Below are 135,435 nucleotides of genomic sequence, written 5' to 3'. Positions count from 1 at the left end.
CACTTACTAGTACTTTACCTACAACACAGGAAAATTGCCATGGATTGCTCCTTATGTTGAAGAGGCTCTGTGCGCACCAAGCTAGAAATGCACTAGCGTATATAACACTAACACAACACACTCACACTCACACACACACAAACCCTCAGTAGTTCAGGGGTGATGTGCAATACAAGCACACAATAGCAGTAGTATTGAAAGAATCCTTGCACATTACAATATAATATAGCGTGCTTAGCAATATAACAATCTTCTGAGTCCAAATGCTTTTGGAACAGGAGGTGAGTGACAGAATCGCTTGGCCTCAAGGCAAAAATATTATTTTGCAAGCCCCCAAACGTTCTACAAGAATGTATAACCCTCAAAATACATCGCGTGCAACACACAAGTGTCCACAACATTTCACAATACCCTTAACATGACTTAAAGCCTTGCACTCCAAGCAGAAAACACTTCAAAACCTGTTCGTAGATCCACAGGGTTCTAACCTATGCAATCCAGAGATACACCAACATAGAAAACATGTCCACAAGCCACAGGGTTTGAACCTATGCCACTTGGGAATAAACCAAAAACCTCAGAGATTACTGACAAGCCAAAGGGTTCGAACCTCTGCCACTTGCAATAACTCAGAATTCACAAACAAGTTCCAAAAATACAAATGCACATTCAAGTTATCACAATACAATATTCTATTCTCTCACTTGAAGCTTCAAATAAAATCCTTTCATCATACACTAAGCACGCTACTTCATAGTACAACTGCAGGGGTCTGAAAACTTGCTAACTACCTGTAACTACTGCTCTTATATTTACTATTAACTATATGAAATGTAAATACTGAAAATAGACAATGCTCCATCTCGGACTCCCTTCTCTTGCATGCTGTGTCAGCCATGGTGATAGTAATCATTATTTTACTCAGCACTCCATGTCGGCATGCATGCTACTGCTGTTTTCTCCACTTGACAAGGCCTAGCCTTGTCATGCCATGCGGCATGTGTCTTCTTATTGGCTCCATGGATTTAATTACAGTGCCACGCAACTTATCTAGTGAGTGAGTTTTATTTTATTGGTTGCTGCGCAACCATTTCTAGTTTAATATTTCATATGGGCAGTGGGTTTTATTTCTCTCCAGCCGAGAACTCCTTAGAGTATTTGGACTTGTTGATTCTTCGTTCAGAATGACATTTCTTGGTGATTGTCAGATCGGCAGGGTTCACATGTCATAAATCAATGCAGTGCAAAGCACCTTCAATATATTATCTTCAGTGAATTTAATTGATTGATACATTGCAGAGGAGGGCACAGTGTGTGTGTATAAGCACTGAGACTGCACACTTAAATGACACAAGTGTGCCGCTCTAAGTCTAAGCCACATGCTCTACTCATATTATTTTTATTATAGTGCTTTCTGCCTCAGTGTGTAGTGCTCTATGCCTTACATGCACTCTAATATTATTCACAGGGCACACACATGTTTGCATTCCTAGAATTCGCAAAATTACATGTGTGAATGTGTTACATGCATGTCAATGTACCGACACCAACTAATCATCAACTGGATTTCTGTTGATACCAACACTGACAGGCAAAATGCTCGTGATACTATCCTCTTGTGCAGACAATTTCTGCATCAGCCTGGTGAGAGACAGGCTTTTACATCAGCTAAATGACATCCTTAGAACATCATATACACTTGCCATGCCATCCTTATTGTCATTTCTTGAATTCTGCATTTCAGCCAATTATGATTTTGGTACCGCATATGGCCTTCTCCATCTGAGATAGTATGCAGACTAGATGACCATTGAAGATGTCATATTCAAACTTCAAACAGAGTACCAAGAAATGTGGCAACTTGTACTCACTAAAAATCAAATACATACTGTAATGCTGCCCTGATGTATCTGGGATCTCCACAGCAACTGAGTAGTACCATACTGCTTCACCTTGGAGGAACCGTGGGCAATTTCATATGTGAGAACATGTTGTCAGGATTGTGTCAAGGTGATCACTGCCATCAATGGACGGAAATGGCCTGTGCCCATTCCAAAAGGTGCCAACCTGGATACCATCCAGGAAGGCCTCCTCAAAATGGGTGCAGAGTATGTGTGGTTGGACCTTCTCTGTTTGAGACAGAAAAATGGTCAAAGGGAGGATTTGCATGTGGACAAATGGAAGACTGATGTACCCACTATCAGAAGTATCCATCGTTGGGCTGAAGTGGTGGTTCACTATTTTGATGTGCTTAGAGAGGTGTTAGGTATGTAGACAACCAACCTGGATAATAGTGATGGTGGAAATCATTGTTGGTTTAATCGCACATGGCCATTTCAGGAGGATGCCAACCAAGAAATTGCAGCCCTGGGCTATACCAATGATAATCGACCACAGGCTGAGCGGACTGACACGAATCCAAGGGGGAGGGGCACATTGACATGTTCCACACACAGCTGAAGGTCAGTTCACAATGAATGACATTCAATGTTTAGCTTACTGGCAGACATGCAGAATTGAGTGTTGACCAATCCTGTGGACAAAATCTCCAGACTGGCATTCCCTCTGGGGCTGAACACTGCCTTGTACCTCTCTGTCTATGAATCCTCTCTGTCATTGTGAAATCTGACAAATAAGGTTCATTCAATGATCGATTTGCCTTCGAGAAGAAAGATCAGAAAGAGAGATAATGTTAGAGTAGGGCAGCTTACCTGAAGCTAGGATATCTTGTTTCTCCTGCGGTACTACATGCCAGTGTGACTCATATGTGTAAATGCATGGACAGCATCCTTTATCTCATCTAAAATAACCTCTGTTTGCTCCAGTCAGTGTGTGGAAATATAAGAAGGGAAAAAAACACATGCACTCAACCAACTGCAAAACATCTGAGCAACATGACCAGGATCCTTTCCATTTGACAGGTAAAAAGCAAGCCCCTCATTAATTCTGCAAAGATGTTCTTATCTTGCAGAGCATGCAGCTTGTGTGCATAATGGCTGCTGAGAACTGAAAGCGAGCTTGAAAAGATTGCAGTGTGAAGGCAATGAGAAAAAACTCGTTTACAGCTCTTGGCCATGAGGTAAGCATTATACACAGACTACACATCTGAAATCATCAAAGAGCATACCTGTTTACTCAAACAAAGATGATCTGAATAAGCTGTAATGCTCCTGTAGTATAATCGTACTTCCCATTGTGAGTTGTGTCAGAGGAATCAGTGGTGACGGCACATATAGTGGGAGATACAAAGTCAATGAGCCCAAGTGCACATGCCATCTTTGGAATTCATATCTCCTAAGAGATAGATGTTTTCAATACTAAGACCAGAAATTTAAATACTAGTCTACACGTACACCTGTCCAAGAAAGGAACGAGCCTCCAATGCAAACTCTTCCTTCATACACAGTGGAAAGAACAACAAGAGAGGCCTGGGGCAGGGAAACCATTGGAGACAAGACTTAATTGAAGTAATGGCAGAGGTATGAAAAAGGATTTAATGAGAGGACAGTGCACAACAAACCAGGTGTAATACAATAACAGTGATGATAGTGGCAAATCGACAATGGCTTCAGTAATATCCAGCTCAGTCCGATTGTGGTGATCATTTTTCATCTTCGCTGCGTTTCCCCATCAACGTATATGCTGTCTAGCATTTGTCACTTTCTCACATCCAGACTACCTGGAAATCTTCTCTGATGCCTCCGGAACTTCTGTATCCTGACAGAGAAGGAGACATTCTCAACAAACAATATTCCATCACATGTTGATTAGGTGAAGGCTTCAGAACTCACTCCATGTAACACACTAACTTGGATTGTACAATGTTTGCCTCCAAACTGTCACTTGCATTCAGTGATTCAGTGTGATGAAGGGTGTTGCAATCACTAGGTCAGGAATGATAGTTCTTAGGCATGAAACAGGGAGTTTCTGCATGAAAAGTTAGGAGTGTATAACTTTAGCCAAAGCTGGGGTGTAAGACCACAGTGAGGCTCCTTAAAATACATTACAGTGTTTACTAGTGTATACTGTCCCAATGCATCACTGTCTTCTGTATCATATGGCACCTGGTATGGGAGAAGCTTCCCTGCGAGTAAGAAGACTAGTGCCCATATGGCACTGTCTTCTGTAACTGTATGGCAGAGCCTTCATACTCCACTAAGTGCACACAGTCAACCTTAAGAAGCATGACTGGGTAAAGGAGGGTCAGGCTTGTAGAAGCATGATCTGATCTAAGGATCATCAGATGGATCATGCATGTGAGCAGTGTGACCAGGTGGGTCATGAATGATGCAGATCAGGTACAAGGAATGATGATGAGAGTTGAATGATGAGTTGGCAAGATAAGATAAGATAAGGCAAAAAATAGGGGTGAATTCATGACACTTCACTATTTGGCTCCCTAAAGACTCTGTGTACATTCTCCTCTTTTGCAATTTTATACTGTTGGCAGTATTGCAGTGGGAGGCTTGCAGTAGGAATAATACCTAATTGTTAGCTACTAGAGCTCAGAATGAGCTCCTTATATACTACAGAATGTATCTAGAATATTTTACCTAAAGTACTAATTATATCCAAGTATCATGACAAATGAGTAAGCTGAAGCTTCAGGAATCTTCTAGTATGAGCTTGAAGTTGCAAATCCCAACATATACTTTTCAGCTAAGCCAGGCCATATAACTGGACCTCAAAATCACTAGTACAGACTCGACGGATGCAGGAAAATACTCCCAGCTGGAAGTTCCTCTTCTCCAGAAAGTCTGTGAAGAGGGTGGATCAAAAGAACAGCAGCACATAATTTGTATGCTTGACAACTTCTCGCTTTCTAGCTCTTTTGGTACTCATAGCTGCCTTGTCCTTGAGGTTCTTTGACATGTCCTTAGAAGAGCTAACATGCAAGATGCTGCCGAACAAGTTTCCTATACCTATATGCAAGCAAATCATCAAACAGTGGCTGCTCAGCTTGGACTTTCTTCATCGTGAACACAGCATAGTTCATACTGGTAAGTTGCTGGTAAGCGAATCCTCTGTCTCATTTGTCTGAAGCTAACTTAATACAGACTTGAAATTGGACAATCTGCTCTTGCATGTCGAGGATATGAAATGTATACCTTCACTGGAAACCTCAGAAACCTCTGCAATCGACCTGTCCTGCATCTTTCTCAGGCCATCGGCAGTGGTCACAAGTGAGCTTGGTGTTGGTAAGTGATTCTTGGAAATTCATGATGGTCTCTTATATTCTTTTAGCTAGCAAAATAGAAAGTCTTTTTGATGAATTCATACAACCATATTCCTGATGTGCACTAGAGGTTTATTTCTGGATTCTATATGGCCTGCCTGTTAACATATGGAACTTGGGTTGCCTCGTATGTTCTGATTTGCTCTATTTCCTGATTTGTTTAATGACATCTTATCCTCCAGGCATTTGAGCTCATGACATATTGCTGGCTCTTCAATCCCCCAAGCAATGTCTCGATGGTCACAAAATGATGATATGCTTGGGCAGATGGTTTCCATCAATGGACTGACAATGTTCACAGTCAATGTTCTGGTCCATGGAAAGTTCAGCTCCAAGTATTTCGACATGTCTGGTGAGCACTGCATGCATTCACTTGATTAGCATTTCATGATGGCACTGTACATGAAAATTCTTGAAATACAATATCATACCAACTGATCTTACAACAATAGTTCAAACACAATTTCCCTTGAAACCTGAGGATGAGCCAGAACTCTTTGCTGACATGCTTTCTTGCATGCTTCAACTTTGTCCTGAAGATTGAAAGTCTGCTAAGGAATTGCTCAGTCATCCTTGGCTACAAGATGTTTAATTACTTGACCAGACTTGAGTCGCCATCTGTCATGGTTTCTGAAGTTCTACCATAGTGAGTTCTGTCCTTCAGTACAAGCTTGTCACCTATTCATGCATAATTTCCATTTCCATGGTTGTTTTAGCTCTATTCAGGGTCAACATTGGTCCAGTGCCGCTCTCAATTCATTGTCTCCAGCTGAGTGAAGGACAGTTCTATCTCTGGGATGTTTACAAATGTCATGAAGGATATAACCTCAGTATGTCACCTTACTCTTTGTCATCAAATGTGGTGGATAACTCCTGGTGCTAGTTCCTCAGCTATGAACCCTTATTGGACCCAGGAAGCTTCCATGAATGCTGTCAAATAATCCAAAGTACCATTTCGATGTTATATATATGCCATCTATATACAGTGTATGTCTGTTGCTTTCAGCAGCACTTTGAATGCGACTGAATCTTGTGATAGACTGTCTTTTTTTTACATGTTGGAGTCTTATAGAACTGGATCTCTGGTTGTTGGGTCTGATGCTTTGTCCACTAAGACAGCATACCTGGGGTGTGAGAAGAGAAGATTGGGTGGGAACATGATAGTATGTATATCTTTGAGCACCATAGAACTGGATTAAGAGGTTCATGACTCTCTTTCTTTTCTCCATTCATTATGTGCTAACAAGCAACTCTAGATAATGTCCTAGCTGAATCTACAAACGGTTTTTTCTCAGCCACATTTCTCAGCCTGAATTATCCACCAATACCATTCTCGTTCCAATGCTGGCTACTTTGCCGCATGACATCAGTACATGTTCTGTCTTGTTTACGTCCTCAAATCAGGGAAAAAGGACTGGAAAATATCCCCAACAGACATCTGCTTTATGCTAATATACCTTGAAATTTCCAGCACAAATATAGAGATGAATCAGGAGAGTAAGCACTCGGAGATCTGTAGGACAAGCTACCAATCTACACTGATCTAAGTGTTACATTTTTAGTAGCATCATTGTCCTCCCTCTAACAACTGAGACATTCCATGAAATTATATCTATCAGCCTGTAGCATCTCTGCCAGGGACATTGGAAGGCGAGTGACATGGTTACAACATCCTGTAAGTGTTTTGAAGGTAAAAGGGTTGGCTAGCTTGTGACATCAGTAGAAGCCCAGAGATATCATAGATCGATAGGTCCAAGTCTATCTCTGCAGAGGATATGAATGCATGTAGGACAGTACTCTGGCATTCTTGGCTTCAAGGAGAAAGGAAAAAGCAGTGCTGCAGGTGGTTGGTGGATCTCCAGACTGCATGTAATCTGGGGTGGGTGCAAAATTTTGCATCCAGCTGATATCCCTACCTACCTACCTCTTGGCTTCAACAACCATCATGAACTTTGCTTGGACTTATGCTGCCCTCCCATGGATTATTTCTTTATTACTTACACTTATAGCTTCTTTTGGAGGGCTCATTCTGCAAGGGGGTCCTAATAATAAATTAAAAGACAGTGGGTCGATTAAATCATTTCATGCACCAGCGATGGACCTACCTACCTTCACATGACATTTATGATGTCATTATGCTAAATTTGGGTATCTCCTGACTCAATTCCATGAATATTTTGCCTGAAATAGCTGTGATATTAATATTGGAAGTGTTTTGAACATAATCTGTACACTATAAGTCTAAATCACGGCTGCGCTCTAATGGGATGTAGTAATGTCATCATGTCCAGTCAGCAGGGCCACTTTGCAATGGCATTGACTGAGTGTTGGTATGTAGTGTTTCGATGACTCAGCTTAAAGCCACACGCCACGCCAGTCAAGCCAAACTAAGTCACACCGATGTTGCTGAATGACTTCGGCAAAGTCACACTACAGTACTGGCTCGGCATGGCTTAGCGCGACTTGAAGTTGCCCGAGCTTTGACTTGAGTAAAAAATACCGAAATGCTATTTTAGGTCAACTTTGATTTTTTCTCACAATTTCTCCGAAATTTCTGGAATATTATGTTACCTAAAATCTACTGATGAACTTCCATTTAAAGGAAATGCATGAAGTCATAGCTTGACCGGCTGGAGCAGTGTGATGGCAACTTAGCTTCAAAGCCATCAAAAATTATGACTTGGTGAAGCCATTGAAGCCAAAGCCGAATAGAGTCATGCCGAGCCGTGCCAAGTCACATTATCGAAACACTATTGGTATGGCTAGGTATGATGCCCTAAGGTAAGTAGCACACTCAGTAGCATATATTGTATCATGTATGCTCTAAAATTTATCCTTGAAGTCCATTTTTAGACCCCCAAAATGGTGGTCAACTTTTTTTTTCATGACATCCAGCTGGACCTACCTACCTACCAGTGTGCCGGGCTGTAGTTCCGGTACCCCCTTGTCATTCTGTGGAATATTGATGACCCTGTGACTGTGCAAGCTGGCATGATGTCCAGTTAGCCCGAGTCTTGCTGAGTAAAGGTTTACTATGGAGAAGAAGGTACTAGAATAATATGAAAGAGTATTTAAGTGGCTAGTTTTTGTAGTATTCTGTACTCGTTTGCCTTCCTCTAAGCAAACATGGAACTTTTTCCTAACTCACTAGGCAAATGTGCCTGATCACATGGTGCATGTGTTATCCAACACATTCTTTACCAATGCTGTCTGTTGCCAAAGCATCAACTTCAGGCTTATTACTGTTGCTGCAATTCACTCCCCTATTTTTGTGCTGTTGCAGGTTATGTTGAACACTTGTCATTCATTACATGCATGATCATTAATCTTCAATTTCAGCAATCAGACTATACCCTCCTTAGTGGTCATAGGTACATGGGCAAACCACTCCACTATTTGAGGCTCTCTGACGTTCTCCATCCAGGATGAATCCCATATCGGCTGACAATGGATCCCCAATACCTGCTCATAGAGCTCGACCTGTGGGTGATAAGTAGGTCTACACGATGTCTAACGACGGTGTGGTCACCCATGACAGGAGTGACAGGTACAGCAGGCTGACAGCAGGGGAGGAACAGGGAGGAACAAACAGAGTCATGCCAGTCTTGGCCCAGAGGGGAAGAAATGGTGGGACAAGTGCTCCCATGGTGTGGTGAGACAGCCACACGATGCGAGCGAGCTACAACGCAATGATCGATGGATGAAATGCCAACCAGAACACATAAGGGAGAGAAGAGAGAGGATATGAGAACAAATGAGTGAGAAAGAAGGACAGACAGAAGGATGGGATGATGGCATAGCACACGTGAGTGATGGAAAATAAGAAATTTAACTCACAAATTAAGGACTGCCATTGGATGGGAAAGAAAAAAAATTAAGGACACAGTGAGTTGGAAAGAAAGAGATGGGAATGGGAGGGATGGGAAGCAAGATGTGCAATTTGCCTTGCTCTATATACTGTAGAATAGCGAGGTCAGGTCAGGGATTATTTGAAAAATGCCATAGCATTTGTGTAGCTTCCATTCCCTGCATTTGTATAGTCCTTCCTTCTGACAAACATCTTTGATTTTTTCGGACCACACCTCCAAATGTCTTTTGTGCACTTCCTGAGGCTTCTAAACTATCATCAGTCCCTGCCAAAGAAGATTGGAAGTTTTCTTGAGCCTGAAAAATGACGTTCACAACGAAAAAATGACATTCACTACAGCCTCGGGGTTCTGATGTCATATCTCGGCCATCTTTCTGATGAGCCTGAGGTACAGTGGCAATGACTTCTTATAATTGTTGTCACTCAAGCCTTTTTTGTAATCAAAATTAAATTATTCTTCGTGCGATATAGTGTAGTAGTGAAGTGAAGATACAAGAAAATATAGAAGAAAATTGGATAATGATCATTCACTGGCCTTGCAGTGCAGCATCACCTAAAAGACTTGTGCATATGACCTGTAGGTCCATGAATACACTGTTAGCCAAAAAAAAATTCTTGTATACTACATTACATTTAATACCAAATATAACATACAATCAGATTCTATGTGGTAAGATAGGTGCATGTCCAAAAGTATCATAGAATGTCTGTATGTAGTGCTTTGCGATGGCCTTCTCGACACGTAAGCTGTTATCAGATTCAGTAGTTGGCCCCATGAAACCCTTTACTTCGAAGGGCATCAGAGTATTCCATCCCTTCATCACTTCGTGTAACACTCACAGGTGTTCATATCAGTGACTCCAATCTGTTGATCCTAGGCCATCATTAACTCTTGTGAGTGATACAGAACTCAATAAGTCTTCTGGAAAAATCTCTAGAATCAGATTTTGATGCTCCATGCGAAAGTTGGTGACAGCATCGTCTGGGTCTTGATCGTCTTTTGGAGGTGGACAATGAGCAATGCAAGTATCGAGAACCAAGAGCTCAAAACGGAAATTCAACTCACAGAGCTGCCATACAAGCTCCTGGCCATGACGAGGATTGAATGGTTCTTCACTGTTGGCTGGCGGCGTGATCAGATCAATTATAACACTGTGAGCATGCATGCAGGAACCCAACATCTCCTTGGCTGCATCAAACCTTTTACGACATTGAGTGGAGCTCTCGGCAGCAGTAGAGGACTGTTCACAGATATCATCAGCATGGTATTTTAGTGGTAGCGCCAACAGGTCATGCCATTTTTGAGGGTGAAGTGGCAAGAAGTCGGAAGTGGTGGATCGATAGACCAAGATGTCAAAGCAATGATCCAGCTGTTGAAAATAGGCCTTTTGGCAGACTGCATTGGCAAAGGTCAACATGCCGGGGTCAGGGAAGAAATAGTGATTGTCATGAGGGTCAGAGATGCGAAGAGCAGTGCGCTTGGGATCCTTGTTGATTAGGGCATTGATGTTCATCCAAGCAGGAATCGGCGGAGGAGCATATATGCCACTCAGGTCCTCAAACTTGTTGCGAACGACCAGGGGGACATCTATAGATAGTTAAAATGTTATCCTGTAAGGAAGTGGAATGAGTACTCACTTTTTGATCCCTTTTTCTTTTTCCGCTGAGATGCAGGACCACCCTTTTCATGTCTACCCACAACAGACTTGGATCGAACAGGCCTGGAGCTGGGAGCCACAAGGCTCAAGTCCATCGACGACAACAATACTACTGGTACATGGTTATGGGAGGGGGTCGATGCAGTTGTCTGACCATGGAACGGGAGCGTGTAGTGCTGAAATTGACAAAGAAATGTGTGTATCGCATAATATTTCTTGGGGTCAGTGGGGTCGCCAGTGAAAACAATAGGATAACCAGGATCAGGACACGTGGTGTCGACTGATGACTGAGCTAACTTGACTACTCTCTCGATGACTTGATTGTTGAAAGTGCTAAGGGGTTGGATGAAGTAAGCAGGTATCCCGCCGCAAAGGAGGAATTGAACTGTGCTCATGTCAGATGTGAATGCACCCATAAGTCTGTCCGGCCAATGTCCCGCATCATGTTGCGCATGACCATCCATGATAGGCTTGTACACCTCCATATAATCCAAGGCAGCGACCAGTTCCAACCAGAAACACTGGGTGGTGGCAACCATGACTTGTATATTGAAAGAATCTATTGTCATGCTTGACAATTGCTGTAGAAGGCATTCCATGCACATGCAAAATATGGACAATAAATCCTTGAACGAGGAAGAGTAATGAGGATTAGAGAGCACGTCCCAGCAATGACCGTCAATATGGTTGTAGCCTCACCTAAGTTCATGGCGGAATTTCCCGTTGAGTCGACCGATACCACATACAACACTCTCGTTCCATTTGATATCAGTCTCCGAGTTGACATTGCACCAAAATGCACCATATTCCCTGTATGGGTGCTGGAGATCATTTGGATTTGGTTGGCGAAGGACTGCAACAAGATGGCACAAGGATTCGGAATAGAACTGGGGAAACCTGGTCCAATCATGCTCTCCAAAACAGCTGTCATGGAATATTTTGATGTCTGTGGATGATGGCAGGGAGGGAATGACATTGGTCTTAAGAGAAGTGATAAAAATTGGTTCATTAGGTATGACGGCACCTACACAGCCATCGTTAAAGCTTAAGCTACCTAAAATCGACATGAGGAGACCCTGCAACTGAAGAAATACAGTGTACGCACCAGATGTTCCCTTGAAATTTTTGAGTAAGTCTGCCTCCCGGAACGCCCAACTGTACTGCATATCCAGCAATAAAGATAGAAGAAAGCGCACAGAATCAGCAAGCCAGCTGCAGGCTAGATGCCAAATGCAAAGCCATGATCAGGATACATCAAGAGTATCCTGACAGTCCATGGATGACACCAGAGGCATGCAGAGTCAGCGAGCCAGCTGCAGGCCAGACACCAAAGTCAAAGCCACAATCAGGATACATCAAGAGTGTCCTGATAATCCAAGGATGACACCAGAGCTGAAAGTGCCAACGCTGATTTTTGTGAGCTTTTCGGCCAATATTCCCAGTGAGAATCTGACAATGGTTAGCATTTTCCCTGATATGAATAGAATATAGCACTTACAGGATTATCAGATGCACAGAATGTCAGTATAGCGAAGCACTGATACTGGTAAAGGAAAAGCACCGAAATGACTCTGAGGGAAAAGTATGCATGCATCATGTGACTTGCTGATATAACTATTTTGTTGTATTTTGCCAGAGTGCGCATACCCAGCTTTCTTTCCTACTAGTGGGGTGTGCTCAGACTCCTGATGTCTGAGCATAGCAACATGAACTCTTGATGTTCATGTGTTTTCTCTCGGCCTAGCATTGACCTACTGATGGGATATGCTGTATCCGATAGACCCATACATGCTATGCATGCTCTAGTCGCATTTATTGCTACCAGTCATTCTGAGTACTGTCAATACAGCTTATGTTTGGGTGCACTTGAGAACAAAGTGTAATGTCCTTGTTTTGAAATTTTATGAAGTGAGTACTTCTAGTCACCTACTTCTGCATTCTAATTTTTGAGTAAGACATCGTGAGCTCCATCAACACGCAATCTTTCCTTCAATGCATCTATCTCTCAAGACCCCAGTCTCAAGCTACAAGATACCGTCTACCCCAACAATGGAATATCGTATAACTAGGATTCAATGCTGCCAGATAGTCACCAGTGGATCACCATTCATCCTTTTCCCCAACACTAGGTTATATCCTGCACCTAGTCTCAGCAGAGGGTAGCATGGTGTTTCATGACATCTGGATAGGATATAACTGCAATGAGAGAAGAGGAGGAGTCTGCCAATTCTTCTCACAAGCCTGTTGAACAGGTTTGATGCACTCATTATGGGCTTGTCTGGATGCTTATTAATTTACAGACAAAGTTTGAATAGCTTCATCTCTTTTTGCTTCAGAGTGGATCATCTGATATCTAGCCACCTATGCTGCGTGCCTTGTTCTCGCATTTTTGCTATACACCCACTGTGCTATGAGGAACACGATACTCCCACAAATTACCAAGCAACATGGCGTTCTTGAGCAACTTGCAGAAGTAGAGGGTTGGGATCTCATTGGCACCAAAGTGAGTGCTACATATGGCATATTGGAGTATGTGGCTGTATGAGTCATCTGCATCAGTCATACTCGGCAGTACTTTTCATTACTATTTTCAATTCCTTTTCCTTCTTTACTGACGACTGTATTCATTTTCATCACCCAAGCATTGGCTCCCGAAGGCCGTGGCACTCTAGTCCATCCAAACCCCCATCATGACTCACACCGATGGCCAAAATCTTGTTCTCAACTCTTCAGATGACCTCGATGACTGGAAGTTCATCACCTAATCCATTCTTGAAGGCAAACAGCTATAGCCACTTGTCAATGGAAATGAACCCAGGCTGGCAGATTTTCCCAGATCGAAGCAGGTGAAGACATAGAATACGAATGCTAGTCAAGCCAAGGTGGAGATGATTCAAGAGGATTGGTAGAAAGCAGCTCCAGTACATTTGCCAGTTGGGTAATGATCTGAAAGCCATCTGGGATCGGCTTGTCGCAATAAACTCAACTGATGGTCTCAGTGCATAGACTGTGCTGTGGGACCAGTTTGACAAGTTGAAGATGTCGAAGGCGACTGCTATGGTGGATCACATCGCCACACTATGTGAGTTATCTGATGAACTTGAGTGTTTCTTCAAGGACAAACTGTCCAACTCGAAATTCATTTCCACACTCCTACATTCTCTCCTCAATACCTCTGATTGGGAATTATTCAAAAGTGGTCTTGAATCAGACTTACAGAATGATGACAAGGAGCACGTCATCTCTCACTGTCTCAACGAGTTCACCAAACAGAAGTGTCAGAAGAAGGGGATGGATAGCAGCGACGATGAAGCTGGGAAGGATTCTGACAACGAGGCGATGATGGCAGACATTGCTGCAGCAGTTGCAAGGCTGCTAGTGGTGAAGAGAGGAGACGTCATGGTTCAACATGGTTCAAAACATGGTCACCACCAGTCAGGATTTCCAAGCGAGCCCATGGATGAGGCACATGTCATTATTGGAGCGATTGATGGATCAGACATTGATTCCAATGAAGGAAGGGAGAACATCGCAATTTGAGGGGATGCACGTTTTTGATACTCCGTACGATTCCTAGACTCGAGGGGATGTATTGGAATATGTGGCTGTACAAGTCATGCACATCAGTCGTACCTGGCAATACCTTTCATTACCATTTTCAATTCCTTTTCCTTCTTTACCGTTTACCTTCATGTCGACGTACATAGGCTAAACGAGTTGTGTCTTGGTTCCCCCCCTCACCTTGTGCTCGTATTTTGACATGGCATCTACACCCAGGGTGTCTACATCTACCGATGGATGGTGTTCTTGCCACTAAAGGTACTGGCATAGTCACCAGTGTTGCCTCCGATTCTCCTGATGACTGGGCTACTGTCACCAATCTCAAGAAAAAGCACTACCCAAGAGCATCATCTGCCACTATGATGGTAAGTAGCACGTCTGATCATACCTTACTGTCTTCTGACCCTCTGTGTGTCATTCTTCAGTTGGTATGTCCTTTTGAGATCATGTTTGTGTGTACTTCAAGTTTTTGATATCTCTTCCACAGTTATCATGCCCTCTGAGAAAACATTGCCTGCGCATTTGAACATGGAGCTGATCAAGGAACTCCAGATTATGATTGCATCTGCCATCTTTACACCTCGTGCTGTATATGACAGGCATAAAAATCTATTTGCTGCTTGAGAGCTGCCATTTGGCAGTGCAAATCATGTGGAGGTATGATAACATTTCCTTCATGATTCTCCAATAATGATGATGGTGTCATCAGTTTAGCATCATTCTCCCTCCTACAGATGCCTCCACGACAGTGCCCAAAGCCTACAAGATCAGACTCACCAAGGTAGCTGAGATCAATCCCGAGTATGTCTTTCGATGTCCAGATTCATCCACATACGACTGATTCACAATCTATAGGGTCCTACACCATTTCGTGAAGGGAGATCAATCACACGATGACAGCATATTGACTGCTATCACTGTTCATCTCTTTGCCTAAGTCTCTGCAGCCAATCCTTACTTATATCATGTCAAGGCTCTGAACATCGTTATTTGAATGGAGCCATCATTGAACTATTCCTTCAACGTACAGTCCTTCTTCACCAGTCAGGAGACTTTAAATATCAGATGCGATCTCCAATTATGGTGTGGCTACTTCCAATCGGTATGCCCTGCCATGGACAGGATGCTTATTGACATGGACATCTCAACAGGCATGATGTACAAAGAGGGGAGACTCATCGACCTCTGTCTTGAATGTCTGGGGAATTCATTGTATGAATCTATGCCCCCCAAGTGCGGTTTACCTGATTGCAAGCAACTTGTCTTCAACGTTTCATTACCGGCATGCACATCAGAGTAATTGGCAAGACCCTGGATCGATCCCAAAGCCAAAGTCATGGAGACCGACTTCAAAAGGGCCTCATCGAGTTGTCAAGAAGCTTAGTGCTGTGGGCGCTAGCTTGGTTACATTCACCAATGTTGACGGAGCCACCACTACCATCAGCAACCACTTTGGGCATAGCACCTCTGGAATCCGCCTCCACTGGCCCGACAACATCTGTGTCGAGGTATGAAAAAGAATTTCTTTCCATATTTTTTGTATTCTCATCACATCCTCTTCTAGGTCAGGTCGGGTGCATTGATCCCACTAGAATTATGTTACATCATGAAGCATCAATGACTGTTTCCTCTAGCTTTTTTTTCGTCTTCGACAATATTGGTCTCATGTCAGAGTCGGCGGGATGGTAGTAGATAAACTCGTCCTGTTGCAACAAGTCTCAGTCATCAAACACCCACATACAACAGGATAGAAGGTCTGCAAAGTCTATGTCGCAGCTATCGTCTTGTCCTTCCATGCCTGCATTGCTTCCACAGTGTCCTCTAACTCCTGGTGAGGTGAAGTCTCTGCAGAAGAAGCCCTCAATGTCTGCCCAGCCACCGTCTGCTACTCCATCTGGCAATACCAAGTCGGAGCCAGGTTCTCTCTCTCTTGCTTAATCTTTATCTTCTCTGCCCTGCCCACTTGCATACAAAGATGCACAAGAATTTTGGCACTAGCATACTGTTCTCTTCGAACAGGACATCCTACCCCCTTGTAGCATCTGCCTTGTTTGCTGCATTCGAGCAGCCTACGTATGCAATGGATTGTGTCCAGGCTTTATCTACAGAAGCAGCTGCTCATATTTGTTCACAATTCTATCCTTTCTTTCACTTTCTTCATTCACTATGGTGCCCAGTCATTGCCACCCTTTCCATCATCAGGATGGCTTGCACGATTGGTCTTCTAGCTGCTCCATGAGCACCATGATGAATTCCTCTGACTGGGCTGGGTGAAATGTAGTTATGCTCACTGCACAGTTTGTAATCTTTGTCACATTGTACACTTTCAGATATCGGCTTTCTGTTATCCTTGGTATTAAACCATATCAAAATCACAACTTTTATAACAATGTTTATACAATTATGAAATCTACTTGTTACTCTGAAGAACTTCCAGACAATGTTCATCAATAAAATAGGGTCTATATATGGTTTCTCGTAACTTTAGGCTAGACATCCCCTATAGCTTTCTTTCCTCTTATTGCCATGGGTGTTAAAGGCAGATGGACTGTATGCTTATTCCCCTTTCATAGCATTTTCAAGTCTCTATCTAACCTTTTCTTTCGCAGTTGTTGAACCCGGTAGAGTCAGTGTCACTTGTTGACTGGTCTGCCCAGAAGATCACCACTGGAACAGTACAAAACCTGGGCCCATGTATAGGCATGGATGCTAGATAGCTGTTTATTAACAGGGTTATCATTTAGATTGAAGCTCATGAATGTTCATTTTCTAGTGGATGGATGTTTGCCACAAAGTACCATCATGGGCAGACAAAGAGTCCAGCACAGGCTTCGCTATTCAAGCGACTGGGATGCCTTTTTCATCTCCCAGTCATACCTTTATTCATGTTCAATGGTCCAGGTCACCCTGTTAACAAGCACAAAAAAAAAGGTAACCAAGACGTCAGACTGGCTAACTGCTGACTTCAAGTGCTTGCTTGAAGGATTTGGTTTTCTGTATTGGGAGGTAAGGGTCTCCTTCTTTTTACATTTCTCTTTCTGACATGAAACCCAGGCTCCAGGTGAAGCAGAGGCTGAGCTTGCAATGCTCTCAGACCTTGGCCAAATTGATGCTGTAATGTCAGAGGATTTTGATACTATGGTATTCAGTGCTCAGCGAGTGGTTCGAATGTGAGCAGCAGCAATTGTGCTTTATCAGGATTATTTCTAAACTTATTCACTAGTAAAGAGGAGAGCGACTCTGAATATCTCATTGAGGAACATGAGGTTAGATCCCAATTCTCCCACAACAACCTCGTAATGATTGCATTACTTGCTGGTGGTGATTACAATGTAAGGTGTGCAGTCTTCTCAACCACTGTCAACTCATTTTTATGTTATAGAATGGAATTCCAGGATGTGGCATCTGAACTGCCATTGATATTGCGCAATCAAGCATCGGAGAACAACTATTTGATGCCTTTAAAGCATCTGGCATTGACAACTATGCTGCTGTTGCCTCCATGTGGTGTCAGGATCTCTGTACGATGTTGGAAAAGCAGGGAGCCGGCCATCTTCATTCTCAGCACCATTCGCTAGCTTCACATATTCCTCTTGACTTCCCAAAAGTGTCCGTCCTCCTTCAATACATTCACCCGGTAATGTCCCAGTCAAATGGACTGGAGAATCTACCTGCTGCTCCATCACTGTGTCAACCAAACATACCCCTCCTTGCAAAGCTATGCGAGGAGCTCTTTGTTTGGGGGCACTCAGCGGGCATCATACAAAATTTCAGCAATCATGTCTTTCCAGGATTAGCTACCCGTGAACTGCTTCAAGACTTATACAAACGATGGGGGTTGATGCATGCTGATGACACTAGCATCTCTCAGCACACTATGATCTCCAAAGTCTGTGCTGTTCGTGTTAATCAGCAGGAATGATTGCAGTCAGAGATCTTTGTATCTCTTGTCATTCCCAAGGCAATCCTCACTCAGATCACCTCCGCAATCAATGGAATATATGATACTGACATCACATCCAAGAAGCTTGATCAGTTTGCCAAAAAACGCGAAGTTCACATATGGCTTTCCTGTGTGTTGGCCCTTCATGCACGGCCAAACATCTTGGACCACCAGATGCTCAAAACTGGTGGAAAGCACAAAGCGCTAAAGCCACATATTGAGCAAGTAAGATGTCACAACATCGAACTTGAACCTAGCCTTGTTCAGCCTGTTGGTATGTCAAGTATCCCTGCTTGTCAGATCCCTTTCACAACCACTGACATGATGCTCTAGCTTCGACTTCTGCTAATGTACTGAATGCAAGTCAAGACTCAGCAGAACTGAACAGGTCTGTGTCAGTCTTAGAGATATCTAGTGATGAGAGTGGCAAGGAAATGACAGGCAGGGCTCCCATTGTCAATACTGTATGTGGCTGGTTCTTAGTTTTCTCTTTCTAGAAGTGACTCCAAGGAAGTGCCAGAAACACGCCGCATCTCCCAAGTATCAGATTGAAGTATGTTATTCAGCAAGGGGTGAAATCTTGGAGTTTTGCACAGATGATGAGGGATTTTAAATAGGAGTAGCCACTCCTTTTCCTATATATATGAATCATAGACTTTGTCTGTCTTTGTCTTCCTTGCTTGACTTGCTATCCTCTCCTTCTCCTCTCATACAATATGGACATGCATGCAATTAATGGTATTGAAAACACCGAAGGAATCTGAAAGGCTCTCAAGACTAAATCATCAGATTTGGAGATCATAGATGACATTGAGGGCAAGCAGGAGACTTGTGGCGATTCAAATGACTATGGTGATAGGGGACAACTAGACCTGAGCGATATCAGCAAGGTCATGGCCAATATTGGTGAAGCATCGAAGGGTGTTAAAGAAGGCACCGATGATGCATATCGGGGGTGAGCTGCTGTTCCAGTTTCCAGTATATCTTACTGATTTTCTTCTAACGCATTTGCCCAGAGTCATGAGACTGTTCAATGCATTTCTTATTGAGGAGAACATCATCCAGCCTGGCACTGATATATTTGTGCCACAGAAGTGTTACGATTTATTTATTTCTTTTCTTTTCTTCGTCTTACTCAGCCTGATTATGCATATGTGATCCCTACGGATCATTTCTCACAGTACTATTATTAGCGTACTCACTTGTATTTAAGTAGAGCCTCAGCTGGATTAACCCCCAGCTTCAGCTAAGGTTTAATCTACCTAACTCAAAGCTCCTCGCTCCGTGACTATTTGTCCCCATCGCTTGCTCATCCCACAAGACTTTGACCTCTATTGTATCGTCCACCGAAGTGCGAGTGGCGATCCCTAGTTGATCTAAGTTTTGAGAGTTAGTGGCTAACATTTAGCCAAAGCTCGTCTTACCATTGCCCAACATCTTCTGTTGCCCAACATTTACACCTTCATCATTATACTCCTAGTAGCCAATTGGATTCTTCTGCTCGTGCTACCCGACCCAATCCTCACCGTCGTCCTCATAGTCCTCGTGACTACTCTCTTCGTACTAGCAACCATCCCGGCACCACTACTAGCAGGCCTGCTAGTAGCGGCCTACGTTGGCCTTCTACGGATCTAGAAAAATGAACCCCTTCATCCTCCTCTTCCAGCTCGCCTCTCTGTTAACAATCGTATTGGTAACATTGACGAGCACCTCTGATACTAGCGAGATCTTGCTGATGAACGGTTCCAACTACGAAACCGACCTCAGCCTCATCATCGCTGTCCTCATCATCCTCACCATTCTTGCTGTCTACCAGACCGTATGGTCGGTCCTTGTTCTCAGAGCATACGCAGAATAGATCCTGATAACGGATGCCCTGGTCCGACACCATTCCCGCCGTCTTCGCGACTTTTATACTCTTTTTCTTGTCCATTATTTTGTACCGACTACACCGCTGTTGTTGACAGCAGAGGCGAGTCCGCGGACAACTCCCATTTCATTACGTTCCCAGCACTCCCGCCTACCCTCCTCTGATAATTCACATTCCCATGGCATCTCAACAGACGATAAGAGATGTCGAATCCGATGCCTCTGGGGAACCTGGAGGATCCCTCTACGGATCGTCGCGACTCAACTCGCGATCCTCAGAGTCGAGCACCGACTCCTACAGAAGCGCTACCAACGAATCAGCTGACTCAGTCGACATCACCGATACCCGGGGCATATTCCTCGACCGAAGGGACTTGCCCTTACCAGGTCTCTTCGACCAGTCTCCAGTCCAAGGCGAGTCAAGCACCGACGGAGCCCGAAGACAAGACACCAGGCCTCTGGTCGAGGGCGAAGAAAGCCCTGATACTGAGTACGAAGGGGATGACCTCACTGACTGGGAGAGGACAAGACTCGACGACCTCTACCCAAACGAGGAGGAAGATGCGACCTATACCTGGAGACACCTATAGTGGGAGGTCCGGGACAAGGTGGACAGACGCCGACTGGGGAAGTGAAAGCAGGAGGTACAGAGTTGCCCAGGAAGACGACTACGACAGCGATTCCGGAGAGCTTACCCTTGGGGCCTCCGCCGCAACTACCACCCGTCCAGATGGGGCAGGACCCGTTCTTCCTAACTGGCCGGCAAACAGGGGAGCCCCAGTTGGTTGGCACCCAAGCACCAGCTGGGTCTATGCTGAGCCAGGGGAAGAGACTCCTATGGCCGGAATCACGCCCTCAAGGAGCGTCTCTATCCCTGAGCACCCAGAGAGTCCAACGCCCGCTGCCTCCGTCGCCAGGGCTGAACTGACGGATCAGCAGCTCTGGGATGAGTTCCCGGACTACAATGCGGAGGAGCTTGGAGCGATTGCCGGGGCCGGAGACCTCGCCCCAATCCCCTTTACACCCTCGGTTGCGGGCCGAGCATTCGCTGACCCCGTCCCTGTCAATCAGTGTCCATGGACGCTTCTCTACCACACGCTCGTCGAGTCGCTCGACCTCCCTCGAGATGCCCAGGAGTCCCCAGAAATCGAGGCCTGAATGGACCGAGCAAGAGCGACAGACGCATGCACTCAACGTGCCGAAATCGCCGCCCTCGTCGGGCCCAACGGTTTCCACGACCTCCCCATCGAGCCGGACGCCACTCACGCCGAGATCGAGAACAGGCAGCAAGCAGCTGCCCTTTGGTACTCTGGACTCGCCGAGCAGGCAGGAACAGACCTCGAAGCCCGCCGACGAGCCTGGCAGTCCTACGAGTCGGAGATTAGTGACCCCGACTCCGACATCGGGCGCTGGAGAAGGAACCAGGAGATCGATCGACTCGCCAGAGAGAGGAAGAAGGCCGAGGATGCCGAGTCGGCCGCCAAACAGTTCCCTCGAAAGCGAGGTGATGGGAGCGGTCCGAACGGTCCTGGTCGATCCTCTGGCTCCTCCGCCCACAATCTTTAAAATTTTACCATGGCACGGACTTTATGAAATAATGATGGAAGATATGGAGAAGGACTCCCAGTGGCTTCTTACGGAAGCGGGAGAGGATTATTGCCACGCAAAGTACATGGGGGATGTGTACCTAATGAAGAATATCCTGGAAGTGGAAACATGGCACCGAGCCGCCCTGGTATGGAACCAGGTGAATCCCGATAATCAGCGACTGGGGTGCGAACCCTATCGACGGCCACAGCCAATGCCCAATCCGCTCGAGACGGAAGAGTTCTGGGCAGGTGCGGGGCCCGAGGAGCCATGGGACGAACCCATGGCCGGGACCTCCAAGGGGAAGGAAGCAGCAGTACCTAGACGGCCGCCTACTGTACCACCGCACAAATATCCGGGAGGCTACCCGCCCCCCGACGAAAATTACCACCTGCGATCGCTGTCGAGGCCCCCTAAGCCGCCCGTACCACTGAATGCGCCACCACCGCCAGACCCAATTCCACCCTGGAACCTGGCTCCCAGGGCTACCAACAACCCGTGGAATGATGTAAAACCCAAGTTGATCACACAGCCAGAATACTTCTTCGGGGTATCATCGGACATTACCCGCTTCCTACACCACTGTGAAGTGTATTTCCAGGTCTTCCCGATGTACTACACGATGAACGACGAAGGACAGAATCCCTACCGGATCACCTTCACCCAATCGTATCTATGCAGGGACGCTCAGCAGTGGTGGGTCGACCAATACTACCGGTACCGAACTCCGCAGGGGCACTGGAGGTTCCTGACGTGGGATGAGTTCTCCAGCGACCTTACCAGGGAGTTCCGCGAGGTCGCCGAGTTGGCCATATGGAAGCAGGAGTGGAAGAAGACCCGCCAGTCCAATTTTAAATCCGCGGTGGAATTCTTCGCTAAATTTGAACGTCTAGCCCACAAGTGCGAGGAATTCGAAGATGAGAAGCAGATGTTCGAAGCAGTGGAAGTGGCAATCAGGCCGACGGTGCGCAAAACGGTTATGCATGGGGACAATGAGCGCCCCACAACCTACGCGCAGTGGAAGGCGCGAGTCCTACGGATCGACGCCAATTATCGATATGACATGGCCCAAGGTCTCGCCAGTAAGACCTCCTCGAACCAAGGTGGTTCGGGTCGAGGCAATCAAAATCAATCAAAGGGGCAGGGTTCCAGCAGCAATAAGAAGGACACCACGGGGACTACGTACGGTGGAGCAGGACAGCCAATGGAGATCGACAAACTCTGGGCCGACAAGCGCTGCTTCAAGTGTGGAAATACTGGATGGAAACGGGATCATAAATGCCCCACCGACAAGTCGAAGTGGCTCCCCGTCAAACTCCCACCTCGTAAAAAGCCCAACGTCCAGTGCCTCCGTCAGTTACTCGCAGAAGCAGAGAAGGAAGAATTGGGAAAGGATACCAAGGTCAAGGAGGTCAAGGAAGAGAAGTCGTCAAAAGACGAGCCGGCGTCGAAGTAAGCGATTTGATGGCGTCGGCAAAGGACTCAGTTTCCTCTGGTACGCACTCTTGTAATAATAGCCGGACTTATACTATGTATGTAGGTACACCGTTCGAACAATATATCAACTTTTTCACTGCGTTACCAGTAGAAGGAACTGAGAATGAAGAATCGCCAAACCCCAACGGCGTAGGAGGGGATTTCCGCCGTCCTACACAGCCAGCGATGGACAATGAACCCCTAGGGGCCAGTCCACCTCTGACACCCCCGCCTGACCGAACGGGGAAAAGTCTGGAGAACCCAGCGAGCGCCTCAGGTCAGGATAAGGTAGACGCCAGACGTGGTGGTCGCCGCCCCGGCAGGGAGAATCGGCCGATGACTCCAACGGACGGGCCTTCCATTCAGGTTGTTCCTCCCGTCAGTGGCGGAAAAGCAGCTGAGGCTGGGAATCGAGGGGACCACCTACATTTAGTAGTGGCCTCATCCGCAAACGATGCTGACCCCCTCGAGGAGCCAATATGTGTGCATCTGCCTCGGGTTTCTGAGAGTACCGCCGGCGTTAGGAATGAGGTTAAGTATGGATTAACGGTGGAGGTTACAACGCTGCGCACAAGCACCCTTGGCCAGGGTCGAACACAGGGCAGAGAGCCCTCCTCCACCCACTCGTCGGAAGGTGACCAAGTGCCGCCGAGGAGTCTTACCGACCGACCCAGTGACCAACTGCCACCTCGAGTCAAGACACCCCGTGTTTCAGTGGAAGAAGTCAAAGACGAGGAGGCTCATTTACGGTCCGACATTCTGATCACCAAACCCAAGGGGAAGTCTCTCGTGACCCCCGACCGCGCGCCCAAAGTCAAGAAGGCGGTCCAGGATGCGTATTACGAACCCTTTGGAATGCACTGGACCTGCAGAGCCTTGTGACTCGCTCGGGACCAGTCCGCAGCCTTCGCCACTCTCAAACGATGGATGCACCCTCGAAGGACGGGGGAGGTGACAATCGAGTTGTGGGAGGCGCTGAAAGAGCAACCGGAGACGGCCCAAGAGGCTAGAGACAAATGGGAGTGGATGGAGGACCTCAAAAAGCCACCCATGTACATACGAGGAAGGAAGGGACGCAATGTATCAGTCGATGTGCAATTGGAGACGCTGGACACCCGAGAAGTGCATGCTGTCAAAGCCCTAGTAGACAGCGGCGCTACCGGTAGTTCTATAGACCGATCCTGGGCGTGGACTCACGCCCTTAATCTGAAAAAGGCGGCCTGACCCGTGCCGGTCTACAATGCCGACGGCACCAGGAATAAAGGTGGCGATATAACCGAGTATGCCGAAGTGCGGCTATGAATAGGGGATCACGTGGAACGGATCGAACTAGCCGTGGTCGACCTCGGTACCACCCCTCTCTTCCTGGGGCATGATTGGCTGCAAAGGCACAACCTGCTCATTGACTGGAACACCAGGGCGGTCACATTGGCATGCTGCACATGTAGGAAGATTCCATTTTCCCTGCCCGATACGGATCCCTCGGCGCGCTGGGAGGAGTACGAGGAGGGAGATACTATCCTAGTGATTGACTTCGAAGAAGCCTTTCATGTGCAAGCCATGGGGACTAAAGCTAACGAGCTAGCCGCCCAGGCCAATGCCAAGAAGATGGTCAAAACTTTCGAGGAAATCATACCGGGAGAATATCGAGAGTTTAAAGATGTGTTCGACAAGGAGAATTTTGACGAGTTACCGCCGTGCAAACCCTGGGATCATGCCATTGAGCTGGTCCCCAATGCCAATGCCAATCTGGACTGCAAGGTCTACCCTCTCAACCTGGCCGAACAGGAGGAATTGGACAAGTTTTTGGATGAGAATCTCTCCACCGGTCGTATTCAAGCCTCAAAGTCTCCCATGGCGTCGCCTTTCTTCTTTGTTAAGAAAAAAGATGGGAAACTACGCCCGGTGCAGGACTACCGGAAACTTAACGAGATGACCATCAAAAACCGATATCCGCTCCCGCTCATTGGAGAGCTCATGGACCAGCTGAAGAAGGCCAAATACTTCACTAAGCTGGATGTACGGTGGGGGTACAACAATGTTCGGATTAAACAGGGTGATGAGTGGAAAGCTGCGTTTAGAACCAATCAAGGACTTTACGAACCATTAGTAATGTTCTTTGGACTCACCAACTCCCCCGCCACTTTCCAGTGGATGATGAATGACATCTTCAAAGACCTCATCATGGCCGGAGAAGTATCCGTGTATTTGGACGACATCCTTATCGCTTTGCAAGACAAGCAGGACCATCGACGTATCGTACGGAAGGTGTTGAGAATCCTACGAGACAACAAGTTGTTCCTAAAGGCCGAGAAGTGTGAATTCGAGGTTGAAGAGACGGAGTACCTGGGGGTACTCATCAGCGAAGGGAAAATCCGAATGGATCCAGTAAAGATTGCGGGTCTTCTGGACTGGCCGATACCATCCAAAAAACAGGAGCTGCAATCTTTCCTCGGTTTCTGCAATTTCTACCGATGGTTCATCTGAGATTATAGTAAACACGTTAAACCCCTTACCATCTTGACGGGAAAAGCGGAGTGGAAGTGGGGGGAGCCCCAACAGAAAGTGTTCGCCAGACTGAAGGAATTATTCCGCGAAGATGTGGTCTTGGCTATCCCCTTGGATCAAGGAAGATTCAGAGTAGAGGCGGACTCTAGCGAAGGAGCAGTCGGGGCCGTGTTATCGCAATGGCAAGACGAAAAATGGCGACCGGTAGCCTTTTTGTCCAAGGCCCTCACTACCACCGAGCGAAACTATGAAATCTACGACAAAGAACTCTTGGCCATCATGATCGCCCTTGACGACAATATCTGATGGGAGCTCACGAGGACTTTGAGATTTGGACAGATCACTCCAATCTCCAGTACTTCCACAAACCTCAAAAGTTGAACCGAAGACAAGCCCGGTGGGTGACGGAACTGGCAGAATATCAATTCACACTGCACCACAAGCCGGGGGCCCAAAATCATAAGGCGGACTTATTGTCCCGGAGGGCGGACCACGACCAAGGGAAGGGAGACAATAAGGACATAGTCGTCCTAAAAGCCGAGCACTTCAGGGCCCTGATTATGCCCACACCAGAGGAGCTACACGAGAAGATCAAACTCGCTACCCACGACCCTCGTAAGTGGGACCGGGGCATCTCGGATTCTCTTAATCACGAAAAGGGAGTCTCCCGTGATCAGGGGCTGCTTTGGTATGACGGACGCATCTACGTCCCGATGGATCGGAACCTTAGAGGGGAGATTATAGCCCTGCAACATGACCATGTAACCGCCAGACACCCTGGGGTGGAAAAGACCAAAGAACTCGTACTACGAGATTACTGGTGGCCTCAGATGCGACGAGAGGTAGAAGCGTACGTTAAAGGGTGCGAGGTGTGCCAGCGAACCAAGGCCGACCAACAACCAAAGAAGGCGCCTCTTCACCCTAACGAAGTACCGAACCGACCCTGGACTCATATCTCAGTCGACATGATCACCAAGCTGCCGGGTTCAAAAGGGTTCGATTCGATCCTAGTTATTGTCGATTGGTTTTCAAAGACCATCATTCCCATCGCCTGCACCGAGGAGCTCACATCCCTCACCTTCGCTAAAATCCTTCGAGACCAGATTTACGTGCCATACGGAGTAATGCCCGAAAAGGTTATCTCGGACAGGGGTGCTATCTTTGTATCCAAATTCATGAAGGAGTTCTACGCCCTCATCCAAGCAACCGGGAACCCCTCTACCGCTTATCATCCACAGACCGACGGGCAAACCGAACGGGTTAACCAGGAAATTGAAAAATACCTCAAAATGTTTGTGAATTACCGACAAGATGACTGGAGCGACTGGCTACCTTTAGCCGCCTTCACTCATAATAATCACAAACATTCGGCAATGGGTTTTTCCCCCTACAAGGTCGTCTTCGGGAGAGACGGGCAGGTCATCAAGACAGCCCAGCACCCTGACAGTGTTCCGGCCGCGTCGAAGTTGGTTCAAGGCATTAAAGAGGTGCAGGAGAAAACTAAAGAATCCCTGGAGCGAGTGGCTGAATCAATGAAGAAAGCCTATGACAAGCATAAGGGGGAGGCAGTCCAGTACCAAGTAGGTGATAAGGTGTGGTTAGACTCTACCCACCTAAGCCTACCGTGACCCACCAAGAAACTCGGCGATCGTCGAGTTGGACCCTTCACTATCATGGCAAAAAAGGGGACCTCTGCCTACGAACTTAAACTCCCAGTGGGCTGGAAGATTCATAATCGTTTCAACGAATCCCTTCTGATGCCCTACCACGCTCCCGAGTTTCCAAACCAACCCCGACCAGAGAGACCACCTCCCGAACTCATTGATGACAAAGAAGAATATGAGATTGAGGAGATAGTGGCCGAAACGAGACAAGATCGTTGGCCGCGGACGCACCTGTCACACCGTTACGGAATACCTAGTAAAATGGAAAGGATACCCAATGGAGGAGAACTCTTGGGTAAAACGCTCGGATATGGCTAACGCGGAAGAACTAGTAAACGACTACGAAAGTCAGATCCAGAGAGTTGTATGGGAGGTGGATAACAAGGGAAGAACCGTGGGGAGAGACAGTAAAATTCCCCCTAACAACCTGGCAAGGTATCACAACCCGGACACCCCCTGCATAACCGACATCGAAACCGTTTACTCGTCCCAATGCTCAGCCGCAGCCCACTCTGAAGAAATCAACGTGGTAGGAGAGGCAGCGGCGTCAGACGCAGGACGGGGACTTGGCCCAGTCTCCGTCACGGCATTGTTCCAACGATTAGTAACAGATATCTCCGAATCCATGGATAGAGCCCTTCAAGAAGAAAATGCCAAATACATGAGAGATCACCCAGAGGAGAACCATGAACCACCTCGACTTCCTCGACCAGAGTGGCACGAAGACCCTAGATTGGACGACCCACGAGTATGGGATTCATACTTAAAATGCCGCAAAATAGAAATTGAAGCGTCACGACGGGAACGACGTCCTTACGTCAATCCCCCCATCCTATTTGACCCCCCGACAGACAACGACTCGGACGTCGGTCTACTTCAACGAGTAACCAAAAATTGGGATGATGACCGCCTTTCTGACGTAGGATCATTCGAATCCATTTGGGACGAACGAGTCTTAGAGAGGGGGTAATGTTACGATTTATTTATTTCTTTTCTTTTCTTCGTCTTACTCAGCCTGATTATGCGTATGCGATCCCTACGGATCATTTCTCACAGTACTATTATTAGCGTACTCACTTGTATTTAAGTAGAGCCTCAGCTGGATTAACCCCCAGCTTCGGCTAAGGTTTAATTTACCTAACTCAAAGCTCCTCGCTCCATGACTATTTGTCCCCGTCGCTTGCTCATCCCACAAGACTTTGACCTCTATTGTATCGTCCACCAAAGTGCGAGTGGCGATCCCTAGTTGATCTAAGTTTTGAGAGTTAGTGGCTAACAAGAAGCTCGACCCAAAGATTGACTACTACATCGTAGGCTTTATTATGCAGAAGTACGTCTTTGTTTTCAGTCTCTATAAATTGATCTGATGGTTTTCAAGGTGTGATGATGTCGACATGCATGGCACAAGCAAAGGGCCGACAGATGTGCAGAGGAGCTACTCGTATGCTCAAAAGCTTAGGGCAGGCACCACCTATGGCTTTCATAGGGCTGGTGGTCAAGGCAAGGTACCTTGGGACAGGGCTATGGCATCAGGAAATCCCTCAATCTCGGATCTTGTATCCTCATACATGCTTGGACTTCACAAATGCAAGGTACGTTAGAATTCATGCATACTCTAACATGTATATTGATTAGATGTACAGGTTGCCAAAGGAGAAACTGCAACTAGTGCTCAAGCTATTGGTCCTGTATGTCATGTCTATTAATCACCCCCATAGTGTAAAAAGTTGCCAGCTAACTTGAAGAGGCACTGAATATTATCATGATTATTTTCATTATCAAAACTTACGAGATCTTTTGCTTTCTAGGATACTCTGAAGCAGCTCTACATGCATAACCACAAACCTGAAAACTGGGATAATACTCAGATATATCCAGGAAATTAGTGTGGAGGGACCACACAATGACTGCTCCAGGCCATATACCTCATTGCATTTACATGCTTACTCTGCATTGATGAGGTTTTGAACATTCAAGTTCATGAGGTTGATGTTGACAATGATGATGTTGACGGTACGTTTCATGTGAAGATCACTCTTCCCTTTCATAAAAATAGCCCATTTGGCAGTAAGTGCATTGAGCTTTTACTTTGTTATTACCTGTTGACTTATTTTGGATAATAGACATACCTCTGTTTGTATTGCATGCCCTGCCAGAACATATGGCACATCTTTGCCCTGCCCGAGCTATTGCCACATGGATTGGCACCTCAAAGATCACACATGGATACCTTTTCCCTCATATTGATAAATGTGACTGCCCCATCACTATGAAGAATACTGCGATGGTAAAGTATCATGTTCCCTAGTATGGAGTAGCATGCACTCATCTAGAACATTGTCAGAAACCCGACGTGTTTTTGGAGCTTTTTCGAAATAACTTGTGGGACTTGGGTATTAGCCCATATGTCTATGGTACGCATTCATTTCAATGTGGAGGTTGTCAGTGGTTGTCATGCGACCTTCGTTGGTCAATTCGGCAAATCTGTGAATGGGGAGGATGGAGCTCAGACTTTACACACTTGACAATTGTCAAGTATCTTATCTCATCAAATGACAACCCAATGCTTCGTTGTGAGGACTTTTTCAGACTTGATTGCCAAGTAGCCAAGTGCTGGACCTGTGGATGAACATGCTCATGTGCTTAATCTTGATGTTATAGTTTTCATGACATGAATAATAAGGACATTTACTATTGGTTTTCATGCTGTAAATAAGCAGGACATTAGCTATTTCAAAGGTACGACATGAGGTGTTAAACTAATTATCTTCGCCACAACTTATCCCCCTCTTCTGCTTATACAATTTCATGATGGATGGAAGGTCTGTCATGGGAACCACCATCTGATCTCTGTGGTAGCTGAAGTGATTGATAAACTCATTACCATACCATTGTTGCGCTTCCTTCAATAATATCTTGTTAGCCTGCTTTCATTCATTCATCAGAAGGTCCGAGATTCAAGAAAATGGCAACTTTTGTCCTCGAGAGTCAGAGATCTTCATCCAAAAGGCTTCGGGTGTGCCACTGGCATTGTACGCTTCAATGAAATACTAAAGGTTGGAGATGAAAAAGAGAACTTGGAAAGAAAGCTGAGCAGAACATACCCTCCATTTACTCCAAACATTCTTCAGCTTCTGCCATTCACTCCCAGTTTGCTTGTTGTACTTGTAGAGATCCTTCCAGTATTTGATTGGAATCGAGCAACCGTTAATGATGATTGGATGATTGGGAGGTGGGGCCCAGTCTGGACTATGATCATCCCAGCTTCGAATGAGATTTGGGATATCTGAGGCATAATGGAAAGGCTTCATCGGGGGGACATCACCTTGGCGAACAATTAACATCTCACCATCAGCGAAGACTAACGAGCATTGAATTTGGCTGCCAGCATGATCATCAGATAATATGGATGCATCCCCATCAAGTTCAGATGTAGATGCTGGCATTGTCTGAGGTGGCAGAGAAGGCAATACAAAGGGTAAAGGTGCCTGTGTAGGCTTGAACAATGGTATGGTAGGTGAATCTGGTCAGTCCACTTCACCAGAAAAGGTCTCAGTAGAATCTTCAGTGAGCCTTGGCATTGTGTCAAAATCCATGGGAGGACAGGAAATATTGGACAAAGTGGAGGACAAGGACAAGGCATCAGCAGAGGAATTTTGACAAGCAGCCAGTTGCTCCATGACAATAGAGATGACATGCTGGGTGAAACCTGTATTCTCGAAAGGATCCTGTACCTTGGAGAAGGTTGTTAGATGGAATTGACAGTGAAAGCAAAGATATGTATGATAGGCTGTGGACTATGAGTGTCAATGCTACTGGCCCCTCACTCCTTCAAATGAGTGTGGCTGAGATTCTGCTGACACTTTTCCTCTTCCGCTATCAGGACCATAAAATCCTCAGCCTGAGAGCCTGTGGTCAACCAACTGTGCATGAGAAAGAACAGAAATGGACTCACCCATGGTATGAGTTTGTCCACCTTCATCTGGCTGCACATATCCTTAGATCTTTCCACAGGAAAGGGCACTCCCTGAGATGTGCTTGTTGACATGCTTGCTTCATGGATGCGGTGTGCCCGTTGCATCAATTTTCTCTTCTTGATGATGCCACCACTCCTCACATCCTTATGAGAGATATGCCCTGGAGTAAGCAGGCTGTGAAATGGAATGAGTGGGTGTCTATACAGTATGAATGGAATGAATATATGCAGATCTCCACTTTTCCTTCCCGGCTTCACTGAACTCCACAAGCCATTCTTGCCGCAATGTTTTGTTACCAGATTGTGAGAGCCTGTAATGCCTGCAAAGATCAACAAACCATACATTCAAGTGCATCAGAGATCTGGAATAGTGTTCAGTCAACAAAGCCAAATCCAGGAGAATGGTGATCAACGTACAAGTCAATTTCCTCGGTTTTGAAATTGCCATTCTCATCGAGCATATCAGGGCCATCCATGCAGGGGAAAACATATTTTGTCATGGTCAGAGGTAGTGGCACCACAGTTGGGGGTACTGGAAACAAGTCCATGATGCGTCCGAGTGAGTTGGTGGATGCACGTCACTGCTGTTGAAGAAAGTGCATCCTCTTCCTGACAAGCATGACAAAAAAAAGAATGACAAGGGCCATGATGCCAACAAGAGACCCTGCTAGACAGGCAGCAAGATGGAGCCCATGATTAGTGATGCTGCCACTATCCCTAGCAAAGTGTCTAGGTTTAGTCAGGTAGTCAGGGTGGGGATAGGAATGGGAGACGATAGGGGGAAAGAACAGAAAGCAAGCAGGGGGCACTAAAATGTGAGAAAGAAAACAAACAAGAAACCAATGGGAGAACGAAACCAGTGCTCCTCACTGAGAGGAGAACACCAGCATATGGGCATCAGTAGCCCATATGTGGGAGGAGGGAGGGAGGTCTCAGCTCAGACATCAAGAGTCTGAGCTGAGCCCACCTGCTTGCTCCAATCCCAGATCGTACACCCAAATTGCCAAGTGAGCGAGACAAAGATGCTCGATGCACCCCTGCGGAGGCAGTGGGAGGAGGAGCCAAACAGACCATCAAGACGGTCGCAGGAATGAGAACCATCTCTGTGGCTATGCTGGACCCTTGATCCTGGCACTTGCCATGTGATGAGACTGTCATGATCCAGAGAGAAGGCATAATATACTTGTTTCTCAGCTTCCACTGGCCCTTCATTAAACACTCCACTTCTCCCCACATCACAAATATGCTATCTGTGAGTCTTTCGATACCCTTAAACCAGTCCTCTGGCGCTTCCAAAGGATCAATTAATTGGATGTCTGCATCAGGGATGTCTTTCAAGAGCACTTGACATGCGTGCCGCCCATAGAAAGAACTCAAACTGTCGTACTTGTGCTTCGCTTCAAGCAGGTGCTGGGGTAGCTCCCGGTCTTCCTTCATGGACACCCAGGGAGACATGAGGAATATGCCACAGAAGCGCATCTCTGGGATTGGTTCGATGGATGCGTGATGATGGAGGATGTGGGCAAGCATTTGGAGGACAAGGTTCCCACCGGCAGATGCTCCTGTGAGTGTGATATTTTTGGGCTTCGCCCCTGCTTTGAAGAGCGTATCAAACGTGGCTTTATCTTTGCATAATTGGGTTGGGAAAGGGTTATCTGGGAGGAGTTCTGGTATAAAGCAATGAATAAAGGGGGAACAGGGATTACAGAGAAGAAATGGACTTACTGTAAGCTAGAATTGCAATGCCGACATGGATATTGCGTTGCTCAAGCTCTACCTGGAGGTATTGGCAAAATGTCATGATATTTTCGGAGCAGCTCATCATGTAAGCTCCTCCTAAACAGATTCGAAGTTAGGAATTAAGGAAAACAGATTTTCAGGGTGAGGACACACCATGACAATACAAAATGACTTGATCCCACCGTTTCAGACCAATCCATAATAGATGTGCACCATCCAGCAATTCATCAATCACTGCTGGCATATTACTCGATTCTGTCCACTGCAGGTAGTTCTGGAGGGATGAAGGAATGTTTGACTTAAAGTCAGAATGGTTGATTGTGAATTGGAAGGCAGCCACCATGCATATGGTTCACCATGAATTGGATCACTCGTGGGTGAAGAATGAGAATACAAGCTGTTTGAGGACATACAGTGCTATGACCCAATGAGTTAGTCAGAGTAGCATGATAGTGATAAATTTATGTACTCACGAAGCATTAGCATGGCGCATTTAGAATACAACTTCTCCATTACATGACTGGTAGCCATTAGGTTGAAGTGGAGTGAAGGAGAGTGGCAGGTACCCCACGTGAACTCCACTGAAAGCATAAATAGCTTGGTCTCAAAAACAAGGTCCCTGGTAAACATGTCAATTACCCCACCCAGTGATCAAATTATATATTGTAGCAGTGCACGCACTGGGCCCCTGATTCTTTCCCTTGTATCACATACTTTGTATCCTCCTTAGACTGACATTGTCATGACTGAGACCCCTAGGCCCAGGGGGTACAATAACAAACCTATTTTAACAGAATCAGCTGAACAATTTGTACTGTTTCCAATTCACTATGAAGAGGTATGATGTGTCTGTTCAATAAGTGTCAACATTTTGTTTAACCTCAAGGAAAGGCATATGACTTTTATAAAAAGGCTCAAGTGTCGGTTTGGTCAGCAGAGGAGATGAACTTAGCTCAGGATCGACTTCAATGGGAGAGCTGCTTGACTGAGGAAGAATGATCGATGTTTCAACACATACTAGCATTCTTCATGACTGCGGACTCCATTGTGGGAGAGAATCTAGTACAACGCTTTATGTGCAAGGTTCAAGTTCCAGAACTTCAGCTCTTTTATGGTTTTCAAGGCATGATTGAAAACATTCATTGGGAAGTCTATTCTCTTCTGATTGATACTTTGATATGGGACACCCAAGAGTGCTGACAACTCTTTCATGCCTTCTCCAAAATGCCAGCTGTTCAAAGGAAAGCACAGTGGGCCTTAAACTGGATGTTGAGTATGGGATCGTAGCCTTTGCTGCGGTCGAGGGCATATTTTTCTCTGGCTCATTTGCTACCATCTTCTGGCTCAAGAAGAGGGGTCTAATGCCCAGAATGACTTTCTCCAATGAGCTTATCTCTCGTGATGAGGCTCTGCACACACAATTTGTGTGTTATGTTTACTCCAACTTGAAGCATCGTCTGGAAGATGATGTACTCTGCACAATTGTTGTTGATGCTTCAGAGGTTGAGCAATCATTTTGGGACTGGTACGATAGTTAACTTTCACTGGCATTTCATCTGATTCTCTGTTTTAGATGCTCTGCGAAAACCGATTTTAGGGATGAACGCAGAAAACATGAAACAATACATTAAATTTGTCATGGACTGCTTACTCATTGACTTGGGTAGCTGTCCAGTTTATCATTCCAGTAACCCTTTTGACTTTGTGGAAATAATCTCACTTGAAGGGAAAACGAACTTTTTTGAAAAGCATGTGTCAGAATATGCGAGAACCTATGTCCAACATTCTGAGGATAGTGAACACATGTTGTGAGTCAACTATTTACTGTCATTTCTTTAACATTGATGCCAATTTTTGACGTGTAGTACTACTGAAGTCGATTTTTGAATTTCTCCTGTTTCAGGTTAAGCTAGTTATACAAGTTTGAATAGTTACTTAATGTATAAAAGAAGTTAATCAAGGAAACAGTACCAATCTATCCGTCTGTTAGCTAAGTTGCACTCTCAAAGGTCGGTAACAGACTTACCAGGGCAATCCAGGAACTTTCTCCCCATATCATTATCAAAAAACCTGTGAACCCTTAAACAGCTCATTGTTACCAGGTGGAACAGGCGGCCAACAATTATCCCTCCGTATACCTGTCTCATCTCTTCATGCTTGGAATCGTCGGGGCACAGTAAAAAGATGTCTACATGATGTTTGTCTTGAAGAACTCCTTGTTGAGCTGCGAGATTGAGTAAATTGAGGGATGTGAACAATAAATCCAAGGAGGTGAGAGGAATGTATACAGAGAGTTGTTGGAATGAAGAGGCCATAATGGAACGTAACATCTCAACGATGTCTGCAATTCGTGATTCTGAACATACAACCTCCAGCTGCTGAAGTTGTTCCAAGTGACCAAGATAAATATAAGCACTTCTGACATAGGTTTCTAGAAGGAAAGTTTAAGGTTCCATCATAACAATACATGGGTGACCCACCAATGAACACGAGGCATAAGTTCCTTAATGTTCCTTCAGAAAGTTCTATTATTCTTCTTGGTAGACGGACATTGTTCATAAACAGCTTGCACTCCAGATTGGTCAGAGACAGTGGACCATGAAGATGTGCCAACCAAGCAACCATTCATGGATGGAGAGGGTTTTCAATCGGGCTTTCTTGCCAATTTACCAGAGCACAGATGTTGAGATGTAAGGAACGTAATGTTTGGGGAAAAGAGGGTGGGGGTACGACACGATCATTTCCAGGATTGTCTGAGTCTTCTATCACTCATGTTTTCTTCCCTCTGAGTGCGAAGTGTGTCAACATTGTCATGCTGCACACTAGAAGGAACAAACCCTGGGTAGAAAAATGGCAGTTCCAAATAGATAGTCATTGTAAGTTATCAAGATGATATTCCAGTTCTTGGGTGCTCTTGAGTGCTACGCAATCAAGCTGGATGGTGTGCAATGAGGGTAGTGGCTTTGTTAACAAATCTAGTGGACAGCTGTTCTGGTAGTTGTCAAACTCCCCATCAATGGAAAGATGCGTTACTTGGGATTCGGGTTCTTCATCTATATCTTCCTCTCCATCGCTTCCAGCAATTTCGGAAGGGTCTAAGTCTGGCCATATGAGAATTGATGCCATGAGGAGGAAATCCGTGTTAAGAAGAGGATGACCCGAATGTTCTGTTAGTTCAGAACACTGATGATGCATGTTCAGGCATAGTTTTTATGAGAGATAGTGATCATTTTGCAGAAGTGAAGAATGCGCAAGGCCACCAGAGACACTGTCGAAGTTGTTTCAAGTGATTTGTCAACAACTGGTTCTGGTCCAGATATAGATTCCTTATTCGGCCTTCATTTTGCGGCGACGAGGCTCGTAGAATCCCATCATTTTTTTTTCCCTTTTACTACAGCTACATGGCCTAAACAAGAGTAACAGATTACAAGTACAGGAGAAAATTAAGAGAACAGAACACTATTACAAGTACACACATTAGAAATACAAGTACAAATCTGTGAAAAAGAAATAAAAAAATAACAAAGGTGTGGAGGGAAGACAAAGAATAATGTTTTTCAGGCATGAATTTCAGGTCATTATACAGGAAGAGACCATACGGAGTACAACACATCCACAGTGAGATCATGCAGGTTTTTTGTAGGCACTCATCTGTCTAGCTGGCCAGCAATATAACGAAATGCCTTCACTAATACCTCACGATCAGTGGTGATGCTGAACTGGCAGTTGTTATCGAGTGGTACTCCAGTGTTCGAGCAAGGCATCTTTTCAAGAGCACATTGATGGCAAGTGACAGGCATGATGTCGGGAGAGGTGTAGTAGCATTTTCTGGTGTTCTCATGGCAAAAATCACACTGGAAGAAAGCCTGCATTTAGAATTTTCAGGTTGCAAGTATCAAATGATGAACCCTGGATGCCATTTGAATTGGCCAGATCGTCCAGTTCTCCATTTCTGAGAACCTATCCGCAAATTCAAAGAGTTGTCTTTGCATAGCGAAGAACCCAAGGTTCTCAAGTACCATCCTCATTTTAACAGGCTGAGGACAGATGACATCAGCAAGACGACATTCTCTCGGTCCCATGGAATGCAGAAGCAGATAGAGATCAACTAACCACTCCGAAGTTTCGAGATGCCAATGTGGATTGGCATCTCTCGGTGGGAAGTTGCCATGGTAGCGATTAGCCAGTTCATTGAACTAGGAGATAGGTCAGTATTGACATCTTCTTGTGATAATCAACACACCCTTGACAATAAAAGAGCATGAAAGGCTTTTTCACATGCTTCATCACTAACATGAGGGACCTAAGGAGTTGTTTGAGCCATGTTCAGTCATAAAGTAATTGCACATATGGCAACTGATCTCTTCTTCCAGTGGTACAAGCCTTGGATTGGGTCGGTGTTCATGATATCATCAGGCATGACATCAACGTTCAACGTCTGAGATGAGATAATCTCATGCACTGCTCCAACATACCCCAGAACTTCAGTTGGGTCGACCAGCAGATAATCCTCATCATTAGCAATGTCGAGAGTTGAGCTCCTCGTCAACCCATCTTGATTGCATCTGGCACGAGTGTCCTGGGGATCGAGCCAGCCAAGAGGCGAGGTAGAAGTTGTCTGAGACGCCGCTCCAACCATATCAACGAGCTGGTAATCTCCATCAATCGCAGATTCCTTTACGGAGGAGTCATTGCTTTTAAGATGGTCATCGTATGTCATTGGCATTGTAGGGGGTTGGCTATAGCCCTGCAGGGGAAGTGAAACAGGTGATACTAGGAAATCCATCTGATCAAGGCCCTGATGAGGATGTCCCAGTCCTGTTTGCCTCCATAATCTGTGGATTGTCGGAAGGCCCTCTACAACAGCTGTAGAGGTGGTACCAGTCGGTGGGTGCAATGGGCTAGGTTTGGTGACACTTGACAGTTGGGCAGCAAGACTCCATGAAGAGCATGGCTCATACAAGCTTGGGTGTGGTTGCGCGAGTATCTCAGGCAAGAAGATGCTTCGGGAGCCTTGAGAGAAGTTGTCAGAGTTTTGAACTATCTCGGTGTTTGATGCCATTAGAGTAATGCTGAACATTCTCAGACAGATGGCCTTATATATACCAAGTTTCTTGGAAGCAAGTATGACGTCTGTCGACATAACGGTGCACAGATCAACCAGAGAGAACATATGTTTTGTCTGTCAGTGCATAGGTGATCATCCTGTGGATCTTACTAGGTCTTCAGAGTACAGGCAACCATACATGAGTCTGCAATTTATAAGTCCTTATCATCTGGATAGTGCTGAATAAGGGAGAGAGAGAGAAAAGAATGTTGGCAAACATGGGACCAACCGAGCTCATTCATAAATATAACTTGTCTTGCATAAAATTAGCTCGCAAGTTTACAAGGATGCTATGTTGTCTTGAATAATTCCTCATCTCCTGTACTGATCATATGGGAAAGGTGAATAGCAGCCCCAGAAACTCTGATGAATGTAGCTAGACACATGTACATCAAAAGAAGCGGTCATTCCCATAAGCGACAACTGTTCTTCAAGAGATTCCATTGCCTGTATCTGCTCAGGCAGTGCCCCTCCAAACACGTGAAGTTGTATTGAAATTCTTTTAAGAGCGGGAAATTGGTTTCCATCTTCCAGGAGTGCAAACCAAGAATTCCAAACCCGTAGAGGTTGCAGTGAGGTGTTTATGGTGATGTCGAGTGATAAACACAGTAACTTTGGACTGTTTTCGATGGTTTGCACCATGTTCAGTAGTTGCAACAAGGTGTTGTTGAGAAATGTAATCCATAGACATAGGAGCTCAGGATAAGATGGGAGTGACAACGATATATTTGCATTCATTGTTTCCCCTGTAATTCCCATAATTCTTATTAGTCAAGAGTCTACCAATTGTTATAAAAAACATCTTACATCGATGAAAGTATAAATCAAGTTCTGTGATACTTTCATTGCAGACGTTTATCATCTGTCTCATGCTCATCCATACCCTTTCATCGACTGAAAGCTCAAGACTCTTTAGAACTTTCAACCCTGGCAGAACAGCATCTGCAAAACGATCGTCTGTCAGAAGGAGGTTCAACCCATGTTCTGCATGATAAGTGAAGCTTTCGAGCTTGAGCGACAGTTGAACCGGGGCACTACAGGGCCTTGTTATTGTGAGGAGATAATTTGGGCCTTCTGTAGGAAAGGAAAGGCGTCTGAGTGATTTTAAATCTTTTAGCCAGCTGTACATCTCGTCCGAGGTAAATGCTGAGCCTAAAACCGTGCATTCTGCTATGCAGGACCAATCTGCTTCTAGGGCAAGCATGTCATGGATGCAAACACCGTCAGCAATAAAGCTAACAGAATGCCAGGATGCCTGTGTGAGAAGGGCTATGGCCTGACAAGTGTCTTTAGGCCAGAATTCTCTTTCATAACGGAGGCAGATTTCTTGGACATATGGTACGAGATGCCACGATGCTGAGAAGAACTGAAAAGGAGTTTCTCTAGCTCCTATGGACAATAATGAAGTGCTCCTTATCAGATAACCTTGTGCATGCTCTCTACATTGATGGCATATAAGACTGAGTGCTATTGCATTATCTGAAGAAACCACACACGTGAAGTCGATGATGAGATTGGAAAGCTCCTTTGGAATGGATAGATCTGAAGAGTAGTGAAGGAGCATCAGCAAATGTTTGTGCAGAGAAACCTTTCCTTATGTAATGACTTATTCGGGTTCTGATTCTCAGGTCCGCCTGTCCGGGCTTCTACATCCTTATCAGGTTACAACTTGCTTTTGCTATAGAGGCCTAAATCGCTGACATTTGTTACAATTAATGGTAGTTTACAAAGAAATACTATGACTATCTTACACCTTTTGAAGAGAAACAGTAAAAAAAATCAAATACTATGACTATCTTACACCTTCTGGGGAGAAATAGTAAAAAAAAACAGTATCCAAGCCTACGACTAGTATACATTTTCTTCAGAGTCATCCTCCATGCTGGCATTACCCACAAAGGCATTCTTGTTATCATCGTCTCCGGAAACACCAACAGCATCTAGCGTGGATAGATACATTGGCAAGGGCTTTTCAGGGTTTCTCCCAGTCAGATTCTGTTGGAGGATCTGCCAAGCGGAGAACAACTTGGATGTTATAAGAAGCAATGCTATAGCTCACTTCTTTATAATGACCAAGAGTAAAAATAATGAGGACAATACTACCGTTCTCTGGATCAACCTTGTTTAAAGGACATGTGTTATATATGGAGAGCTTGAAGGGTGCTTGGCAGTCAAATACAGGCACTGTAGTAGTTTGTCAGTTCTCGATCCTAGGTTTTATATGAAGATACTCGCTGGGTTCGTCTTGTGGATGAATGGCTGTTGTTCTCTAGTCAGTTTAGCCGTTGAGGTTGATATCTCAAAGCTTACCTGGACTGTGATGCTTCCCGCTTACAGGAAAAGTCCTTCCCGATTTGCCTGCTACAGCCTCAGACCTGAGTTCATCAAGCTTTTGAAACAAGTACTCACTACTATCTCCACTCTTAAGCCACGAAGTAAAGGATAATCCACCCTTGAACCCGTTGTTCATCAAAACTTTGTTAGGACCCACGCCAAAGATACGACCAATTGCCGCTGCTGCCCGTGGCCAAAGGAAGTGAAGAGGTTGAATGCAGATCTGCTTTGAAGTCGAAAGACCAAAGAGATCGCTGTAAACTACAGAGCCAACGATGAAGAAGCTTTGGGATAAAAGCAATGAGCAAACGACTCATTCTGAATTGACAGAAAACTCTGTAGGATCAACGAGAGCTAGGTTCATGAGAAAGTCTCTTGATGGGGCAAAGGTGATATGCATGATGCGGCTGAAAGCGATATCAGCAACCTGTTCAAGCAAGCTTCCATAGCAGCCTTACTGAATCACGGGGAGATTGTTTCTGTAGAGTGCAGCCACATCAACAGTTGGGACTCTATCAGGGATCTCCTTGGACTTTATGTAGTCCTTAACGCGTCCCAAGGGAATCAGAGCAGATACAATTGCCTGATATGGATTAGCATTGGTAGTTGAGAGCTGGTTTCCCTTTCCTGCATTGGATGCTGCATCGGACACTCAGTCCCTACGATTCATGGATTGAGTGAGCTGCAAGAATGTGTCATTTAACATACTCACCTTGCCTTCTCGTGCTTTGCCACTCCTCCGTCGGATTCTTTTTCAGGGGAGTGGTCCCTATGTCTCATAGCACACTTCAGTTGTTAATACACTCAGTGAATAACACTCACCTTGACTTTTGGTGAGAATCGTCCATGCTGTGGGTACTCCCAACTTCTTCCCCAACTGTAATTGCATTAGAACCTGTGGACACTGGATGCAATGCATCATTCCTGTTTTGCATAAACGATTCAGTGCAGTCCTAGAATAACCAGAGCTTATGCAGAAGAGCTTCCAGAATGTAACGTACTTGCTGTAGACAGAGGCAAAGTGCTGACAAAATATTGGCATTGGGCAATGGTATCATTTTAGGACAGTACATACCTGTGAGGTTGCTTTGGCTTTGGTCCATTCTGAGCACCAGGAGACGCCTCCCTTTTCCCAGGACTAGTAGCGGTTATCATCTGTTCCCTGAAAACAAATATACCACTCACTTGTTTTGACTGTTGCTTTTGACCATGATGTTGAGAGTGAGTTAAGGAGGCGAAGCGAGGTGAGGAGTCCCATGCCTTTTGTGAAGGAATGAAGTTCAGGAGAATGACATCATCACCAGAAGCAGTGCACTCAAAAGCTTACATCATCCATCACATCTTAAACTTGTACATCCCATGATGTGAGTTAGCAAATGATTTTCCCCTCTCTTCTTCTTCTGTTTCAGTTTTCAAACTTGGTTTCCATGCTCGAAGTTTCACCATGATTACAAGAGTCGATACTATGTTCATCATCACATGTTCTCCTAGGCATCTGTTGGAATAGGACGACTTACAATGACCCTCCACATCGAACCTCTACATCGTCATAGCCGAAGGATATAGAATGAGTGTAAGTGACCAGTAAAGGCCCTAGGAATGTTGACCCTTATTCCTCTGCAGCTCTCCAGAGGTAGAATACCTTATTCTGGTTTATCTGGGAGCCTGAGAGCTTCTACGCTATGCTAAGTGCAGTCACCTCGCTTTTGAGCAAGTATCTGACTTCATCTTTCGCCAATATTCTGTCTGTAAATTACTAGGGAACTTTTTCCCTATGCAGCACAGCTACGATTACTTTTGAGAAGCACAAAGAGGATTGGGCATTTTAGCCTCTGGCTCGCAAGTTACTGGACTGTTCTTAGGTGAAGAAGAAGTCTTCAAGAACAGCAACCTTGACGTCTATGTCAACGTCAAGCAGGAACAGGCTTTTGAAAATCTCCTTGAAAAAGCAGGCTACAGTATTTACCTCGACCTGACAAAGCATGGGGAAGTTGTTTTGATAGATGACAATGATCTTCTCATCGCTATCAATTCTGACCAAATGATTTTGTGAACAAAATACGTGGACAGTGCAATCGCCTCGGTCAAAGAATTTCGCAACGATCAGGGTAAGGTAGTCCAGGTTATCGCCTCATATGGGCTCCCCATGGACATTATCTTAGGTTTTCATTCCAGTACATACATCTCACTGTTAGGTTTTGTCTGTTGAGTGTGATTGACTTCTTCCTCCAGCCTGTGTTATGAACATAATTGGCTACAAGTTTGCCTATTGTTTCTACCCAAATGTGACCATTCATGAGAGGGCCTCAATCATTCATGTCGGGCATGATCTCAATTCTGTTCATGCTTGTGAAAAATGGGAGAGCCAGGGCTGGTGAATGATCAAGGAAACCACCTCCACTCGTTGCCTTGATCTGCGTATGGTGAATCGACATGTGGGAGATCGATACTGCTGGCGAATCCCTTGTGATAGGCCTCTCTCGCTCTCAGACATCAGTCGATTCCAATCTTAACCAATCAACAGATGTATTGAGTGGACACAGTTGGCAGTTACTCTATCCATGAGACAAAGACGATGGCTTTTATGCTATCTATGCATGGCTCCTTTTACTCTGATTCCATCAGTACATTTGCATCTTAAACAAGGTTATGCAAAAATTGGAAACCATTATGACTGTTTGGTGAGTTCTGGTGTCTGATTCCAGTGTCATCATGAGCTCAACCAAGTTGGCAGGACAGAACTGAAGTTTTCCAACTACGTAAAATCAGTTCTAAACTAGCTTAATCCATGCCAAGGTAAGATGGTATCTCATCCTCTTTCATTCTCTTTCCCCCCCTCACACTCTCTCTTCTCCTTATGAAGGGCATTGCTACCACCTCGTCCGGCATGCTCAGATGTTTCTTATTATTATTATTTTTTGAAAACTGTAACTATTAATTTTTCTAAATTAAATTAAATTTTCTCCTGTCTTGCCTTAGCTCAGAAGCATCCAATGACAACAACAAGCTTATCTATCCCTTCATCAGAAGCTTTTCATAATGTCGCACATGAAAAAAGTAAGCCAGCTTGCTGCTAATCAATTCAGTGATTCCCACCCTGCAAAAAACAGAATGTCTTTGACAGTGAAGACATTGCTGTGCTGTACAAGCCTTGCTAACCTTAGCCCCTTCCAGACCAAACATAAATAGTTGCCTTTGAACAGATCATGCTGTTGTCTCTCCCTCTTTTGTCTTCCTTGACGATTTCACTTCTTATCGGCATATTATGAGCCTTCCTCAGTATCAAGCATCCAACGCTATTACTCTGGCTGTCCAGAGTGATGATTTCAGTACGTATCTCTATTACACTATCAAACAGTTAGGCTAACTTGGTCCGAAAATAGAAAATATGTATAAGGAGGTCTCTGACCAACTTAATCAAGAACCAAACCAGCTTTTCAGTTATAATTCCACCCAATCCATTCTTGAGGGCTTCTTAGTAGATTACCAAAGCTCCGATGACTTTGTCTTCATCACCAATGCAAATACTGGCAAAGAAGAAGTTTTCCAAGTTCATGGCGTAATTTCCGAGGTTCATCTGCCTCCGGTGCTCAAGGCTAACCAGCAAGTACACAGTGTAAATTGTCTAACATGTTGATTAACTTGGAACAGTATTAGCATGAACAGACTTGTTCAAACTGTCAAGCTCATCAGTCCTGAAGACAACCAAGTGTTTTGAATGGCAGGACAAGCGACTTCTTGCATGCTCGAGTTTCTTCAGCAGTCAGTTGGCAGTCCTGTACAAGCTCCTTATGCAGTTCAGCATGGCATCACTCAGGAGCTTACATTTGTAAACCAATTATTGACTCCGAGCCACTCTGCCTTTCCTGACGATATCATTCAGCTTCCTTCTTCTTATGACTCCAGCCAAACTCTTGAGGAGTACCTCAGCGAAGGAAAATTTGCCTTCACCAAAGATAATCAAGTAGCATTCAACAAATTATCAGTTAATGAAGATCACCAGTACGTGTTGTCTTTCTGCCACTGCGATACTATCTCAGTTATCAAGGCTTTGTATGATTGAGCATATCAAGCTGGGTATCTTTTGTCCGGGTCAGATAGTAAATGTTGGAGTATTGTTGCGCTTGATCAAATCGACGGCACCCTCCCCAATGTGTTTTATTTCGCATCTCGATTCTGTTTCCCTTATTTCTTGGGGTGTGAGAAAGGTAACGTAGTTTCAGCAACCAATGTATCTCTTTCCATGACTAATTTTTCTCACTTAGTCTCTCGACAATCATCGTTTCCAAAGGACTATACCTAAGCGCAGCCTTCCTGCAAAAAGATGACTGGCCTCTGTTTTGAAGCTCAGCCAGCAGTCAAAGTCTGGTGGATCAATTTCGATGCTGATGGATTAATGTTCTGTATTATTTTTGAAGTTACATGTCTTCCAGAAAACCGGTCCATTGGCTGGATCCTGATAAGAATTGAGTATAAATTAATGAGTAGTACGAGGGTCTTTCAGGCACTTTTCGAGTTCTGCTACTGCTCTCCCTGTGCAAGCGTGTCATTGATGGTGAGGTACAAATCTAGTTGTTTGTGATGCCAATCGATGCCTTGAGCACAGGTGGTCATTTGAAACCTGAACATGATCATGAGCCTTAAGAATGGGCCAGAAAGTGAGGAAACATACTAAATCCGAATCACTGTACGGCTGAACTGTCTTTGCCATCCTCCTGTTTCACTCGAGGGGGAACATGTTCTGAAGCAACTTGATGAGCTCAGAATTGTCTACCGTCTGTTGGTAGTGGTGAGCCTGCAGAAGAAGTGTCATCAAGGTTAAGAGACCAAGAAAAGGATAGCTAATATACCTGAGAGATGATGGGCAACATCTCACAGATGTGCCTGGTCATCCCCCCTTCATATCTTGACAATCTTGGCCACCATGTTGAGACCGGGGACTACAGCATGAAGCTTTCTTCACAAGTGTGCAAAGCTCTTGGGTTGAGATATCGCTTGAAGAGCCCTCAAGCGGTATCTCGAAGATGCCTGTCACCATGAAACCAGTATGAGAGTCCATGTGTTGAAGTCTTGGCCTGAATGGAAGCTGTTGACTGTGCTGTGAGGAGAAAGGCATTGGGAGAGGGCTGGCTCATATCATATGTAGGTGGAGAGCAGATGAGAGCAGATGAAAGCAACGAGAAAAGGACGATGGCAAGCCTGGCACATCACAAGGTACAGATCAATTAGACGCTGCTACGATGCACAGGTTACATCTAAATTTGGTATGCCAGGCACATGCCATTGACAATTTCCTGATCATGTCTGGAAAAAATGATGGTGCAGGCCATTCAACAATCTTTTTCTCTCCATCATTTCTGTTGATGAGCCTAAACTTCTGTGGCAACGGCAAAAACCAAAACTCTAGAGGAGTTCACGGCAAATGGCACGTAGCGGCAATAAAGGCTTTGTTGTTGTGCGAGTGTTTCAGTGCACCTCCATGCGATGAATTCCTCAAGAATGCAAGTATACACTGCGACTTTTCAGTCAGCGAAGTAGTACCCTTAACGATCAAGTACTAGAAAATGTTGGCTGTAAGCCAGGAAGGGTCTCGATAGATGAGAAGGAACAGAATCCGGTATAACTGGAAATACTGGCAAGCCGTGAACAAAGTGATGGCAATTAACTAGTAAAAGCCATAGGCGGAATTGGTGGAATTAATGGAAATGCCATCAAAGAGAAATACCATTGGCAAGATAACAAATACTGTGACGGCAAGAGACAAAGACTGTAGTCAAGAAACTGGCGGTAAAACGAAGAGAGACTGGCTGGTGGAAATGTGAAAGGGAACTAGTGGCAGCAAACGATGAATGGAACTGAGTGATGATGAAACTAAAACTGGACTGAGGTTAACTGCGGTAAAACGAAACTGATACTGATCCTGAGTCTACATGGAGACTATCCTATACTGAAACTGATGGCAAGATACCAAATACCATGACTGATGATCCTATACTGAAGCTGTTGACCGAAATTCCAGTGACAGATGCTGCTGGCAGCAATAACGATCCTAATCTGAGTCCACACAGGGATGTAACGATCCTGAACTGAACTGGGTAAAACGATGGCGATGTAGAAGGTGAAAACTGATGAAAATGATCCTGGCTGGTGAAAGTGAAATGATGCTGGTGGATTAAAAGATAAAAGCGAGTTGTGGACACCAAATTCCGTGTATTGGCGCAATATGAGCATACACCAATACTGTTAGAAGAAAAGCCATGACAGAGAGTATAACTTGGAGTGACTATGTTGTTATTGTCTATCTCCTAGCGAGTACAAGCGATAATGGTGGTCGATAACATGGATGATGGCTAGTGTCCAGTAACTCTCTAGCCACTACTATTTTCTGTGATGTATACTAGCTTTTATACTACAAGTCCGGAATAAATTTAGAATACTTGAAGCGAGTCCTTAGTAAGTCCATAGTACATAGATTGGTAAGAAATGATACCAAACACATGTTCCCAAGGTTCTAAAGTACCAGCACCCACACGGTTTTGCTGTGTACTGTGGTTCGAAAGTAACAGCACCCATATGGATTTACCGCATATAGATGAAGTGATTAGCAAGAATGCCACCGATCTCCGGAATTTTGAGCTGCTGTGTTGCTGCGGCAAAGTACATTGAAGCAAGTGTACTGAAGTAGATGCTTGCGGCAATCTCTTGGTGGTATAACAGCCTTAGTAAAGACTGAGGAAAGGTCACAGCATTAGAGCTAATGCCATGGAATTGCTATTTGAGCTGCAGAATTGTGGCTGTGCTGCGGAATTGCGGCTGTGCTAGGCAATCAGATGGGATTCTAAATCCGTGAGATCAACAATCTGGTGCCTGGCAGAATTAATGAAAGAAGACTGGTGGAATTAATGGAAGGGGCACGTAATTGATGTGGGGTACAAGTGGGGAAGGATAATTGGTGGCATTAAGCAATATTGCCAGGATTGAAATAGTAGGTTTGTGTGGTGGCTGGGGAATTAGCTATCTGGTAAAACCCACGAATTCTGAGTGTACAGAGCCTGGAGGCTCATCACCGTTACAGCTAATTTTCACTAATCTATCATTGGGACATATAAAACTATATGAGCCTTCCCAGATCTAAGCCTTGTAAGATCTGTTGATGCTAAGTCGATGTCTTGTAATCTGCCCCCATTCACTTGACTATCATACTCGTATGTCTTTTCTGGCAAGAATATTCTAGTCATAAAGTGACTTCCAGTAAAATAGACAACACATGCAAGGCAATAAAACACCTGTCCACTTACCAAAGGTATGCACAGTTCTAGTCCCAATCTCATCATTGATGTTTATTCAGGAAATAACTGCAGGCAGATCATACTAGGTGCATTAACAAAAACAGAGGTCCAGGTCGAATAACCGGAGCAAGACATTGCATGAGAATGTCTCTCACTATGAATGGCCTCTGTTACACGTGTGCTTGAATCACAGGTATAACCTTTCATACACATGAGTAGCCACTGCTGAGTTGTCCCCATTGCTGCTTCTTCACCTAACAATCCAGCACTCGACCATGCTCTTGGACTGCAAATTCCTGCAAATGTCTGTGTTGCAGGAACAACAACCTTGCTGCAGCCCATGTTACAGGTAAACAAAGGAATGATATTGTACTCATCACCTGTCATCAACATCTCTAACATATCTGTTACAGGTATCATTGCCTCTCCACATCTGGGGAAAAGTCTTGGTAACTGCCGACTCAGCATGTCACGGATGGTATTCCTCATGGCATTCATTGACAAACTCCCTTCTCAGTTTTTCTCCACCGAGTTCTGCATAAAACTTCTTGCTAGCAGACATCTGAAAGCAGAACTCGCCTTGAATCTTTCCTTCCAAGATGGATTAGCGGTGTGGAAGACATAATACAATCCAGTAAGCACAGAATCATACATGCACAACCAATTTTGACAATCCCAGCTACAGCCATATAATGAAATATCTAAGTCATAACTCCGACTGACTATCTTCTGCTTTTTCCGAGATCCTGTCATGACTGAAGGACCTTTGTCAACACCCCTTTTGTTCTCTCTGGCTCGGACATCATTTTTCTCTCTAGGTTCATTCCTCTTCGGCATTTTCATACTCACCAATTCTTCTGCATGTTCATACTCTTCTCCAGTTCTCTTTCTCTTCCTAGAATGGCCTTCGTCATCCTTGGGGTTGTTATACTCCACTAGATATGGCTTGGGTGGCTCAGGAAGCTTGATCAACATGCCACTTTGGTACCCATGATTGACGAGACTGTTCCATGCAATATCCTCAATCTTTTTCATCTCATCCACAAGGTCAGGTGGCAATGGCTTGTTCAGATCCTCTAGTTTCACCTTGCTTGTAACATACAGGTCCTTTCTTGAAGTAGCTCTCGAGGCTGCTACATATGCCATGAATCCTTCCTCATCTATGAATGCTATTATGCTTGTCATTGTTTGGCCCTGTGCAACCTGCCCTGTACATGCGAAACCACCTTGGAATGGCATCTGTTCTCATGAAATCGTGACATTGATGCTCTTACCCTGTGCGTTCATGATAGGATGCTTGAATGACCAAGTAATTAGTGATATGGGAAAGTATCCTCTCAGCAACCCTTCCAACTTTACAGTAGATGCTGGAAACTTGACAAGAGCATACTTTGCATACTCAAAACCATATTCGTCTGTCTCCATCTCGACATGTCTAAGAAAGCCCTGAGCACCATTCGTAATTTTCAGATCAGTAGACAAATTCTTGGATCGAAGGATAACAGGCATTCCTTCATAAAACGAAAGGCGGCCAGGTAAGGCTCCTTTGTTCATCAAACTCAAAATATCGTGGTCTAACAAATCCTGACAATACTCTTCAGGTACTATGCATCCTCGGATCCTGTCCATGGCACAGCAAGTCATCAGCCTCTTTCCTTGTGAGTTGCTTTTGGCCTTATATGAGTTTATCGAATGACAAAGCAAGTTAGTTCTTACAACGGCAACTGCTTCAATCCCTTCCATATCAATCCTGTCGGATTCCTCATCCGACTTAATTACCCTACTGTTGAGAAGGTCTACATCTTCCAGAGTACATTGCCACAACTGGAGGCGCTGAACTGCATCTCCATACTCAGGATCACCTTGCATTCGTTTCTGTTCTTTCAGACAGACTGCATCTGTTAATGCATTACAGACTATCCTCCTGAGCCGTTTGCACAAATTACAATTGTTGATTGGAGTATGTTCTTTGATCTTCGAATACACCGAGGAACCTCGTAGAGGCGGGAACTGATACAAGTCTCCTGTGAAAATGACCATCATTCCACCAAACCACCAATGATCCCTTTCCTTCGCAAACCTACAACAGGCATCTATTTTGGGCAATATTCCCTGATCTAACAAAGAAACCTCATCGATAACTAATGCCTCCACATCTCTGAAGTTCTGTCGTAACTTGTTATGCTTGGAAACCGTCAGGGTCGATCAAAACACTTCCTTGCCATCCATTGTGCTACTGCGTTCAGATGGTCTATCAGCAACTCTTAATCCAAAAGCTTTGTGAACTGTCATCCCATCATTAAGAGCTGCTGCTGAGCCAGTCAGAGCCAAGAAACATATGGCATGTCCATCTCCACAATGTTCCATCACAGCAATCAGAGCTCAGATAACATGCATTTGCCTGTGCCTCCAGGACCAGTTAAAAACATCCGCATGGGAAACATCTCCAGTTCACGACTGTCTTCACCACGTCCAAGAATCTTCCTGAATATGTATGTCTTGGCCATAATCCTGAATGCTATATCCTGCTCACGATTCAGCTTAAACAGTTTGGACGTTTCAAGTAGAAGCTTATCCACATCACTGAGATCAGACATGTTTGCAGTGGTTGCAGCCGGACACCGGTTAAACCGAAACCGAAGATTCTTAGGATGATCAGCATCTTCTAATGTCTCACAATCAGTCTCTCGTACCTCAGGAGCAAATTGACGAGACGCATCAGCTGCATTTAGCCTGGATGCAGACACCATGTTTTCATGTTCCTTAACTTGAGCTTGCCATCTTTTCATAAGAAGGCTCGTAATTTTAAGATCAGACTCAGGAAGATTCCAGTGATTGACGACCCTTTCTGTAGGATGAAACCAATTAGATTCGGCCAGCTTAACCATATCATGCACAGCCTTTGCCTCTCCAGTTACATCTTTCCTGTTTGGATCCAGTAACTCCAGAAGCTCATCAGAGTTATCGCTGAATACCTTATCCAGGAGCACAGACTCCTTGACCAAAGCTTGACGTTTCTTCAAAGTCTCAGCCTCACACTCATCCTCACACTCGTGCATCACCTCCCAGTTTGCCATGCAGTTCCTGGCCCTGTGCGAAAACTCGTAATGATCAAAACAATCATGAATGCTTTCACCGTTGGGTACCAATGGAATATCTTGATGAAATGGTTTAAAGTGCACTAGCATAAAAGCTTTATAAGAGTCATGGTGAGCCCATGGTAAGCGATGCCCTACAATCTGAGGCACCACCTTTGTCATATACTCAGCTTCCTTGACAGTTGTGTGTTCAGCAATCTCATATGTCTTTCCGAGCTCAAAGTCAGGCAGGAAATGAAAACGCCTCGTTTTATCTATCCTATCTCTGCTGGTGTAGTTAGATAACATGTCATCATCTTTGGTCCCTTGCTTTATAACCTTGAATCTGAAAATGTAGTCATAAAACAATACGTCTTTCAATTCAGATGCATGGTTTAGATATTCCTCTACCTGTGATCAATGAACCAGAACCCCTCCACAATTAATGCAAACAGAAACAAATGCTGTCTCAGCCTCTTCAGTGGAATCTTCCCCCTCTCCATAGCTCCATCTCACATGCACATATTCCATAAGTAAACCTGACATCATGGGCACAGTTTCATGTGACAAGAAAACTTCTTGCTGCCCCCTGATTACTTTAGCTGCCTGCTGCGCATGAACCTGATGTTGTTTAGACAACTGAGAGATACACTTATGTAGGACAGTCTGTGCCTCTAACTGTTCCCCCTTCAAAAGAGAAGCATGTGCATTCATTAAGGCATCTCCCATAAGTGACAGCATCTCATACGTCTTCAGACTCATCTTCATAATATAGTCAGTTATGTAAAACATGGCAGCTTTACAGGATCTCCCAGATAAAATGCACTTCATGTCATGATTGTGTCTACAGAAAACCAAAATAAAGTCATTGAAATAATTTATGAGAACATCCCTGCACGCCATAATAACAGACTGAGTCTCCTTGTCATAGTATGAATGACCGATGTATTCGTGCAGAAACAAAAACTGACATGTCTGATGGCCATACTTGAAACAGATGTCCTGATGAGAATGTTGCTGAAGCAGCTCACCACAATACTTAACCTCTTCTTTGAATCTACGTAGAAAATCCTCAATTTCAGCTGGTCTGGCACCTTGATCAGGGGGTGCAGGCAGTCTTTCTGTCTTCGGTTTACCATCCTTATCAAACACTATATCCTTGGGTAAGTCATGCCTTATTATATCCTCATAAAAATTAAAAAATTTCTCTTGGAATCGCTCAGACTCATTCATCTGGCGATGCAAATCGGAAGGGTTAAGTCCACCTAAAAGAATCATCAGAAAGTGAACGTGATATGAACCTCTTTCCATCAACTCATTTGTTCCATAGAATGCTTTCAAGTGACCTATCACTCCTCCATCGAGTGTTGATCATCTTTTCTTAAAGTCCCATCCAAACAAATGCTTGATCATCGCCTTACATGAAAAGTTGAAGAAATCCAATGCTGCTACCGGATCACTCGCCAGTCTCATGCAACGCTTCACATAGTTGACCATCGCTGGGTAATGCTCATCAAGGTTTACAGTCGTATCTCTGCACATCAACTGGAAAAGTGGACTGTTCTGGGGCAAAGGGTTGGCAGTAAAGAATATATGCGGGAGATTAAAATGTCCATAGTATGCTCTTATTTCATTTTGGTACATGATCTTCGAAGCTTCAGAGCCTGTTATCTTAGAAGAAATCGTTTTTACCTTGGAAAGAAGCATGAAAACCTTTTTTTCCTCAGCCATCAGATCAGCTACTTGTCCCTCTTCCTCTAGATGCCTGGCAACAGTCTTCAAGGTCACCGGAGTGACTCCTGTAATATCATCCGCAACAGTTTCAAAATCAGTTCTGTTGACAGCAAAATGAGTATGGAGGTGAGCCTGCCAGCGCTGAATCATGTTCATTACAACAAAAATAAATGATTCATGGTGCCTGAAGCACCGATTGCTAATGTCCAGATAGTAGTTGGCTTGACTCTCAAATGATACTGTCACCTTCCATCAATGATCTTCAAAGCCTCCTTTTCCAAAGGGAAAAAGTGTAGGGAACATGCCCATAATCAGGTTTAGATTGTTATATTCACCAATGGCAGTACTGCCACTAAAAACTGTGAGATCGGGTTTCTGATCAGGAGGTCTTATAAGGTTTATTAATGCAGCTGCCTGGAACATCCGCCCTTGGATTTTTACCAATTCAACATCAGAGACTCCCATACGTTCTAGAAGTGGTTCCTCCGACTCGTCATGCACATCCATACTGTCAACCAAGCCAGCTGCAAAATGTGGTTCCATCCCTGCCGTCTCCTGTTCAAAAATTTGTTTGGTGGATGAAGGGTCCAATTGAATAATGTGATCCTCCATTCCAGGTATCTCATCGTTCTCATACAGTAGCAGGTGAGCACGAGACAGCTCGATCTTCAAATATAATGGGTTATTAGCCACTAAGCATATAAGAAAATCCCACACTTTATCCTTCCTTATATGATACAAGGTCTTCAGAGATTTGAGTGGCTGGCGCAGTCCAACAAAGATGATGCTGAGCATTCCCTTTACATCTGCCGGTACTCGAGGCAAAACTGTAGCAGTCGAGACAAAATTTAAATCATGTGCGCATGTATTACTGTGAAATACTCGAGGCTGATCATTTTTCCCCATGTGGAAAAGTCTAGTGACATGACAAGTACAACGATATATGGCACACACCATCTCCTTGATAGGGCTTTGCACTGTACCGTATATGGTATATGGCTGTATAGCCACAGTACAGTGATGGGTGACAGCTGATCCATAACCATACTGTCAATGCTCTTAGAACTAGGTTGACGGTATGGTACGGGTATATAGATGGCCGTGCTGATCGTCAATACAGCCGTTGAATAATACATACCTGATATTTGGGGCTTTGGAGCAGCTCCAGGTCCTGCCATGGGCATGTTGTCATCTGCATCATGATAAAAATTGAATTTCGAGGGGGATTTCAAGTTTCCATTGGCATCGAGGGCACACTGATCTGTCATGATGCTCATAAGTCTGCGAAAAAAGGACCATTATATACTCTTTCGTGAACTCCTCTGGCTTAAAATTCAGCAGTATTTGACAGGTGCACAGGCCAGCGGGGGGCAAATTATTCTGCAATATGTGTGGGTAGTCAAACTCAAAGGATGAAACAGTAGTAGAATAGAGGCAGCAGAAGCAGGAAATAGAAAGTATTCTATGCTGGTAAGGGTTAGAGCTTGAGTAGAGCGAGTGAAAGAAGATCGGGTGGTAGCGCTGAAGAGCTTGCGGTGCCAGCACATCATGGTACGATGTTAAGTGTATGGCAAACACGTGTACAGTGTGATCTGATGATGGTTATTTTTAGATACATACATGGCTGTCGATTACCGTATGACGGCCGTGTTTATATGGTTGCTAACGGGATGTCCATATACCGTCCGTCTCTGGGCAAGTTATTTCGCCAGACAGAATGGGCACGGTACCCCTATGACAGCACCCATATAACCATACTATACGGTGACAGTGCGAAGCCCTACTCCTCGACCCAAGTCAAATCTCGAAAACGCTCAGGAAGTTCTCCTCGATAAAGATCATTCTGCAAGGAATACATTGGCAAATGCCCCCCTTGCAAATGAGACTCACAGCTATGGCATATATTCATAACACCATCTCAATATCCCCAAGGGTCCAAAAGATACCGTTGGAGCAAAGGATGATCAATAACATCATCTGCAGATCTTCCATCGTCCTCCCTCACGTTCAAGAGATCCAGATGTAACAAATTCTTGATTTTCTCTAGCCCTGCTTCATCATACCGAGACATCCCAAGAGGTTCACCTCCCTCGAGTTCCCATGAGCAAACACTACACACATAAGTAACAGGCCACTTACTACCTTCCATATATTGATGAGCACACTCAAGCTTCATTTCAGTATCGACAACTTGAGGCCATGCACGTTCAATATCATTGAAGTGCTGAGCAATGCTTTTCTCCTTGTTGTCTCTTTCCTTTCGGCGCACTACCTTACGCATCCCTTTTCGATGACGATCACGCATTGGTGCAATTACCCTATTGCAAAATGATGGTCTGTACTCCAGCTCGAGTAAGTCCAAAACGCCAAATGTGCTATTCAGACTTATGGAACTAGTATAAGCATTGGTTAGATCCCCAATAATCGGAGCTGGAAGACCCAGAAGCTGTCGCCATCTCCCAGAAAGCTCTTCCTGGAGTAGTTCTATTTTGACAGCCCGCTTGTCATGGAATGAGCATGATCTCCGGGAGTAATGCACTCGCAACAATGTACTCTTAAGTAAATCAGAAGGCATCGTCCACGTTCTCGAACGAAACGTGGCCGTGTCAAGTTCGGGATCGATCGAACGAAGCAATCCATTCCCCCTCCCATGAACCAACGGGTAAGAAGTTTTTGCAGGGCGAATAATTTTTGGAAAAACCTTATCCCTAAATTTTTCTCGGAAAAGTTCAAAACACATCCAGCGACGACTATTAACATAGGGACAGTTCTCAATTCCCTTTGACACACACAGTTGGGCCAGCTCTCGATCGGAAAGTGTTATGAACTGCCTAGCCAAAGCCATAAACATCGAAACGACCACGTCAATAGCTTCGTCCCGCCTTTTGACCTTTCACCAGTCCCCAATTACTCGACTCATCTCACGCACAGTTATCCCCTCGAACGCATCCTTTAACTCCCCTGAAGTCCGATAGAGCCACGACGGATTTGAAGGTAAAGTCGGGTATGAGACTTTATAATAAGTCCGAGGATGGAAAGCCGCGTCCTCAATTTCTGCTACAGTAAGGAATACACGTAAATCATACGAAGTATTCTCTACCAAAAAAGCACCGTCGACATAGGTTGCTCTCACCTCGCTCCATCCACTCTCACTACCGAAAGCGTTGCGCAGCCATTCACAGACGCCACCAGGAGTTTCAAAGACACGAGGAAACAGCTGTGGAAAGTAAAGAGGATCGTAATACCTCGGAAACTGCGTCAGAAGGTATTCACAGTTACAGGGAGGTTCATCGGCCTCATCCAGGACTCGTACGCGCTGACACGGAAGTTTACGAAGCGGAAAATCCATTTCTTTTTTTCTGGTGCAGTGTGTAACATGTTTAAGGCTCCCAAGGAGCGAGGTAATATACGCAGAGCATGGTCACCAAGTGACTTCCCCTCTACTATAAAGAGGAGACGGTGTCGGCGGAGTGCACTCAAGCACAACAACACAATGCAGAAAATGAGCCTGTTGTTTCTTAAGCTGCTATTATCTCAACATCAGCATCAATCCAAACCAGACACTTATCTGAATGGCGTACCAGCGAGCCAACTGTTCGAATGTTCTCGCTCTGGAGGTCCTGTAAACGCTATATAGGAATTTTATCCTCAGGTTTTAGCTGTTCAGCCTTTTGCTTTTGCGTCGTTATAGGGCCTGCTCCCAGTCAAGCGAATGTTTCAAAGAAGGAGACCAAGTCACGCCTCGATGAAACTCCTCAAGAGTAGCAAACGCCGAACTCGGCCCGAGCAAGAGAGCATTACCGGGTGTCTTCGTGAGAAACGTAAGTAATACGGCGAAACAAGTCCGTTCTTCGAGACATTTCCCCCTTCTCGTGACGCCCGGAAAACCATTCCAGGTAAATTTTTTGACTCATAATAAATACAAATTGACCCCTAGTCTGACGAGTTGGCAGGAGGATGGTCGTTATCTCTCCAAGTAATGCCCTCTGTCGTTTCCTCTATTCATCGGAAAGAATCGGGGAGGGCGGACCTATAAACGGGAACTAATTTTGAACAAGAACACGGGAGGGAGTCATAAGATGATGAGGCGCTATTGAGTAGGGAAGGCAACTTTTCTGTTATATCAAGTGATGCTCTGGCAGTATTCTGACCCACGTTCGACACTGCCCCTGTTCCCCTTCACTTCAACATGCGTAATATATCTAGTACCCCCAGGAATGCGGAATGATGAAGATGGCTTGTATTTGCCTCTATGCAGAGGATCGTTGCCTGATATGCAATTATGGATGGATTGAATGCTTTGCTAATAACGCGCTATATTAAAAAATGGGTACGCTGGGTCTACCCGCGGTTCGACGTGATGCCACCTGCAATAGATAGTTCGATAGATAAAACGGCGAGAGAAACTGTACGTGGTCTGACCAGTGAAACAGTCTGCCATTTATATAGTAAAGTGAATGACACCATAACGTGGAGGTTACGTCGTGTATTCCCTCGGCTTTTTGTAGAGGGTGAGCCGGAGATGTTCTCACTCCGCGTTGAACGTCATTTCTGACTTTCTTCTCCCGCCACGCTATTTCTGTAAGATAGCGCGTCAGCTTCGGATAGATGGAAGCTACGACAGGAGATGAGGAGCGTACGACATATACGTATATTTGTTTGCGATGTTCTGCCCCGCCTCCTCTGTCGGGACTCGGGAAGCAGAAGTGGAGCCTTTTGAATCGTGTTTGCTGGTGGGAGAGCAATATTGATAGCAAGGTTTGTGTTCCCAGTACCTGTGGTCACTGGCAATGCTCGAACAAAGGTTTTCCGTCATATGAGCGCAAAAATTCGCATGAGTCGGTCCGGCGACCGGGTGACTGAATATGATCTTGTTCATCCGGTGGGAGGCTGGCTGCGGTCGTAATTGCCGTGAGAGAAGTACGAGGCCAGGGAAGAATAGGATTTTTTATGAGAGGAATGCGTAATGCAGTCGTATGTTTCGTTGACCGTGATGTTTTTTTGGATAGGAGCGGTCGTGCATCGATTAAACACAAACAGGATGGACACTGAGGAATAGAAGGGATGTATACCATTAATCAAGTCAGATATGTGTCGAAGCGCTATTACATGTTTTTCATCAAGCGTTTTGACAAGTAAGAGTTACGAAAGATCCAGTTCCGGCAACGATAAAGGAGTACCATATGTGATGGAGACGACCGCCTAAAAACAGGTCGTCAATATGGAGCCTCGGGTTGCCACAACGAGATTAAAATACCGGTGAATGATGTCCGTTTGTCTCTAGGGCAGATTAATGATTGAATCTATCCAGAAATTACTGGCATGATGAGCAGATTTGTTCCCGACGTAAATCTGGAATCGCATCAAGGCACGATACGTAGCGCATGGAAGTGATGCAAAGTTTTAATTCGAAATTCGAACGCTTGTAGGTTACGGGCGGAGATGCAATTTCTGCAGTGACATAAAAATTGGGTGATGGAGGATCAGAGAACGGCGCAAATCCTCGGTCGCGGGTCGTGGGGATAAAGAGGGACTGCAAAGCGGTCGGACGTGATGCACGGAGAAATATGGATTTGTAAGGTGTACTGGTCAGGGTTATCATGTTTCGAAGCCTGGACTCGATTCGAGCTGTCAAGCATAATGAGTGGCGCGAGTAAGCTTACCCTGGCTGGCCGGTGTGGCCAGCTCGGTGTTGATGGTGATTACGACCGTGTTATAGGGAGTGGGCGAACGCTGAGGACTGAGTAGAGCGTGAAGTCTTGGATGAAAGATGGGTAACGGCCATTCGAACTGCGGAAGTACGGTTGCAGTGACGGAAGCGAACAATTTGAGACGCGGAAATTTAAAGGCAGATTGTAGACACCGACGGCCTAACGTCTCCCTCTTGACCTCTTACTATTCATCGCCGTCGTGTCAAGCTGGGCTTGATTTGCCTTTCATGATTTAGATATGATCCTTGGACTACGGGCGCAGCACACGACAAGACGTCTGTTTCAAACGAAGAAAAGATATTAGCAAGGATAAAAAAGTGGTAGGTTCTCGCCTCCTACTGTGTTGTTGTCGATTTTCGTAAAGAGCTACACACGAGATCTGGGGCGAAGCGAAAACATATAAAAATCTCGTCAAGACAGAGAGGGTAGAACGGCCTCTTCCGTATCACCGCCATCATGAAGGAGATGAACGCTTCTGACGATGGAAGCCGTCAACGTATGCGACGAATACCGTGGGAAACGGGAACAAGGTCGGGCCGGTGATATTCGGCAAAAGCCGGCATGCTCTGACCTCTTACCCTCTTTTAAAAAATCGCGAGCTCGTCGTCTCGCTCTACGATGCCGAGCATATTCTCGAGGTCGAAGTCGTCCTCGACAACGCAGAAGAATCTCCGACTCGACACGACTACTGACGAATTCGGACGAGTGTCGTCAAGGTCGTCACAGTCGCCATTGTCACCACCAGACGGATTTCTACCATTCACGCTCGACAGACCGCGCGATGCCACGGAGAATGACTACGGGTACCTCGCGTATGAGAGGCACGTCGTACTTGGCCTCGAGCAGGTCTCGCACCTCGTCGACGTCGTCAGCGAGGAATTGGGTACCCGTGGGGGCATAACGACGCCTTTTATATTCTCCTCCATGGCGCTAGACCTGTCCTCGACGTCCACCAAACGACTCATACGAACTTTTATTGACGCCTGCGCCGACCCTGGCTCAAAACAACATCGGTTCCGGGAAGAGGCCCGGTTTGCGGGGCCGCATGAGCTAGGAATGCTGTTGCGATGGGGACTCGGTCGTCTGGTACGGATTGTTGATGGACAGGAGGAGCGCGGTCTTATTTCTTGGGACCATTATACTGATTTTCGAGATTCAGAGCTCGCAGCAAATTTCCCTCCTACCCATTTCTCGACGTTCCTTCCACCATTACCTGCCCATCTGCGCTCCATAGTCATCACGGTGCTCAGTGTCCTCACACGATTGACGGCGAACTCATCGACGTCGGGACACACGCCACCGACGCTTTCCCCGTTGTTCGGGCCCCTCTTCTTCGGCCTGGGCCCGCCGGCACTGCCTTTCCATCATACCTACGTCTATTATCTACGAGCCACGAACGCCATGGAACACATCATTCTCTCCTTCATTCGCTTCCAGGATACTCCAAGGGCATCGTCTGCGTCAATGGGTGTCCCTACGCGACTGAAGGAGTGGATAAAGGGATATCCAATCATGCTTGCCGATCAGTCGTTGAGACCGCAACCACGCAAAGGCGCTCGCACTTACCGTGTCCTCAGTGTTCGCCGTAACGTGCGAACGTATACGAAGGATCTCGTCAAATCTGCCTCGACATGGGAGTGTAATCTGGGCAAAATTGTCGGTAAATCACCCGTCAAGTACTCCGATGGTTATAGGAAACGCATGGATATGCCGTCTCAGTTTGAAGCAGGTCAAGAAGACGGTGACCGGTTTCGGAGCCTCACCGATCTAAAATGGGGGGAATTCGAGTCGCTGGGATTTGGCGGTTTGGGTCAAGAAAAGTTGCAGTTTGATTTGAACGAGAGTGCCAGAACAGTGAGTATGCCGTCTTTCCCACCTCTCTGTCTTCTCATTACTCGTAGGCACGGAGCACTAAACGACAAACACTCAGCTGGAACGACTTCTCATCCACGGGATTCACAAGATCAGATGTAACGCCTCTCAGTGCGACGTTGCAGTTCTCGCCTCCAATGTCGGCCACGATCTCCTCTTATCAGCCAGCCGAATACGCCAAGAAGCTGAAAAAGGCCGCAAAGCATATACCGGCGTTTGGATGGGATACCGAACCCGTTGTAGGACAGGAAGAAGTGATCGAGGAAGCCTTTTTAGACGTCTTCTGTGACATTTTCTGTGGATGGGCTGGCGTATCAGAGATTGGCGAGGCTGAACGAGAATGTAACTGGGCCCTGGTATGTTCCTTTGTCTACCGTATATATTCTACTCAAGCTTTGCTTCAGATTGAGTTTCAACCAGACGCCCTACTTCTATTCGAAGAATTTGTTCCCCTGGAATATCGGCAGCAGATAAGTTCCTCGTCTTCTGGATCGAGCCGAAGACGTCTTCCATCGCTATTTTCGCCGACATCAACGTCGCCAAAGATGAAGTCGAAGTCGAAGAAAGACAAGACTGAGCGGTCGAAGCCCAAGGCGCTGAGCCCAAAGGCTTCGTTCAAAGAGGTCGAGTTTGAGGGCTTGTTGAGGGGTGATGGCAACCGGAAGACGAAAGTTATCACTCTTGGATCGAAGGAAACGCATACTACAACGATCGGCTCCCCGAGTGAAGTCGAACCTCCTCCTCCTATGTTGCAATCGCTGAGTCATCAGTCCTCCACCAGAAGTGACGATTCCTCTTTGACCGCGAGCACGGTCGGGGGTACACCCTCAAATAGGCGCCGGTTTCGATTAGGCGGTTCGGGGACTCCCACGAATGGTGGCTCTGTTATGGGACGAAAGTCGCTTATTGGCGGCCTTCCTCCTGCTGAGTACAGCAGTGTGGATTTTGAGACACGTCTGGCGAGCCTCGATGGGGAAGACGTATACGAGGACTACCCGCCTGTAGACGGTATGCCAAAGAAACGCGAAGTTGCTGACGATGCGTGGGTGGACATCTTGGTCGGGAGTCAAGAACGGCGTATGGCTGGCCAGGAGTATGGTGGGCGAGGGAAGGACAGAGGAGAGGATGTTGATCTCGTCAGTCTCGAAGTGCAGAAGGCGCTTAAGGGCGTCAGAAAGATGAGCCAGAGCCCGGAGAGCCAGCGAACGGAGAAAGTTCCTGTAAGGGATGAAGAGGAGGAGTCTATTGAAGTCGAGAGGGTTCCCTCGAGGCTGGCTATGAATGACTATGTCGACGACCCTCGACATCCGCAGTACTATGACGATTCGCTGGATTATGATGCAGATGGCCCTTCGATGACTGAACAGTCAATTCAATCGCTCCATTACGATCAACATGAGTCCGAGGATGACGAACCAGAGCCAGTGTTGGAGGCAGAGGAGGAGAAAGAGGAACCGCCACCCCGACCTATACCGCCCAAACGACCAGGATACTTTGACCTTCATCCGGAACGACGACCTGTAGCGAATCTCAATGGCGACGGCGAGGACCCTCGAGCTAGGTTTGGGCACGATAGCGATTCTGAAGACGAACTCCTAGGGCCAGGTGTTCGGCCGCTCCCCAGAGTTCCGCCCATTATCAACCTCGATGAGCAGCCCTCACCCTCGACTGCGCCGTTGAAGGTTCCCAACAAGACTGCTGCGTTGATTGAGATGTACCGAGAGCGGGAGCGGAATGGGGCCTCGCAGGTTACTCCTCCGAGGGTGTTGCCTACTCCCGTGGTCGCGCCGCCGAAGATTGTTACGATACCAGCGCAGGAGGAGGCGGAAGAGGAGAAGGAGGAGGAAGTACCGCCACCGCCACGTGTACCTATTATTGATGAAGATCAGGGCCGCGCGAGTCCGGGGCGGTATGTGCATGGTGCCCCATTGCATAACGTATTGGAGGAAGAAGAGGAAGAGTAGATTTTGGTGGTGGTGCGTGGAATTATATGTGTCCCTCCCCTTTTGTTTCGATTGTTTCTTTATGCTTGCTCCCTCATTTTTTTTTCACTTATTATACCCCCCCTCCCCCTCATATACAACACTCTCACACACACATACTCAGGAATTCCGCCTCCGGTTACAAGGAGCCGGACTCTGAATTTATATGTATATCCACCGAGTCACTCGTTACTACCTAGTCCGTTTCTTTTTTTTTGGTTTATTCCATCCATTATCATGATCATTACTATCTTTCAATCCATATGTTAGTCCTTCCGTATTGACTTGGCTCTTTTTTCGTTAATCTGGGCATTATGTCGATTTAACGAGGTTGAATTCAAGTTGTTAAATAGATGAGGGTGGTACCCTAGCCGGAACCGGTGTTCCGTTCCGATAGCCGAGATGTAAATGTATTAGAATGCATTAATCGAGAGAATTTCATTCAAGAGGGTGCACAGTGAAGGCAAGTACATAACGTAGGGATGATAGAATCTTCCTGTCGAACGGTACCTAGGATTCATGAAAACCGCGTAATAAGTAAAAGGGATCTTTCAATGCGTCTAACGCCGATTCTGATAGTTTGCCATGCAGACAATCCCTAGACCGCGAGTACCATATGCCAAAATCTAGAATTCACGCGATCTTTGAAGGAACAATCAAGCCCTGCTCGGTAGGAGTGCAGATCTCTGGAGCGGCGACAGAACGCAACCAGAAGAGCTTTCTTTTCCGAAGTCGGTAGGCGTTGGGGGAATCCGAGAGGGAGGAAGATGGAGAAAGAGCAATATGCTGGAATAGATGTTATCATTCTTGTTTATCGGATCGCATGGACAACGCGGTGGTATGGTAGCCGACATCGTTCGCGATTGATCAGAAGGATCTGCTCTCGCGTACCCAAGCGATGATGGTGATGGTGATCATTGATCTCCAGCTGGAGAGACCCGTAGGGTTCGGGCCCGGACATTGCAGGGTACATAACCATCAGCCCTCTGGACGGGAACAAAGATATACATGATTGTTGCGATGGTGGTTGTTTATCGGCGGAGATGTTGGAAGGAAGCGTTTTGTTGGCGATATGAGAGTGTATGATGCGTTTCACAGCACGAAGTCTTGCCGGTTGGGATAACGCCGACCCAAGTTGCCTACCCGCGGGCATAGAGCGGAGATGTTAAATAGACTACGAGGCGATGATAAGAGGAAGCATTGTAGAAGAGCAAAAGAGGGAGTCATCCTGGAACAGGAATCTCGCGCGACGTTTGGAAGACAACGAAAATTTGGAGATGAGAGCTATGTTTTCGATGTCCGTAGTAAAACGCGATCCGTTCGAGACTATCCAACTCAAAGAATGATGAGGGTCGATCGGTGCAGTCCCTGGTTATGGATCCCGGTATCAGAAGGGTCAAAGGGCTGAAAAGAGCTGGGACGCGTGTACGAGGTCCAACATCGCGTCAGCTTCTTGACAAGATTATGAATTCTTCCTGGCATCGCTGTTCACTAAAAGATCAACGTAGAAAATTGGATGTGGGAATCCACACTTATGCAATTTGCACCGAAAAACATGCCCAACAATGCTGTGGTGCAATACAGAACACCTTGTACTAGATTCGGGCTGGAATTACACGGCTCTCCGTTAGCGGTGACAGGAAAAAGGATTAGGACACGGTAGAGGGCGCTGGCGAAGTCTAAACAAGCTGGGTACTGCAGCAGGCCGAAACGAACTCTGATCACGGCGTTTCCCGGGCCCGAAGTTCGTTTTTCTCGGTTATTTCCGTTCTCATTCCCCGCTCACCAAGTAGCTCAACGTACCTAGTTGTTCTTGTCTTCGGCCTTTGTTGAGGACATTCGTGATCAAATAACGTGTCGTGTGGCCTAATTAGTACGTGCAGCGTCACTATGAATCACAATAAATCACAATTAGGGAGCTAATAATCCAGACCCAGTGCAATCTTGACCTCTTTGATTCGTAGAACGCGATTTCTCCATTGGGCTACTCGCAATGACGACGTATGCAACGTAATTTAAAGCTATATCCCTTGCCGCCAATAGAAACTTGCTTCTACGACTACTTGCGCGCGCCTTCTAGGTGGAAGACCGTCGCGCTCTTCTTCATGAGCAGCGTGAATATAATGCTAACAATACCTTGTGACCGCGCTCGACCAAACTATTCCTTCTGTGATATCTCGAGAGACACCTATCGCTGCGGATTATCTCGGCTTTTATAGGGCAGTAATCTAAAGACTAATTTACGTGTGTTGAGTTCCCTTAACTGCACACGGCTCGACCACTTATTTCAAAGGAACAATAGATGAGGTATACAAATCAAATATCTACCAAATACCACCCAGAAATAAAGTTCCTTTGTGACAACACCGTCCATATGCGACTAATCTGGGAGGCGAGAAGGCAAAACATTGAAATGGATTATCAAGGAACAATGTTAACAATGAAAGTGACTTTGCTGACATAGGGTCGCCTGGCGTCAGTGGCCACTAGCCAAAATCCTATTAAACGCTGGAGACTAACGCTAGGTGTTCCATCGTTCCTTCTCTCCCCGTCAAGCCTCAAGAGCTCAACGTCAACATCGACCTTCTATCTCAATATTTCCACAAAATGTCTACTAATTACGGTGACCGGGCCGTCTTCTTTTCGTGAGTTATACTATTTGGCCTACTTCGCGTCAGATGAAACTCATATTCTTCGCAGAACTTATCCTGATGTTCCAGCCGGAACTGATGCCATCGAGGGCGGTGACGCGTAGTAAGTTTTGAACACCTTCGTCGTCGATTTTGCTCATGCATTCGCTTTCTAGTGGTCTCAACCCTGAGACACAGACAGGGTCTGGTCTCTCGTTGCCACTGTGGTGCAGCCATCTGTAAGATGATTCCCTGGAAGTCGATCTCGCGGCTGATTTATTATTTTAGCTTCCCAGGATTGGATACGCCTTCTCAAGAAGGGTTGGATGACACTATTCCTTCATTCGATCCAGACCATTTCTTGTTCGACTTTACCGAGGATTCCTTCGTGTCACCCGTCGACACTCTTCTTCCCGAACCCCCGGTTTACGACAACTTCAAGGATACAACAAGTCAGGAGAACGATACCACCGAGGATGCGCTTGCCACTTGCCCGCCGATTTTGCAACAAGAGTTCATACCCAATCCCGCGACCATGCTGGCGACTCCTCCTGTGACTCCGCAGCGGCGACAGACTAGCAAGTCTCCCAAGAGCAATCGTTTCGAACCTTATAACCTTCGGCATCGCCCCAGCACCACAAAAAGCGAGAAAAGGTTACCTACCATTACATAAGGTGACTTCGGATATAAACCGAAATAAAGAAAAGGCAGGTTCATATACCTAAGTAAACGAGCCACGGGTTTATTTTGGGATACTTCTTGTTTTAATCCTCTCAGTCGGGTTTGTAAGAAGATGTAACCATTAGAAATATTAGTCCAGATTTATTTAGGTTTGTAAATACTTTACAATCAGGTCGTAGAGGAGCATGACAAAACTTGCAGAGTTGTAGACTTGCAGCAAAAAGAAGGATGACAGATGTATTCTAGACACAGAGATTCATAAGAAGATAATTTTGTTGTAAATATATACCTCTGGATAGGTGATTGCACTGACTTTCAGAGCAGGAAGTGTAATGCTACATGTTCCCCGCGGCGACAGTGGTGCAAGAACAAGTTTCCAAAATCAGCATCAACATGTCACACGAACGTGACAGAGCGCGTTGATTGATTCCGGCTGATTCTTGCTCTTCTTTCTTCCCACCACCATCTTTCCCTGCCACACCCCAACCCACGTTTTACGGTCCTTCGCATGTGAAGCCATTGAAAAAGCTACTGCTATGCAGCAAACCTTCAAGCATGTCCAAGAATGCATCGAAGAACACCGAGCATTGCCAGCTTCCCCAACCGCCAGCTAGGAAATGGTTTCCGACTCCATTAACTTCAGATCCGAAGATAACGAAGTCGACGATGAGGTCAAGATGGAGGAAGACAATGATGATGAGGGATTTGGCAGTGCCCATGGTTTGTCCGATGGTGAGCACAATCATTCTCTCATTCACATGAAGGCCATGGCGATGCCGAGAACATGATAGCTGTGCTCAAGGACAAAGGTGTGTCTCCCGCTTTCTCTGTAGTGCACCTTTGACAAGGTTTTTTCGTACCTGCAGACAACAGAGGGAGTCAAGTGACGCTCTTTCTGATTGGAGGCGCTCTTGGCTTCAGCTTCGATTCTCTTGCCGAAACCGCATCAAGCATGCCCACCAGCCCTCCCCAGGAAGCGCTGAACGATGAAGTGAGTAAATTTGAAAGCATATATGCGCATATACTCTGACTTTTATGCTTACCAAGCAGCAGTTCTTGCTCAACGTCGGAGTCTGCTTCATGGTCAGCAAATAAGTTTTCTTGCTTTTTTATCGGCCATTCCACTGATTTCACTCTTTAGTCAAATTTGTGTTCATCCTAATGGATATCCGGATACCGATCACGACAAGTGTGCAAGATGTTCCTTCGCCTGAGAGCCCCGCCATAAAGATGACTGCCCTTTGCAAGACTGCGGCTGAAGTCTACGCCGATGATGCTATGATATTCGGCTGCGTCTTTATGCTCTTATGTGACTTGCGCGTTTCTGTAAGTTTATTCTGCCGTTCCTGACCTTATATTTCACTTGTTTCACAGGTTTACCTTGCAATGCCTTGAATGTGTGGTCGTGCTCCGTACCCAGCCTCCAATCACTTTGTATTAGTGTATTTAATATATTTGTGTTGATTGAATACCTATTACCGGTGATTTGAGAGCAATGCCTACTATTGAGCTGCTGGCTAGTGCTGAATATGCTATCTATACGAGGGTAACCAGTAGTAAAATCTTTACTAATTATTCTAGGCTGCCTAAACTCTTATCAAGTGATATTAACTTGATGCTAATGCAGGTCAGGTCGTAAAGGGATACGCTCGTTTATCAGGTTTATATGTGATTATATCCAGGCATATATACTTCTTATGATAAAATTGAGTTACGTCACACATCTTTATAACCAAGCCTATCGTTGAGATCGTTTATTATGTGTTAGGTGGATTAAACAGCTTTCTTACAAGTAATTTTGGTCTGTTCATAGTTGTAAGTGTTGACCGTTTTCTGTGGTGGCCACCAGGAAAAGTGTACTTGTCAAGGATTCTTCTCCGCCGACTCCGCATACGTCCCCGTAAGTGCTACGATGATGACGTCTCATGAAGTACCTGACAATATCGTCTAGATCTCCCACTCGTCGCTCCAAGCCTCGTTCTCAGAAGTCCGCGAATTCTCCCACTGTCGCCAAGACCGAAAATGCGGCTGAAAACACCGCTTCCACCCACTCGTAAGTCGCCAGGTAGTTATTCTGAGTCATTTAATCTGACGAGATCTTCAGTTCTGGATCCTCGTCAGCTTCCACGACAGTCAAGCCGATGCCCGTCCCGTTACCGTGGTGCGTTTCACATTGTCCAATGGCTATCCTCTTTTCTTATTTACATCCCTGCAGTCCGAGAACCTGCTACCAAGACGAGTTTTCTCCCGAGCTTGTACACGAAATCTCGGAGAAATATGGCCTACCACCAGACCGTATTTTCTATTATAGACGCAAGAGAGATTACGGCTATCACCGTTGTCCCCTGCGCTGCGGACGTAGCACCATGGGTACTGCTATGGGGAAGCATCTACAGGTGTACCACCCGGGTATTGATCGCACCACGGTGACATGCTCCGTTCGGTCTCGCAAGGGAAAGCATTGTTTGGGCGAACCCGTGGATGGCGCAACGTATCTTCAGCACTTTGAACACGATCACTTCTTGCACCACTCAGTATGTGCGTTCTGTTTGTTCGCTGTGCCAGTGTCGAGGATGAAGAAACACTTTGATGTCTGTCCGGGTTTCCTTTACCAGGGGGAGAGGCGCAGGCTATTCTGGGACGACGGTAACTGAAAGCTCCAAAATAGGTATAATGCATGGTTCATTTCCCATATTTCTCTGTGTGTTCATCTCATTGTCACTCATTCATTCATTCATTTTTGTCTTTCCCATTTTCGTCTCCTCGACACAATCCTTTTAAACATACAGTTGTCACTCTTTTATGATCACTGCTCTATTTTTCCTTGGAATTAAACCTTTCTTTCCCGGCGATTGTTTTCCGCTCAGTGATTCAGTTTTATCACAAGGACGGCCTTAATCCTGAAGGTATGACAAGCATCGAGTCAAAGGATCCTCTTACCGAATCACTCATTCTCCAAACGTTTGCCGCCCAGACCAAACTATTGGACTAGCACCATGTGGTCTATCATTATTAGTAGGGAATCGTGTTCAATGGATCCCTCATCAATATCGATAGAAACTGGGTGGGATGGACCGCAGGTATCACGCAACATTTAACTATTGGTATCTATTGAAACATTGTTCGTCCACTAGTAGCTGAAGTCCCCGGTTGTCAGATAATTATTTGTATTTTCTTACCTTTTCGGCCCAATGTTGCAATGCCACTGCCACCTTTGACGATTTAACACCAGGTGGCATATTTATTCCCTCGCATATATATAGATATCTCTTTCCCCCATTCCCCCTACCTCAAACATGTCCAACAACGACGAACTTCTTGTGGAGGCTCTAAGGTTTGTACCTATTTTTGTTTCCGCCTACAACTTTAGCCTGACCTGCGCACCCCTAGAGGCCTAGAATTAACGGCGGAAGAGTGGCAAGCGATCTCAGATGCGTGCGTTGTTCTTCTACGCTCCCACCCTGTGCACTCACGTGTGCTGATTCTTTTTGTAGCTGTGATGAATGCATCAAGGCGGGCGAGCTCCCCGATTTGCCTGTAGCACAAAGAGGTCCTCCAACGATAGCTTTCATCCTCAACAGCCCAACTCTTCGAAAAGACAAGAGGGTAACCGCAAAGCTCAAGAATCATCTCTTGAACGCATATAATGACAACAAACCGACTACAATGAAGAATGGAGGATCCGCAGTAAAGTCGTACTTCCGCCGTACTGTCAGATAATTCACTTGGCGTTAATGTATTTTGATATCTTCTCCCTGGTCGTCTATAGTCTCTTAAGTCACAGACTCACTGCGGACAAATCACGTTGATTTTTTCGTGTTCTATGAGCATAATTAATCATTCATAACGTATTTCATAACTTAACCACACCGTCCTATATAATGAATCACCTCTCTCGAAAATCGATGAATATTGGCTGGGGAAATTTCTGCTTCATCGGAAATGTGTAAAGGTTCGGCAAGTGGCGACGCTCCATCATGATAAAAATTCATGGGCAATGAATTTTAATGTCAAATCGAAACCTGCTTGAGCTCGCTTGTCTTTTCTGAACTCATCCAAGTTCTTGTCTCTTGAAAGAGGTCTACAGACGATCCCGAAGAGACGATCAGAAGCTGAGTACAACTGCGGATGTGAATCATCCGATCAGGCACCCAAGCTGTGCTGCACTCACATTTTTGCATATTTTGGCACTGCATGATCCTGTTTGAATCCTGTGGTAAGATAAGATAACTTATATTAGAAGAATTCTTGGTGGCGGTAATTCTTATTGTGTCAAAAATTATTGTTCTTAGTACCGCCACGAGTTCCTGCCAATATCGATGAATGATGCCTTTGTCTGGCTTGGAAATTATGCAAAGGTCAAGAGTATCCATGCCACAGTATCGGTGAGGTATATAAGGTACACTCTGCGCACCAAGTCCAATCCCCAGTACCATTACCATGTCGGACCACAAAGAGTTCCTCGTCGAAGCTTTGAAGTGCGTACTGATCTACTTCCCAGTGGCTTAAATTTGAGCCTGACTGTTTTACTTTAGGGATCTAAAGTTAACGCCGGACGAATGGACGGCTATCTCAAAAGCGTGAGTTATCCCATTCTGCTTTCGTTTCTGCTTTGATAACACTTGCCTCATTTCTAGGTGCGACCAATGTCTGGCCCCACCGTCCAATAGAGGCCTCCCTCCAATGTCATTCGTGTTGAATAGTCCGGCATTCAAGTCCAACCCTGCAGCGGCTGAAGCTCTCAAAAAGATTCTTCTCGAGTGCCAAACATCGGATAAACCAATAGAATTTCCGAATATTGACCGTGCTTTGAAGTCGTACTATCGGTGAAGAGATTGTATGGTATTCCTCTCTTTCCCGACTTTTTTTGGTCCGACTGACCCTCTTTGGATAGAAATAAATTCGAAATCGGTTGCACTTTCCTTGTACTCTTATGACATGAATGCTAGTATGTTGAAAAAAAATTTGTACTGCTTCGTGGCAGTAATAGCTACTGCTTGGTACATGTTTGGCGAGTAACTCAAGCACAGTGTAAGTTACAGCAGTATCTTTCGTAAAGTATAGATTCATATTACGCAAATAATTTTATCTGATAGCTGTCAGATCTCTCTGGGTATCGCATCTTTGGGCGCTGGGAAAGTCTCCTGCTACTTCTCGTCATCATGTCCAGGATCGTGTTCCAAATGGTGGCGCTTTCCATCTCTCACACGATATATCATCGTTCAATTAGTATTATAATAAACAATCCTTCCATTGTCTATAACTAGCATAGGCTATAGTCGTACTCCTACATACTTTATAAATGTGAAAACTACTTCCTTTGAAGTTTGAAGTACTGAAAGCGCAGTGGGAAAGTAACCGAAAAGAAAAGGCATACAGAACCGTAACTCCCTTACTCGTACATTCATAAAACCAATTACACTTCGTATCAAAATCTCATCGCCTCTCGCCTCAAGCGATGGTTACAATGGGAGCGTGGAGCGGGACATCTGCGCCGACAGGATAGTCCGGATTGAATGTAACGCTTGCGCCAGGCCGAAATATGAGGCAATGTGTAGATCCGCCAAAGTGGAACATCCCCATCTCGTCACCCTTCTTGAGCACCTGGCCTTCCTTAACGGTGATCTCACACGTCGACACCTCTGCCATTCCCACAGCTACAAAGCACATCAAACCGATGCCCCGGTTATCGGCTTGAATAAAGATGAGCGAACGAGCGGCTATAGCAGTGATGAAGCCTTGCGAAAGGTCGGGAGCGCCAGGGTCTGGGTTCGGGAATCCCATGGCGGGAGACTCAGCGTAGTATGTACCTGGGATCATGACGGTCTTTGTGACTGTACCGTTCACTGGACTGTGCCAGCGATGGTATTTGGTGGCGCTGAGGAAAGCTTGATAGACGGTCCCGCCGACGAATTGGGGTACAAAGGGGTCGTTGTTGAGCATATGGTTAAGTGAATACGGTTCGCCTTTAAGCCAGAACGTGTCAAGCGCTTTAATGTTGGATGCCGTCTTGTAAACGGTGGACTCGCAAGCACTGATGACGATGCGGTCATCATCGGGGAACATGACGGGGTGGACGCCAGGTTGGAAGAGCCTGGTGAAGAAATCGTCCCAGGACCTGAATCCGTAATATTGCGCGGTGGGATCGCACACGTATGTCTGTGCAAAATTGGGCATCGCTTCACTAGCGTTGGGGCCAAACCATCCGGTCGTGTCGGTGGTGAGGACATAGCGGGAGGCGGATGAAGTGAGAAAGGCTGCCCAGACGTCGAACATCTTCTTGAACTGAGCGTTCACTTTGTCGTTGGAGAAAGCGGAGAGGCCCGCGGGTGTGCCCATAGGCCAATCGAGGATAGCGTTGATTGGGAATCCGACCAAGCCAACATCGTAACTGGCTTCTTCGAAGTCGGGGGCTTCGGTGATGACTTGATTGAACAAAGCTAACATGTTCATATAATCGCGAACCTGGGAAAGAAGACCCGAAAAATGTTAGTCGCACAAATGCGAGAAATTCCAAAATCGTCGGCACGTACCTGTGGTTTCCCTGTCGGATCTTTATCGTAAGGCGGCTTGGTTGGTACTTGATTGAACATTTGATGGAAATCCATATAAATATCGGCGTTGCTTTCTATAAGGTTTTGGAACTCTTGGATGACGGGCTGGAAAGGCTGTGGGTTTGCATCGACTTGGGCAATCTTTTTGGCCAGCCAGCGTTGAAGAATTCGATGATCGCGGGGAAGCCAACCGCCAATTCGATGACGAACGAGGATGGACATGTCGTTCTAGAAGGATTTAGAGTTAGCCAACGTATGTTAAGCCAGGAGAATATACGACCAACGAGAAATGAGATTTACTGTGGCGACAATAGAAAAGAAGGTGAAGCTTGAAGATCGAGTCTATTGAGCGTCCGAGCGTCTTCATATATATACAAGGAAGATCATATCTAATCTAGATAATAGTTAGTGAATATAGAACGGATGGACGGAGTCAATCAGAAGCACGTTCCGCATCTCCACACCCCCGTCGTCAAACAAAGCTCTAGATGTTGCTAGTTATACGCTTGTACGTCAATGCAATACGGTTGGGAGACAAATTCAGTAATTGAATAGCAGAATGTATTCCACGCCGAAATGAATTTACCGGGCGTATTCTTCGACCATAAGACATGCGCAAACCCACCAGCGAAGTTGTATTTGAAATGATCCAAAGAATAGAAATCTTTCGTCACGATCTCCAAAAAATTCCTACAAACAAGGAATGAGAACCACACTTTGCGATAAATCGAGAAGTCATATACCTGCAACCAGGAATGAGAGTTGACCTTGTAAGCACGCAATGTCGACGGGATGTTAGGGAAAACATCGGGGAGTCTTAAGCGCTTTATCACTCCACAAGTCGATTCCTATCGCCGCTTCTATTTCTCAATCCTTAGTGCATCCTTGAACGCCCAAGACTCAAAGCTCTACGGGTTGCCTTGCGATGACTACGCACTCAATTCGTTAAGGAAGTACAGCGAAATGGTCTGTCGCCATAGATTCAGTCGCATATAGAGCGGAATCGGAAGCAGTGAACATACAGCACATGCTATATCAACAGGGTACGACAGCTTTAATGGAACCTCCCAGTAAAGTTACGGTTTGAACCCCTCCGCAGAATATCGAAACTGCGCATGTCACGTAGAGCTAGGAGAAGGTCAACTGACTCCATTCAAGCTAGAATGCGGACAGCGTACCAGTTCTATCTTTCCATGCATTTTGTAAAAACGAAGGAAGAGTGACATTGGCACTGCTGCCGCCCCTACTTGTTTAACAGATTTGCTAGCACACGACGTAATGCTAGACTAGCGACTTCTGGCCACACAGAAGTCGCTTTATTGCCATTGGATGCCACATAATAAATATACGATGATCCTGTGACAACAGAATTGATAAGTTCCATCCGAATTGTGAGAGGGAAGACACGCACATCCTACAGACCCCGAGTGCTTACCCGCTGATTCATCTCAATATTTGTGACGGAAAATTCGAGGTATATCGGCGTACAGAAGATGACTATTGGTGACATTGCCCAATGGTTTTTGGCCGATTCCAGGACGTGTAAACAAGTCAGAGCACGGACTGATGTCATGGTGCGAAGTAGCCAGCATTGGAACGAGAATGGTATTGGCGGATAATTCAGGTTGAGAAATGCGGCTGAGAAAAAGCCGTTTACGGGTTCAGCTAGGACATTCCCTAGAGTTTCTTGTTAGCGCATAACGGGCAGAGAAAGAGAGTCATGAGTCACTTGATCCAGTCCTACGGTACACCAAGATGTATGTGTTATCGTGGTCCCACCCAAACTTCTCTTCTCGCACCCCAGGTACGCTGTCCTAGTGGACAAAGCGATCAGACCCAATGACCAGAGATTCAGTCACATTCAGGGCGCTACTAGAAGCAGCAGACATGCGTTGTATATAGATGGCACATATATAACGTCGTGGATCACTTGACAGCTTTCATGGAAGTTTCCTGGGTCCAACAAGGGTTCGCAGCTACGGAACTAGTAACCAGGAGTTGTCCACCGCATTTGATCACAAAGAGTGAGGCGACATACTGGGGTTATTACCCTCATACCATTCGTAAACATCCGCAGCGATAGGCTCATGAATCAAGAAATTGGCTATGCAGCATATTTCCATTCTTCTCCATACTGAGGCATACAGAACCATACTCCATGATTTTCGAAGAGCATGGAAAGCATGCTAGTGCTGATAGGATCAGGAGAGGGGTTGTAAGAGCAACTTTGTAGATTATTTTTTTCCCTGAGAAAACTTCATGTCTGCGTCGGAAAGGTGCATAGTATGAAAAAAGGATGATCCTGAACATTATAACGACGAACGTCGACGATATACACGTGCGGTCTCTCGTCACCGTGAGAGTAGCTCGTCGATGGACCGTTTAGACTGGCGGCGACATAGTTCGATGGAGAGTGTGCGTTTGATTGAGGACGGAGTAGCGGTTGAGCAATGAGGTAACTGAAAAAATGAAAGCCGGTTCAGACCGGATCAAATTATTGAAATTAGACACTGTTCCGGATTTTTGCCGGATCCTTGTGCCGGTACCAACAACTTGAAGGGCACCTAACCAATTGATATATCAAAGACTGGTCGATATACACGGCCGTGATATATCGAATTTGGAGCAGCGAGCGACTTCGAACAAGATCTGAGATCCTTGACACGATCCAAGTTGTTTGTGGAGCCTGTCGGCAGTCATCGGCTTCCCCAAGGCACAGAGCAGGGGAGCTCAGCGTCGCAGACGACGAGCTAGACTGATTTGATCGCTAGGTGTCAAATGCATCCTTTTTGGCGTTGTTACGGCAGACCATATATCGAACACTCACGGTACGACTAGGCGATTGATATATCCACGGTTTACGGTATGCGGCAGTCGTTGATATATCGGTCTGCGAGGTACAGGTGCAGTTTCACTGTCCAGACCCCATACATGTCCTCCCGCTAATTTTCTCTTTACACCAGGGACGTTATTTCCAAATTATTTATGCTCTCAGCGGAGTTCAAGTGGGGTATCCTCCACTCTCCTTCACTCCACCTCAGCCAAATGGCTACCGGCGATGTAATAAAGAAGTTGTATTCAAAATGCACCGCGCACGGAGCGCGTTGAACACGCGCGTTTTGCTATCTTGAGTACATAATGTTATTACTATGCTTACTACGACCAAGTCATCGGGTTATACCGCTGTATTGTCCTCAAGCGACTGGTCTTCTCATTCGGATCCCGCGAACGGTCAAATTCATGGCGAACCATATCCATGGGCGCCGCCTTCCGGTTCACGATCGACCATTCTGACCTTTGGCCGGCAATGAAGCCGTTCCGGGCCGGTCCTTTGTCGGTCGAGTCCTATTTTGGAAGTTGACTTCAACCACCATCATGCCCCTTGAAGATGAATTACACCGCAAGCGGCGGGAACGATATCGGCTGTAGGTCCCTCCTTTCACCCAAAATTCCTATTCCTGAATTTTTAAAAACAGTTGTCAAGAGGCAAAAAAACAGAAAGCAGGTTTTCAAATCAATACTCTCACGCCCGCAACATATGAAGAAAAAACGCGACAGAAGCAACAGAATGCACGGTATCCAGCAGATCCTTCGTATGTACTTTTCATAATTGTCTACAACTCGCGTAGACGCATCGATCTCGTCTCATACTATCTCTAGGTGTCTTCCATCAGGGCAATCATCATTACCTCTTTCTCGGGTAATACTATCTCCACTAGGTCAATCTGTAATACAGCCTTTACCTTTTCCTGCATCTGCATCATCCCTCCCGGCACCTTCGCAGTCTACGGTCGCTTTTCCACTGGAATCCTCTCAAACTCCTGCTGGATTAATCACCGCACAGACTGTCGCTCCTTCATTGACGAATGAAATTCGCGTTTGGGTCCAAATGATGCAAGAATTGCTAGTCGTATTGGGTTCTTCTTCGGAAGACATGCCGGAGAACTTGATTGAATACGCCTACCGCTACATCGCCAGCTTGAACGGGTTCAATGTTTCGGAATACATAGCCTTTCAGCGCACTCGCATGGCATTTTTCCCTGTGCTCGCATACGGAATGTTCATTAAAAGAGTCATTGAGGCGTCTGGGACATCGTCGCCATCCATCTATAATTTTTTAGGAGCCCTCTCCTTAGCTCGAGCGTCCTACATACCTTTTGAAAGGCACTTAACCGGATGGTGGTCCAGGTTCCCTGATCAAGTTAGATCGGTCCTCTATGATGTAAGGTGCAGATATCAAAACAAAAATTACCCTTCTCATGTACCCCTTTCTAGTTCACTGGTCCTGGGTGCTTCGATGCCGGTCCGTGCACAAAGCAGGATATCCAGCGTCTCGCTCCCGGAGGCTGGATCAACGACGAGATTATTAATCGTCTTCTTGATCTGTGGAACATGTCTGTGCGACACGATGTCATTATCTTGGACACGTTCTTTGCTTCCAAATTTCTCTTTCAGAAAGACAGGACAACTCCGAAATCTGCATTATCTGACAACGACATTACTCGAATACTTTGGTGGCATAAAATAAAGGTATTTAACATCCGTTTTCTTGTGTTGATGCTTGAAAAAGCGTTTCAGGTTGCCCTCCACATTGTAGACGCCTGGCGCCGAATCATTTTGCCCGTCAATATTGCCAATGAACACTGGATAGTCGCTTGTATAGATATTTGCGATAGGACAATCTCCGTATACGACAGTTTGCCCGCTGTCGGTGATAATGACACAACGATATCGACTGAAGCCGCGCTAATAAAGGTATGACGCTCGATCAATGTGCGGACTGTACTCACTGTTCAGCATGTAGATTCTCAAGGCCATGATCGATGCTATTCGTCAACGATGTAACTGCCCCGCAATCGAATGGGTGCCAGAGAAATCTTTCATACCTCATGCAAACACCGTAAGCATCAGTGATCTCTCTTACACAGGTTACCGATATTTTCGTCAGACTTACTATCAACAAAATACCTCTGATTGCGGCGTCTTCTCCTTGCTATTCATTAGACACCTTGCAAGCGTCGACACCTTTCCGAGTCGAACCATTGGCCTCGTATACCAGTTCCCAGAGAAATTCGAGGATCTGAATGGAATAAGGCTCGAACTTATATATGACTTATGGAAACACAGATAACAGATTGACTGGCTTGTTATCTGTCCCGGTAAGGGATTGAACTATCCGATTTGAGCCACCTTTAATTGTAACGCTAATTGCCAGCACCTAGACTTTTTATCCGCTCGCAGTATCGCTGTTCTGAGCTATGTTGTCCTTTTCAGTTGAAACACTGGAAGAGAATATGTTAAACGGATTTCGGGTCACGGACACTAAAATCCTTTGCCTTAAAGAACCGCGGGTATCTGAGCCTCGTCTTTCCTGAACATGGCCCGAAATTTCTATACATCAAATGTTCACAAATTCGTTTCTACGCGTCCATGAATGTTGCCTTGCACAAAGAGTTTTGAAATTGCGCTGGACGCCGCGGACATCAGATCGCGATACTAATGGCGAAAAAAAGTGGCCCACGTGCTGCGTTACTGATGTAAATTTAGAAACTGGGCGCAACGTTAATAATATTAATAATAATAACTCACGCTAGTCACAAGGGCGGCTTCTGAATCTTCGGTGAAAACGTGTCGAAAGGCAACTTTCACTCCAGACCATCGACGAACGGATCGGCTCCTTCCAGGCTTCCACCTCCCATCGTTGGCGAACTCGGTAATCTTCACAATGGTAACCCTCAAGCCAAAGCCAGTCGAGTATCGCCAGCTAGGATCGTCCGGCTTACGAGTATCTGTTCCGATCGTGAGCTTTCTCCCAAGTTAGCTTTGTGTAGCAGAGCGCTTATATTACGGATGATAGCTAGGTGCTATGAGCTTCGGGTCCCCGAAATGGCTCGTGAGCACAACCTCCCAAACCCTAGTAACTCGCTCGCTTAGAGGACATTTTAGGATTGGGTTTTAGACGAAGAGCATTCCTTCCCGATTCTGAAGGCTGCATGGGATAGAGGAATCAATACCATCGACACGGCCAATGTCTATTCAAACGGAGAATCAGAACGGATCATCGGTGCATTCATGGAAAAGGTCTGCAGATCTTTGTCAAATACCATTCTCTGGCTAAAACACGGCATCGGGCAGTACCAAGTTCCCCGCCAGGAGATCGTCATCGCTACTAAATGCCACAGAATTGTCGGAAAAGATGCCACAATACGAGGCAAACTCTCCGGCCATCTGAAGAAGACGAGGGATTATGTCAATCAGTGGGGACTGTCCAGAGCAGCAATATTCAACGCTGTCGAAGCATCCCTCCCCCGCTTGAAGACGAATTACATCGACTTGCTACAGATTCATAGATATGACGACTTAACACCCCCGGAAGAGACGATGAAAGCACTTCATGATCTCGTTCAGAGTGGAAAGGTCCGATACATTGGCGCGAGTTCTATGCCGGTTTGGAAATTCGCGTTGTTGAACGAAGTTGCGAGGAGAAATGGGTGGACTACTTTCGTGAGCATGCAGTGCGAGTATTCGCTCTTATATCGTGAGGAGGTGAGAATACTTTACGTGATCCTCGTCTTCGCTGACTATATCGATTCCAAGGAGCGGGAAATGTTTGACTATTGCAAGTACCACGGGATCGGGATCATACCATGGGCGCCTGTGGCTGGAGGGTACCTCACACGCTCTGTGGACGAGTCCACAAAACGATCTGAATCCGGGGGATTTCCAAGGCCAAAGTTGACTGATGTCGATAAAATCATCATCGGCCGCGTTGAGGAAGTGGCGAAGCGATGCGGTGCATCTATGGCTCAGATAGCATTGGCTTGGGTTTCGGCCAAGGTGGTCAGCCCGATTGTAGGTATTTCTTCCATAAAGAGGCTGGAAGAAAACGTCGTCGGCGTGGGACGTGAGTTATCCGAAGAGGATATACTGTACCTAGAGGAGGCGTAAGTGTTCTGTTTTGATGTGGATGAACTGGTTGCTAATTGTCTTGCAGATATATTCCGAAACCCGTCCATGGATTCGAATAATAACAATTTTAATGAATAGGAATACATGGGTCAGAACCAATATCCCCTGTGCTATATCCTTATCGCGTCGATTTTTAGAGTGTGCTTTGCAGGTATGGTAAAAATGTGACTTTTTGAATAACACGAGTTTCTGCGAAGTAGTTGACTGCTTGGTATTGATAGAGCGGGAAGCTTACTTGGACATGTCCGCGCTGTCTTTTTGAAACCTTTATACGGCGTGTCTGCACGTGAACATGATTACGCCTTCTTTTGGCGTATTAATTACTTGTTCTGAGACATGTCATTGCACCCTATATTCCTTACCAGTCAGCATATAGGACTATATGATCAGGGATGATATCATTCTCTTCAAATTGTATGTATGACGCGGTCGGTTCACATGCCAATTCTTTATTCGGGCTGAGTGATATCGAAGACGTCACTCCAAGCAACCGGCCAGTCAAGGTTACTGCAAGGAATCATCAGGTTCGCCATCGGTGTTATCTGGAAGTGCATATACTCACTCCGCACGGACGGCCTTCAAGACGTACCGGTACCTGCAAAAGAAAAAAGAAAAACAATTCGCCAAGATTCGCATATACTCATTGCACTTACTCGGTTTCGGGCAACACGGGAAGGGTCACCGTCAGCTTCTCGGGAGTCGGGTCGACGTTTTCTCCCAGGATGCCTTTGAGTCCGAAGGCGGTCTCAGACGCGTTCATCAGGAACAAAGTCCACTCTGGGTCAGAGGGACCGTTTGTCCAGTAGATGTCGGTAACCTGCCCAGAGACCGGGTTGGTAGGTACCTGAACCGTCAGCGCGAGTGCTGCAGCTGGTAGAGATGCGAGTCTGACTCTGTGTTAGACTTCAGTTTTGCTTGTAGTGAATGGGAAGAATGTGCATACACTGAGAGGAACTTCATGATTAGTTGGGCTTCAATCAACGAAATCGAGAGCTTTATAAGGCCCAAGAAGAGACAAGTCTGTCCCTGAAATCAACTAGTTAAGCGCATGTGATGATGCGAGACATGCGAGTCGGAAAATACGTATTAACCTGCCGTAAAATGAAGTCTCTTTCAGTACTTATACTTTCAGATGAAGAGCAAATTTTTATGCGTTATACTAAACTCAGCACATCAAATAGCCAAGGAAGCTGAACGAAAGCACGAAAAGGAGCACCCCATAGCAGTTATGTTGAATATCTCTATGATTGCTTGAGATCTCACACAGGGCACAATCGACCGTCCCAGGGAGCGCGAATCGAGCTGTTGCTATGCAGAAGCTGTGTCGGGGACGAAGTGGTGTTACAGCATCGGACCTGCCAAGCTTCAACACAAGCACCACCAGAGAAAGTTACCGAGTGGAGAGATTGCTTCGAAACTGTGTGGAGCCGGACGTTGAGGCTTGCCGCTGGCCGGTTCGATTCAGCAGCGCTTTAACATCGGATTTATTCTTGATATAGATCTAAACGTCATTTTGACACCATGTGTTCTGATGAATTGACCGTGTTCTTCTTGCGCTGCTACTATTAGGAAACTGGAAAAAGCACCTACATAGAATTGGACGCGATAAGACACGTAAAGACGCGTCAAAACGCCGCCTGAAGGAGGTTCACGGCGGTCTGACACGTAAAGACTTGCCCTCAAGGGCAATATTGCTTAGCCGATTTAGGCCGAAATTCATTTCTTCTTCTCGCCCTTTGCCGCGGCCCTGCCAGGAGTAACGCGGGTCCTCAGCTACCCAAGAGAACTGCCTCGAAGGTAGCTTCATTGCACATATAATCAAGCCTCTGTTCCTCCATATGTAAGAGATTGTTCGTTACTTTCTTTATTTTAGATTCATGTCTTTCTTTTGCATGATTAGGCCTGTTATATCATGATGTCACTTTTTACGCCAAACTATGTAGGACTTCCATGACCCGAAATGTTTTGCTACATGCAGACTGCAGTCACAGCAACTGAAACTTTTGTTCATTTCGTCGAACTCGACCCTGTTTATGCCACATGGTAATGTAAGGAGATATGTAAGGTGTGTGCAATCTATCATCCTTAGATTGACCCCTGATGCACTCAAGCCTTCAAAAATGTAGCATACCAGACGTCCATGGAACGTACTTGCTTTTTCCCACCAGCCTGCTCATAACTCGCCCGTACTGCATCCCTCATCGACATGATCAGGGACCTCTGCCTGTCATCCTTCACGAAACTATCCAAATCTTTCATAAACCCGTCACCAAGCACAATCTGCACCTCCCACAGGCCATCCAATACGTTATCGGCAGGGATTAGTGTCGATGACCTCTCAAGTTTGAGCCCAGCCACGGTGGCGCTCGCCTCGAGGACTGCCGGAGAAAATAGAGTACGAATGTTGGCCGACGAAGACAGGTTATGGTACTGCAATGCCGCCTGAGCGAGAGCAGCAAGAATATGACTCTGCGCTTGGTTGGAGGAGAGGCTCCATTCTGCGATGCAGACTTTACCGACATTGCTCTTGGCCAGCATCGAGAGCATATCGCTGAGGACCTTCGGCGATGCGAAGTACCAGGTGCAGAGCACGAGAACCGCGATGTCGTACTGGCCGTCATGATTTTTCAGGAATTCGACGGGATCGGCGTGCTTCCAGGTGATCCGTGGACCCAGCACGCTAGACGACAGGTTATCCTGCGCTTGTCCGAGCGTGTAAGGGGATCCTGATTAGAAACCACACTCAGCAATGATAGTCTTTGTAGATAGTAAACGAACCGTAGTCCAACGATCCTGGATCTACCGCGGTGACATGACCGTTTGGACCCACGAGCTCAGCGAGGACAGCAGTGCAATCTCCTTGTCCGAATCCTAGCTCGAGGATTCTTGAGCCTTTGGGGATATCCCACTTGGATAAGATCGCCAGTCGGAGTTCGGTGGATTGGAGTTGCGATTGGAAGTGTTCGGTTCCCATGTGGGAGATTTTGGCGATCTCCGTCGCATCGAGCTTGGCTGTGATTGAGACAACTTCAGGGACTGTTACAGTGGGGTCGAGGGATGTCGAAGAATTGCTACGTATCATTTCAGTGCTGGGTGATTGATATGGATTCCGGAAAATCTAAGACTTGGTCTATTGATATCGTTCACGTCCATCAGATACCTTTATGTATTGTAGCGCTACCGCAGGGCCGAACCCGTGACAAAACTGTATCCTACACGCCGAAATCTTGGCATACCTGTAGTACGGTACTTGATGTTTTCATACTCCTCAGCGAGGCCCTAGAGTATGATGGACATCATAGACAATAACGGTACGAAAATAGGAACAATGACGTTGGTTTGACAGGCATACCTCAGTTACATTCACCTCGTTTCTGCTACCTAACGGATTCTCGGTATATCGGCCAATAATATGCATAAAGGGCCTACAATCCTGCCAGAAGCCGGAATGAAAGCAGTGAAAACATCGCACTGCGTTAGCGAGGTGCGACGAAATGCCTTCTGATAACTTCAGTCTTTGACGTCCCGGAGATTCGCAGCAGCTTGAATGGCTTCACGAGTTAATTGGTACAGGATGTGAAGTCGAGGCCGACGAAGATATCTCTGCTATTCCGAATAGTATCAAATGGGGAGCTTTTTTCGTGTTTTTGAGAGTTATTAGTGAAGAGGTGCATGGTAGTGTGCAGCGAGCGAAGAGGCCATGAGTCGTGACGTGCTTGGGCCATGGGTAAGGCAGGTGTCATGATTGGCTATCATATTACCTGGGGTATCCAGGAGCAACAACGTCGGATTATTGAGAATCACGGTTAATTTTCACTGAGTCCAAGCTGTCGAACGGTATGGGAGTCAAAAGGACTGAGAACGGGTTCTGCAATGGTTCGAAGTCAGTTAAGCATTCCTCGGATAACTGATACAGATTAAGTAATGTGTCAGCCAACAATTCTTTTCAAGTATATCAGGAAACTTGAGAAGATTCGACAATTTGGAGCTGGGAACGAATTGAACATCTTTCTCGAGAAGTAGAACAGTTTCACCGTGGCAAGGAAGAACGGCCCGATGCTCCGTAGCACCTTTAGACGACTCGGCCCGGTGCCATCATGCTTGAAAGAGGAGAATGTTCCCACCCTATTTTTGCTTCCGCGCCACCATTATCACGCACCGCTATTCTTCGCTATGGCTGTTGGAAGACGTGATTCTTCCTTTCCAACCACTATATCCTCAGACTTCTTTCTGAGCGAGAATGTGTCGCGTTAAAACACCCCGGTGCGGACTCCAGGGACCCTCTTGGGAAGAACTGCCACAGTAGCATGTAGAATTGCGCTGAGGTTTCTTTGTCGTATGTTATCCGTCTGTTTGCTGTTTGCTATCGTATAGTAAATTATTTTTTGTCGAATAGGCTACCGGTAGCTGTCCCATCATGCGTTACTCCATTCGAGCCTGGCTGTTCTGGACGCGCATGAAAGTCCAATTATAATTATTGAACCGGCCCGTAGCCATTCAGATATATGCGGGAGAATCTAGAATCTAGTTGTTTTAGATCGTGGATGCATGCCATAGTACGTTGTTGCTGTGGCTTTACGGATCAATGGTATCTTATTCTGACCTCACCAGGACCTCACCAGAGCCATGCAAATTCGCAATACGAAGAGACGCGCGCTGATATTGTGAAATTATGCGCCAAGATACTCTACCGGCCATGTCAAGATCAGTAAAGCCCTTGTATGCCTAGATGACTATGGTACGGCGCAGCTATCCTGGCTCACGATCCTTTGAAGTCCTACTGACGGTTGTGGTGACGCAGGCTTCTCTTCTCCATCTGCGTCTACGTAGCAGTGTCATTCACTACACTCCGGCACTTGGTTCCTAAGCATCCGAACAACTGTATGGTCCACTCATCATTCTCCGCACGCCTGCTTCCAGCAAGTATATGTTCCATTTCTTGGTTCAGGGCCATCGGTCTATGTAGCCATGAGGCATGAAATGTCAGTTAGCGACTCGGAGTAGGTCTCCATAACAACTTAACGATTATCATCTTACAGGAGCCGCCTCCGATCAGTGTAGCGCACCCTGAAGTCTTCGTGGGTGGTCGAACAGTGCGTGGGCACCAAGAAAACCACAATCAAATTTACTCGTCGTTCGGTGCTGTCTTCATGGGCTACTGCTGTACGTTGATTATGAGTATTTTCTACTGGCACCAGCTCACGCACTAGAAAACAGTTTCGTTGTCTGTCTTCAAACGCAATCATTGGCCCGTTTCATTCTTGCCAGTTACAACCCTGAGTATGTATTCCGGTGAGCATCGTCTCTTACTTTTGGTGCCAACGTACTAATAAGCTGTAGTGAGCAAACACAATGAGAATCTCTTGGCGCAGGTGAAAGACTTAACTCAGTTTCTCGCCGGCATGGCCGCGTCAGCCCATGTCTTCTACCCGGCCGTTTCAGCAGATCATGCCTATTCGCACGGCACCGTCCACGCACCCTTCGCATAAAAGCTCGCGAGCGGGTTATCGCCATGCATTGCTTACAGACTCAGCTGCAGCTTAATAACGCATTTCTCATATATCCCGGCCAACGTCGTTACGTAGGAAAGAATTGCCTATTTTACCTGGGTCGATATCCCGAGACACTCGGGAATTCACCTGGCGCCCCTAATTTCGAGGATTACTACGCGATTACGGATTAATTTGTCATCGACTCTCGTCTACGAGTATATAAGGCCCCACGATTGTGCATCTCAATCCAACACACCTTCCTCAGCCATGTCTTTCTTTGATATTCCCCCTGCGCCTTCTACGAAGTTAGGCTACTACCGCCTTTTGTCCCCTTTGGCGGGTGTTCGCGTTTCGCCCATCCAGCTGGGTGCGATGAGCATTGGTGACAAATGGGATAAGCTCGGGTTTGGAAGCATGGACAAGGAGTCAAGCTTCAAGCTCCTCGACGCGTATTTTGATATGGGTGGCAACTTCATCGACACCGCCAATAGCTAGTGAGCAATTTCTTTATCTTTCCTTCGACGACGAGCTAATACTTCGTAGCCAGGACGAATCTTCCGAAGAGTTCATTGGAGAATGGGTCGAGAAGCGGGGTATTCGTGACCAGGTGGTCATTGCTACAAAGGTGCGGGCTATTGAAACACGCGCTTGTTCTGCGTGTTCACGATGTTGCAGTACACGATGAACTTCAAGCGCGGGAACGATAACATTCAGCAAAAGGTCAACTACACCGGTAACGGGAACAAATCTCTCAAAATCTCGGTCAAGAGTAGCCTTAGAAAGCTGCGCACCGACTATATCGACATTCTCTACGTGCATTGGTGGGACTATGAGACTTCCATCGAAGAGGTGATGAACAGTCTGCATAATCTTGTCGTCGAGGGGAAGGTTCTCTATCTCGTACGTTTATCTTCTTGCTTTGTTTCCTTGTCATTGTTAACGTATCGTAGGGAATCTCCGATACGCCTGCTTGGGTTGTATCCCGCGCAAATATGTATGCTCAGGTCCATGGAAAGACACCTTTTTCGATCTATCAAGGACACTGGAGTCTTTTGGACCGCTCCTTCGAGCGCGAGATCATTCCCATGGCGCGCACTCTTGGTATGTCATAACGATTCATTGGTCGTTATTATGCTGATAACGAGTTTCTGTAGGTTTGGCGCTGGCCCCATGGGATGTCTTAGGTGGAGGCAAGTTCCGCACGGACGCCGAAGAGGAAGAGAGGAGGCAGTCAGGAGAGAAAGGGCGTGCTGTTGCTGGACTCGGAATTAGCTGGGAGAGGAACGAGGACGAGAAGAAAATCTCAAGGGCACTGGAAAAAGTTGCTGGGGAGGTCGGGGCGAAGAATATTCGATCTGGTGAGCCTGTTTCTTCAAGTTGTTACATGTATTTTACTGATGATGGTGTTAGTGGCCCTGGCGTACGTGATGCAGAAAACGCCGTATGTGTTTCCCCTCATCGGAGGTAGAAAGGTGGAACACTTGGTGTCGAATTTAGAAGCGCTCGATATTACGCTGTCAAAGGAGCAGATTGAGTATTTGGAGAGTATTCTGCCGTTTGACCCTGGTTTCCCGAATGCGATGATTGTAAGTCATTCATGATCACGCTGAAGCAATGACTAACCGGTCATCTAGGGTGACGGATCCAGCTATAATATTTTCCTGGCGTCGACAGCACATATGTCAAAGCAGCCGAGGGTTGAACCAATTAGGCCGTGATGCCGTTTCATGTCGTACTAGGAAGTCGCCATTACGAGCGTCATTTGCTCTAATGAAGAAAAGACTGTTCTTTGCAAGCGCCAATCAGATCCTGTCAGGGTTGCGGGAATGAGGCTCAGGAAGTGACTATCTTGTGACACTCTGTCCCCACTAGTATCCATGCATCTGGCAAAGCAACTAGTACTAGAGGCTTTCCAGCGGTGCGCTACTGGGCTCGGCGCAACCGCATTACCCGCTTCAAGCTTCAAGGCTCAAACACAGTAATTGGTCTGGACTCGATATTTTAGAGCGACTCTGCTTTACACGGGCATAAGGACATACTTCGCCACCGGATTCAGAAATAGATTTACTGCTTTTCATGAGTAGGCCTCGTTCTTCCCTTCTCCACGCCGCTTCTCCCTTTCATAACATGTCGGTCCGGTCCTTTTGATGGAACGCCAATTCAGCCCTGAACTGTGCTCTGTCAAATGTCGTAAGCTAGGCACATCATTCTGGGTGTCACGACACAGGAATCTCATTAATTGCCGGGATCTTCATTGAAAGACAATCCCTTCTCTCTTACCACTTGCAATGATGGACGACGACATTCCCTCCATCATCCAGGACTGGTCTTCGGATGATTCTGAATCAAGCGCAGAAGACGTTGGGAACACCAGAGGGTACCCCGAGTCGCGGCCAAGGTCCCGAGCGTCATTTGCAAAAACCCGAAGAACCTCTCCTTATCCTTACGAAGACATTTCAGAAGCAGAGGACAATGTACCTTCGCGTCAATCGACACCTACGCGCCCTCTTGGAAGAAGATTTCCATCTATCTTTGGTGTTCCAAGACGGAATAATAGCACGTCTACGGGAACCACTGGTATGGGCGCTCTTTCAGGTGTCGTTATCTGTTCTGACAAATCGTTTCAGCACGCCAGCAAGCGCCTGCTGAGGACCCGCCTTTTGAAGAAGCCGGGCCAACCGCGCGCGTTTGGCAAACGTATGTTGACGAAAGCTTGATGCATGACACTGAGATGGTTGCCAATGAAAGGGACAAAGTTAATGTCCTCCTCGTTTTCGTGAGTGGGTTAACTCAGTGCTACCTTTGCCGTGTCCAACACTCTACCTCGTAGGCGGGATTATTCTCCGCGGTTGTGAGCGCCTTCATTTCGCAGTCCTCTTCAAATCTTCAGCGAAACTATGACCAGCTGTCTGCGTATCTGTTGTTTGATCTCATGAATGCGCAACGTGCATTGGACAATGGCACGTCATTGAATGCCATTAGTACCTCCGGAGCAGATCCTACTGGCCCGTTTACACCAAAAACATTAGACTCTGTCGTGAACGGATTGTGGTTCGCGAGTCTCACACTCAGTCTTGCCACCGCTTTGTTTGCAGTACTGGCAAACGAATGGCATTACCATTATTTATCGCCTATCAGTGGGGATTCCCAGATACGAAGTCGCATTCGACAGTTCCGTTATATGGGCCTTCGCCGTTGGCATGTCAGCGGTTTCATTGCTCTCCTACCACTGATGTTGCACCTATCCCTGGGTTTATTTCTGCTAGGCCTCGTTCTATATCTTTTACCCCTACAGCTGGGTATTGCCCTATTGTCAGGAGGGATAGCATTGATGACTTTCGTCGTGTATGTCACTACGAATATGCTCCCGATGATATATCCGCAGTGCCCGTACAAGACACCGGTATCATCGGTTCTACATGCCATTTTTATTCGCATGCTTGGACAATTCCCCGCTGTCCTGAACGCAATATCATCGTCTCTCTCGCCTCATCATCACACATTACAGGTTGTAGAGCTTCATGCTGCTGAAGCATCTCGTGCCGAAGTCGATGTTCAAGCTCTTCATTGGCTGTACTCGGTATCATCGAACTCATACATGCGCCGTCTTGTAATTCAAGCACTCTCTGGATTACCTGCTGACTGCAACGAGTTCGCCAATCGCCTTTTTCAAGCGCACTGGCGTGAGATACGCGATGAGAAGGAAGATATGTTGATGGATTGCATGGAGAAGGTCCTGAACCGAGATGGGAGCTCTACTCGGTGGGTTCCCAAGGATATTCCGGATATCGACCGTAAGGTCGAGCAGCTTCTCCGGCTAGAGATTCAATTTCCTCCTTTGCGCAGAGAACCTCAGTTTGGAGGGTATGATCTGGATCTCTCACACAAGTACATTTACTTTGATGGCTTGTCGATAACACTATCTTCTCTCGAAGCTGCACACATTCGGAAGCCTGCACACCTACCTTCGCAAAAACAAGTCGCCATGAACGCCTTAGCGCGTAATGATGTTCACCATCCCGTCGTATGGAAATGCCTCTTCCATCGTGCGGTTGATCAGGGATTATTTAGTCGCGCGAGCGACACTGTTTTGAATATTGATATGTGTTTCAGTTTAGTAGCGTCACTATTTCTGCCAGACCGGCTTTCTCCCGCATCGTACAGTACCACCTTGGCGGACACCGCAGCCGAATCTTTCCCAGACGAGGTTCTCGACAATCTCCTCTCTTTCTTCGAAAACTTCGATTTGTATCAGGAGTCTATGGAACGTCGACCAAGGCTTCTACTCGCAATCATGCGCCTCTTGGTACTCAACTCGGAACACTCCGAGTTAAACTTGACCGACGTTCATTCGAGTCAACGTCGCTTCTTCCATAATGATTCTACGATCTCCAAATACCGACTGTTAATCGTTGCATTGTATGCGATTAGTAGGAGCATTCACGATCCTGACACTTCACCTTTTCCATTTTGTCATCGTGGAGTATTCGAGGCGATACGCTCTTACATCACATCTGATTTATTCATCGGGACTTCTACGCAATCTCAGAATGGCTCAGAGTACGGGACTCTCGTTTGGACATGCCGTGCTCACGCACTTGCATGTATGGCTTGGTTTATAGAGCAGGGTTCTGACTTTGGCGTTGTCGTGCCGCTCACTGAATGGGCCACGAGGCCTTTATTTTATAATCTCCTTCGCGTCCTGGCCCAAAGCGACGAATATTATCAGTACAACAACCAGCGCCTACCTCATCAGCGCTTTGGCTCTCTCTTTGGGGTAATTAGTTTTCTGCTGGGTCAAGGATTCTCCGGTGGGATTTGCCATGCGTATGAAACTTTTCGAGAGGAAAGAAGTTTGCAGTATATCGCGCAGCGAAGCTCACTTCATATATGGGTCATCGAAGGACTTCAGGGCTATATCACCCTACTCTCGGAGGCGACTAACGAGACGGTCATGGGGCATCACGCTCCACGTATTCAGCCTGATGTGCTTCAATCACATATCGAAGACTTGCATCAGGCACCCGTAATTCTCGCCATTTGCATGAGCATTGCGCTCAACGGAATCTCGCGACGTCCAATCTTATCTGCACTAGCGTCAATTGCTCCTGATCATCATGAATGGAATACAGTGCTTAACATCGTGGATTGGCACATAGATGACGACTCTTTCCTCGAAAGCTACTATTCCGAAAGTCGCGAGGTCATACCGCCGGGTGATGCGAGGCGTCTGAAAAAGAATCTAAGAGAAGTTGTCGATGTTCTGACTGATTGTATTGGCGCCGTAAACGATCACAGCAGTGGTATTTACTGGGTACGTAGATCATTTGCATCTTGCCGATTACCATCGATTGAATACTCTTCCAGCCATTGATGAAAACTTACACCCGCACCGGGTCGTTGGAGACTCATCGTGGACTTCGATGGAGAAGGTGGAAGAAAAGGCTACTCGGTTCTAGGAAGATTGAAATGAGTCTTACGGAGAAAGATATTGAGCAAGGATGATCCACAATCTGGAACGGACTTTGTACGATAGTGATGGCATCTGTACTTTAATCACAGTCAAAAATGTAAAAGATAGTCCACAGTTCGCATGTCTATGGTATCATTAGTACCATTCTAGACAGCGTTCGTGAGGAGTGTATATAGAAAAGGAGGGGTCCACAAGTTCAAAATCCAAAGGTATTGTTTCAATTTACCGTACCGCATGATAACGTCAATGACCATTTTAAGTCCAGAACCTTTAATTCTAAAACGCCATCGCACCAACAAGAACAACGACACCCGACCACAGCCACTTCACACTCGACATCTTCATACCACCATTAACTGCCCCAACGAGCGAGGTGGCGGCAGTGGTGGTTCCGCCGACGGTGCTGGTGCTGTTAGACACAGAGCTAGATCTTGTACTCTGCGTGCTCTTTGTGACGACGCAAGACGCGGGAACCGTGGTACCGCCACTACTGTCGCAGGAAACAATAACGACAGTGTTGCTAATGACCGGGACTGTGGTACTAGTGATGGTGGTGATGCTGACGTTGGCGCTGGTCGGAGCGCCCGAAACGGTAGTAGATATCGTGACAGGTGATCTGGAGATGGTCGTGTCGGCAAATGAGGTCACAGTCGAAATTCCCGTGGTGCTCTGTGGGCCTTCAGTAGTGATGGAAAACGATGGAATCGTGGCACCGTCACTGATGGAGGAGATAGGGATTGCAGTGCTATTGATGATCGATACTGTGACGCTAGGAAGAGTAGTTGTACCGCCGTTGGTGAAGGTCGAGACTACTGCAGTACTTGTGAGATAGACTTGCGAACTGGGGATGCTCGGAGAACCACCCGCAAGCGAAGAAGTCAGAGCAGAAGTCGTAGTACCACCCAGGGAGGTGGTGGGAGTTCCGAACACGAGCGAAGAGGATCTGTACAGAACAGTCAGTTTTCATTCTTTAACAAGAGTCGTCAATCCGCCATGCTTACGGAGATCCGGCCAGAGAAGAAGATGCGCCATCTCCGGACGAGAACACTACAGTGGTAGAATTGATAGGACTTGAAACCGTAATTGTGGTACTAGTACATGATGGCCGGTCAGCTCACAAGCAAGCTACGAGTAGAGAATTAATTTAACTTACAGAGCAACAGCTGTCACTGACGACGACACTACGGCTGTAGTGGTAGGCGGAGACACCACGGAAGTTACAGGAGGCAGAATTGAGGTCACAGAAGTCCTGCTCAGAGACGAGTTAGCATTAGAGGAGAAGACATACGGTGGTCACTTTGCTTACTGATCAATGACCGTCGAAGAGGTTTCCTCGATGAAGCTGGAAGGTGCCCTTACATATGCACCAAGGACGACGGGGATGAACGACGTTCCAATGGCTAACACGTTGAATACTGGAAGGAGCTTCATGGTGGGATGCCGCGCGGAAAGTTGCTGGATGCCAGGAGGCTCGTTTTTACCTTAAATACTCCGGCACTACATACCACGTTCCGTAGCTGGCGTCATCACAAGACTTCGCAAACTAAAATAATTGACACGAAGGACTGAATATGCCATGCCCGCATCCACAGAGTAGCCGCTGTGGAGGGCAATTGCACTGCCTCGCGTCTTCAAAGTAAACGAACCTGGCCGTGGTGTAAAGTCCATCTGGGTATACATAATCCAGAGGCAGGCACCATAGATATCGACACTAGCGAAAGTGTATTGATTTCTTCGTCAAGCGGCGTAACTGTTTGCGTAGGAAATGAGTCGGGCCTGAAATTAGGAAAGTAGGCCGAACCGGGGAGTCTCGGTGCAGCAGGTCTTCAGGAATCAAGTGGCATCAACGTAGAGTCTGGGTAGCCTGAAAAGATGGGATAAGTCTGTACATATCACAAACAAAAAGACGTAAACTGAAGGGAATGGCAAAGATTCCTCACCCGGATACCTGGATTATATGTCCGTTAACATGCACAGTCGAAATGTAATCACAAACATAGAGTCACCTTTATTGTCTGGTAAGACTTGCTGTCCTTCGTGAGAACTAGAGGGTACACGAGAAAAACTGTAAGCAAAGCCTCAAGATGTCAGCGCTCAGGACATACATTTCTGCTTTAATTCTAGACTCAGAAAGCTGATAGAATCTGCTAAAATTACGTATCATTAGCCGATGGGTATCAAGGAGAGTCCTCTATGGCTATGCACCATACACATTTACCGATACATTGTGGCGGGCATCCTTCGCCGACCCTTGGGCGGCGGGTCACAAATGGATGCGAAATGTGCATCCTGAAAAGAGGGACCAGGGTTAGCTGGTGCATTATCGAATATTGCGCTAGATACTGTTACTAAAGATTTGGAGCTTGAAGCTTGGATATTTGTCTGGGAGAAGCTTGAACACTCCAGTATTCAACTGGTAATCATTTTGAAGTCAAGATCAAGACAGCAACGCGCAGCGGTTGGAGAAAAGGAAGGTACCATAAGTTTATAACAGTGTGAATGTTATTGCAGTGCATCACATTATGAGGCTCAGGATTCGGGCGCTTGCTGAGCTCCTGTTGCTCGTGAGGGGAATTGGGATCGGTCAATCGGGCCGACAGTCCGCGGAACAATCATGTGATATACACCAACACCATTTCAAATTCAAAATCCGGCCTTTCCGACAGTTGGCGCTGGCGTCGGGCGACTCGAAATCTTGGAACAATGTTAGCGAAAACGTAAGACGGTACGGGATGCTATCAATGTATACTCATTGATTTTTTCAAATTAGATGACAGCGAGACCTCTTGCCTGCCGCTCACGGCGTCTTCGCTCGACCGCCACTTTATCATTGCACATAGCCGCTTCGCTCGCTACGCATTTGCCATTGACACTCTACAGCCCTTCTCCATCAATAGAGCTCTGTTCTAACGCAAGAAATCGACTGATCTGTTCGACGGAATCACCTCTACGATTACCTGTACGATGGACGAACGAGAACGAACAAATTATTGTCAATGTATTCGTTCAACTACGATGTCATTGAGTCTACCTGTGCTTTTCTGGCACGTACTTATAGAGGAACGCACTGAACTCGATCGTGATGGGATAACGAGACGCGCATCCGCGACTGATCCCTTTCAACTCAATCGGATCGGATCCGTAACATGAACGGTTTTTACCTCGTTACTACCATCAGCTCCCAGTTTAAACAACACGAGGAAAGAAGTACCACAGCAAATGCGCCCTTACCCTTGTGCTGTGGTAGAACACTGCCGTCGGCCTCTTATCGGTTGATGATGCAGGGCCGGGCACCTCGTGGAAGAAAGGGCGGCTTCTATGTTTTTTTTGTGTGAGTTTTTTTCAAGTGAGCATCGCATTTTCTTCCGTTCCTTCTACAGCTCTCATCTTTCTTTCGAAGAGAATAATATCCCTTGTTATACTCGATGCTAAACGACGCCGTCGACGTAGGCCCCGAGCCAGGGTTATTCAGCAGAACCGAATCTTTAGAAGAGAAAGCGGAGGCGTCATATGGAAATTATTTCGGCCTGGGCAGGGGACGCTATTGCCGTAGGCCTATGGCTGGTACGAGTTACATCCGTTTACCTATCATTCTGTCACTGACGAGCCGGACCAGGTTTAGGCTCGAACTTGAATGACTATACGGCACGTTACAGTAAAGATCGCATCGGCGAGGAACTGTCACCTCAGGGACGCTTCTGGCGGACATATCTTGATGAAGCCTCTATCTCAGATGGGGGTATGCTGGATGAATACCATAAGACAATTGATGTCCTACTGGTTTTTGTGCGCGCCAATCTTTCCATCTGCAACGCTCGCACTGACACTCGTTTAGGCTGCTTTGTTTTCTGCAGTGGTGACAGCCTTTGTCATTCAGGCATCTCAGATGATGCAGCCAGACTATTCCGCGATCTCCGCCTGTCAGCTTGTCGAGCTGGTCAGCTTGCAGCGGGAGGCCATGAATATTACAACAGCACCAGTCGTTTCTTTCCCTCCATGCGGTACAGCCTTATCCTCGGCACCATTCCGTGTGAACCAATGGGTCAACAGCATATGGGTCGTTAGTCTCACGCTGGCCATGATAACGGCATTTGTCTCCGTCGTGGTCAAGCAATGGCTACACCAATACGCTTCTGCTATCCCCGATAGCTCACCCCGCGACTGCGCGCGCATTCGGCAATCCCGCTATACAGGACTGAAGGCCTGGAAAGTTCCGATGATTATTGGACTTTTACCCGTTCTCTTGCACGTTGCCCTCGGCCTGTTCCTTGCAGGATTAGTCCTGTTCTTGTTTTCATTGGATATAGCCATCGCCTATGTTGTAGCTATCCTTTCAGGAGCAACTTATGTTGCGTATGCGATGTGCCTTGTTCTTCCATTTATCTACTCCGATTGTCCCTACAAGACGCCCTTAACGGTCTTGCTATACGGACCTTATCTATCTGCTCGAAAAGCCCTGTCCAGAGTTTGTCTTCGATGGTGCGGTCGCCCTAGCTCCTGTTCGGAGCCGCCGTTGGGGGAATTTTGTTCATTGAAGGAGGTTGAGCGTGCAGAAATCATGAAAAACTCCACCATAGTTGATAAAGAGGCCATTTCTTGGCTATATTCAACGACATCGAACGCGTCTGTCCAACACGTTGTCGTGCAAACTATCATAGGATTGTGCACCGGCAGAATCGACGATGTCGATCGCGTGGTTGAAGATCTATTCGAACAGTTCGGGAGTCTTCGACCACTTGCTCAGAAATCCATTCTGAACATCCTCGAGTCCCATCACTCACTCCTTTTTGCGGACATTCGGCCTGAACAATCAACAGCCGGGCCATTCTGTGACACGACCGTCAGTCTCGTCAAAATACTCCAGACTCGGTTACGAGACGCGCTTTTACTACCCCACGATGTGTGGCTATGGCTCTTGAAGTGCGCCGATCCAAATTCCGCGAGAGCACTGGTGTTAGCCACGGAGCTCATCAAGGTGTGGCGGGACAATTTCTCGACCAACCATCTCGGGCACCGCCTTGTTTGCGGGACGATCGTTGACTACGTATCGTATCCTGGAGACACAGAAGTCGGTAAAGCCATTCTCGGATATGTCCAAACCACAGCAGAGTCTCTCCTCCGCCACAATCCGAGATGGTCAAGCGTCTTTAATTCTACTCGTAACCCTCTCAGTATTTCTCCCGCTCGTCTCTCCCCCGAGGTCGCACTTTTAGCCGTCTTCTGTGCCGAAGTCCAAGCACTGGATAACGTTAACAAGGACCCCCGATATCTCTCTGACGTTGAGTTTCTTCTCAGCGGGGCTTCCATCACAATCGACTACATACTCCACAATTGCTTACGAAACGTGCACTTGACCCGCCGAGCTGCCTGCTACATTACCTCCTGTCGCGTATATCCTAGCCCATTATCCGAGGGAGTTCACCAAGGGCTGTTACAACTCTTCACGCACTGCTACGCCTGCCCGTTCACAGCAGGGTGGTTTGTTTCGGAACAGCAGTTCTGTTCCAACCTCATGAGATGCTTCATGTCCCCAGTCTCATCCGAAACCCCGCAGCTTCGCGAAGAGTACGGCGCGCACCGTGACCTGGAGTGGATCGTGCTCGTCAAAGTCGTTGAACCGCTCCTTCACTCCAAAGATGATGCCGGGATGGTATTCGACGCTTTTAATGGCGAAGGGGGGTTATCGGCTTTGTATGAGAGGTTCCGGCGATTCGACCTGGCGCTTTGCAAGGTGGATCATGGAATGAACTATGAAGGCCCGAGTGACGGACTCGACACGACCGTCATCGACCTTGCGAGATACGTAGCTGATAGGATAACGGATATCGAACCGTCCTTCTGTTCTCCTTCTTCTCCCGAGTTCTTGGGACGTCTCCTACTACTCAGTCGTCTACTCATTCACGGACAGAAAACGTCAACCCTCGCTCGGCTCCTCCTAGCATTATCGGGACGAGACGTTCCCGAGTCTGGTGTTTGGCAGGAGTTTATTTCGCGGCTGTGTCAATGGACCACGGATATGGAGTTCCGGGACGAATGGACTCTACTACATCGTCGAGTAGCTATTGATATCATTGGTGATATGTGCGAGTTCCTTGGTGCGGGTTCGGTGGAGCTACCGCAGTATGAGTATGTTGTGGGAGGAAAGAACTTGGATGCGCTGAAGTCAGAAATGAGTACGTCGAAGGCCTATCTGTAAGTTTCTTCTGCTGTATCGGAAAGCCGTGGTATTTACCAGTCATTTCAGGCACGATTTTCTTACCTACGAGGGTAGCTACCTGTTTGCCCCGTATGTTATCAGTTACGCAGAGGTGTGCTCCTTTCTGCTTCGAGTGATGCTATGTTTTAATATCGTTTGAAGATGCATGAAAGGGATGATTTAAGACCCTTGGTCCCACTTCGACACTGTCTGACTACCATCAACAAAGCGGACGCCCGTCAATTAGAAGAGCACATATATGTCGAAAGACACGTCTCCGTTGATCTTCCTACACCGGATTGGGGCTTCAGGTGCCGACTTTCACCTTGAGCTGATATCCATTATATGATGCCACCGGGTCAATTATTCTGCAAATTCCATGCTCATTGTTTGGATGTTCCCTTGTGTTCACATGGATTGATAAAATATAGTGATTATATTCGCATTTCTACATGATTACAAACAGATGTATTTTTACGGCTTCATCGACAATCAATCATTGATTGAATTGTGATGCTTGTGTGTGCGACGAGGGGCAGGTTTACCATCAGCTAGAGCGGCCATGTGTCACTGTGACAAGTAGCAGTGAGAACCAAGTACCAGCCCCAATCCGAATAACACGTATCTACTTAAGCATCGATGGCAACTCGGAAACTGAATTTCTAGTGTTATGCAGGTTACAAAGGCCTTGAACTTAGCTGCGATAGAATTGATGTAGAGTTTAAGGCCAACTTCTTTGTCGCCGGCGCATTGCCACTTTCATCCTTCAAAAGGCCAGATGAGTATTACATTGGTCATGGAGGTTCGAATTACTTACTCGCAGGGGGCGGCGGTCAGAAATTGCAAGATAATTTTGAACTTGACATTTTCGACTTCTCTAAAAGCGAGCTTCAGTGGCAAAGTCAACGGTCATGGAGGCTGAAGTACCTAAGGGAACGTACCTATGCACCTGTATAGACACAGGCATGAGACTTCCGAAGCCCAAGGCAAGTCTCAGTGCCAACGTGACGATGGTGAACTTAGCTCGTTTGTCGCCAGGCAGCTTTATATAGGCACCACGCGTGGCATGTTTGTTGTTCAATCAACGAGAGCTGAAGAACAAGAAGTCGAATTGACCTCTTATCTCAGCAGGTGAAAAGCAAGTCAGATTGATCTCTAACTGAGATCCGCACTGGGATGACTAACCGACATCAATTTCGAGTCTATTGCATCTCAATTATATCTTGAGCTGTTACCTAAATACGACGCTGAGTCTTGATATCAGCGGGACCTCAAACCATTTTGGTGGTGTACTTTATAGGGTCTGATAATTTACGTTACTTACATTGATGAAAGATGAAATTTCACTAGGCATAGACCGTCTCCGTGATGGCAGCATGGTCTCACCAACCTAAAGCAACGCATATATGAAGAGCTAACTATTCCTTGGATATTCATAGGTATAACATACATGAAGACAAAAGATACTACAACCATAGAAATAATGTACATTAACCGAATGAATAACTACAAAAAAATTAAGAAAAAATACCACAAGAAATATATACACCGCCAAAGATACCAGCTCTAATAGAATAGACATTTTGTTTCATCACGTTCCCCTTCGCTGCGAATCCCCCCCTTGGGACCTCGTACATCTAGGACTCGAGCTTCTACTCCTCGTTCCCCGCCGATAACACCTCTCCGGGGTTCGACTGCTCCTTCTGCTACTGTATCGGCTGCGACTCCTGCTTCTACTTCTGCTTCTACTGCTGCGCCTGACTCCCAGACGGGCCATCTAGACGGCTCCTAGACCTACTTCTTCCCCTTCGTCTATCATAATCCCTACTGCTCCTACTCCTGCTCCTGCGCCCCACTCCTGACCCCGATTCACTCTCCCTCAGAGAAGACGGAGGCACATTCGAAGCAGCACCTCTCCGCGCAGCCTCCAATTGCAATTTCGCTTTGGCCTCCCTCATAGGCGCAAGGCAGTCAACCACCCAAGGACTATCCCGCGATCCTTCTCCTGGAGGTGCCGTCCACGGGCAAACGACAGGGGTGGGATCAGGTGTGGGGAGAACCGTTATCTGTGGAGGGGGGATGACGATGCTGCTCGAACTCGGACCACCAGGTCTCTTCTTCCTCGGCGTTGCGAGTTGTGGGCGATTCAGCGCGTCAGTTGGGGATGGCGGGGATCTTGGGTTTCGTCGCGGTCTTGGGTTTGGCGGAGGACGACGACGACGACGAGGGAGGTAAGATTCTCTTGAACTTTGGCAAAATCGGCTCGGGGCTAGGGGAAGTCTGTTCAGGGGAGATGACAATCTGCGGAAGGCTCGTAGTTGTCAAGGGGCGATTCAACGCGTCGTCGGGGATGGTGGGGATCTTGAACTTGGTCGTGGTCTTGGATTTGGTGGAGGACGATGATGAGGGAGGTGGGGGTGGGGATGATGTGATCTTGACGGGGCTAGAGGAAATCTGGTCAGGGGTGACGACAATCTTCGAGGGCTGAGTGGCATTGGATGATGAGGATGTCATCGCGCTTTGAATAGGTTTGACTGTTCGCGTTCGAGCAGGCTTGGTCTTTGCTTTCGCAGTAGGCCGATCTTCAGCTTCCGATTCGTCTGCGACGATCCGCCTTCGCTTCCTTCCGGTCGCCGTTTCCTTCCCTTTCGCAGTAGCAGTCGTAGGTTTCGTCGACGGCTGGTCTGGCACGACCTGCACTGGCTTTGTGCACTGGCTCGCCGGCCGGTCACCCTGCCCATCACTCTTGAAAGTCATAGTCTTCATCATCTTCAGCCAACCGAGTACGTGGTTATACGTCTCCGTGTTGGACCGAATAGAGGAAAACCGGCCTCTAACATTCTTCCGTAGCTGCGCGGCAGCATCCGAAAGCTGAGTGAGCGAGAGTTTGTCGCGGTGGAGGAATATCATATAGGTGATCATGACGAACTCGATGGGGGAGACTTTCTTGTCGTTCAACGGCTTGGACAGAGTGGGATCACGAGCGAGGGTGCATAGGACGTCTACTGTGCTGTCGATATTCCGCTTCAACTTCGGTGTTATCGTCGCCGCCTTGTCGCCGGTCAACCAAGCTTCGATTTTGGGTGCAGATGGTTCGGCCTTCTTTCCGTCAATGAGGTAGATGATCTGCGCCACACATAGAAAGTCACGTCCCCGAGCTTTACCCCAGGGAACATGCCCTTCGAGTCCTTCAGGAGACGCAAGCTTATCCTGCACCTCACGAATCAGGGAAGCCAAAGGCCCGGTGATGGCTTGCAGACGTTCGGCCGGGGTGAGTGCTACGCCTAACTGGACACGACGAAAGATTTCGCGTTCTTGGTCCTGGGTAAGGTCGTCGTACTCGACGCAGGTGATTTGGGTGTTGCTGAAACGGGACTTGAGCTGCGTGGGGAGGATGGTGCGAGATCTGGTTCTTCCGGCTCCGCTGCGGCTGATGTACCAGAATTTGCCTTGGGTACGGAATCCTTGTCTGGTGAATGCATTAGGAAATAAAAAGAGGAAATGAGCAGGGGAGGCGTACGCATGATCTGCTGAAACGTCAGCTGTAGGACAAAAACATGAAAAAAAAGAACACGCACATGACCATCTGTAAACCGCCTAATCGAAGACAACCTTTGTTTCCCGTCGATACACGTCCGCTTCTCCTCTCCTTCTGGGGTCAAGCGATACAGCTAGCATGTGCGGTTGAGCCAAACGAAAGGCCAGCCAGAGCGACAGCGCACCGAAAATCAACGGTGGTATGTAGTAATTGTGAATGAGCGAGTCGATGAGCTGACTTTGCTTCGAGTCGTTCCAGACAACGTCTACCGAAAATCAGGGGGGGTAGATCAAAGACAGCCAAAAGACGCGACGCACCTCTTTGGTATTCGGGCTCCAAATCCAGGGACTTGTCGCAAAGTTTCTCTGTGAAAGTTCAGTCGATATCAGACAGTAAAAAAACGAGCCTGACCGCACTATACAAAGACTCCACCGAATACGAAACCGTCCTAGGCGCACGCAGTGCCGGACGGATAACTGGTTTTTTACTGCGCGTCTGCAGCTTCTTGGTTGGCGCCAGAGGTACGTTCTCTTCGTCCGAAGAGAGGTCGGTGAGGTCGGAATCGTCAGAGAAGGACATGGTGGTTAGTGGTAAAAGGCGGAAACAGCAGCCCCCTGCCTAATTAGGCTCGCGGCTGTTTTGCCTTTGTCTCAAGCCGCTATGACCTCCCAACATGGCCATACAAAACGACCGTATTGTTTGCCTTTTTGTGTCTACGTAATGACCAGGCGGCAGGCTCTGTTTGGATCCGGAATCGGTGGCTAGTACGACGGCAGTGGCGGAAGCGGTACTTATTGGCAGTGGAAGACGGGGACGCTGGCATTTTGGCGTGCATGGGAGTAGAAAGCAAGATTTTGGAGTGGCCGCAGCGGTCGCTTCATGACCCGGATCACATAACGCCGAGAGGTAGTGCGGTGCCTTTATACGCACGGACCACCTTTCGCGATCAGGGCTGTGCTATGCTAATAGGCAGGTCTCATCGCCACCGCAATGGGCGCTTGTTCGCCAACGACGCGATATCGCTTCGAAGGTTATTTTTCTAATACGGTTTGTTTAAAATCCGTCGTCCCACGAACATGGAACAAAAGTCTAATATGGAACATTAACTTGTCCAGATACCTTTGCGTGCACCGCACGCGGTTGTCAAATATGGCGTATGAGATGCGGTGACCTGGTACGCAGTAATCTTTCCATATCTTTCGTATCTACGGTTCGATTGACTAAATAATAACGTCAGACTGTGTGGGAAATGCAATACTATGCTGAAGGCCCTCATATCCAGGCGCATATTGCGACGCTCGTCGCTCGCTGGACAGAAGTAACGCGTCCCAGGAGAGCGGGCCGAGTTCAGTTCCAATCCGTCTTGGAATCTGCAAAACCACCTTCCTACGTGCCTATGGACGTATCTGTAACCCGGGCTGCGAATCCAAACAGACGAGACTGCGGCACCAGCTTGTCGTAAGCAAGAAGCAATAAGATCAAATTTGACACCAGTCTTACAGATACGATGACGCATACTTTTCGGTGTCCACTCTTTCCACCCGGCGTTCTAGTTCCGCGGGATCACGAGCATGTTCCTTTCATTAATTTTGGACAGCTCGTTTTCTCGTTTTCAGCTTGACGGCATTTCTGAATCCTTGTTCAATCCCAGGGGCCAGGTTCTTCGTGTTCGTAATGCTACACTCCGAAATTTCTAGCCCTTGATCAACACCCCTAAGCTCTGAGTTTCCAAGTATCTGTATGCCTCCGCGTCTTGGCTTATCTGCAACGGTGCACTGCAGTTGGCAACCACAGGAACTCAGCTCACATCACGGCGGTTCTTTATTGTTCCTCCTAATTGACTCGTATAATTTTATGGAGAGTGTCATATCAGTAACTGGGCGTTTCCTATAACTGCGAAACCTCCTCGAGCTGTGTTTCTGTTGGAGATGTTATCAGATCACGGACGCGGCCTCATTTCTGATATATGGCTTTTCCGAGTGCAGATACGACCTCGATTGCTCATCATTCGTTGCGAATATGCCGCCAGTTCGTGATGTTTAAATTATGCTTGTTGTCACAGCTGTGGAACGAATAGCCACACACCGGTACGTAGTAAAGAAGTCTTTCAACAGTTTTGGAGCTGATGATCGTGCACGGCAATATAGGGATTGGTTTATTCTGAGATATCTAAGAAGATTAATGGCCTCTGACAGTATAAATGCCTTACAGTGGATGAAACTGAATCCCGGTTCTATCAAGGGATGATCATCTAGCAGTGACAGTGAATATGTAAATCTCCAATCCTTGTACTTATCTCACTTTTTTCGCAGCCTTATAATACTAGCCGAAATATGGCCACGATTGTCAGCCCTTATTATTGTGGATGTACGATTTGGATTATTTAAATCCCAATGGAGACCATCATATATGGCCCTATCACCGCCACCGACATTACAATTGTTCTTTCCAGCCCTCGGTCCTTCAGCGAAAGATCTGAATCCTGGCATGACATTAAACCAACCTCAATTTCAACGTCAGTGTGCTTACATTTGCATGGGCTTTACTTACCGACATGCAGAACGTTGCTCGCCAGTACTAGTTCATCCGAACCATCACCTACCTTTAGTTCAATCAGTTCTGAACTAACCTCCACTACAGCGAGCACCGTCTCTTCAAAATCGTACGTGTAAATGGAATTCCTTAGCACAACGCTTCTTGATTGGTTCTCCCTCTCATAGGTCTGCCAGCAGGGAATCTTCGAATTCTACGTCGGTTTGAACTACCTTGAACTTCTGTCCGAATGCTCATAGCTCTGCTCTTTTGCTCTAGTATACAATCACACTCTGCTATACGTCCTAGCTAAACGTCCTTAACCAGTACTATCGCAGCCAATACCGCATCTTCGTCTCCGTGAGTACCGTATCCCCCGGCAGTTCATATCTCTAAATTACATTTAGATCCGCAACACCACTATATACCTCCCGGACCAACTCACATAAACCACCACACACGTCGACGTCGACGATAGTCGGAGCTGTCCTTGGTCCTATAGTATTTTTACTTCTCCTTTCACTAGGAGTCTTATTTCTCCGACGTGGGCACAAAACCAAAACCCAGCGCGCAAAATCACCCGACTCGGACCCTGTATCCAGGCAGATTCGAATTTCCTCCCAAGATGAAGGGAAAGGGGGAAGGCTGACGACGGGCCCGCGTAATATATCCGCGTCTTTGGATGATAATTCTCCTGAGCCTGGGCATGAACCCTCGTTGTCGGGAAGGGCGGCTGAACGAGAGGATGGGGATCGGCAAGTTCTTGCAGAGGAGACGATATTGCATTCAGCGTCGCCTCAACCAATGTTGATGAGTGATGAAGCGGCAGAAGAGATCTTGTCGCTGCGTACCCAGATAGAGCAGCTCATTGGCGAGAGAGCGTTATCAGTATGGAACCCTTACAGCGAGTCAGATCCTCCTCCGGCATATGTGGAAGCTGTTAACGAAGATGGCTGAGGAGAATGTGATTACCACCTTACACTCAACATTGATAGTTAGTTTTTCGATGTAATTTCTTTAGCATAATACTCATTCAAATTTTTTTGGGACGAGAAAAAAGAATTGTACATGTTATACTAACGAACTAAACGGCATGAACATCCGTAAGAAACACTACTACCTCATCTGAATGAGAGTCACTAGTGAGTGTCAACAGCGAATCCGCTAAAAGTTATGAGGATCATCGCATTTATCTTGATACATCCAACCTAATTTCTTCTACGTATTCCGGAGGAGGATCCTGGTCATTATGGGATTCCTGTACTGACGTTCTCTCGGCGACGAGCCGCTGTATCCGGTTCCACAACCTTTGGATCTCTCCGGCTCTTCCCTCGTTCATTGCACGAGGCGAGGCTGCGCACGGCATCTGTTCCTCGGCAGGGATTTGGGGACTCCCCTGTTCAGCTGAAATTTCTGAAACCGGGGGCTCAAAGGCATCATCCGAGGGTGTAGTGGTTCCGCGCGGGACGGACAATCATCGTTGCCCCGGATGGGCTTCTTTTTCTTCTTCGTTTTCTTCGATCCCCAATTCGATGATCCTTGAGGTTATGGATGTTGGGATCATTGGATCCATTGGCGCTGCTGCAGGCGCATTCTTTCCTCGTAGCTTGTGTATTATACTGTGCTGTCGATTCTGGATGAAAGGCCATATTTGTAGACCTTGGCCCGTGGTCATGGGGCTGAGTGATGGTACGTTTCTTCGGTTTCTGTGATGGCGACCATACAAAACTACTCCTAGCGAAAGGAATAGTAGGAATATTACAGCACCAAGCATGGATCCAATTATTGTTAAGGTCTTTTGTGATTTATCCGAGTGGGATTGGTGGGAGACAGTGCCATTGTCACTCTGTACTTCGAATATGTCGCTTGTCGCGATCGCATGTGTCGTAGTTGGGTCTATGCTGCATATAGAAGTCAGCAATAAGACTACAGTCAAAACGTTGCAACCGACGACTCATTCTCGTAAGCTAAGATCTCATACTTACTGAAAGGTTTGGTTAGGTTGTGAATTTAAGGGGAAATTGACAAGGTGCACTTGGCTTGATCAAAAGTGATATTGGCTATTGTGTTGGCAATGAAGTTGGTGACTTCGATAGCTGAAAGGTACTAACTATGCTAAGGAATGCAAAGTGCTACACACACACACCCCCTAACACACTCAATAATTGCGGTTTGAAGGGGTAAGTTACACCGGGTCAATACTTGTACTGTGGATACTAGTTCTGGGTTGACAATGAATATAATTTGTTTGATTGCAATATTCTGAAGCGACACAAATCTGAACTTTCTGTGTTACCAAACACAATCTGATACCAACGGGCTGCCTGGTGCAGTTTCCTGAATGCGTACTAACTGCCTGGTGCAGTGTCTGAACTGATACTGTCTGCCTGGTTGCAGTTTTACTGGTACTAACATGGATTCTGGACTGTACTTCTGACTGTCTGTCTGTATCTTTCTGAACTGACTGCTTTCTGAACTGCTTCTTGCACACAAAATGTGACCAGGTCACTAAATACTATTCCAGGTGAGTCTAGGACTCGAAGCTCTTAACCAAAACCTGTACTAATTTGCTTGGTAGCGTTCCGGGGGCCAGAAACCTGACCTCTCACTTATACATGCATTGTATTTATACTATACTACTCTACCTATATTTCCAATCCTCCAGGTATTACTAAGCTACTTGCTGATGCAGCCAGGCAGATATGAGCTCATACCCCAGCTACCAGGTAGACCCGATCATGACCTCTTGCCACAGACTGGCGACCTGGTTCATGATTTTCCGGTTACCCCCTTGGCCAGGGCAAAGCCCTTGGTTCCATAATCCAGGTTTCATACTTACCTGGCAAATCACTCACTAATCCGATAGACTAGGAAGGCTACTGGGTAAGTAACACTGTATGCAATATTTCTTGTCTTGCATTCGGACTGGTGCCATCAAACGGTCAATATTGTGGGGATGCCAGTTCGGCAGGAGCCATGTGCTTTCGACCTGCCTGGACCTTCGGTCACTCAGGCTGAGTCATTGGATCACCAGTCTGTTGCCTGAGCCCTTAGGCTTGTCATGGCTAAGTCCTTACTGACACAGTGGGGTTTAACACTTCTTGCTGTGTACCTTACAGGTTCTTTCTTATTCAGCACAGCTACAAATGTAGTTTGTAGGATAATAAAATTGGATTTATATGTGTTTTTCCAAGGGTAGATGCCAGGCAGGCATATCATAGCATCAATAGATATGTTGCTACTGTTGTCAAGTCAATGCTTCTTGAGGAGTATATTATATCGGTAGGATCTCCTTCTTTGTGTATGAGGGACACTGTGGTATTCTGTCCTATTAAAATATGGTCTTCATCCACAACTTGGATCTGAAGGGCTAAGGCAATGGAAGCCAGTGCAAGATTAGATATCCTGCTAGAAATGAGAGTATAGCCACCAAACTTGCACAGAGACTCATGCATAGAAAGCAATGTCAGTCATCCCAACCAGTAGGAGGGGGGGGGGGCAAAAGAGAGAATGGTTTATGAATGATCTGTATGACCTTCAATGGTCATAAGCACTGAATGTGAGGATGATGGCTTCCACCAAGGGTGCCAAAGAGGAAAAGCAGGTATCAAAGCCTTCGAAAAGTCCAGCCAATTCAATCTTAAGAGTGGTGGTCTACTTTGTACCTGTCCTGTGTCAAGTGGCAATCATATCTCAATCAACTTGAATCAAAAGATGGTCGCTAATATCAGCGACAGATCTAGGGATCTAGTTCTTGACATCATCACATGTGGACAAAAAACAGGGTGGATGGTGGTGTCTGTGAATCTCAACTGTGATATTATGGAGGGACGTCAATAGACATGCAAAAGCTTTATATGTATGGGAATAGGTGCATTCAGATAAGAACTGAAACCTTGTGGGACTAGAGAAGACTCAGAGCCTCAGAAGAGTTAGCTATGAGGGAATCGATGGTTATGAAGCAACACCATTCAACAGGTCAACAGTGGTAATGATGGTTTCCACATCTCCAGGAAGCCAGTGGTGAGCGAGGTAGATGGATACAGGATGATGATGACAGCCCAACAGAGATCTATAATAACAGTAATATTTCAGAAGATCTAATTTCAAGCCCAATAGTTGTAGAGATTTACACTTTCAAATCCTTTTGCAGCAACAGGAATTGTAATGTCGATATGGAAGGCCCTATGTGTGATTTGCCTCAGTGAAGTGGCTCAGTTGATTATGGAAAATGCACAAAATTCTGCATTAACGAGGTCAGGTATTATATATCAGGAAGAAAAGAAAAAGAAATATACACCATGTTTCAGATGGCGGCACAAAAACTTGAACTTCGCAGGAATGCAACAATTGCAGCAATGCCCAGTACTCGGCAGGAGTGGCATAGTTATGTAGACTGACACATGTCCCCGATTCTTTCTGAAGAAATTGACTTAGCTAATTTGTGGTGATTGGCTGAGCATGTGGCATGCTATGGCTGGCATGCCAGGTGGCTGAAAGTGATTGCCGCTGTGGCTAAAAAACCCTGTCTTTCCGACTTCTCCCTATTGGTTGATGAACTGTTGATGGTGTTCGCAGATGCCTTTCCTTTTCTTTCCTTTCACTGCCATCCTTTAGCATGATTCTTTTTCTTTTTAGGTTCGGTTCCAGAACTGCAATTTGACTTTGTGTCTTGTATCGCTCAAGTACGTTGTTTCCTGCTAATCAGTTTGTTGTTGTAGTGATATTTGTGCAGGCACACAACAATCAAGAACCTGATATGATGGGTGGAGCTGGAACCATATATTCTCAAGGTCAGTCCAGCTTTACATGTAGCTTGTCGGTTCATAATTAATTTTGTTGTATGCATAGTCGGAACAATTTACTACTCTGATCGACTACCATAATATCACTGGGGAGTTTATCCCAGAGGATCATGGTTTTGATGGGCTTCTCTCTGTTGCACTTCCAGGATACTCTCAGGCTATGGACTCGCGTATGATCCAGGCTATGGCGGATCTACCAGATGAATTCCCCTTCAACAAAGATTATAACTCTGGCTACCATTTGGGTATTGGTAGGTGTTGATTCTCCCTAGAATGTGCCATAGTTTGATTTTACATGCTCTACAGGTTGGGAACAATTGACAGTTCATAATGGCACTCGAATTAGCTCAGAAACTGGACTGAAATACCTGAGTAGGCCGAACTTGTATGTCCTCATCCACAGCTATGCGACCCGAATCCTCGAATCCAATTGCACTACTAAAGGTGTGAAGACCTTTGATACCATGGAATTTACCCAAGATGCTGGAGGTAAGCAATGACTCTCTATACTATTCTGACCAAAATCTGACATCTGTCACAAGAAACAATATATACCCTTTCGCCTGCCAAAGAAATCCTTCTCTCCACTGGATCTATCGGGACACTGCATATCCTTCTCTACTCAGGTATCGGCGACTGCTGACAAACTCAGTTCCATTGGCATTACTCCTACTGTGCATCTCCCTGATGTCAGGAAGAACCTCACTGATCACCCGAGGTATGCTTTAGCTTGGACTGTCAATAGCACAGACACCATCTAGAACGTTCACTTGCAAAACAAGATGTTCCAGAGGAGGCACTCGCCAAATGGGAGGCAAACTGTACAGGATATATCATGAGTACTTCAGGAAATCAGTTAGGTTTCTTGAGGGTACCTGAAGGTCTGCTGGATGATGTGCCATGTTCAGGCAATGAGACGGCACACTTTGAGCTGATTTTCTTGGCAAGTAACTATTCTCTCAGCTTTCATTGCATTCCATTACTGAAGGCGAGTATAGAATGGTATCCCTCAAGAGCCCATCCCACCCACTGGCAACTACTTCATGATACTAGCAATAGTAGTCTGCTCTCTAGCATGTATGTCTCAACTCCTTCCTCTTTTCCTCTCATCTCACAAGGGACATACCAGGTGGAGACATCACCATTAACAGCACAAACCCTCTCGACCCTCCGCTCATCAACCCCAACCTCCTCAGGCACCCCCAGGACTTGACTATCATGCAAGCCACCATAAACATGTCTGAGAGATCCATCACTGCCCCCACATGGGATGGATACATCCTCGAGTTCATGTCGAACACTACCAAAGCCAGCCATTCATGAAGGAGCCGACATGCTCTGGCACCCTGTTGGTACAGCAAGCATGTCTCCTCATAATGCAGGCTGGGGTGTTGTCAATCCTGACCTGCGACGATAGGTCGTTACTGATGATCTACTTAACTAAGACTAGCATTTTAGCATGCAGAGAGCATGGAGTAGAGTTACCTTCGAGTGCAGTGTGGGTTAGGCAAGATATTCAGAGTGGTGTCGATGTCTAAGTAGGGCTTTGCACTGTCCCATATATGGTATACAGCCATATAGCCACAGTACAGTGATGGGTGATGGCTGGTCCGTATACCATACTGTGAAGGCTCTTAGAACTAGATTGACAGTACAGTACGGGTATATAGACGGCCATGCCAGTCGTCAATATGGCCAGTTGAATAATACATACCTGATATTTCGGGCTTCAGAGCAGCTTCAGGTCCTTCCATGGGCACGTCGTCATCTGCATCATGATAAACATTGACTTTCGAGGAGGATTTCAAGTTTCTGTTGGCATCGAGGGCGCACTGATCTGTCATGATGCCCAGAATGTGGTCATAAGTCTGCGAAAAAAATGGACAGGACCATTATATAGTAGATAGTCTTTCATGAACTTCTCTCACTTAAATTCAGCCATATTTGAAAGGTGCACAGACTAGTGGAGGCCAAATTATTGCGCAACATGTGCTTGTAGTCAAAGGATGAAACGGGAGTAGAATAGAAGCAGCAGAAGCAGGAAATAGAAAGTATTCTATGCTGGTAAGGATTAGAGCTTGAGTAGAGTGAGTGAAAAAAGATTGGGTGGTAGCATTGAAGAGCTTGCGGTGCCAACACATCATGGTACAATGTTAAGTGTATGGCAAATATGCGTGCAGCATGATCTGATGATGGTTATTTTTAGATACATACACGGCCATCAATTACCAGTATGATGGCCATGTTTATATGGTTGCCAATGGGATACAGGATGTCCATATACTGTCCATCTCTGGGCAAATTATTTTGCCAGATGGAACGGGTACGGTACCCATATGATGGCACCCATATAACCATAATATACAGTAATGGTGCGAAGCCCTATGTCTGAGTGGGATGCAGGTGGTGAGGGTTGCTGCGGTGCCGGTGACATGCATGCAACATGTTCACACATGTAATTTTGCGAATTCTAGGAATGCAAACGTGTGTGTGCCCTGTGAATAATATTAGAGTGCATGTAAGGCATAGAGCGCTACACACTGAGGCAGAAAGCACTATAATAAAAATAATATGAGTAGAGCGCATGGCTTAGACTTAGAGTGGCACACTTGTGTCATTTAAGTGTGTAGTCTCAGTGCTTATACACACACACTGTGCCCTCCTCTGCAGTGTATCACTCAATTAAACTCACTGAAGATAATATATTGAAGGTGCTTCATGTATTATGACTTTACCCCTATTTTCCTTATCTTATCTTATCCTTATCCCTCAGAACCCCTGACCTACCTATCTTATCTCACGGACCCATGATATTCTGCCAGCACACTCCTTACCCATTTACCTGGTTGCCGTCACCCCAGTTCACAGCTGCTGCATCCAGATGACTGATGACCCGCATGCATCATCATGCTTCTCTTGATGGCATCACACTTCTTAGTAGTTGGATGAGGGTTGACCGCCAGTCGAGGGCGGTCCATGGGATGCAGCCTATTCAGATGGAGTCCCATGCAGATGCAGGTGATATGTGCTCTTTACTCTCATTCATCGGGAGTACAGTTCTTTTAGTGTCCTCACTCCTCATTCGTTGAAAGACGCACTTCTCGTTGCATGCGCCCCTGTAGATACTATTCTTAGTATGAGTCTAACATGTATTTAAGCTAGCCTACGCTGTGGCCTCAGACCCCAGCTTCGGCTAAGGTTATATACTCCTAACTCTTACAAGCTCCTTGCTTTCGCTATAAAGTGATGCCTAACTTCTCGCAATCTACCAATGCCTCTCTAACACTGAATCACTGAATGCGAGTGACAGGATAGAGACCAGCTTTGGTTCAGATTAGAGTTAGTGCATAACATCGTGCTACATTGATCTATGATGCGTGAACCCTGCCGATCTGGCAATCACTGAGAAACATCATCCTGAACTGAAGAATCAACAAGTCTGAATACTCTAAGGAGTTCTCAGCCAAAGAGAAATAAAACCCTGCTGTCCATATGAAATATTAAACTAGAAATGGTTGTGTGGCAACCAATAAAATAAAACTTGCTCACTAGGTAAGTTGCGTGGCACTGTAATTAAATCTGCAGAGCCAATAAGAAGACACACATCACATGGCATGACAAGGCTAGGCCTTGTCAAGTGGAGGAAACAGTGGTAGCACATGTGCGCTGACATGGAGTGCTGAGTAAAATAATGATTACTATCACTATGGCTGATGTGGCACACAAGAGAAGGGAGTCCGAGGTGGAGCATTGTCTATTTTCAGTATTTACATTTCATATAGTTAATGGTAAATATAAGAGCAGGTAGTTACAGGTAGTTAGCAAGTTTTCAGACCCCTGCAGTTGTACTACAAAGCAATGTGCTTAGTGTACGATGAAAGGATTTTATTTGAAGCTTCGAGTGAGAGAATATTATTGAACTTAGAATTATTTTGAACACTTTGAGAGCTTGCAAGGCATGCCTTGCTTGAATGCTGCTTGATTTGTTCAAGTAAAGTACAGTAATTGATTGCGCTCTACTTAGAGAATATTGTATTGTGATAACTTGAATGTGCATTTGTGTTTTTAGGAACTTGTTTGTGAATTCCGAGTTATTGCAAGTGGCAGAGGTTCGAACCCTTTGGCTTGTCAGTAATCTCTGAGGTTTTTGGTTTATTCCCAAGTGGCATAGGTTCAAACCCTGTGGCTTGTGGATGTGTTTTCTGTGTTTGTGTATCTCTGGATCACATAGGTTAGAACCCTGTGGATCTACAAACAGGGTTTTGAAGTGTTTTCTGCTTGGAGCGCAAGGCTTTATGTTAAGCACTAACTCGAACCTTCGCCAAGGCTGATCTCTATCCTGTCACTCGCGTTCGGTGATTCAGTGTTAGAGAGGCGTTGGTAGATTGCGAGAAGTTAGGCGTCACTTTATAAGATAGGCATCACCAGGAACAGGGACCCTTATGTAAGCTGTGACAGTCACATTATATAAGCCACAAAATCTGCTGGAAAAAAATTGTTTGTACCTCTGTAGCACCAGGCAGAGCCGTAGATCACCTATAAGATAATATAAATGATGATAGAACATAACTAGATATGGAATCCATACATTGAATGAGTTTTGTGGTGATACAGTAGCTTCCATGTCAGGCGGGAGGAGGCAGGAGACGGGATACCACCATTGGAATCAAGGGTCCTACCTATTATAGAATATGACATCATAGTTGGGTGGCTGTGCCAGCGCAAAATCCGGAGGTCAGAAAAAGTAAAATGTTGCCAAAGAACTTAGAATAACAAAAGAAGCACTTTTGGGATAAAAAACATTTTTCGTCAATAACTTCATCAATTTTACATGAATTTTTCATCTGATTCCTGTCAAAGGTAGCCACCATCAATACATTCATTTCCCAGGTATCAGATTTTCCATCGCTTTTTTCTGGTGGCAGCATTTGAGGCCCGATGTTTGGTCACAAAGTTGCTTACATAAAGGTCCCTGTTCCTGGTGACGCCTATCTTAGCGAAAGCAAGGAGCTTGTAAGAGTTAGGAGTATATAACCTTAGCCGAAGCTGGAGTCTGAGGCCACAGCATAGGCTAGCTTAAATACATGTTAGACTCGTACTAAGAATAGTATCTACAAGGGCACGTGCAACGAGAAGTGCGTCTTTCAACGAATGAGGAGGGAGGACACTAAAAGAAGTAGGCTTCCGACAAATGAGAGTAAAGAGCACATATCACCTGCATCTGCGTGGGACTCTGTCTGAATAGGCTACATCCTGTAGACCGCCCTTGACTGGCGGTCGACTCTTGTCCAACTACTAAGAAGCATGATGCCATCAAGAGAAGCATGATGGTGCATGTGGGTCACTGGTCATCTGGGAGGTGGCAGCATGAACTGGGGTGATGGCAGCCGGGTAACCGGGTAAAGAGTGTGCCGGCGGAATATCATGGGTCTGAGAGATAAGATAGGCAGGTCCGGGGTTCCGATGGATAAGGATAAGATAAGATAAGCAAAATAGGGGTAAAACTGTAATAATATCCCCTGACTAAGACTGTCATCCTGACAGTCCTTTAGACGTACTCACTCCCCGAGTCAAGGGAGTTAGTAGATTCCATATCCCATTCATAGTCCTTGTTTTGTTCCCAAGCAGACATGCCCCGTTCTTCTAAGAGGAAGCTGGGGTTGGTCTGAGTCATTAGAGGAGACATGGAGTGCTCGTCTTTGAAGACGTCTTCATCTGTGTCCGATGAATAAAAGCCCTGCTCATCAAAGGATAATGGATCGGTATGATTCCTGCTGGGGATTGGAAAGAAAATTGAGCTCTTGGTTGAAGAGCCAGGAGATGATATGGTTATACATCCCCCTTCATTTTCCAAGTGTCGCAAATCGTGATCCCATATGTGGTCTTCCTTGTTCTCATATTCCTTGACAAGTTCTTCGGCATTGGCGAGATTGCTCCTCTTGACCCAGGTGGCTTCCTCCACTGGGTATCCCTTCCATTTGACCAAATATTCTGTTATGGTCCTCCGGCTGTGTCCTTGACCGACGACGCAGTCACAGTCCTGAAGTAGTTCCTCTACTTCATATTCTTCTTTGTCTTCCACAAGTTCCAGCTTGGGTGGTGGAGGTTTTTCCTGGTTGGAAAACTCCGGGGGGACGTATGGAGTTAGGTATCGTTTGTTGAACTTGTTGTGGATCCTCCATCTTGGCGGTAGCTTTAGCTTGTATGCAGAGGGCCCCTTTTTGGAAACTACTTCAAAGGGGCCGACATGTTTGTCACCTAGCTTTTTTGTTGGTTGGGGGAGGTGAAGGTTGGTTGAGTCCAACCAGACTTTATCTCCCGGTTGGTACTCCTGCGCAGGGCAAGTGTGTTTGTTGTAAGCCTTTCTCATAACTTCAGCAGCTTTATTCAAAGAGTCTTCTGCTTGCTTGCGTACTCTCTGGAGGCTTTCGACAAAGTCAGTTACCAATGGTGTTTCCGACGGCCTCACCGCAGTTGGGCAAATTTCTCCATCTCGTCCATAGACTACTTTGATGGGAGAAAAGCCCATTGCAGAATGTTGGTGGTTGTTGTGAGCAAATGCTGCCCACTGCAGCCATTCGCTCCAGTCATCCTGTTTGTGGTTAACAAAGACTCAAAGGTATTTTTCGAGTTCTTGGTTAACCTGCTCCATTTGTCCATCCGTCTGAGGGTGATAGGCCGTCAACGGATTTCCTTGGATATTCATCATCGCGTATAGCTCAGTGATGAACTTTGAGACAAATTGTGGGCCTCAGTCCGAGATGATTTTGGAGGGGGTGACTCCAAATTGACAAATAATTTCGTTGCATAGGATTTTGGCCCACCCACTTGACGAGAGTTCTTTCGTGCATGGAATCAGCATGATGTATTTCGAGAATCAGTCTACAATGACTAGTACTGCATCATAGCCCTTAGATTCTGGAAACCCAGTAATCATGTTGACTGAGATATGCTCCCAGGGTCGGGATGGTACAGCATTAGGATGTAGCAGAGCTGCTTTCTGCTGCATATCAGTCTTCGTCCTTTGACATGCCTTGCATTCTCGGACATAAGTTTCCACGTCTCTCCGCATTTTGGGCCACCAGTAGTCCCTTAAGACTAATTCTCTGGTTTTTTTGATGCCCAGGTGTCCCGTGGAGACATGATCGTGGTGATGGGAGATAAGTTCTCCCCGTAGGGTGTGGTCACGGGGGATGTAGATACGTCTGTCATAAAATAGAAGGTGGTCTTTTTCAATGACCCCCTTCTCATGGTTGAGGCTCAAAGTGATCCCTCAGTCCCACCGTTGGTGATCGCTTGTTGCTCTCCGAATTTTGCCATGGATTTCTTCCTCCATCGGCATTATCAAGGCCCAGAAGAATTCTGGCTTCAAGAGGACAATATCATCATTGTCCTTCTTGCCCTGATCGTGGTTGGCCCACCAACTTAGAAGGTCAGCCTTCCTATTAGATGCTCCTGGTTTGTGGTTGAGCGTGAAGTGGTACTCCACCAGTTCAGTAACCCACCGCGCTTGTCTGCGGTTGAGTTTCTGAGGCTTGTGGAAATATTGCAGATTTGAGTGATCCGTCCAGATTTCAAAATCTTGACGGGCACCCATAAGATAATGTCGCCACTCTTCTAAGGCAATCATTATTGCTAGCAATTCCTTGTCGTAAATCTCATAGTTCCATTCCATCACGGAAAGGGATTTCGATAGGAATGCAATCGGGCGCCATTTTCCTTCCTGTTCCTGTGATAGGATGGCCCCGATTGCCCCTTCGCTGGAGTCTGCCTCCAAGCGAAACTTGTTATAGTCATTTGGCATCGCCAAAACGACTCCCATTGCGAATTGACGTTTGAGTTCCTCAAACGCTTCTTGTTGCTCCTTCCCCCATGTCCAAGGGTTCTTCCCTGTGAGTTTCATCATTGGTTTGACAATTGCGCTATAGTGCCAGATAAATCGCCAGTAGAAATTGGTGAATCCTAAGAAGGATTGTAGTTCCTGTTTTTTGGAGGGTGCTGGCCAGTCCATGATACCAGCAATTTTTACTGGATCCATTTTAACGGATCCTTCACTGATAATGACCCCGAGGTATTCTGTTTCAAGTACCTTGAATTTGCACTTTTCTGCTTTCAACAACTTGTTCTTGCGCAGAATCCTCAGGACTTCCTGCACAATCCTTTGGTGTTCCGCCTTGTCCTTGGTGAAGATGAGGATGTCATCCAAATAAATGGTGACCTTTCCTTGAGCAATGAGATCTTTGAAGATATTATTCATCATCCACTGGAACGTGGCTGGCGAATTGGTTAATCCAAAGAACATAACCATGGGCTTGTAGAGCCCTCGGTTCGTGCGAAATGTGGCTTTGAACTCGTCCCCCTTCTTGATTCGGACGTTATTGTATCCCCAACAGACGTCCAGCTTAGTGAAATACCTCGCATCCTTCAGCTTATCCATAAGATCAGAGATAAGCAGTAAAGGATAGCGGTTTTTGATGGTTATTTCATTAAGCTTGCAGTAGTCTTGTACAGGCCGCAATTTTCCATCCTTTTTCTTGACGAAGAAAAAGGGAGACGCCATTGGGGATTTTGAGGGTTGAATTCAGGCAGTGGCCAGGTTTTCATCAAGGAATTTGTCCAATTCTTCCTGCTCCTTTGGGTTTAAGGGATATATCTTGCAATCCAAACTGGCGTTGGCATTGGGAATAAGCTCAATGGCATGGTCCCAAGGCTTGTGAGGGGGAAGTTCGTCGAAGTTTTCCTTGGCGAAAACATCGATGAAGTCTCAGTAATGTTTGGGGACAATTTCCTCGAACGATTTTATTTTCTTTCCCTTGTTGGCCTTGGCTGCTAAGTCATTGGCTTTATGCCCCACCGCTCATATGTGAAAGGCTTCTTCAAAGTCTATGATGAGGATGGTATCCCCATCCTCGACTTCGGTTCCCCACTGCTGTTCTGGATCTTTGTCTGGTAGACGGAATGGTATTTTGTGGCAGTCACAGCACGCCAAAGTTACCGAACCTGTGTTCCAGTCGATAAGTGGATTGTGCCTTTGTAACCAGTCATGTCCTAAGAAGATAGCTGTGGTTCCTAGGTCAACGACTGCCAGTTCAATACGTTCGCTGTGGTCTCCGATTTTAAGTCGGACTTCAGTGAATTCGGTGATATTGCCGCCCTTATTGCGAGTACCATCCGCATTATAGACTGGAGTGGGGTGAGCCGCTTTATGTGTGGTGATACCATGATCATGGGTCCACTGTCAGTCAATAGCACTTCTGGTACAGCCACTGTCGATCAGGGCCTTCACGGAGTGATGGGCCATAGTATTGAAGGTCTCCAATTGTAGGGTGATTGTGATATTTTGCCCTTTCACCCCACTGGACATATTGGGGTGGTTTGGTAAGCTGGTCCATATGTTCCAGCTTTTGGTATTCGTCCAGATAGGACTCCCCAACTTGGTTCTCCAAGTCAGCTACCAGCGGCTCATCCACCTCTGTCTGTCATCGGGGGTGGACCCACTGTTTGAGAAGTGATATCTTCTCTCCTGAGGTCTTGGCGAGTCGCATAGCTCGCCAAGTCCAGGCAGCTCCAAAGGGCTTCAGCCATTGGGAGCCTTGAGAGTACTCCACCGATGCTGGTGGTATCGGGGTCTTCCTCTCGTCATCACAGTTCATAGGCCACAAAGGCCCTGCTCCTATGACCAGTGCGACCGGTCAGTTCCCTTTCACCTCGGTGCGGACACCCACTCGGGTTAGTTGGGACTTCACTGGATTTTGGAGAGTTCTGTAAACTCTTTAAATAACTAGGATCGTCTCCACCATTAGTGCCATTTTTAAAGGGGAGACAGTACCTGAAATGGGGAGTCTCTCTCCCCTGTGTGGCCCGCTTGATCCTTGTGGGCGATTGAGCTTTTTTGGCCAGTGTCCTCTAGGGTAGAGGTGGCCGCTCCTTGGTTATCCTTTCTACTTGGTTCCACAGTGTGGTGCTGGGTTATTTCCAGAGGCTTTACAACAGTCCGCCATCAGGTCTGCTGGGCTCCACCGGCCCTCGGCTTCATCCCTAGGCTCACCTGGATTCCCCTGACCTCACCATCACTGAAGTGGTCTGTCGTTGCGGAACCTTGATGCACAGAGGAAATGCCAGTTCACCATTGTCTGGATCCACTGCCACTATACGTGACTTTCCTGGGAGTTGGACTACATAGTTCCTCGTCTTGACCTCCCATATGGCAGATGTCACCTGCAAGGAACAATGATGTCGCACCCCCAAGGTTCCACCCTTGGTTGCCTGTTGAACTGGTAGGCTCCTCTGCATCGTACATGCGCCCCAAAGGGGTATTTGCAGTGGCTTGGACACAGCAGGTACCATCAGCACTAGGGCTTGGCTGATGGGGTTCATTGCTAGTTAAAGCAGCGGAAATCCCATGTATGCTGTTAAGGGGCAAGTTCAAGGGTCCCCCTCCTGCTTTTATGCAAGTGTCGGGCTGGAGGGGACAGGTGCGAAGTAGCCCCATCAATCCTGGGCTTCATTCCTGGTCATGCCTGGACTCTTGATCCATTGATCGAGAACTCATTCTGGGTTCTTGATCGAACGATCGAGAGTTGCTTCTGGATCCTCAATCATCTGATCGAGATCCATCCTGCACTGGTACAGCCTCGAGCTGCTAGTTGGGTCCGACCCTTTCATGCCCGACCCTCAGGGGTTCATTGCCTGGCAGGCGGTGGTAATCCTCTGATACACTGTTCTCGTTTTGCAATTCCTTCATAGTGTGAGACGAATGCAATGTATTGTTACAAGTTCCTACAGATACAGCATAAGTATGAATGTTCATGTCATAAAGCACACCATGATAAACCCCAGCCGACGAAGTAGAATCGCAAAGTCCTATGCCGGCGTCTCTTTTATTTCCTTGATCTCTGTCGAGCTGGCGAGGTCCTCTTCCTCTATTTCTGCCAGAACGGCTTGGAGACGGGTTGCCAAAGTCGATGGCTTTTTCTTTGGGAATTTCAGCCACTTTGACCTGTCAGGCAGGCATTTATTGTCCCGCCCCTGGTGTCCAGTGTGTCCGCACTGGAAACATCGCTTTTCTCTTTTGAGACGATCGATGTCCATAGGTTCGCCTTCACCGCCGTAGGTGAATCCAGTGGCATCCCTTTTACCCTTCGAGCCACTCGAAGAGCCCCTCGCTGTTCTGGGCTTGGAACCAGCGGTCCCGCTGGGATACTTCCTGCCTTGCATGAGATGAACTCAGTAGTTCTCGTCCATTTGTAGGACCCTGCGCCTCCACTCCCAGTAGGTGGTAGGCCACATATTGTCTCCACCCATGATGATCTCCTTGACCCTGGGCCAGATTGCGAGGGCGATGACTTCCTCCATTTCCGCGTCGTTGTTGAAGTGTTCCGCTTCCACGGCCAACTGTTTGAATCTTTTGAAGAATTCGATGGCCGTTTTGAACTGTGCTTGTTGCAGCTTTTTCCATTGCATCCACTTGATTTGGACCTCTGCTACCTCCTTGAAACGTGTTTGGACGTTTTCCTGGAAGGTCTCCCAGGTGGGGAGGCGATGTCTTCCACTGTGTGGGTCCTTGTAGTGTCGTTGCTGATGGACCCACCAGGTCATCGCTTCCCCACTGAATTGGTGGGCCACAAAGACTACTCGACTTGGACCATACCCATACGTTTCATTAAGCGTGAAGTATTGGGCAAAGACCTGGAAGTAGTATTTGCAGTGATTGAAGAAGCGATCTAAATCGCTGGCCTTCCTGTGGAATTTGTCAGGGACCTCTATTAACTGTCGGTTTTACGTTTCCCCAGGGGTTAGCCTGTCCGTCGGGAATAACCCATCCATCTGGTGGATCAGGTGGTAGAGGGGGATTGGTAGGTCGCATGTAGTGATCGGAGATTTGGATCACTATGTGGTGACGGTCATTGTGCTGGAGGTCGAGGTGGTCTTGGTGGAGGTCCTCCTCCACCTCCTCCTGGTCCTCCTGGACTGCCACCGCCTCCTCCTAGGAGCAGCAGGTGCTGGTTCACCTGCTTTTCCTGTCAGCACTGACTGGGAGGCTTCTCTGGCCATGCTACAGGGCATGGAAGGTTCCTCCTCCTGCCGCTTCCAGTCCTAAGGCACTGGAAGGTGCCCAGGTAATGTCAGGGATCGGATTTTCCAGGCCCACTATTCCCAGGTTAGGGAATGACTCTTCGCCATAGCGCCTCCCTGGTGCGATGGGATGGTCGGGGTGTATTTTGTTCCAATCGATAGTGGCATAATACCAGGTTTCAGTGCAAAGGATCTTGTCTTCCAACTCGGAACATAGTTCTGCAGCATTATATGCTTGTCCTTGGTCAGACAGTGGTCCAATCTACATTGTACCGTAGTCGTCTGCTGGTCCATTCTAACATTTGCTGCCATGTTAGATCATATATTTGTCAGTCCGTCAGCTCCTGTGCTTGAGCCCTGGACGAACTCGGGTGGGTCGTAGGAGGGGCTTCTACTGGGGGGATGACTGGCTCCCTCCTCCTTGAGTTGCTGGTCAATGACCATTCTGGCTCGGGTCCAGGGGTCTGACCTGTTGTCATGGTCGGGTGGAAAACCGATGATCTGATATCAGGAGAATATCCCGTATCCTGCATCCCAGTCATCGTTCCAGTCCCATACACCCCTGCAGTATCTGTAGTACTCATCCCAGATCTCCAGGGCATCTTCATATCTCCAGACCCAGGGCCATAGGCCTCGGAGTGGGAGGAAGCCAGTAGTATCCATCAGGTAGGAACCCTCCTTCTGGAGCAAGGAGGGGCTCGAGCTCAATGGAGGGTTCTGCTCCCTCATACTCATCGATGGCCAAGTTCCTGAGACATCGGCAGATGGAACAGGTTGCAGTAGGGGTACGGATGGGGGGTCTGGTCAAGCTCCCTCGGGATGTGGTTCGGGAGGATGATAGGGTCCGGAAAGGGTTGGTCTCCAGCAAACCAGTCGAGAATTCTGTCTCCCTCAGGGGTATCTCCTGGGAAGATAACCCACTGTCCCTGACTGAATGGGGATCCTGGGTTGGTGTAGTACTCTGGGAGCTCTTCATTATTACTGTTGGAGTACTCAGTGAATACTGTCAACAACCAACTATAATTGACTTAGATCAACTAAGGATTGCCACTTGCACTTTGGTGGACGATACTCTTAGAGGTCAAAGGAGATATATGAAGTCGATCGAGGACTTAGATAGTCACGAAACAAGGAGTTCAGAGTTGGGTAGAATAAACCTTAGCCAAAGCTGGGGTTTAGACCAGCGAAGGCACTACTTAAATACACTTTGGATATGCTAATAATAGTACCATGAGAGATTGTTTGTGGTGATCGCATATGAGTAATCAGGCTGAGTAAAACAAAGAAAAAGAAGAAAAATGAATAAATCGTAACATTACCCCCTCCCTAAGACTCGTTCATCCTGAATGAGTCCGTGTCCTCCTCTGTGTTTGGTGATTCAGTGTAGTAGGAGTCAGATTCTTCCTCATCGTTAGAATTTTGGTCGCTATCCCACTCTCAATTTTCGTGGATCCTTTGTAGATTTCCCAAGTTAACCTCTGACTCATTTTTCGACGTCGTCGTTTTCAATAACTGGTACTCCTGTCTGCCTCGTCAGTGGTGACTTTGGGCCATTTCGAATGTATGAAATCTTCTTCAAGTTCCGGGTTATACGCTGGATGCCAGTTTTGAGTCCTTATATTGTTGGATTGCGAGGACTGGGAAGAGGGATAAGAGTCTTGTTGGGTATTCCCATCATACGATAGTCCCTTGTCGGCTCATTCAATCTTCCCTTTTATGCACTGAACCCTCGCCTCATACTCGTCGACTAATGCCTCCGCATTTGCCATGTTTGAGCGTTTTACCCAGGAGTTCTCTTCCATTGGGTATCCTTTCCACTTTACTAGGTATTCGGTTATAGTGCAGCGGGTTCATCCACGACCAATGACTTTGTCTCATTGCTCTACAATTTCCTCAATCTCATATTCTTCTTCATCATCGATTAATTCTGGGGGCGGTCTTTCAGGGTCAAGGTTGATTGGGAAATTCTGGGGGGTTGTATGGAGTCAAAAGGGACTCATTGAACCGGTTGTGAATTTTCCAACCCATTGGGAGTTTGAGTTCATAGGCGGAAGCCCCCTTTTTGGCCGTAATAGCGAAGGGTCCTACTCAGTCGATCTCCAAGTTTTTTGGTTGGGTGAGGAAGGTTTAGGTTGGTAGAATCCAGCCATACCTTATCGCCAACTTGGTATTCAGCTGCTTTGTCCTTGTGTTTATCGTAGGCCTTCTTCATAGATTTGGCCGCCCGCTCCAAAGACTCCTTTGCCTTCTCCTGCACTTCTTGGATGCCCTGGACCAATTTCAAGGCAGCTGGGACAATATCGGGACGTTGGGCTGTTTTGATAACTTGCCCGTCCCTTCCAAAGACTACTTTATAGGGAGAGAAACCTGTCGCCGAATGTTTGCGATTATTGTGCATGAACATGGCTAGCGGTAACCAGTCACTCCAATCGTCTTGTCAATAGTTCACAAACATTTTGAGGTATTTTTCAATCTCCTGGTTAACCTGTTCGGTCTGTCCATCCATTTGGGGGTGGTAGGCCATGGATGGGTTACCCGCGATTTGAACAAGATTGTAAAATTCTTTCATGAACTTGGATACGAAGATGGCCCCCCTGTCTGAGATGACCTTTTCAGGCATTACTCCGTACGGCACATAAACGTGATCTCTGAGGACTTTAGCAAAACTGAGGGAGGTGAGCTCTTCGGTACATGCGATCGGAATGATTGTTTTGGAGAACCGGTCAACTATGACGAGAATGGAGTCGTACCCTTTGGAATTAGGGAGCTTGGTGATCATGTCCACTGAGATATGAGTCCAGGGCCTCATAGGGACCTCATTCGGGTGGAGGGGAGCCTTCTTCGGGCGACGATCTGCCTTGGTTTGTTGGCAGACTTTGCACCCTTTGATGTATGCTTCCACCTCTTGACGCACGCGAGGCCACCAATAGTCTCGGAGTACAAGCTCTTTGGTTTTCTCTATGCCGGGGTGTCCGGCCATTATATGATTGTGTCGTAGTGTTATGATCTCCCCATGTAGTCATCGGTCCTTCGGAACATAAATGCATCCATCATACCAAAGTAGTTCTTGGTCTCGAGAGACCCTCTTTTCATGATTAAGGGAATCAGAGATACCTCGGTCCCACTTCTGTGGATCATGGGTTGCCAACTTAACCCTTTCATGTAGCTCCTCCTGCGTGGGCATGATTAACACCCGGAAATGTTTTGCTTTCAGGACTACAATGTCCTGGTTATCCTTCTTGCCCTGATCGTGGTCTGCCCTCCTGGACAATAAGTCTGCCTTGCGATTCTGGGCTCCCGGTTTGTGGTGAAGCATGAATTGGTATTCCGCTAGCTCCGTTACCCAGCGCACCTGCCTATGGTTCAACTTTTGTGGCTTGCAGAAGTATTGTAGGTTGGAATGGTCAGTCCAAATTTCGAAGTCTTCTCGAGCTCCCATAAGATATTGGCGCCACTCTTCCAAGGCAATCATGATGGCAAGTAGTTCCTTGTCATAAATTTCATAATTACGCTCAGGTAACAGGATAGGGCTTTGGAGAGAAAGGCCACTGGTCGCCACTTCTCGTTCTGCCATTGAGAGAGTATGGCCCTGACAGCCCCCTTGCTGGAGTCTGCCTCCACTCGAAACTTCCCTTCATCTAGCGGTATGGCTAGTACCACGTCTTGCACAAATAGTTCCTTCAGCTTGTCAAACACTTTTTGCTGGGCTTCCCCCCATCTCCATTCAACTTTCCCTGTGAGCGAAGTCAGGGGTTTGATGTGCTTGCTGTAGTCACATATAAACCTCCGGTAAAAGTTGCAGAACCCCAGGAAGGACTGTAGCTCCTGCTTCTTGTGAGGAACAGGCCAGTCTAGTAGTCCGGTGATCTTCACCAGGTCCATTCGAATCTTTCCTTCGCTGATGATTACCCCTAGATATTCCATCTCTTCGACTTCGAATTCGCATTTTTCAGCTTTAAGGAAGAGGCTATTAGCCTGAAGTCTTTCCAAAACCTTTCGTACTATGCGTTTGTGCTCTGCTTTAGTCTTGGACGTGATTAGAATGTCGTCAAGGTATACCGACACCTCCCCAGTGGCGATGAGATCTTTAAAGATGTCATTCATCATCCATTGGAAGGTAGCAGGAGAGTTCATCAGCCCGAAGAACATTACGAGGGGTTCATAGAGCTCACAATTGGTACGGAATGCCGCTTTCCACTCATCACCTTGTTTGATGCGAACATTATTATAACCCCATCTTATGTCCAACTTGGTGAAGTATTTGGCCCTTTTCAGCTTGTCCATTAGCTCTCCGATGAGCGGCAGAGGATACCAGTTTTTGATAGTCATCTCGTTCAACTTTCAGTAGTCCTGCACCAGGCTGGAGCTTGCCATCCTTCTTCTTGACAAAGAAGAAAGGCGATGCCATGGGGGACTTGGACTGCCTGAATACGGCTGGTGGAAAGGTTTTCATCAAGGAATTTGTCCAATTCCTCCTGCTCCGCCTGGATTGAGGGGATAGACTTTACAATCCAGGTTGGCGTTAGCATTAGGGATTAACTCAATGGTGTGGTCCCAAGGTTTTCGTGGGGAGAGTTCATTGAAACTTTCCTTGTCAAAGACATCCTTAAAGTCTCGGTATTCTTCTGGCACGATCTCTTCAAAGGATTTAGTGGCCTTTTTTGTGTTGGCCTGGGAAGCTAAGTTCGTTTGCCTTAGGTCCCCATGGCACGCACGTGAAAGGCTTCCTCGAAGTCTATTACCAGGATGGTATCTCCCTCTTCGTACTCATCCCAACATGAGGAGGGGTCTGTATCCAGTAGTACGAAGGGGATTTTGTGACAGGCACAATGAGCTAGGGTAACAGCCCCGGTGTCCCAATCAATCAGTGGGTTGTGCCTCTGTAGCCAATCATGCCCCAAGAACAGGGGTGTGGTACCCAGATCCACTACGGCTAATTCGATTTTCTCCATGTGATCTCCGATTTGTAGTTCGTACCTCGGCATATTCGGTGATGTCACCTCCTTTATTTCTGGTGCCAGTCGGCATTATAAACCGGAATGGGACAGGGCCTGCCTTTTTAAGGTTAATTCCATGCTCTCAGACCCAATTGCGGTCGATGGAACTCCCCATCGCTCCACTGTCCACCAGTGCCTTGAGGGCAAATATGTCTTGGGTGCCCAAAGTTTCCAATTGTACACTGATAGATACATTGCGTCCCTTCCTCCCTTGTATGTACATGGGAGGTTTCTTCAAATCTTCCATCCACTCCCACCTGTCTCTGGCCTCCCCCACGGTCTCCGGTTGCTCTTTAAGTGAGTCCCACATTTCGATGGTTACTTCCCCCAGTCTACTGAGGGTGTACCCACTGCTTCAGGGCAGAGAATGCAGCTGATTCGTCCTTGGCTGAGTCGTAATGCACCCGTCGAGTCCAATGCGTTCTGAAAGGTTCATAGTACATGTCCAGAATAGCCCTCTTGGCTTCAGGCGCCAGTTCGGGCTTAGGGGGTCACAGGAGACTTCCCCTTGGGTGCCAGTAACCAGTATGTCAGACCGAAGATGGGCTTCCTCAGTCTTCTACTTCTTCTAACGAAACTGAAGATGTCTTGCCTCAGAGGTGGCAGTTGGTCACCGGGCCGAGAAGGGCCCTCTTGGCGGCACTTGGTCACCTTCCATTCGAGTTGGTGGAGGAGGGCGCGCTGCCCTTTGTTCAGCCCTGGCCAAGGGCGCTTGTGCTCAGCGTTGTAACCTCCACTGTGGATCCATACTTATCCTCATTCCTGTACTCGGCAGTACTCTCGGTAACCCTATGTGGACGCACACATATTGGCTCCCCAAGGGGGTCGGCACCGTTTGTGGGTGAGGCCACTACTGAGTGTAGGTGGTCCCCTTGGTTCCTGGCCTCAGCTGCTTTTCCACCACTGACTGGAGGAACAACAAGCGAAGGCCTGTCAGTCAGGGTTGTTGGCCGATTCTCCTTGCCGGGGCGACCGCGACCATGTCTGGCGCTAGTCTGAACTTGACATGAGGCACCTGCTGGGTTCTCCAGAACTTCCCCCATACTGTCAAGCGGGGGTTCCTGAGGTGGGACAGCCCCTCGGGGTTCATTGCTGGACGTGGATTGTGTAGAGCAGCGGAAATCCCCTCCTATGCCATCAGGGTTTTGTGATTCTTCTTTCTTAGTTTCTTCGATGGTTAATGCAGTGAAAAAGTTGGTATATTGCTCATATGGAGTACCTACATACGTAGTATAAGTCCGACTAGTAGTACAGGAGTGTGCACCAGGTGAAACTGAGTCCTTTGCCAATGCTGTCGAATCGCTTATTTCGATGCCGGCTCGTCTTTTGACGACTTATCATCCTTGACCTCCTCAATCTTTGTGTCCTTCCCGTTCTCTTCCTTCTCCGCTTCTGTGAGTAATTGATGTAGACGTTGAGTGGGGATTTTTTTGCGTGGGAGGAGTTTGACAGGGATCCACTTCGACTTGTCTGTTGGACATTTGTGGTCCCGGCTCCACCTGGTATTTCTGCACTTGAAGCACCGCTTCTCGCTCCACAGTTTATCGATCTCCATTGGTTGCCCTGCTCCACCATATGTCGTCCCCGTGGCGTCCTTCTTATCGCCACTCGAACTTTGGCCACCACCCTTCTGTGAGGACTGATTTTGGTTGCCTCGACTTGAACCACTGTTTTGGTTTGAGGAGGACTTATTGCCCAGCCCCTGGGCAACGTTGTATCGATAATTGGCGTCGATCCTTTCGACGTGCCACTTCCATTCCACATATGTCATGGGACGAGTGTTGTCCCTGTGCATGACGGTGTTTCGGACTGTGGGTTGTATGGTGGCTTCTACGGCTTTGAACATCTGCTTCTCATCTCTGAACTCCTCACACTTGTGGGCCAATCTTTCGAACTTCACGAAGAATTCTATGGCTGACTTGAAGTCTGCTTGACAAAGCTTCTTCCACTCCTGCTTCCAGATTGCTAGTTCGGCCACCTCGCGGAACTGGACGGTTAAGTCATGGGAGAACTCCTCCCACATTGGGAACCTCCAGTGTCCTTGCAGGTCTCGGTAGCGATAGTACTGATCTGTCCACCATTCTTGGGCCTTGCCTCATAAGTACGACTGAGCGAATGTGATCTGATAGGGGTTTTGCCCCTGGTTATTCATGGTGTAATATATGGGGAATACCTGGAAATACATCTCGCAGTGATGAAGGAAGCAAGTTATGTCCGATGATACCCTGGTGAAATATTCCAGTTGCATGATTAACTTGGGTTTCACATCATTCCAGGGGTTATTCACCGCCCCCGGGGCCAATTGCCATGGTGGGATAGGGTCCGGAGGTGACAGCGGTACTGGTGGGACCGGCGGGTTCGGGGGTCAGGGTAAGGATCATAACCTCGGATTACCCCTGGGAGATGGATAACCTCCTGGATAACCATTCGGACGGGGTCCCATAGGAGGAGGTGGTGCCGTTGGCAGTCTTCAGGGCACTATGGACTCTTTTCCCTTGCTCGGGTTGGAAGGTCCAGCCCCTTCATCCTCCTCGAAGCCGTGGTCTGTGCCTCCTCCTCCTGCTCCATATATGCTGAGTGGATGAGGCATCGGTGCTGGTCGTCAGTATGCGGCGCATCCTTCCTGCGGATAATCCGGGTGGCAGATATTCCAAACGATAGCAGCTCAATGCCACGTGTCAACTTCCAGGATGTTCTTCATCAAGTATTCATCACCAGAGAGTCAGGCATCTAGATAATCTTTGCCCGCTTTAGAAAGGAGCCACTGTGGATCATGTACCATGTCCTCGGCAATAACTTCGTACATATTATCCCAGGTTAAAAGTCCTAGGGTGGGTGGTACCACTGTAATTGATTCAGTGAGTACCCTTTTGATGTCCCTCATCACCTCCTTCATTATTATGCTGAGGGGCGGCCTGTTCGGCATTCCAGCGGGCAACCTCCTCGGCGGTCCACTGCCTACTTCCTCTGGTTGACCATGTGGAACCTCCTGCCTCTCTCTGTTGTCTCTCTTTGTGACAGCATCGCTGCCTCCACTCGGCGAGATCAGAACAGTCCTCATCGAGAGTTTCGAAGAGGAAGTCCTCTCTAATCTCCTTGTGTCGCTCGAGGTCATTGTGCGCCCTTCTTGAGGCTTTTCGAAGCCTGAGCTCTGCTGTTCCAATCCTTCGATGGGCCTCATCATCTGTGGCGTCTGGCTCGAGGGGGAGGTTAAAGCTGAGGTCTCGAATGGCGCGTCACTCAGCATTCCAGGTGCGTGCGCTCGCCATTCTTCCTCGGTCCACGAGGGCCTCTCCTTCTGAGGTGAGCCAGGCAGCTCGAAGGTCAAAGTTGGACTGGACGAGCATGTTGTACTTGTTGGTCCAAGGTCTCTGATTGATGGGCTGGGGGACCACAAAGGCCCATGGTGCGACTGACGGTATGAAAGCGGGGACATCAGGGAGTTCGTTGGCGGAGGGACCTCTTCCAAACCAATCGAGGATCTGTTCTCCTTCTGAGGTGTTCCCTGGATACTCGGTGCATCGGACATCGTCGGTAATGGTATCTCTTGTGTATAAATCGGGGTGAGCATACTCCCCGATGGCATTCCAGATACACTCTTCTGTTTCGGCAGGGAGGGCAATGGTTCTCTGGATGGGGGTGTCCTCGGGCCCTGAGGTTTGGGCTGATACTCCGGCCACATGAGTCTCTTCCCTGGTGAAGACCCAACTGGTTGCGGGGTGCCATGCCACAGGGATTCCCTGCGACTCTCTTCTGCCACCTGGCACAATTTGACCGTCATAGGGGTCTGCTCCAGCTGGACGGGCGGTAGTTGCAGTGGAGGCCCCAAGCTCAAGCTCTCCACTACTTTCTTCAAAGTCGTCTCCGCGGAAGTACTTTCTTGGGGTGGGCTCGATGTTGATCCACCTGACTCTGGAATTGGCCTCATCCTCCTCCATTGGGACACCGTCAAGGAGGTCTTGGAGGCAGATTCTTTTGAGGTCTGTGAGATCGTCCCCTTCGTCATCGCTTTCTTCGCCTTGGTCCAAAGGCCCTCCTTCTTCTCCTCCAATGGGAGGGAGGTCGATGATTCCTGGGGGCGATACATTGACGTCTCTGAGTATGTCGATGCCTCATACGTCTGTGATGTCGACGGAGGCTGCTCTTGGGGTTGGGGAAGACTCCCCAGAATCTGAGGATTCTCCTCTGGGTGTGATGGATCTTCCATCGTGAGACGTTGGTTGGTCTGGAATGTGCAGATATGGAACGGTGGGGTATGGGATCGGAAGGTGTGGAATGTAATGGAATGGTAGTCTCGCCCTTTGAGCACAGGTGCAACACCTATATACTGCCCTGATGGTGAGCGCTAGGAGAGCCCCTGCAAGTAATCCAAAGGCTACTGCAATTGTTGGTAGCAGTTCAGCAAGTGGCATACAAGTGATTGAATGGCCAGGATAAGAAGAGCAAATAGAAAGGCAATTTCGAGGTTAAGGTCGGTGTCGTAGTCGGTCATCCAAGGCTGGATGCTGATTGAGGTAGGGGATTCGGGTGGTGTGGAACTGGTCACAACCAGCAATAGGATTGCTATGGCTGCGAGGAGTTGCACGGTGTAGAGATATAGTAACAGGGTCGCTTTCTTGAAAAAGGGTTGGGCAGCATTCGTTCTCTGACGTGGCGCTGGGCAACATAGGTCGAGCTTCGGCTAAATGTCAACAACCAACTATAATTGACTTAGATCAACTAAGGATTGCCACTTGCACTTTGGTGGACGATACTCTTAGAGGTCAAAGGAGATATATGAAGTCGATCGAGGACTTAGATAGTCACGAAACAAGGAGTTCAGAGTTGGGTAGAATAAACCTTAGCCAAAGCTGGGGTTTAGACCAGCGAAGGCACTACTTAAATACACTTTGGATATGCTAATAATAGTACCATGAGAGATTGTTCATGGTGATCACATATGAGTAATCAGGCTGAGTAAAACAAAGAAAAAGAAGAAAAATGAATAAATCATAACAAATACGATGTTCTCGGCTTGTCTGAGTATGACATCGTCGGGTCCGTCTTTGATGGCATCATTAGTGGAAGTTTCTGAGATGTGGGCAAAACGTGGCTCTGCGAAACCTCTGAGGTCGGCTGTTAACAACCAACTAATAATCAACTTAGATCAAGCTAGGATCCCCACTCGCACTTCGGTGGATGATACTCTAGCAGGTCAAAGGTGATGTCAAAGCGGATTGCAGGCACATAGACATGAAGAACGGAGTTCGAGTTGGGTAGATTAAACCTTAGCCGAAGCTGGGGTTTAGACCAGCGGAGGCTCTACTTAAATACAAGTGGCTACGCTAATAATAGTACTGTGAGAAATGATCCGTAGGGATCGCATATGAGTAATCAAGCTGAGTAAAATGAAGAAAAATGAATAAACCGTAACATTACCCCCCTCTTAAGACTTGTTCGTCCCGAATGAGGCACTAGAGTCCTCCCCATCTGATTCGTATGATCCGACTTCTGAAGTATGTTCGTCATCATTCCAGTTCTCCATCACCTTTTGGAGCAGGTCCACATCGGTTTCGTCGTCCGATGGGGGGTCGAGGAGGATAGGAGGATTTCTGTATGGCCGCTGTTCCCTTCGCGAGGCCTCGATTTCGATTTTTTGTCTTTTGAGGTAAGAGTCTCGTACTCAGGGGTCATCGAGCCTTGGGTCAATATGGCGCCAAGGATATGGTACTACCGGTTCATGGCTCTCGCTCAGGTGGTCGTGGATGTATTTTTTGTTTTTCTCTAATAGCGCTTTGTCCATGGATTCGGAGATGTCGACTATTAGTCTTTGGAACAAGGAGGTGACCGAAATGGGTCTGTTGTTTCTTCCTGCTTCCAAAGCATCCACTTCCCCTACTGCGTTAATATCCTCGGAGTGTCTCAAAGCGGTGCATTGGGAGGAGGCTATGGTGATTATCTCAGTGAGACAGGGGCTATCTGGTCCGTGGTACTTTGAGAGGTCGTTGGGTGGTATCTTGGTGTCGATCCCGACTGTTCTCCCTGTGTCGTTGACTCTCCATACAACCTTCTGGATTCGAGCCTCGTAGTTGTTGACGAGTTCTTCTGCATTAGCCATGTCTGATCGTTTTACCCAGGAGTTTTCCTCCATTGGGTATCCTTTCCATTTGACCAGGTATTTGGTAATGGTTCGACGTGTTTGTCCACGGCCAATGACTTTATCCCTTTCTTCAACTATTTCCTCGATCTCATATTCCTCCTCGTCATCAACTAACTCCAGGGGTGGTCTCTCGGGGTGCGGTTGATTTGGAAACTCGGGAGCATGATAAGAGGTCAAGATGGACTCATTGAACTGGGTATGGATTTTCCAGGCTGTAGGTAATTTGAGTTCGTATGCTGAGGCACCCTTTTTAGCCAAAATGGTCAAGGGGCCCACACGTCGATCTCCGAGTTTCTTGGTCGGGCGTGGAAGATTCAGGTTGGTAGCGTCCAACCATACCTTATTGCCCACCCGATACTCCACTGCCTTGCCCTTTCATTTGTCGTAAGCCTTCTTCATTGATTCTGCCGCCTTGTCCAGGGATTCTTTGGCCTTCTCTTGGATCTCCTTTATCCCTTGGACCAGGGTCACAGCTGCAGGGACAACGTCTGGACGTTGGGCAGTTTTGATGACCTGTCCGTCCCTTCCGAAGACTACTTTATAGGGAGAGTAGCCGGTTGCCGAATGCTTTTGGTTATTGTGAGTAAACGCGGCGAGCGGTAGCCAATCGCTCCAATCATCTTGGCGGTAGTTGACGAACATTTTGAGATACTTTTCTATCTCTTGGTTAACCTGTTCCATTTGCCCGTCCGTCTGAGGATGATAGGCAGTGGAGGGATTGCCCTGGATTTGTATTAGTCGGTAGAATTCTTTCATGAATTTTGACACGAAGACGGCTCCTCGGTCCGAGATAACTTTCTTGGGCATCACTCCATAGGGGGCATAGACATGGTCCCTGAGGATTTTGGCGAAGCCCAGGGAGGTGAGCTCCTCGGTGCAAGCGATTGGGATGATGGTCTTGGAGAATCGATCAACGATTACCAGGATAGAGTCAAACCCCTTAGAGGTAGGGAGTTTGGTGATCATGTCGACCGATATGTGAGTCCATGGACAATCGGGCATCTCATTTGGATGGAGGGGGGCCTTCTTTGGGTGACGATCTGCTTTTGTCTGTTGACACACTTCACATCCCCTTATGTAAGCCTCTACCTCCCGACGCATGCGGGGCCACCAGTAATCCCAAAGGACGAGTTCCTTGGTCTTTTCTATCCTGGGGTGTCCCGCCGTTACATGGTCGTGGCGAAGGGCTATGATCTTGCCCTGCAGCCTCTTGTCTGTGGGGACGTAAATACACCCGTCGTACCAGAGCAAATCTTGGTCTCTGGAAATCCCCTTCTCGTGATTGAGGGAGTTGGAAATTCCCCAGTCCCACTTGTGGAGGTCGTGAGTCGCTAGTTTGATCTCTTCATGCAATTCCTCCTGGGTCAGCATTACTAGGGCCCTGAAGTGTTCGGCCTTTAGGACAACCACGTCTTTGTTATCTTCCTTTCCCTGGTCATGATCTGCTTGCCTGGACAACAGATCGGCTTTGTGGTTCTGAGCCCCTGGTTTATGGTGTAGCGTGAATTGGTATTCCACCAATTCCATCACCCACCAAGCCTGTCGTCGATTGAGCTTTTAAGGTTTGCGGAAGTACTGGAGATTGGAATGATCCGTCCATATTTCGAAATTTTCCCATGCCCCCATGAGATATTGGCACCATTCTTCCAAAGCGGTCATTATGGCAAGAAGTTCCTTGTCATAGATTTCATAGTTCCGCTCCGTCGTGGCCAGTGCCTTCGAGAGAAAAGCTACTGGGCGCCATTTGTCATCCTGTACTTGCGACAGAACGGCTCCTACTGCCCCCTCGCTCGAATCCACCTCGACTCGGAATTTTCCTTCGTCGAGTGGGATGGCTAATACTACATCCTCCCGGAACAGCCTCTTCAAGTTATCGAAAGCCTCTTGTTGGGCTTCTCCCCACTTCCATTCGGTCTTGCCCGTGAGCATCGTCAGTGGCCTGACGTGCTTGCTATAATCGTGTATGAATCGTCGATAGAAGTTGCAAAAGCCCAGGAAAGATTGTGGTTCCTGCTTCCTGCGAGGAACTGGCCAATCTAGTAGGCCTGCGATTTTCACCGGGTCCATCCGGATTTTTCCCTCGCTAACGATTATGCCCAGGTACTCGGTTTCCTCAACTTCAAACTCGCACTTTTCGGCTTTCAGGAACAGCTTGTGGTCTCATAGTATCTTCAGCACCTTGCGGACCACGCGTTTGTGATCCTCTTTTGTTCGAGATGCGATGAGTATGTCGTCAAGGTACACCGACACTTCCCCGGCAGCTATAAGGTCTTTAAAGATGTCGTTCATCATCCACTGGAAGGTTGCAGGTGAATTGGTAAGCCCGAAGAACATAACAAGGGGTTTGTAGAGGCCTCGGTTGGTGCGAAATGCTGCCTTCCACTTGTCCCCTTGTTTGATGCGAACGTTGTTGTACCCCCACCGTACATCTAGCTTGGTGAAGTACTTAGCCTTCTTGAGCCTGTCCATGAGTTCTCCAATCAAAGGTAACAGGTATCAGTTCTTGATTGTCATCTCGTTGAGTTTTCGATAGTCCTGGACTGGTCATAGCTTCCCGTCTTTCTTTTTAACAAAGAAGAAGGGAGACGCCATCGGGGACTTCGAGGGTTGGATACGGCCTGTGGAAAGGTTTTCGTCAAGGAATTTGTCCAGTTCCTCTTGCTCAGCCAGATTGAGGGGGTAAACCTTGCAGTCCAGATTGGCATTGGCATTCGGAATTAGCTCAATGGCATGATCCCACGGCTTCCACGGCGGAAGTTCATTGAAGTTTTCCTTGTTGAAAACATCTTTGAACTCTCTATAGGCTTCCGGTACTATTTCCTCAAAGGACTTAGCCGCCTTTTTAGAATTGGCTCGAGCGGCTAGTTCGTTGGCTTTAGTGCCCATTGCTCAGACATGAAAGGCCTCATTGAAGTCTATTACTAGGATAGTATCTCCCTCTTCGTACTCATCCCAGCGTGAGGAGGGGTCGGTATCCGGTAATGAAAAGGGGATTTTTCGGCAGGTACAGCGGGCAAGGGTAACAGTGCCGGTGTCCCAGTCAATAAGCGGGTTGTGCCTTTGGAGCCAATCATGACCGAGGAAGAGGGGTGTGGTGCCTAAGTCCACTACGGCTAGTTCTATTCGTTCCATGTGGTCCCCAATCCGTAGTCGGACCTCGGCATATTCCGTAATGTCCCCACCCTTGTTTCGCGTGCTGTCGGCATTGTAGACCGGGACGGGTTGGGCCACCTTTTTGAGATTTAGGGCGTGATCCCGAGCCCAGGCACGATCGATAGAACTCCCCGTGGCTCTGCTATCCACCAAGGCCTTCAGGGCATGGGTTTCTCGGGTGTCCAGTGTTTCTAACTGCACGGTAATGGATACATTGCGTCCCTTCTGACCTCGTATATACATGGGGGGTTTCTTTAAATCCTCCATCCATTCCCACCTTTCTCTGGCCTCTGTCGCAGTCTCTGGTTGCTCCTTGAGCTCGTCCCACAATTCTCATGTAACTTCCCCTGTTCGACATGGGTGCACCCATCGCTTCAGAGTGGAGAAGGCCATCGGCTCGTCCTTGGCCAGGCGTAAGGCCCGATGAGTCCAGTGCGTCCCAAACGGCTCGTAGTATGTGTCGATTATGGCCTTCTTGGCTTCGGGTGCGAGTTCGGGTTCGGGGGTCACGAGAGACTTCCCCTTGGGGTGAGGGACCAGAATGTCGGACCGTAAATGGGCTTCTTCGTCCTCTACTTCCTCCAGTGAAACACGAGATTTCTTGCCTCGAGGTGGCAGTTGGTCACCGGGCCGGTCGTTAAGGCCCCTCGGCGGCATTTGGTCACCTTCCGTCGAGTGGGTAGAGGAGGGCTCGCTGCCCTGTGTTCGGCCCTGGCCAAGGGCGCTTGTGCATGGTGTTGTGACCTCTACCTGAATCCGATACTCATCCTCATTTCTAACCCCGGCAGTACTCTTGGAAACCCTAGGCAGGCGCACACATATTGGCTCCCCCAGGGGGTTGACATCATTTGCGGACGAGACCACTACTAAATGTAGGTGGTCCCCTAGGTTCATAGCCTCAGCTGCTTTCCTGCCATTGACGGGAGGGACATCCTGTGTGGAGGGCCCGTCCGTCGGAGTCGTCGGCCGATTCTCCCTGCCGGGGTGACGACCACCACGTCTGGCGTCCATCTGGTCCTGACCTGAGGCACTCGCTGGGTTCTCCAGAACTTTCCCTGTTTGGTCAGGCGGGGGTGTCAGAGGTGGACCGGCCCCTAAGGGTTCATTGCCTGATGCAGACCACGTCGGACGGCGGGAATCCCCTCCTACACCATTGGGCTTTTGCGATTCTTCTTCCTTAACTCCTTCAGCTGGTAACGTGGCGAAAAGATGGGTATATTGATCATACGGGGTACCTACATATGTAGTATAAGTCCGACTAATTGTACAAGAACGCGCACCAGCTGAATTTAAGTCCTTTGCCGACGCCGTCGAATCGCTTATTTCGACGTCGGCTTGTCTTTTGACGACTCCTTCTCCTGGACCTCCTCAATCTTCGTCTCCTTGCCATTCTCTTCCTTCTCGGCCTCTGTGAGTAGCTGGCGTAGGCATTGGATGTTGGGCTTCTTTCGTGGTGGGAGTTTAACGGGGAGCCACTTCGATTTGTCGGTGGGACATTTGTGGTCTCGGCTCCACCCGGTATTTCCACACTTGAAGCACCACTTGTCGCTTCGCAGTTTGTCGATTTCCATTGGTTGCCCTGCTCCGCCGTACGTGGTTCCCGTGGCATCCTTCTTATCGCCACCAGAGCCCTGCCCTCCACTCTTCGCTTGATTGCCTCGACCCAAACCGCCTTGGTTCGAGGAGGTCTTACTGCCCAGTCCCTGGGCCACATCGTATCGATAGTTGGCATCGATCCTAAGGACTCGTGCCTTCCAATGCGCATAGGTTGTGGGGCGCTCATTGTCCCCATGCATAACCGTTTTTCGTACTGTGGGCCTAATCGCTGCTTCGACTGCTTCGAACATCTGCTTCTCGTCCCCGAATTCGTCGCACTTGTGGGCTAGCCATTCGAACTTCGCGAAGAACTCCACCGCTGACTTGAAGTCCGATTGTCGGAGCTTCTTCCACTCCTGCTTCCATATGGTTAACTCCGCGACTTCTCGGAACTGGATGGTTAGGTCATGCGA

The 135,435-nt window shown here is 46.9% G+C and overlaps 35 protein-coding genes across 35 annotated transcripts; 20 read left to right on the top strand and 15 right to left on the bottom strand.

Moving 5' to 3' along the window:
- Positions 1–1,953: 1,953 nt before the first annotated feature.
- Positions 1,954–2,343, top strand: EV420DRAFT_1239513 (uncharacterized protein; the record flags this gene model as incomplete). Its single annotated transcript, XM_060466618.1, is given in 2 exon segments — positions 1,954–2,259; positions 2,275–2,343. Coding segments are annotated over 2 exon segments (375 nt in total), but the record flags the coding sequence as incomplete, so codon positions are not given.
- Positions 2,344–4,870: 2,527 nt separating this feature from the next.
- EV420DRAFT_1650509 (uncharacterized protein) lies at positions 4,871–5,487 on the top strand (the record flags this gene model as incomplete). The annotated part of the gene is made up of 5 exons (XM_060478460.1): positions 4,871–5,000; positions 5,058–5,198; positions 5,245–5,259; positions 5,305–5,363; positions 5,419–5,487. 5 exons carry the CDS (start codon positions 4,871–4,873, stop codon positions 5,485–5,487), a joined length of 414 nt encoding a protein of 137 aa, XP_060323649.1.
- A 2,463-nt stretch (positions 5,488–7,950) lies between these two features.
- EV420DRAFT_1485949 (uncharacterized protein) lies at positions 7,951–8,834 on the bottom strand (the record flags this gene model as incomplete). Its single annotated transcript, XM_060470325.1, has 5 exons — positions 7,951–7,986; positions 8,150–8,285; positions 8,385–8,397; positions 8,590–8,716; positions 8,742–8,834. 5 exons carry the CDS (start codon positions 8,832–8,834, stop codon positions 7,951–7,953), a joined length of 405 nt encoding a protein of 134 aa, XP_060323648.1.
- A 1,029-nt stretch (positions 8,835–9,863) lies between these two features.
- EV420DRAFT_1485948 (uncharacterized protein) lies at positions 9,864–12,462 on the bottom strand (the record flags this gene model as incomplete). Its single annotated transcript, XM_060470324.1, has 9 exons — positions 9,864–9,919; positions 9,945–9,969; positions 9,995–10,101; positions 10,171–10,692; positions 10,743–11,343; positions 11,509–11,786; positions 11,868–11,922; positions 12,261–12,333; positions 12,410–12,462. 9 exons carry the CDS (start codon positions 12,460–12,462, stop codon positions 9,864–9,866), a joined length of 1,770 nt encoding a protein of 589 aa, XP_060323647.1.
- A 2,094-nt stretch (positions 12,463–14,556) lies between these two features.
- Positions 14,557–15,260, top strand: EV420DRAFT_1650505 (uncharacterized protein; the record flags this gene model as incomplete). The annotated part of the gene is made up of 5 exons (XM_060478459.1): positions 14,557–14,688; positions 14,749–14,755; positions 14,811–14,911; positions 15,033–15,124; positions 15,179–15,260. 5 exons carry the CDS (start codon positions 14,557–14,559, stop codon positions 15,258–15,260), a joined length of 414 nt encoding a protein of 137 aa, XP_060323646.1.
- Positions 15,261–15,317: 57 nt separating this feature from the next.
- On the top strand, positions 15,318–15,524 carry EV420DRAFT_1240596 (uncharacterized protein; the record flags this gene model as incomplete). The annotated part of the gene is made up of 1 exon (XM_060466628.1): positions 15,318–15,524. A coding segment is annotated over one exon (207 nt), but the record flags the coding sequence as incomplete, so codon positions are not given.
- A 1,325-nt stretch (positions 15,525–16,849) lies between these two features.
- On the top strand, positions 16,850–18,818 carry EV420DRAFT_1485946 (uncharacterized protein; the record flags this gene model as incomplete). Its single annotated transcript, XM_060470323.1, is given in 10 exon segments — positions 16,850–16,873; positions 16,933–16,998; positions 17,097–17,224; positions 17,307–17,329; positions 17,385–17,493; positions 17,547–17,660; positions 17,759–18,212; positions 18,285–18,540; positions 18,600–18,730; positions 18,750–18,818. The coding sequence occupies 10 exon segments, from the start codon at positions 16,850–16,852 to the stop codon at positions 18,816–18,818; spliced, it is 1,374 nt and encodes a 457-aa protein (XP_060323644.1).
- Positions 18,819–29,531: 10,713 nt separating this feature from the next.
- EV420DRAFT_1623116 (uncharacterized protein) lies at positions 29,532–29,999 on the top strand (the record flags this gene model as incomplete). Its single annotated transcript, XM_060475905.1, has 2 exons — positions 29,532–29,622; positions 29,689–29,999. The coding sequence occupies 2 exons, from the start codon at positions 29,532–29,534 to the stop codon at positions 29,997–29,999; spliced, it is 402 nt and encodes a 133-aa protein (XP_060323643.1).
- Positions 30,000–30,327: 328 nt separating this feature from the next.
- Positions 30,328–31,894, bottom strand: EV420DRAFT_1650498 (uncharacterized protein; the record flags this gene model as incomplete). The annotated part of the gene is made up of 7 exons (XM_060478458.1): positions 30,328–30,420; positions 30,475–30,858; positions 30,907–31,160; positions 31,232–31,271; positions 31,326–31,521; positions 31,586–31,708; positions 31,764–31,894. The coding sequence occupies 7 exons, from the start codon at positions 31,892–31,894 to the stop codon at positions 30,328–30,330; spliced, it is 1,221 nt and encodes a 406-aa protein (XP_060323642.1).
- A 664-nt stretch (positions 31,895–32,558) lies between these two features.
- On the bottom strand, positions 32,559–33,372 carry EV420DRAFT_1241483 (Alpha/Beta hydrolase protein; the record flags this gene model as incomplete). Its single annotated transcript, XM_060466640.1, has 3 exons — positions 32,559–33,013; positions 33,072–33,182; positions 33,240–33,372. Coding segments are annotated over 3 exons (699 nt in total), but the record flags the coding sequence as incomplete, so codon positions are not given.
- Positions 33,373–34,088: 716 nt separating this feature from the next.
- On the top strand, positions 34,089–34,898 carry EV420DRAFT_1623115 (ribonucleoside-diphosphate reductase subunit M2 B; the record flags this gene model as incomplete). The annotated part of the gene is made up of 3 exons (XM_060475904.1): positions 34,089–34,279; positions 34,333–34,619; positions 34,660–34,898. 3 exons carry the CDS (start codon positions 34,089–34,091, stop codon positions 34,896–34,898), a joined length of 717 nt encoding a protein of 238 aa, XP_060323640.1.
- Positions 34,899–36,935: 2,037 nt separating this feature from the next.
- EV420DRAFT_1650496 (uncharacterized protein) lies at positions 36,936–38,229 on the bottom strand (the record flags this gene model as incomplete). The annotated part of the gene is made up of 4 exons (XM_060478457.1): positions 36,936–37,046; positions 37,106–37,282; positions 37,330–37,389; positions 37,444–38,229. The coding sequence occupies 4 exons, from the start codon at positions 38,227–38,229 to the stop codon at positions 36,936–36,938; spliced, it is 1,134 nt and encodes a 377-aa protein (XP_060323639.1).
- A 1,812-nt stretch (positions 38,230–40,041) lies between these two features.
- EV420DRAFT_1485942 (uncharacterized protein) lies at positions 40,042–41,738 on the bottom strand (the record flags this gene model as incomplete). Its single annotated transcript, XM_060470322.1, has 9 exons — positions 40,042–40,200; positions 40,253–40,377; positions 40,603–40,811; positions 40,986–41,166; positions 41,240–41,302; positions 41,350–41,451; positions 41,529–41,551; positions 41,603–41,689; positions 41,713–41,738. The coding sequence occupies 9 exons, from the start codon at positions 41,736–41,738 to the stop codon at positions 40,042–40,044; spliced, it is 975 nt and encodes a 324-aa protein (XP_060323638.1).
- Positions 41,739–42,586: 848 nt separating this feature from the next.
- On the top strand, positions 42,587–42,905 carry EV420DRAFT_1279121 (uncharacterized protein; the record flags this gene model as incomplete). The annotated part of the gene is made up of 2 exons (XM_060468122.1): positions 42,587–42,701; positions 42,760–42,905. Coding segments are annotated over 2 exons (261 nt in total), but the record flags the coding sequence as incomplete, so codon positions are not given.
- Positions 42,906–43,792: 887 nt separating this feature from the next.
- Positions 43,793–44,987, top strand: EV420DRAFT_1485941 (uncharacterized protein; the record flags this gene model as incomplete). Its single annotated transcript, XM_060470321.1, has 5 exons — positions 43,793–43,856; positions 43,911–44,143; positions 44,411–44,529; positions 44,576–44,735; positions 44,946–44,987. The coding sequence occupies 5 exons, from the start codon at positions 43,793–43,795 to the stop codon at positions 44,985–44,987; spliced, it is 618 nt and encodes a 205-aa protein (XP_060323636.1).
- A 5,204-nt stretch (positions 44,988–50,191) lies between these two features.
- On the bottom strand, positions 50,192–50,893 carry EV420DRAFT_1650494 (uncharacterized protein; the record flags this gene model as incomplete). Its single annotated transcript, XM_060478456.1, has 2 exons — positions 50,192–50,461; positions 50,510–50,893. 2 exons carry the CDS (start codon positions 50,891–50,893, stop codon positions 50,192–50,194), a joined length of 654 nt encoding a protein of 217 aa, XP_060323635.1.
- A 726-nt stretch (positions 50,894–51,619) lies between these two features.
- Positions 51,620–51,970, bottom strand: EV420DRAFT_1251042 (uncharacterized protein; the record flags this gene model as incomplete). Its single annotated transcript, XM_060466726.1, has 1 exon — positions 51,620–51,970. A coding segment is annotated over one exon (351 nt), but the record flags the coding sequence as incomplete, so codon positions are not given.
- A 1,260-nt stretch (positions 51,971–53,230) lies between these two features.
- Positions 53,231–54,536, bottom strand: EV420DRAFT_1253051 (uncharacterized protein; the record flags this gene model as incomplete). Its single annotated transcript, XM_060466749.1, has 2 exons — positions 53,231–53,597; positions 54,412–54,536. Coding segments are annotated over 2 exons (492 nt in total), but the record flags the coding sequence as incomplete, so codon positions are not given.
- Positions 54,537–54,670: 134 nt separating this feature from the next.
- EV420DRAFT_1752696 (uncharacterized protein) lies at positions 54,671–56,005 on the bottom strand (the record flags this gene model as incomplete). The annotated part of the gene is made up of 5 exons (XM_060480417.1): positions 54,671–54,738; positions 54,767–55,377; positions 55,420–55,517; positions 55,557–55,880; positions 55,907–56,005. The coding sequence occupies 5 exons, from the start codon at positions 56,003–56,005 to the stop codon at positions 54,671–54,673; spliced, it is 1,200 nt and encodes a 399-aa protein (XP_060323632.1).
- A 2,588-nt stretch (positions 56,006–58,593) lies between these two features.
- On the top strand, positions 58,594–62,589 carry EV420DRAFT_1132761 (uncharacterized protein). The gene is made up of 2 exons (XM_060465989.1): positions 58,594–60,192; positions 60,240–62,589. Exons 1-2 carry the CDS (start codon positions 58,957–58,959, stop codon positions 62,172–62,174), a joined length of 3,171 nt encoding a protein of 1,056 aa, XP_060323631.1. The 5' UTR covers positions 58,594–58,956; the 3' UTR covers positions 62,175–62,589.
- A 4,644-nt stretch (positions 62,590–67,233) lies between these two features.
- EV420DRAFT_1769229 (uncharacterized protein) lies at positions 67,234–68,524 on the top strand. Its single transcript, XM_060481015.1, has 5 exons — positions 67,234–67,403; positions 67,455–67,556; positions 67,608–67,664; positions 67,719–68,409; positions 68,478–68,524. The coding sequence occupies exons 3-4, from the start codon at positions 67,645–67,647 to the stop codon at positions 68,155–68,157; spliced, it is 459 nt and encodes a 152-aa protein (XP_060323630.1). The 5' UTR covers positions 67,234–67,403; positions 67,455–67,556; positions 67,608–67,644; the 3' UTR covers positions 68,158–68,409; positions 68,478–68,524.
- A 1,412-nt stretch (positions 68,525–69,936) lies between these two features.
- Positions 69,937–70,333, top strand: EV420DRAFT_1769228 (uncharacterized protein; the record flags this gene model as incomplete). The annotated part of the gene is made up of 3 exons (XM_060481014.1): positions 69,937–69,981; positions 70,039–70,083; positions 70,141–70,333. Exons 1-3 carry the CDS (start codon positions 69,944–69,946, stop codon positions 70,331–70,333), a joined length of 276 nt encoding a protein of 91 aa, XP_060323629.1. The 5' UTR covers positions 69,937–69,943.
- A 621-nt stretch (positions 70,334–70,954) lies between these two features.
- Positions 70,955–72,279, bottom strand: EV420DRAFT_1279116 (phosphatidylserine decarboxylase-like protein; the record flags this gene model as incomplete). The annotated part of the gene is made up of 2 exons (XM_060468121.1): positions 70,955–71,968; positions 72,037–72,279. The coding sequence occupies 2 exons, from the start codon at positions 72,277–72,279 to the stop codon at positions 70,955–70,957; spliced, it is 1,257 nt and encodes a 418-aa protein (XP_060323628.1).
- Positions 72,280–75,361: 3,082 nt separating this feature from the next.
- On the top strand, positions 75,362–77,670 carry EV420DRAFT_1581676 (uncharacterized protein). Its single transcript, XM_060474675.1, has 7 exons — positions 75,362–75,482; positions 75,534–75,650; positions 75,718–76,279; positions 76,333–76,587; positions 76,636–76,812; positions 76,862–76,957; positions 77,006–77,670. The coding sequence occupies exons 1-7, from the start codon at positions 75,433–75,435 to the stop codon at positions 77,186–77,188; spliced, it is 1,440 nt and encodes a 479-aa protein (XP_060323627.1). The 5' UTR covers positions 75,362–75,432; the 3' UTR covers positions 77,189–77,670.
- Positions 77,643–79,252, top strand: EV420DRAFT_1132541 (NADP-dependent oxidoreductase domain-containing protein). Its single transcript, XM_060465988.1, has 5 exons — positions 77,643–77,857; positions 77,915–77,950; positions 78,004–78,603; positions 78,655–79,001; positions 79,052–79,252. The coding sequence occupies exons 1-5, from the start codon at positions 77,783–77,785 to the stop codon at positions 79,083–79,085; spliced, it is 1,092 nt and encodes a 363-aa protein (XP_060323626.1). The 5' UTR covers positions 77,643–77,782; the 3' UTR covers positions 79,086–79,252.
- EV420DRAFT_1132510 (uncharacterized protein) lies at positions 79,209–80,163 on the bottom strand. Its single transcript, XM_060465987.1, has 6 exons — positions 80,118–80,163; positions 79,970–80,062; positions 79,680–79,913; positions 79,589–79,621; positions 79,469–79,533; positions 79,209–79,404 (listed from the first exon to the last, which is right to left on the bottom strand). Exons 2-5 carry the CDS (start codon positions 79,984–79,986, stop codon positions 79,476–79,478), a joined length of 342 nt encoding a protein of 113 aa, XP_060323625.1. The 5' UTR covers positions 79,987–80,062; positions 80,118–80,163; the 3' UTR covers positions 79,209–79,404; positions 79,469–79,475.
- Positions 80,164–81,132: 969 nt separating this feature from the next.
- On the bottom strand, positions 81,133–82,000 carry EV420DRAFT_1623112 (S-adenosyl-L-methionine-dependent methyltransferase; the record flags this gene model as incomplete). Its single annotated transcript, XM_060475903.1, has 2 exons — positions 81,133–81,752; positions 81,805–82,000. The coding sequence occupies 2 exons, from the start codon at positions 81,998–82,000 to the stop codon at positions 81,133–81,135; spliced, it is 816 nt and encodes a 271-aa protein (XP_060323624.1).
- A 2,785-nt stretch (positions 82,001–84,785) lies between these two features.
- On the top strand, positions 84,786–86,236 carry EV420DRAFT_1279115 (NADP-dependent oxidoreductase domain-containing protein; the record flags this gene model as incomplete). Its single annotated transcript, XM_060468120.1, has 7 exons — positions 84,786–85,012; positions 85,062–85,143; positions 85,194–85,418; positions 85,469–85,619; positions 85,673–85,876; positions 85,929–86,104; positions 86,153–86,236. 7 exons carry the CDS (start codon positions 84,786–84,788, stop codon positions 86,234–86,236), a joined length of 1,149 nt encoding a protein of 382 aa, XP_060323623.1.
- A 272-nt stretch (positions 86,237–86,508) lies between these two features.
- On the top strand, positions 86,509–90,124 carry EV420DRAFT_1132400 (uncharacterized protein). The gene is made up of 4 exons (XM_060465985.1): positions 86,509–87,095; positions 87,146–87,294; positions 87,349–89,832; positions 89,886–90,124. The coding sequence occupies exons 1-4, from the start codon at positions 86,807–86,809 to the stop codon at positions 90,021–90,023; spliced, it is 3,060 nt and encodes a 1,019-aa protein (XP_060323622.1). The 5' UTR covers positions 86,509–86,806; the 3' UTR covers positions 90,024–90,124.
- On the bottom strand, positions 90,080–91,794 carry EV420DRAFT_1132427 (uncharacterized protein). Its single transcript, XM_060465986.1, has 4 exons — positions 91,298–91,794; positions 91,145–91,240; positions 90,993–91,082; positions 90,080–90,934 (listed from the first exon to the last, which is right to left on the bottom strand). The coding sequence occupies exons 1-4, from the start codon at positions 91,420–91,422 to the stop codon at positions 90,268–90,270; spliced, it is 978 nt and encodes a 325-aa protein (XP_060323621.1). The 5' UTR covers positions 91,423–91,794; the 3' UTR covers positions 90,080–90,267.
- An 862-nt stretch (positions 91,795–92,656) lies between these two features.
- On the top strand, positions 92,657–93,189 carry EV420DRAFT_1132383 (uncharacterized protein). Its single transcript, XM_060465984.1, has 2 exons — positions 92,657–92,708; positions 92,762–93,189. The coding sequence occupies exon 2, from the start codon at positions 92,762–92,764 to the stop codon at positions 93,014–93,016; it is 255 nt and encodes an 84-aa protein (XP_060323620.1). The 5' UTR covers positions 92,657–92,708; the 3' UTR covers positions 93,017–93,189.
- A 423-nt stretch (positions 93,190–93,612) lies between these two features.
- Positions 93,613–94,291, top strand: EV420DRAFT_1247285 (uncharacterized protein; the record flags this gene model as incomplete). Its single annotated transcript, XM_060466700.1, has 2 exons — positions 93,613–93,777; positions 93,827–94,291. Coding segments are annotated over 2 exons (630 nt in total), but the record flags the coding sequence as incomplete, so codon positions are not given.
- A 4,695-nt stretch (positions 94,292–98,986) lies between these two features.
- Positions 98,987–100,426, bottom strand: EV420DRAFT_1315868 (uncharacterized protein; the record flags this gene model as incomplete). The annotated part of the gene is made up of 5 exons (XM_060468668.1): positions 100,142–100,426; positions 100,043–100,090; positions 99,910–99,990; positions 99,771–99,839; positions 98,987–99,636 (listed from the first exon to the last, which is right to left on the bottom strand). Coding segments are annotated over exons 1-5 (1,011 nt in total), but the record flags the coding sequence as incomplete, so codon positions are not given.
- Positions 100,427–102,118: 1,692 nt separating this feature from the next.
- Positions 102,119–103,214, top strand: EV420DRAFT_1650479 (uncharacterized protein; the record flags this gene model as incomplete). Its single annotated transcript, XM_060478455.1, has 4 exons — positions 102,119–102,240; positions 102,286–102,387; positions 102,585–102,617; positions 102,665–103,214. 4 exons carry the CDS (start codon positions 102,119–102,121, stop codon positions 103,212–103,214), a joined length of 807 nt encoding a protein of 268 aa, XP_060323617.1.
- A 3,344-nt stretch (positions 103,215–106,558) lies between these two features.
- On the top strand, positions 106,559–108,385 carry EV420DRAFT_1731023 (uncharacterized protein; the record flags this gene model as incomplete). Its single annotated transcript, XM_060479921.1, has 10 exons — positions 106,559–106,643; positions 106,896–106,942; positions 106,993–107,079; positions 107,109–107,313; positions 107,369–107,551; positions 107,605–107,688; positions 107,757–107,780; positions 107,824–107,933; positions 108,061–108,139; positions 108,192–108,385. The coding sequence occupies 10 exons, from the start codon at positions 106,559–106,561 to the stop codon at positions 108,383–108,385; spliced, it is 1,098 nt and encodes a 365-aa protein (XP_060323616.1).
- Between the last annotated feature and the right edge of the window lie 27,050 nt (positions 108,386–135,435).

This window comes from Desarmillaria tabescens (genome assembly GCF_030435595.1).
Source record: "Desarmillaria tabescens strain CCBAS 213 chromosome Unknown EV420scaffold_76, whole genome shotgun sequence".
Classification (NCBI taxonomy): domain Eukaryota; kingdom Fungi; phylum Basidiomycota; class Agaricomycetes; order Agaricales; family Physalacriaceae; genus Desarmillaria; species Desarmillaria tabescens.
The sequence above is the reverse complement of the archived record's forward strand: the minus strand, read 5'-3'. Positions and strand labels throughout refer to the sequence as shown.

Excerpts from the sequence above, each read along its gene's own strand:
- EV420DRAFT_1132541 (XM_060465988.1), top strand. The coding sequence starts at position 77,783 with ATGGTAACCCTCAAGCCAAAGCCAGTCGAGTATCGCCAGCTAGGATCG. Across the intron at positions 78,604-78,654 it reads CGCTCTTATATCGTGAGGAG|GAGCGGGAAATGTTTGACTA; the intron begins GTGAGAATACTT and ends ATCGATTCCAAG. Across the intron at positions 79,002-79,051 it reads ATACTGTACCTAGAGGAGGC|ATATATTCCGAAACCCGTCC; the intron begins GTAAGTGTTCTG and ends ATTGTCTTGCAG.
- EV420DRAFT_1132383 (XM_060465984.1), top strand. The coding sequence starts at position 92,762 with ATGACAGCGAGACCTCTTGCCTGCCGCTCACGGCGTCTTCGCTCGACC.
- EV420DRAFT_1581676 (XM_060474675.1), top strand. The coding sequence starts at position 75,433 with ATGCCCCTTGAAGATGAATTACACCGCAAGCGGCGGGAACGATATCGG. Across the intron at positions 75,483-75,533 it reads CGGCGGGAACGATATCGGCT|TTGTCAAGAGGCAAAAAAAC; the intron begins GTAGGTCCCTCC and ends TTTTAAAAACAG. Across the intron at positions 75,651-75,717 it reads CGGTATCCAGCAGATCCTTC|GTGTCTTCCATCAGGGCAAT; the intron begins GTATGTACTTTT and ends TACTATCTCTAG.
- EV420DRAFT_1132400 (XM_060465985.1), top strand. The coding sequence starts at position 86,807 with ATGATGGACGACGACATTCCCTCCATCATCCAGGACTGGTCTTCGGAT. Across the intron at positions 87,096-87,145 it reads CACGTCTACGGGAACCACTG|CACGCCAGCAAGCGCCTGCT; the intron begins GTATGGGCGCTC and ends AAATCGTTTCAG. Across the intron at positions 87,295-87,348 it reads TTAATGTCCTCCTCGTTTTC|GCGGGATTATTCTCCGCGGT; the intron begins GTGAGTGGGTTA and ends TCTACCTCGTAG.
- EV420DRAFT_1769229 (XM_060481015.1), top strand. The coding sequence starts at position 67,645 with ATGCCCGTCCCGTTACCGTG. Across the intron at positions 67,665-67,718 it reads ATGCCCGTCCCGTTACCGTG|TCCGAGAACCTGCTACCAAG; the intron begins GTGCGTTTCACA and ends ACATCCCTGCAG.
- EV420DRAFT_1132761 (XM_060465989.1), top strand. The coding sequence starts at position 58,957 with ATGCCGAGCATATTCTCGAGGTCGAAGTCGTCCTCGACAACGCAGAAG. Across the intron at positions 60,193-60,239 it reads TGAACGAGAGTGCCAGAACA|GCACGGAGCACTAAACGACA; the intron begins GTGAGTATGCCG and ends CATTACTCGTAG.
- EV420DRAFT_1132427 (XM_060465986.1), bottom strand. The coding sequence starts at position 91,422 with ATGAAGCTCCTTCCAGTATTCAACGTGTTAGCCATTGGAACGTCGTTC. Across the intron at positions 91,083-91,144 it reads TCAGTGACAGCTGTTGCTCT|TACCACAATTACGGTTTCAA; the intron begins GTAAGTTAAATT and ends ATCATGTACTAG. Across the intron at positions 90,935-90,992 it reads TCTTCTCTGGCCGGATCTCC|ATCCTCTTCGCTCGTGTTCG; the intron begins GTAAGCATGGCG and ends TGTTCTGTACAG.
- EV420DRAFT_1132510 (XM_060465987.1), bottom strand. Across the intron at positions 79,622-79,679 it reads CCCGTGTTGCCCGAAACCGA|GTACCGGTACGTCTTGAAGG; the intron begins GTAAGTGCAATG and ends TTTCTTTTGCAG. Across the intron at positions 79,534-79,588 it reads TTGAAGGCCGTCCGTGCGGA|TAACCTTGACTGGCCGGTTG; the intron begins GTGAGTATATGC and ends GATTCCTTGCAG.